The following is a 112,999-nucleotide window of genomic DNA, read 5'->3' on the forward strand; positions in this document are numbered from 1 at the left end:
CGAAAAGGGCCAAGACGCAGGGAGGCTGGACGCGGTATTTCGCCGAAATTGCCAAGGGTCGGCAGATCATTGGCATTATAGACGAGAGCAGCGAAGATGGCAGGATCCCGAAACAACAGTGGAAGTGGATCGAGGCCGCGCTCGCTACGGTGGCCGTTAAGGTTAAGAAAGACAACCCTGGCCCACCGCCATCTTACATTGATGCAGGGTGGTTCCAGGGCAATGTCAAGCTAATTGCCTGTGACGACGCCAGATCGGTAAACCTCTACAGGGCCGCCGTCACACTGATAGGGGTGGTATATCCGGGCGCGCGCCTGGGTTCCAGTGACGCCAGCGGATCCAGCTGACATCCTGGAGCTGCTCCAGGAGTACAACCCGCCACAGTTTTGGAAGTCAACCGGGATAAAACCGAGCTTGTTTTCTTCACGAAGAGGTACAAAGTACCAAATCTTACACCGCCAAGAATTGGGGGAACGTTCTTAGCGTTTAGCGATCAAGTCAAGTATTTGGGAGTCATTCTGGATAGGAAGCTATTATGGAGTGACCATATAGTGGAGCGATCCAAGAAGGCAGCAACAGAGCTGTTCACCTGCAAAATGGCAATTGGCACGTCCTGGGTATTCTCCCATAAGGTGACCTACTGGATTTACACAGCCATTGTGTGCCCGATTCTTCCTTATGGTGCCTTGGTCTAGTGGCCTGCACTAGCTAAAAGTACCTATCTTAAAATGCTTCAAAAGTTGCAACGGAGTTTGGAGCTCTGCATTACCGGGGCTCTCGGCTCCACTACAGAGTCCGTTACATACATACATGGATACATAGATACATAGATAGATACAGGCCAAGCTAATAAAAGCGTGTTAAAAAGGGCTCCAGTATGCTCTTTCGTAGATGTGCCATGCATCCACTTCTATCATTAATAAAGGAATGCGTTTTTCGCATTATGTACAAGGTTTCAAATCTATGGCCATTTGGGGTGGTCATAAGTTCAATTGACCTTATGTCCGTTAACCTTATGTGACCCCCCCCCCCCCCCCCCCCATCACATTATCGCTTTGTCGTCGAGCCTTGATACGTGTGCAAAGTTTCAATCAAACTTATGGCCATTCAAAGTGGTAATAAGGCCAATTGATCTTATCGCCGTTGACTTTATGTCACCACACCATCACATTAATGCATTGTCATCGAGCCGTGATACGTGTGCAAAGTTTCAATCAAACTTATGGCCGTTCAAAGTGGTAATAAGGCCAATTGAACTTCTGGCCGTTAACCTTATGTGACCCCACCATCACATTATTGCATGGTCATCGAGCCTTGATACGTGTGCAAAGTTTCAATCAAACTTATGGCCATTCAAAGTGGTAATAAGGCGATGTGATCTTATGGCCGTTGACTTTATGTCACCACACCATCACACTAATGCATTGTCATCGAGCCTTGATACGTGTGCAAAGTTTCAATCAAACTTATGGCCATTCAAAGTGGTAATAAGGCCAATTGACCTTCTGGCCGTTGACCTTATGTCACCACACCATCACATTAATGCATTGTCATCGAGCCGTGATACGTGTGCAAAGTTTCAATCAAACTTATGGCCATTCAAAGTGGTAATAAGGCCAATTGACCTTCTGGCCGTTGACCTTATGTCACCACACCATCACACTAATGCATTGTCATCGAGCCGTAATACGTGTGCAAAGTTTCAATCAAACTTATGGCCATTCAAAGTGGTAATAAGGCCAATTGACCTTATGGCCGTTGACCCTATGTCACCACACCATCATATTAATGCATTGTCATCGGTCCTTGATACGTACGCAAAGCTTCAAATTAATCAGACTTCTAGAAACCGGTGAAAATTAAGCTCAAAGATTCCGTTACATAGATACAGGCCAAGCTAATAAAAGCGTGTTAAAAACGCAAATTTTGCGACTCGAAAATTATTTGTTTGCATATATTTAATACTCCTATATTGCCACAAAAGGCTAGGTACATTCCCAAACATCAGAGTGCCGATATATGTATTGCTGTTTAAAGGTTTTTGTTTTTGTATTGAATAATCGAATGTACCTAAATTAAGATTATTTCTTGTCACACTTATGCTGCTAAAATCACAAAAATTTTATAGGCTGTCTTGTTTTGATTTCGAATTCAAAACACATTGCGAGCATTTTCTATTAGCAACATAGGAGTATTACATATATGTTTTCTTGGGTATGCGTAGTAGAACTTTTTTCTCCTGAGCTCAAAACCTATCGAAAAATCGATGGCGTGATATAGGTTAATAAATCGACCCAGCTTACTATATAACATTTCGGAAAACACAAAAACCTGATTATTTAGTAAATAATACACCTAGAATGTTGAAATTTGATGTGTGGACTGATATTGAGACTCTTGATAAAAATTTTAAAAAAATTTTTAAAATATGATAGAATCAATTTTACAAATATTATTAATCATAAATTAAAAATCGGTAAACCTATCGTAACAAAATTCGGCAAAGAGGCTGGCTTTACTATAAGGAATGCTTTAAAGAAAAATTTACGAAATCTTTTAAGGACCACGCCCACTTTTATGTAAGAGATCGTGGACGAATAATATAAGCTATATCTTTGCAAAAAAGAGCTTCATATCAATGATATTTCATTTCCGAAGTGGTTTTATAACAATAAATAGGAAAAATTTAAAATTAAAAAAATGGGCGTGGCACCGCGCCTTTTATGACTAAGCAATTTGATATGTTTCGGGAGCCATAACTCGAAGAAAAATTAGTTAAGAATAGAACCATATGTATATGTATTATTGCGCAGCCTTGTAACACTATTAAGCACACAAAACAAACAACAACAGCATTTCAAGTGTACAGCTGGGTATGTAAAGTTCGGTTTCACCCGAACTTAGACTTCCTTACTTGTTTAAACTGTATTTATTGAAGAACTTTATTTTGATTTTAAACACAAATTTTTAAAGTTTTAATCAAGGCGATTCCATAAAAGGTGATGACAAAACGAATTCAAACAATTAGCCGTGCAGAAGAACGTCAAGTCAAAACAAAATTTTCATTGATTTCGATTAACTGACATATTGTTGTACAAGGCGTTGCATGGAAAATAATCATGAAGAAGCAATCATCTGTTGGGATAACAACACCTGGTACTGAATTCGCCTTGGTTTTATTTGATAGGTATTTCCAATGATTCACAAAAATTTTTCAAATTTTAAATAAATAAAACAACTTTTTAGAATGAGATGAAATGAAATGTCAGACTGTTGCTTAAAAAGAGTCGCCGTGCGTAAATATGAGAAGCATCTCTAAAAGAGAATTTGCCGATAATCAGCAAGCAATGTAATTATCGCTTTTGACGTTGTATGAGAAGTCGTTTTTATTGATTTGACCAAAATTGTAAAACGAAAACCAAGCTATAGGTTGTTATAACGTGGATTTAGTCATTTTCAAAGGATTTGATGTTGGGAGTAGATGAGAATTTCTGCAGGTTAAATGCCACTTTATTTATTTTTCACGAAATACTTCTTTGTTTACTTTTGAACAGGTGAAAAATATCTTAAAAACAATTTTTTTTTTGTTCAAATAAATAGGTGATTAATTGTCAAACATCATAATTGAAACCTTAATTAATGTTGCTTTGTATAAACAAATGGCAAAAACTAGAAAAATAATACCTTAAAAATAACAAAATATTTCCCAATGAACCCATGGCAAAAGAATGTTTTAAGGTCAGTGACTAAAGTTGAAAGGGTTTTGGAACACTCTTTAATTTTTTTGTATGCTTGCACTGATCCCTTTCATGTTTATAACTAAATCCTTTACTGTACGAATGCATTAGGTATATTAAGTAAACAAATGTAAGCCCTAGATACTAAGGCATTGAGAACCGGGAATTCCCATGCCTTCACAGCCTTCTTTAGATGTTACACAACTCAATAATAGATATCAAAATAGATCTTTAAACTTCACTTCACTTATAAGGAACTGCATTATCGTTTTTTTTATTGCACCTTCGCTGACAATGCACATTCGTATGTGTAACCCGCAAACTTTCATTATTTCGTCGCTGATCCACAAATGGGATTTGCGTCTTGTCATTGCAATAGTGCCTATGCATTAGACTGGGTGATTTATTAACCGATATCGCGCCATCGATTTTTCGATAGGACTTGGGCTAAGGAAAACAAGTTCCACTACGCCTGAGAAATTATATTTTTGGGCCGGAAAGGTTATACATATGAAATTTTTTTTAGTAGGTCATGAAAAAAACCTTAAAAATCAAAGTCGAAAAAAGTCAAAAAATGAAATTTCGCAGGGTCGAAAATTATTTTTTTGGGTATGTGTAGAGGAACTTTTTCCTGAGCACAAATCCTATCGAAAGATCGATGGCGCGATATCGTTTAACTTTCGTCCATACAAATCGACCCAACCTAATTAAATAAAATAAGAGAAGTATTATTTTTTATCAAATAAAAATGTTTTCCGTGTTAAATTCGCTGAAAATTTCCTGAAAATTGAAATGAAAACAAAACAAAACCAATTAAAAGCATTGAAAAACAAATCGAAACAATCATATCTAATGCTTGTTTTTATTAGGTCAAAATGACTGACATCAAAACTGCAGCTTGACTGACCCTGACTGACCCTGTGGTCAGTTGGGGTCAAAGCCGTTTAATTCTGAACATTACTAACTCAAAGTCGATAAAGAACTTCATGGTCAAAATCCATGCTAAAATTTTGTGTTCATTTATTTCACAATCTATTTCGTTATTTTCCGTTGTTTTACACGCTGTGTCATTAAATGATGATGGGACGCCAGTCGGCAAACGAAAATAAAATGCCAACAAGTTAGCAAATGAAATTTTAATGGTAAATGGGCAATTGTTGTTTTCATTTATTGGTCAACTTAGTTGTCACTTTGTAGTGAAAATCGACGGCACACCATTTGACATTGTATATAAACCGTTTTTGTTGACATGGTCAAGCATTACAGTATTTGCCAAATTCAGTTGCATAGTGTAAAAGCGAACTGACTTAAACTTGACACTGCCTTCACTTCATTGATTTCGTCATGGCTTGACTTTCAGAAAATTCACTTTACATATGGGATAGCCCAAATACGTAGTTTCTTTTTCATTTTATTAGTTAGCGTGCACTTACTTTAACAGAACGTAGGGTTGTTGATTTACGAATCACACAATCATACTTCTAGTCACTAAGTGCTGTAGTGCGTTCGTTTGCAGCAATGTTGTACGTAGTGTAAAAAATTGTAAGGCTCATTTTTCTTTTATGTAGCTATTTCATAGAGCTACATTTAAGATTTTTTTTAAAGCAAGTTACAATCCAATACGTTTAGTATTGTATCAGATTACATCTCTCCGACTTTAATTTATGATATATCTATATCCATATATAAATCTTTTAAAATAAAATCGCTAATGTCATTGTAGGCCCATCACTTCACACAGAGTGCTCCGATTTTAAAACGGTTTTCTGCATTTCAAAGTTAAGCTACATGAGATTGACATTTTCGATATAATTTGAAGGTATATATTATAGTGGCGGGGAAATTTGCAAAATGTTCGGTTCCCGCAACATAAATGGTTAGAGGTTCATCATTATTTGAAAAACACTCTTTCGCTAAAAATTTTTAACACTTAACATTCTTAAACAAAAGTTCGTTTTTTTTGTAATGTTTGTGCACTAAAGAGATTTAATCTACTTTTAAATATACTTATAAAGAAGGGTGTATGTTTGCATACAACTTATGTACTCCGAAATCATTCCCCGATTTTGATCAAATTTCCAGGTTCGCTTCATGGCAAACCGAAGAGAATTCCTGTCAAATCCCTTTCTGGAAAGGGGACCCGGGAACGATCCATTCCAACTAATTCTATTCACGGTTCGATTTGCCTGAAATTAGGTATTTAGGCAGCCCTTTGTCTGGATTAGTATATACGAGATTTTTCCGGGGAGCGGACCAGGGACTGACTGGGACTAAGACAGGGACTCCAACGGGGACTTGGGCTTTGAATGGGGCTGGGACTGTAACTGGAACTGGGGCTGGAAATAAGGGATGAGGAAGAATAAGAACTGTAGAGAGAAAAGAATGACGGAGAAAGAAACTGAGAAAGATATGGAGTTAGACGAAGATAGAGAAGAAAATACGGAGAAGGAGAAAGGGACTGTCAGGAATGTCCAAATGGATTAAAATAAATAGTCTCACCACGTTTATAAAAGTAATACATGTATTTGTTTATTTAATTAACAAAAGGTTTAGGTTAAATTATAATTCAAATGTTAAGGAAATTGATTGTACCAGGAACTGACTACCGTTCTGCTTCACAGTCAACCAGCGAATGCCCCTCAATGCTCTCACATGCAAACTGTCGGTGACAGCTCGGCCTTTCCTGACATTTCGTCCTGCATGGACGAATCATCGTCGTCGTCGATACCATCAAGTTCAGGAATCAATGCACACCACGGTTTTATGTTATCCACACTACATAAGTTGCAATAACGTCTTTGTGTATGTGTTGAGTCTGGTAGATCTTCGATAATATATCTGTCGTAGTTAAGTACTTTCGTAATAATATATGGTCCTTTAAATGCGGGATCCAGCTTATGGGAGAGACCTGTTGCATTTGGAACATGATCAATGACCACTAAGTCGCCAACATCATATTTCTTTGGAGTTTGGTGTCTTTTGTCATAACGCTCTTTCCACTTATGTCTCTCTGCCATTATATTGTTTGCTGCTTCATCACGTTTCACCTCGATATCTGGATTACCCTTATCATCATCGTTTATAGCTTGTATCATTCGGTTGTATGTTACATCTCTGGGATTGAAATAAAACACAAGTTCATTAGGCGTGTATTTTGTTACCTCATTACGTTGGGAATTAATCGTCCATTGAATGTTTGGAAGCATTTTATCCCATGTTTTGGCCGTTTCGCTCATACATTTCAAAGCGTTGATAACTGTTTTATTTACGCGTTCGGCCTGTCCGTTAGCTCTCGGTGTTCGTACTGCAGTTTTGTTGTGTTGAATACCATGATTGGAAATGAATTCTTCAAATTGCCTCGAAGTGAACGCCGTACCTCGATCTGATGTTATTTTAAGTGGTTGACCAAAAATGGCCATGATTTCTTCTAGTGCTTTTACGACTGGTTCAGTTTTCGTAGTTCTGACTGCCTTTAGGATTACGTACTTACTGAATCCGCATACAACTACTAATATGTACGAAAACCCTGATTTGCTGCGTTGGAATGGACCCACATGATCAATAAAAATGTGCCTAAATGGGATCGGCAACACATCGCTTACGTGCAATTGGCTTTGCGGTTTACCTCCCGTCATTTTATTTAAGCAACACTCTTCACAAGCTGCTATGTATGCTTTGACATACCTCCTCATGCGTGGAAACCAAAAATGTTTGCATAGTCGCTGTAATGTTTTTTCTAAAGAAAAATGTCCAGAGTCATCATGACATGACTTAACAACTCGCCATCTTACTGCCTTTGGTACTGCTAATTTCATTTCGCCCTTAGCTTTTCTAAATAATCGACTGTTATGCATCGTATAATCGGTTTTCATTTGCTTAATTGTAGCTTCATCTGCCGTTTCTTTCCCTGTAATTATATCGCTTATTCGTTTTAAATTTTCATCTTGGAGTTGCATTGAGTAAATCCAATCATCCATCGTATTGCCTCGGTTAAGTTTCAATACCTTTTCTGCAACAGTGTTTGTACCTTTCGATATTTCAACAGGCGCTCGACTAAGTGAGTCTGCGTGCTGCATTTTAGACCCAGGTCGATATGTACATGTAAAATCAAATTCTTGTAGTTTTAGCCACCATCTGGCAATGCGCGGCTTCAACGCTGTAGTGGACTTAGTTGTTGCAATTGCATTGCAGTCCGTTCGTACAACAAATGGAGTACCGACTAAATAAACTCGTAATCGTTCAAGCGTCTCTACGATCGCCAATACTTCTAATTCATGTGATGGATACGTCGACTCAGCTGCATTACATCGTCTGCTGTAATAGTGTACCGGCTTCCAATCCTCGCCTTCTAGCTGCAACAACACTCCAGATAGCCCTATGGAACTAGCGTCGGTGTGTACTTCGTGGCTCTTTGTTACGTCAAACAAAACTAACACCGGCTGAGTGCAAAGTGCATGTTTTAATTTTTCAAAAGCTATGGCATGTTCGTCTGTCCACACGAATGTTTGTGCTTTCTTTAGTAACGTTGTTAGCGGCATAGCGGTACTACCATAATCTGGTATAAACTTCCTGAAAAACCCTGTTAAGCCAAGGGATCGACGGACTTCACTTACATTAGTGGGTTGAGGAAAAGCTTTAATTGATTTTGTTTTCTCTTCACCAGGCTTAATACCATCTTGGCTTACGACATGGCCTAAGAATTTAACATTTCTTGACATAAAAGTACATTTACTTGGTTTTAGCGTGAGACCAGCATTTCGTACTGCATCCAAAAACTCGGCTAGGACATCAATACCTTCACTAACATTCTTTGTTGCAATTATAACCTCATCAACGTAGCTTATAATTTTATCTCGGTTTCTCAAACCACGTACAAGTTGAATAATCATCTCCTGAAAGACCATTGGTGCATTTCGCAGTCCAAATGGCATTACATTATACTCATATAATCCCTCAGGCGTCAAAAACGCTGTGAACTTCTTGCTCTCCTCATGTAATGGAATTTGATAATATGCTGCAGTCATATCAAGGGTGGTAAAAACCGTATTCCCCCCAAGCTTTGACAACTGCTCTTCTACTATTGGCATTGGGAATTGTTTTTTTTTTGGTGACCGCATTAAGTGCCCTAAAGTCAACGCACATTCTATCTTCCCCGTTTGACTTCTTCACTATTATAACTGGAGCTGCGTAAGGTGATGAACTCTGACGAATTATATTGTGCTTAAGCAATTCGTCAATTATCGTGGAAAGTACAGGTCTTTGGATAAAAGGTACCTGGTACTGCCTACCTGTAATTGGTTTCTCGGTACTGACAACGATTTCCATAGTTGATGTTTTACAACGTCCAAGCTTTCCTAAATCTTCTGCAAAACAATCATCGTATTTTTCTAGTAAGTGAAGTACTTCATGCATTTCATCTTTGCTTAATGATACATTAACATTAAAACCCTTTGCCGTATTTTTCTGTATTTGCATATTTCCCGACTGTATAACCAGTGAACAATCTTTTCGACATAAAACATCTCGTCCAATGAACAGATCGTATGGCATAAACTCGTCGGGTACTACATGCAATTTCGTATTCAGTGTGCTGCCTTCTATAACTAATTCTACTTCAATCTCTTCTTTACTTTCAACGCTTGCACCCCCAAATCCCTCTAACTTTCTAGCACATACTTTCTTTTCCACATTGGTTGGTACTTTGGATTCGGATATGATTGATGTGTCGCTGCCAGTATCGATAAACGCCGAATACTGGTCACCATTCAGCAAGACACTTGACATTAAAGGTGGATATAAATTTTCACTAACTACCTTTGCAACCGTTGATTTTTCATAGCGGCAAGACTTAGAATCGTGTCCCACTTTGTTACATTTTGCGCATCTTTCCTTTCTTGCAGGCTTTGGACATTTTGCTGCAATGTGTCCATACTCGTTGCAATTAAAACATTTTGTATATTTTTTTTCTGTAGTAACATTTCGTGTTACCTCGTTTACATTTCTATTACCACTATCTGTACCTTTGAACGCACAATATACATTTGCTAAACTATCAAGAGATCGCAATAAATCGTTACATGTTGATAATTTCATTGCCATAAGGGTTCGTGTTAAATTACTGTCATTTAACCCCCCAATAATATATGTATTGATTGATTCTTCATCAACCTTACCTCGCCTACCAATATTTAACATAGCGTAATAGTATTGACTATAAGTTTCATTTGTTCGCCTCTTTCTTCGTGATAATTCCGTGTGCACTTCTGCCGTACACATTGTGAAAGGAAAATCTGTTTGAAATGCTGATACAAAAGCTGACCATCGTTGAAATACGGTTTGTGCATCGAGCCATTCTTTGGCCACCCCTTTCAACTTTGATTGAGCGGCTAACAAAATTTCTTGCTCAGACCATCCGTATGCTTCTCGTAGCTGTATAACTTTATCAACAAACTGTTTCGATGTTAAACTCCCTTTTAATGGATCAAAATCCGGTAATATTGCGATGATGTCGTGTACTGAACTTCTTTTCCATTCACGTTGCGTCATTGGGACTAACAATGGACGAACTGCTATTGGTGTACCATTAAAATCATGTTCCGATGAACTCCTTGGTATTTCAGCGTGAACCTCTGTTGTGGCAGTTGAATGGTTGTCGTGGCAACTTGCTTCTGCTGGAATCGTTGTGGCGTTCGACGGTGTTAACGTTTGCCTTGTCTGTACTGTCACCAAATCGTTTACAGACTTAGCTAGCCCCGCAATAATGCCACGCATTTCTTCCATTTGCTTCTGCATAGCTGTAACTTCGCTGCTTACCTCCAACTCTTCAGCATCAACTTCATCAACGCCGTACATTTCTGTCAATTTAATAATTTTTGTTGCTTTATTGCCCATTACCGTCGCACCTTGGTTTTGTAGCAATTTGTTGATTTGATCAACCTTTAAAGTGTTTAATTTGATCATTTTTCCCATATTATAGTGCAATTAACTTTTCTGCATGCAATTGTCATCCACAAATATGCAAAAAAAATTGTCTTGCCTCTTTTTTTTCCCGTTCTGCAGAAATTCACTTGTAATCACGTTGGTTTTTCTTGAACGTCTCGCCGTTGTTCAGCCCGTATGGCACACAATAATTCTTCTCAATAGAATTCCAGAACGTTCTTTAATATTGCCGCTATAAACACCACTGCCCCTTTTACGTTGCTCTTAAGCCGTTGCCAAAAACACAAAACAAAACAAATCTACTCTTGCTGTTGTCCTATGTTTTTTTTTTTTTTTTTGTTGTTGCGTTCTCGTCGTTTTATTTGTATCGAAGTCGTTGCAAACACACAAACTGCCCTTCTGCTTGTGTTCTTACATTCGCTACTTCGATTGTTGATTCGTTTGCGTTTACCTTTTGTTTTGTACGTATGCAAAGTCACTTGCCGTTGTAACTTTTCGTATGTAACTGTTGCAAATGATCTCTTAAATATGTTAAGAGACGTTTGAAGCAATTTTGTTTGCTCTTTTTCTTTTTAAACTTATTCGTTGATTCGCTTACTTGTGGTATTTCCCCTCGGTTTATATCGTTGATTGAAAATTCAATTCGTATGTAGGAATGGATGTAAAATATGTTCATATCACTTCTGAGATGTCAGGAATGTCAAATGGATTAAAATAAATAGTCTCACCACGTTTATAAAAGTAATACATGTATTTGTTTATTTAATTAACAAAAGGTTTAGGTTAAATTATAATTCAAATGTTAAGGAAATTGATTGTACCACGAACTGACTACCGTTCTGCTTCACAGTCAACCAGCGAATGCCCCTCAATGCTCTCACACGCAAACTGTCGGTGACAGGACGTATAGAAAGAGAAAGGCAGAGGGACGAGTGAATAAAAGGACAAGAAAAAGGGGGAGGAAGAGCTAGAGATAAAAGCTTATTTGATAGATCAAAGTTAGGGCAGAACAATGTCTGCCAGGTCTGCTTATATTTATAGATAAAAGAGATGAAAATTGAGCTTTTTACATTTTGGAACTTTTTATGTACTGCTTACTGGGCTCATTATCAATATATGCAAAAAAGTGAACGAATGAGATAAATTAAACAACACGTGTCTCTTAAAGGTAAATAATTTTATTTTGTAGCTTATAATTGCGTTTTCAAAGCACTTTACGGAAACTAAAGTAGTATTGTGTGTTACTGAATTATAAAAATCAATAAGTTTTAGAACAAAAATGAATACCCAGCAGAAAACACGAACGGTGCTGAACGGGGACAAATCGGATGAAGAGCGTGACATTTAGTACTCACACTTGTACCAGTAGCGCTTAGGGTCGAGCTAGGTTTATATATTTAAATAAATTAATTAAAGGCTGCGACTGTTTCAAAACCACCTGCGACTGAATTAGTTAACGACGCGTTCAAAAGGCAAGTTCATTGTATACCTTTCTAAAGCGTTCCTAATTGGTTCAGTCTCCCGATATTCATCCGATAGCACCAGTTCGGAGGTAGGCATTAAGGGCCTTTTTACCATCTCCAGCTAAGGTAGATCTTATCTGGAGGATAGCTACCTATCAGATAGATTCATTTGACACTTATGTTTTCATCAACACACGGTGACCTACCAAGGGTTAAATCGATAAGTAGAACAAAACATCTTTTGTGAATACACGAAAATTGGCCAAACAGTTTACTTTTTTTACACTGTGTTAGGAAATGCACATAACAGAGACGCGAGTATGTAGAAAATAGAAATTTGTATATGTAAATAAAATAAATGTAAGGCGCGATAACCTCCGAAGTGATCTAAGGCCGAGCTTCTCTGCTAATATGCGTCGTGCTCCTCTTGATTTTCTCTACAAATTGGCCGGACGGGACCTACTTGTTTTACGCCGACTTCGAACGGCATCTGCAGGCAGATGAGTTTTCACTGAGAGCTTTTCATGGCAGAAATACACTCGGAGCGCTTGCCAAACACTGCCGGGGCGAGCCCGCTTAGAAAAAATTTTTTTCTAATTGAAAAACCTTATTTCTAAAATTTTGATGTTGCTTTGCCCGGGATGGGAGCCCAGGGCATAAGGTGTGGTAGGCGGAGCACGCTACCATCACGCCACGATGGCCGCCAATTTGTATATGTATCTAAAGGGCGGACCTAAATCTATTGCGAAACTGTCGCTTTGCGTGATTGTCTCTCATTTTTTCTGTAGGGTATATACAATGTTACCCGAACTTAGGCTACTTTCTGTTTTTGTTTTGTTATTTGGAATGGTATAATGTGTTTTGTGTGTGTGTAGAAATTTCGCTGAAAAAATCGGCATAGATTGCAAGTATAAAAGGTGTGAAAAATTTTAATATCACATTGTCAGTTTTAGTGTTGAAGACGTAAGTGATATTTTTGTGATTTCTTCAAGCTAATACTTTACAAAATGGTGAAACATCAGATTGCTAGGTAAGTAACTAAATTATATTATCCTTTCAGAAAAAAATAGTATCGTAAATTAAAAGATATTTTAAGAGTCAAATGGATATATTAGTAAAGCACATACTGCTATATGTCCTTTGGTTTAAATTTAGAGAAATATATATGTACATCCTGTTTTTGAATTTTTCCTTTATTTAAATCTGATATAGTACAGTTAGTGGCATAGGTCCTAGAAAGCTTTATCAAAAGGACGGACTTATTTTATAAGATAGGTCCTGCTTTTAAATATTATTTCTCAGTTTGGTCGTTAAACAAACACAATGGACGAATATAGTATATTTGGGGTCCTCACAGACCAGCTAGTTCAACCTAACATAACCTCATTGAGCCCGCTGAATCTGATTTCTGATAGGCTATTGGCTACATTCAATGCGTTCACACGCAAACTGAATTTTAAAATACCGAGGGGATCGATTCGGCCACGTTATCAAATCGGTGATTTATTTCTGCAGTCGGTTAAAAACTATTCTATGCATTCCTTTTCAAAGTTTTCCTTCCAGATATTATTAGATAGTTTTAAAACCCAAAATTTTTCTCTAGTCTGTGCATTCGCAGGAACACACTTTCGCACTTTCATTTATGGCAAACAAATTTATTTGCATTTTTCGTTTACTTGACTTCCCAGATGCGCTTCCTGTTAACCCAGCTTTGACGAGATATTCGCGAAGGTGTCTCTGTTTGCCACTCAAATGGCTTCAGTTCTGCGTATAACTTCCGTGATACAGATATACTTTCTCCTCGATACTTTTCGTCTTATCGTTTTAACAGCTTCCTATTCCTATCGAAATATTTTCCAAATGTCGTTTCGCTTTTGGGGAACAGTTCTTGCCGAAAGCTGATAAGAACTCGGAACAACGTCGATATCTTCGGCGAATATTTCTTCAGAAATGTTATATGGAATTAGTAGCATGCTTGTCTTCAACAGACAACAGAAATAACAGTACTATTGTGAGCATAGTGGACAAGTGCAATGACTTCTTTCTGACAGGCACTCGCTTTAGTTAACATAACGGGAAAATCTGAGTTGCCATTGTTGTTTCGGTTGAAAACGGTCAATTAGGGTTCTGTGCAGAGACGTAAAAGATTGAAACTGGGTTTATGTAGTCACAATAGTGTTGCTCCTGTTAAACAGTATTTTAAATTTATATCATGGCGAAAATTGTTCAGTTCAGTGTTATTGATTTTCATTAAAAATTTAATTTATTACATGAAGTTACTCTTCTAAGTGTAAAAAGCATAGAAAACATATAGTTTTTCTAATTATTGTAAACAACTTTTCAAACACAACAGCAAAGCAAGTCGGTAAAATATTTTTTAGGATTTCTGAATTTCTGTACCCAAGTTCATTATATTTGTGTAATACAAGAATTTGGTAACAACATTTCTAAATGAAACAAGTAAGGAAGGCTAAGTTCGGGTGTAAGCGAACATTACATACTCAGCTGAGAGCTATGGAGACAAAATAAGTGAAAATCACCATGTAGGAAAATGAACCTAGAGTAATCCTGGAACGTGTTTGTATGAAATGTGTATCAAATGAAATGTGTTAATGTGTATTTTAAAAAAAGAGTGGGCCTTTGTTCTATAGGTGGACGCGGTTTCGAGATATCGCCATAAAGGTGGACCAGGGGTGACTCTAGAATTTGTTTGTACGATATGGGTATCAAATGAAATGTGTTAATGTGTGTTTTAAAAGGGCGTGGGCCTTAGTTCTATAGGTGGACGCCTTTTCAAGATATCGCCATAAAGGTGGACCAGGGGTGACTCTAGCCTTTGTTTGTACGATATGGGTATCAAATGAAAGGTGTTAATGAGTATTTTAAAAGGGCGTGGGGCTTAGTTCTATAGGTGGACGGCTTTTCGATATATCGCCAAGAAGGTGGACCAGGGCTGACTCTAGAATGGGTTTGTACGATATGGGTATCAAATTAAAGGTATTAATAAGGGTTTTAAAAGGGAGTGGTGGTTGTTGTATAGGTGGTCGCCTTTTCGAGATATCGCCATAAAGGTGGACCAGGGGTGACTATAGAACGCGTTTGCACGATATGGGTATCAAATGAAAGGTGCTAATGAGTATTTTAAAAGGGAGTAATCCTTAGTTCCATAGGTGGACGCGGTTTCGATATATCGCCATAAAGGTGGACCAGTGGTAACCCTAGAATTTGTTTGTACAATATGGGTATCAAAAGAAAGGTGTTTATGAGTATTTTAAAAGGGAGTAATCCTTAGTTCCATATGTGGACGCCGTTTCGAGATATCGCCATAAAGGTGGAGCAGGGGTGACCCTAGAATTTGTTTGTACAATATGGGTATCAAAAGAAAGGTGTTAATGAGTATTTTAAAAGGGAGTGGGCCTTTGTTCTATAGGTGTTCGCCTTTTCGAGATATCGCCATAAAGGTGGACCAGGGCTGACTTTAGAATATGTTTTTACGATATGGGTATCAAATGAAAGGTGTTAATAAGTATTTTAAAAGGGCGTGGGGCTTAGTTCTATAGGTGGACGCCTTTTCGAGATATCGCCATAAAGGTGGACCAGGGGTGACTCTAGCCTTTGTTTGTACGATATGGGTATCAAATGAAAGGTGTTAATGAGTATTTTAAAAGGGCGTGGGGCTTAGTTCTATAGGTGGACGGCTTTTCGATATATCGCCAAGAAGGTGGACCAGGGCTGACTCTAGAATGGGTTTGTACGATATGGGTATCAAATTAAAGGTATTAATAAGGATTTTAAAAGGGAGTGGTGGTTGTTGTATAGGTGGTCGCCTTTTCGAGATATCGCCATAAAGGTGGACCAGGGGTGACTATAGAACGCGTTTGCACGATATGGGTATCAAATGAAAGGTGCTAATGAGTATTTTAAAAGGGAGTAATCCTTAGTTCCATAGGTGGACGCGGTTTCGATATATCGCCATAAAGGTGGACCAGTGGTAACCCTAGAATTTGTTTGTACAATATGGGTATCAAAAGAAAGGTGTTTATGAGTATTTTAAAAGGGAGTAATCCTTAGTTCCATATGTGGACGCCGTTTCGAGATATCGCCATAAAGGTGGAGCAGGGGTGACCCTAGAATTTGTTTGTACAATATGGGTATCAAAAGAAAGGTGTTAATGAGTATTTTAAAAGGGAGTGGGCCTTTGTTCTATAGGTGTTCTCCTTTTCGAGATATCGCCATAAAGGTGGACCAGGGGTGACTTTAGAATATGTTTTTACGATATGGGTATCAAATGAAAGGTGTAAATAAGTATTTTAAAAGGGCGTGGGGCTTAGTTCTATAGGTGGACGCCTTTTCGAGATATCGCCATAAAGGTGGACCAGGGGTGACTCTAGAATGAGTCTGTACGATATGGGTATCAAATTAAAGGTATTAACGAGAGTTTTAAAAGGGAGTGGTGTGAAGGCGTTTTCCAGATATAGACCAAAATGTGGACCAGGGTGACCCAGAACATCATCTGTTGGATACAGCTAATTTATTTATATATGTAATACCTGCCAAGATTTTAAGGGTTTTTTATTTCGCCCTGTAGAACTCTTTCATTTTCTTCTACTTAATATGGTAGGTGTCACAACCATTTTATAAAGTTTTTTCTAAAGTTATATTTCGCGTCAATAAAACAATCCAATTACCTTACCATGTTTCATGCTTTTTTTCGTATTTGGTATAGAATTATGGGATTTTTCGATATCGAAAAAGTGGGCGTGGTCATAGTCGGATTTCGTTCATTTTTCATACCAAGATAAAGTGAGTTCAATTAAGCACGTGAACTAAGTTCATTGAAGATATGTCGATTTTTGCCCAAGTTATCGTGTTAACGGCCATGCGGAAGGACAGACGGACGCCTGTGTATAAAAACTGGGCGTGGCATCAACCGATTTCGCCCATTTTCACAGAAAACAGTTAATGTCATAAAATCTATGCCCCTACCAAATTTCAAAAGGATTGGTTAATTTTTGTTCGACTCATGGCGTTAAAAGTATCCTAGACAAATTAAATGAAAAAGGGCGGAGCCACGCCCATTTTGAAATTTTCTTTTATTTTTGTATTTTGTTGCACCATATCATTACTAGAGTTGAATGTTGACATAATTTACTTATATACTGTAAAGATATTACATTTTTTGTTAAAATTTTACTTTAAAAAAATTTTTTTTTTAAAAGTGGGCGTGGTCCTTCTCCGATTTTGCTAATTTTTATTAGGCGAACATATAGTAATAGAAGTAACGTTCCTGCCAAATTTCATCAAGATATCTTCAACGACTGCCAAATTACAGCTTGCAAAACTTTTAAATTACCTTCTTTTAAAAGTGGGCGGTGCCACGCCCATTGTCCAAAATTTTACTAATTTTCTATTCTGCGTCATAAGTTCAACTCATCTACCAAGTTTCGTCGCTTTAGCTGTCTTTTGTAATGAATTATCGCACTTTTTCGGTTTTTCGAAATTTTCGATATCGAAAAAGTGGGCGTGGTTATAGTCCGATATCGTTCATTTTAAATAGCGATCTCAGATGTGTACTCAGGAACCTGCATACCAAATTTCATCAAGATACCTCAAAATTTACTCAAGTTATCATGTTAACGGACGGACGGACGGACGGACGGACATGGCTCAATCAAATTTTTTTTCGATCCTGATTATTTTGATATATGGAAGTCTATATCTATCTCGATTCCTTTATATATGTACAACCAACCGTTATCCAATCAAACTTAATATACTCTGTGAGCTCTGCTCAACTGAGTATAATAAAACAACTTTTTAGAATGAGATGAAATGAAATGTCAGACTGTTGCTTAAAAAGAGTCGCCGTGCGTAAATATGAGAAGCATCTCTAAAAGAGAATTTGCCGATAATCAGCAAGCAATGTAATTATCGCTTTTGACGTTGTATGACAAGTCGTTTTTATTGATTTGACCAAAATTGTAAAACGAAAACCAAGCTATAGGTTGTTATAACGTGGATTTAGTCATTTTCAAAGGATTTGATGTTGGGAGTAGATGAGAATTTCTGCAGGTTAAATGCCACTTTATTTATTTTTCAAGAAATACTTCTTTGTTCACTTTTGAACAGGTGAAAAATATTTTAAAAAGAATTTTTTTTGTTCAAATAAATAGGTGATTAATTGTCAAACATCATAATTGAAACCTTAATTAATGTGCTTTGTTTGCTTTGTATAAACAAATGGCAAAAACTAGAAAAATAATAACTTAAAAATAACAAAATGTTTCCCAATGAACCCATAGCAAAAAATCGTTCTGCGGTCAGTGACTAAAGTTGAAAGGGTTTTGGAACATTCTTTAATTTGTTTGTATCCTTGCACTGATCCCTTTCATTTTTATAACTAAATCCTTTACTGTACGAATGCATTAGGTATATTAAGTAAACAAATGTAAGCCCTAGATACTAAGGCATTGAGAACCGGGAATTCCCATGCCTTCACAGCCTTCTTTAGATGTTACACAACTCAATAATAGATATCCAAATAGATCTTTAAACTTCACTTCACTTATAAGGAACTGCATTATCGTTTTTTTGTATTGCACCTTCGCTGACAATGCACATTCGTATGTGTAACCCGAAAACTGTCATTATTTCGTCGCTGATCCACAAATGGGATTTGCGTCTTGTCATTGCAATAGTGCCTATGCATTAGACTGGGTCGATTTATTAACCGATATCGCGCCATCGATTTTTCGATAGGACTTGCGCTAAGGAAAAAAGTTCCACCACGCCTGCGAAATTACATTTTTGGGTCGGAAAGGTTATACATATGAAATTTTTTTTAGTAGGTCATGAAAAAAACCTTAAAAATCAAGTCGAAAAAATTTAAAAAATGAAATTTCGCAGGGTCGAAAATTATTTTTTTGGGTATGGTAGTGGAACTTTTTTTCCCGAGCACAAATCCTATCGAAAGATCGATGGCGCGATATCGGTTAACTTTCGTACATACAAATCGACCCAACCTAATTAAATAAAATAAGAGAAATATTATTTTTTATCAAATAAAAATGTTTTCCGTGTTAAATTCGCTGAAAATTTCCTGAAAATTGAAATGAAAACAAAACAAAACCAATTAAAAGCATTGAAAAACAAATCAAAACAATCATATCTAATGCTTGTTTTTATTAGGTCAAAATGACTGACATCAAAACTGCAGCTTGACTGACCCTGTGATCAGTTGGGGTCAAAGCCGTTTCATTCTGACACATTACTAACTCAAAGTCGATAAAGGAGTTCATGGTCAAAATCCACGCTAAAATTTTGTGTTCATTTATTTCACAATCTATTTCATTATTTTCCGTTGTTTTACACGCTGTGTCATTATATGATGATGGGACGACAGTCGGCAAACGAAAATAAAATGGCAACATGTTAGCACATGAAATTTTAATGGTAAATGGGCAATTGTTGTTTTCATTTATTGGTCAACTTAGTTGTCACTTTGTATTCAAAATCGACGGCACACCATTTGTCATTGTATAAAAACCGTTTTTGTTGACATGGTCAAACATTACAGTATTTACCAAATTCAGTTGCATGTCGGAAAAGCGAACTCTCTTAAATTTGACACTGCCTTCACTTCATTGATTTCGTCATGGCTTGACTTTTAAAAAATTCACTTTGCATATGGGATAGCCCAAATCCGTATTCTCTTTTTCATTTTATTAGTTAGTGTGCACTTTCTTCAACAGAACGTAGGGTTGTTGATTTACGAATCACACAATCATACTTCTAGTCACTAAGTGCTGTAGTGCGTAGATATTTCATAGAGCTACATTTAAGACTTTTTTTAAAGCAAGTTGCAATCCAATACGTTTAGTATTGTATCAGATTACATCTTTCCGACTTAAATTTATGATATATCTATATCCATATATAAATCTTTTAAAATAAAGTCGCTAATGTCATTATAGGCCCATCACTTCACACAGAGTGCTCCGATTTTAAAACGTTTTTCTGCATTTCAAAGCTAAGCTACATGAGATTGGCATTTTCGATATAATTTGAAGGTATATATTATAGTGGTGGGGAAATTTGCAAAATGTTCGGTTCCCGCAACATAAATGGTTAGAGGTTAAATTTACTTATAAAAAGGATGTATGTTTGCATACAACTTATGTACTCCGAAATCATTCCCCGATTTTGTCAAATTTCCAGGTTCGCTTCATGGCAAACCGAAGAGAATTCCTGTCAAATCCCTTCCTGGAAAGGGGACCGGGAACGATCCATTCCAACTAATTCTATTCACGGTTCGATTTGCCTGAAATTAGGTATTTAGGCAGCCCTTTGTCTGGATTAGTATATACGAGATTTTTCCGGGGAGCGGACCAGGGACTGACTGGGACTAAGACAGGGACTCCAACGGGGACTTGGGCTTTGAATGGGGCTGGGACTGTAACTGGAACTGGGGCTGGAAATAAGGGATGAGGAAGAATAAGAACTGTAGAGAGAAAAAAATGACGGAGAAAGAAACTGAGAAAGATATGCAGTTAGACGAAGATAGAGAAGAAAATACGGAGAAGGAGAAAGGGACGTATAGAAAGAGAAAGGCAGAGGGACGAGTGAATAAAAGGACAAGAAAAAGGGGGAGGAAGAGCTAGAGATAAAAGCTTATTTGATAGATCAAAGTTAGGGCAGAACAATGTCTGCCAGGTCTGCTTATATTTATAGATAAAAGAGATGAAAATTGAGCTTTTTACATTTTGGAACTTTTTATGTACTGCTTACTGGGCTCATTATCAATATATGCAAAAAAGTGAACGAATGAGATAAATTAAACAACACGTGTCTCTTAAAGGTAAATAATTTTATTTTGTAGCTTATAATTGCGTTTTCAAAGCACTTTACGGAAACTAAAGTAGTATTGTGTGTTACTGAATTATAAAAATCAATAAGTTTTAGAACAAAAATGAATACCCAGCAGAAAACACGAACGGTGCTGAACAGGGACAAATCGGATGAAGAGCGTGACATTTAGTACTCACACTTGTACCAGTAGCGCTTAGGGTCGAGCTAGGTTTATATATTTAAATAAATTAATTAAAGGCTGCGACTGTTTCAAAACCACCTGCGACTGAATTAGTTAACGACGCGTTCAAAAGGCAAGTTCATTGTATACCTTTTTAAAGCGTTCCTAATTGGTTCAGTCTCCCGATATTCATCGGGAGGATAGCTACCTATCAGATAGATTCATTTGACACTTATGTTTTCATCAACACACGGTGACCTACCAAGGGTTAAATCGATAAGTAGAACAAAACATCTTTTGTGAATACACGAAAATTGGCCAAACAGTTTACTTTTTTTACACTGTGTTAGGAAATGCACATAACAGAGACGCGAGTATGTAGAAAATAGAAATTTGTATATGTAAATAAAATAAATGTAAGGCGCGATAACCTCCGAAGTGATCTAAGGCCGAGCTTCTCTTCTAATATGCGTCGTGCTCCTCTTGATTTTCTCTACAAATTGGCCGGACGGGACCTACTTGTTTTACGCCGACTTCGAACGGCATCTGCAGGCAGATGAGTTTTCACTGAGAGCTTTTCATGGCAGAAATACACTCGGAGCGCTTGCCAAACACTGCCGGGGCGAGCCCGCTTAGAAAAATTTTTTTCTAATTGAAAAACCTTATTTCTAAAATTTTGATGTTGCTTTGCCCGGGATGGGAGCCCAGGGCATAAGGTGTGGTAGGTGGAGCACGCTACCATCACGCCACGATGGCCGCCAATTTGTATATGCATCTAAAGGGCGGACCTAAATCTATTGCGAAACTGTCGCTTTGCGTGATTGTCTCTCATTTTTTCTGTAGGGTATATACAATGTTACCCGAACTTAGGCTACTTTCTGTTTTTGTTTTGTTATTTGGAATGGTATAATGTATTTTGTGTGTGTGTGGAAATTTCGCTGAAAAAATCGGCATAGATTGCAAGTATAAAAGGTGTGAAAAATTTAGTGTTGAAGACGTAAGTGATATTTTTGTGATTTCTTCAAGCTAATACTTTACAAAATGGTGAAACATCAGATTGTTAGGTAAGTAACTAAATTATATTATCCTTTCAGAAAAAAATAGTATCGTAAATTAAAAGATATTTTAAGAGTCAAATGGATATATTAGTAAAGCACATACTGCTATATGTCCTTTGGTTTAAATTAGAGAAATATATATGTACATCCTGTTTTTGAATTTTTGCTTTATTTAAATCAGATATAGTACCATTAGTGGCATAGGTCCTAGAAAGATTTATCAAAAGGACGGACTTATTTTATAAGATAGGTCCTGCTTTTAAATATTATTTCTCAGTTTGGTCGTTAAACAAACACAATGGACGAATATAGTATATTTGGGGTCCTCACAGACCAGCTAGTTCAACCTAACATAACCTCATTGAGCCCGCTGAATCTGATTTCTGATAGGCTATTGGCTACATTCAATGCGTTCACACGCAAACTAAATTTTAAAATACCGAGGGGATCGATTCGGCCACGTTATCAAATCGGTGATTTATTTCTGCAGTCGGTTAAAAACTATTCTATGCATTCCTTTTCAAAGTTTTCCTTCCAGATATTATTAGATAGTTTTAAAACCCAAAATTTTTCTCTAGTCTGTGCATTCGCAGGAACACACTTTCGCACTTTCATTTATGGCAAACAAATTTATTTGCATTTTTCGTTTACTTGACTTCCCAGATGCGCTTCCTGTTAACCCAGCTTTGACGAGATATTCGCGAAGGTGTCTCTGTTTGCCACTCAAATGGCTTCAGTTCTGCGTATAACTTCCGTGATACAGATATACTTTCTCCTCGATACTTTTCGTCTTATCGTTTTAACAGCTTCCTATTCCTATCGAAATATTTTCCAAATGTCGTTTCGCTTTTGGGGAACAGTTCTTGCCGAAAGCTGATAAGAACTCGGGACAACGTCGATATCTTCGGCGAATATTTCTTCAGAAATGTTGTATGGAATTAGTAGCATGCTTGTCTTCAACAGACAACAGAAATAACAGTACTATTGTGAACATAGTGGATAAGTACAATGACTTCTTTCTGACAGGCACTCGCTTTAGTTAACATAACGGGAAAATCTGAGTTGCCATTGTTGTTTCGGTTGAAAACGGTCAATTAGGGTTCTGTGCAGACGTAAAAGATTGAAACTGGGTTTATGTAGTCACAATAGTGTTGCTCCTGTTAAACAGTATTTTAAATTTATATCATGGCGAAAATTGTTCAGTTCAGTGTTATTGATTTTCATTAAAAATTTAATTTATTACATGAAGTTACTCTTCTAAGTGTAAAAAGCATAGAAAACATATAGTTTTTCTAATTATTGTAAACAACTTTTAAACACAACAGCAAAGCAAGTCGGTAAAATATTTTTTAGGATTTCTGAATTTCTGTACCCAAGTTCATTATATTTGTGTAATACAAGAATTTGGTAACAACATTTCTAAATGAAACAAGTAAGGAAGGCTAAGTTCGGGTGTAAGCGAACATTACATACTCAGCTGAGAGCTATGGAGGGAAAATCACCATGTAGGAAAATGAACCTAGGGTAACCCTGGAATGTGTTTGTATGAAATGTGTATCAAATGGAAGGTATTAATGAGTATTTTAAAAGGGAGTGGGCCTTAGTTCTATAGGTGGACGCCTTTTCGAGATATCTCCAAAAAGGTGGACCAGCGTGACTCTAGAATTTGTTTCTACGATATGGGTATCAAATGAAAGGTGTTAATGTGTATTTTAAAATGGCTTGGGCCTTAGTTCTATAGGTGGACGCCTTTTCAAGATACCGCTATAACCGTGGACCAGGGGTGACTCTAGAATTTGTTTGTAAGATATGGGTATCAAATGAAAGGTGGTACCGAGTATTTTAAAAGGGCGTGGGCCTTAGTTCTATAGGTGGGCGCCTTTTGGAGATATCGCCATAAAGGTGGACCAGGGGTGACTCTAGAATTTGTTTGTACGATATGGGTAGCAAATGAAAGGTGTTAATGAGTATTTTAAAAGGGAGTGGTGGTAGTTGTATATGTGAAGGCGTTTTCGAGATATTGACCAAAATGTGGACCAGGGTGACCCAGAACATTATCTTTCGGGTACCGCTAATTTATCTATATGACGCAGGATGCGAAGTCATTATCAAAAGTCTAAGAGGAATTGACGCGCACGCATTTCCAATCAATAATAATTTTACTCTGCCTCATATTTTTTTACTACTCAAATATTTTCATTAATGTTTTTCTCGCCTACTAATTTTTAGTATGTAAACTTACAACAAGTGTTTTATGAAACAGTGCGCGTCACTTCATCAAAGTATGTCCCAATACTCTAAACTTATTGACAGATCCGACATATATATGTTATATCACGAACAGTATTCCTGCCAAGATTCTAAGGGCTTTTGATTTCGCCCTGCAGAACTTTTTAATTTTCTTCTACTTAATATGGTAGGTGTCACACCCATTTTACAAAGTTTTTTTCTAAAGTTATATTTTGCGTCAATAAACCAATTACCATGTTTCATCCCTTTTTTCCTATTTGGTATATAATTATGGCATTTTTTTCATTTTTCGTAACTTTCGATATCGAAAAAGTGGGCGTGGTCATAACCGGATTTAGGCCATATTTTACACCAATACAAAGTGAGTTCAGATAATTTTTTTAAGTGGGCGGGGCCGTTCTCCGATTTTGCTAATTTTTATTAAGCATACCTATAGTAATAGGAGTAACGTTCCTGCCAAATTTCATCATGATATCTTCAACGACTGCCAAATTACAGCTTGCAAAACTTTTAAATTACCTTCTTTTAAAAGTGGGCGGTGCCACGCCTATTGTCCAAAATTTTACAAATTTTCTAATCTGCGTCATAAGTTCAACTCACCTACCAAGTTTCATAGCTTTATCCGTCTTTGGTAATGAATTATCGCACTTTTTCGGTTTTTCGAAATTTTCGATATCGAAAAAGTTGGCGTGGTTATAGTTCGATATCGTTCATTTTAAATATCGATCTGAGATGAGTGGCCAGGAACCTACATATCAAATGAGATACCTCAAAACGGACAGACGGACGGACGGACATGGCTCAATCAAATTTTTTTTCGATACTGATGATTTTGATATATGGAAGTCTATATCTATCTCGATTCCTTTATACCTGTACAACCAACCGTTATCCAATCAAAGTTAATATACTCTGTGAGCTCTGCTCAACTGAGTATAAAAACAACAATTTTACACGTGTGGCACTTTATATTTTGTTAAGTTTCTCTTGACTTTTTTGACTCGAATTTAAATACATTTTGCTTTCCGTATGTTTCCGCATTCTTGGAGGCTACAAGTCTTCTATTATTTATATTTCCGTGGGAAATATGCAACTGTTTCATCTACTACAAAGTTTTATTAAACTATCAAATGCAACTCAGCTTAAAGTACTCTTACGTACCAAAAAAATGCAACTCTAGACCTGAGATTTTCGAGCGAGGCTGTTTGAATTTTGACATTTATCCCTTAGTTGACACACTTTATATTGTACACAATGATTGTGAAAGTACTATATTTTCTCTGTTTTAAATATGAGTCCACACAAATCAAAAGTGTCTAACTCCACAAATGGCATTCTTACAAGTATTTCGTGTATTACACATTAGTCGATCAAATCAAAAGTTTTTAATAAAACAAGCAAGGTTAAGACAAAATAAGGGAAAATCAACGTGTAGGAAAATGAACCTAGGGTAACCCTGGAATGGGTTTGTATGGCATGGGTATCAAATGAAAGGTGGTAATGATTATTTTAAAAGGGAGTGGGCCTTATTTCGCAATAAGGTGAACCAGGGGTGACTCTAGAATGTGTTTATACGATATGGGTATCAAATTAAAGGTATAAAGGAGGGTTTTCAAAGGAAGTGTCCTTTAGTTTTATATGTGAAGGCGTTTTCAAGATATCGACCAAAATGTGCAGGTTTATTTGCAGTACCTGCGCGCTCGCTAATGATCGGTTTCAGCATCGACGTCCATCCTCCGCTGATCCGCATAGTCGTATCCTCCTCCACGATAGTATCGTCGAATTCAGCATCCGACGGATCGGATTTCAACAGAAGTTGCTCGTCCATGCTAGTAAAGAACTATCCCTCAATCTCAGATACCGAGAATGTATCGCTCTCGGCATCCGGAGCCCCATGTCCACTCAAGGTGTTGCACGGGTCCTCGAGATTTGTTGTGGCGGTTGCGGGTTCGCTCGAGGCGGTGTCCACAATCACCAGATTTTCAGTCGGCTAAGAAGTTCTTAAAAAACAATAAAGAACTATTAGTCCTGAACCCTGACAAGGGCAACGTAACAGTTCTGATGGAAAAATCTGATTATGATAAGAAATTACAGGAAATGATAAACGATATTTCCTCATATCGGGTCAAACAAGTTACAGGACAAGAATAATGAAATTGTAGAAAAACTTTTTAAAAAAATGTGATAAATATAAAAGAAAAATATAGTCTCCTCAGTAAAACTGCAAATACGCCCTGGTTGTATGGTTTGTTGAAAATTTATAAAGAGGGAGTTCCACTTAGACCCATATGCTCGTCCGTTAATTCTCCGTCGTATAATTTATGTAAATATTGTAACGAATTTAGTGAAACTCCGTTTATTTTACACCTTCTGCTAACGTTCGAACCTCTAAATTGTCGAATAAATAACTCCAATATTTAGTAAAGCATAATGGTCTTTATTAGATTACTTTGGGAGTAGTACAATTATACTTCACAATTATACTTCACTTCGCAACTGATAGCGTGTTTAAATCAAACTGGTTACTAACTACTCAGCTTTCGCTGCTTTTATACTCTCTGTTGCACGTTCACCCATTTCTACTAAGGCCTAGTAACTTCGAGAATTTCACGCCTGGTTATCAACCATATATGTACATGTATATTTGTAGTTTATAGTCTCTCGCATAGCCACATGCATGTGGTTATGTGAGTACTACTTCAGCTGATGGTGAGTATCCCTCCGCTGCCTTGTGTGTACATGATGATTGATTTGTTCACGTACATACTGCTTATTATCGGCTTAGTGGTGGTAGTATCGCTTAGTGATACTAATAATCGTCACACTGCCCTCCACCTAAGTCTGATCGTCCCTATCAGACAAATCTCTCGATCTAACCGCTGCTAGCCTCTCCAAGTGAACACCCTTCTATTTCGTGGTTTCCCAATTGTTTGTATGCGGTAGATGACATCACTGATCCTCTTCACAACTCTGTACGGGCCTCCCAAATTGCACCAAAATTTGGATGGAGCACCTTTCCGCTGGTGAGGGTTGTATAGCAGTACCAAATCTCCCTCCAGGAAACCTTCCGAATTATTGTTCTTGTACCTGTGTTTCATCCTACTACTCATTATCCTGAACCGTTCCGTCACACTCTGTTGTTTGGCGAAAGAACTACTTCGCAGAGCTTTATCTTGACGGATTGACTTTGCATCCTCAGTATAGTCTTGACAGTTCAAATTCTTTCCTTCGTTTTAGTGCGTCCATTTGGTTTTGTCAATGCCAGCGTTTCTCTCGCAGATATTTTGATTTTTCTTTATTTGGCCCATTCGTTCCATCAACCTTTACCTTTGACTTCCGTGGTCTTTGTCGAGTCTCCTCCACCAGCACTCGCTTACTGCTGCACCCTTTCTCCAAACTGAAGTTAAGTGGCACATCCTGGTTCTCATAGCGCATAATCCTTCTCTGCATCCTGATGTCATGGTCAACTAAGAAGTCCACTCCCACTCGTATTGAAACACGTATTTTCCTTATAGCAGAAAATATTCCTAGTAAAAAATGGACGGGATCGGTTAAATACCACGGCAAGTTAGATATAAAACAAGTTTAAAGGGGTCGTAGACTAGAATAATAAGCTATAACTTAGCAAAAAATAGTTTTGAATCAATGATATTTCACTTATCAAGTTTTATTGTAAGAGGAAATCGGGAGAAATTTTTTTTAAACGGGCGGTGCCACGTCTTATGTAGACAAGTAATTTATCTGAAATGAAATGTACACTTAAAGTACACGCTGAGTATATAATGTTCGGTTACACCCGAACTTAGACACCTTTACTTGTTATATTTTATATTTACCTTAAAAATCGCTTAGGTATGTACATCTGTTCACTATATATTTCTTATCTTATAAAGCCGATTATTTGGAGATTACGAATGGGATAAGATTATTGTTCAACCCCATTCATGAAAGGTATGAAGTCTTCGGCACAGCCGAAGACAGTCCCGTCCTTACTTGTTTTTTGCGATTTTGCGAAGTGGAATTCCGGTTACAGTTAAGATAATTATTGTGTTTTTGTAGGGTCCTCTCCTTCATTGCCAGGAGGGAGGCGTATCAGTTTGACGAGGGCTCTCGTCACTTGGCCTCGAGCGGTCATGATTGCGACCACTTGAATTCGGTCGTCGTAGCCAAGGTGGACTTTGACCACCTTGTCCAGTCTCCATTCATTCGGGGGGAGGTTCTCTTCCTTTATGCTCATCAAATCCCCTATTGTCATATTTGTTTTTGGGTACCTCCATTTGTTAAGTTTTTGGATTTCGATTAGGTTGATGACCGATGGTGGTTTTCGCTGGCATCGGGTTGTAGAGGGGCAAGTAGTGCCCTGGCGTTAGTGGTTCCATATCGACTTTATCATTTGAGGATGGGGTTAAGGGTCGAAAATTGAGACAATACTTCATTCTGCGCAATAGCGAGGCAAAGTCCTCGTATGTTTATTTGGAGTTTTGAGACATTTTCGTGAAATGTTTTGTGAAACTTTTGACTCCTGCTTCCCACAGCCCCCCCCCCCCTCCCCCCATGTGAGCAGCCGCAGAAGGGATAAAAAGCCACGCAGAAGGGATAAAAACCAACGCTATTTCTTGGTGGGAGTAAAGAGCTAGGATCTTGAGGCGGGCATCGGTTAATAATGCCTTAAATTCTGCTCTAAGCGCCCGAGCTGCCCCGACGAAGTTAGTTCCGTTCCACATGGATGGCCTTCGTAGAGAAGCAGATCCAGCCAAATACGGTCTCTTGAGCGATGAGAGTCCCTAGATTATCTTTTTTGATACCCCCTAACATGATTTGGACGTAAATGTCACCGTCTAAAATAAGGTCGACTGATTCGTTAATAAAGAACCGTTTGTCCGCTAATATGATATTAGGGAAAGCTTGTAATGCGGTTGGATTTGCCTGACAGGTTGGGAGGTTTCACTTTCGCGGAAACCTGATTAGTGATACCAGTGACAGCCTAGTAGGCGGCAAGTTGATACGGCCTTTGAGCCTTTCTGTAATAAAGGTGCATTCGGGCCCAGAATCATTTAAGGCACGCGCCGAAAAATTTGTATTATTGTAAAATACGTTGACGTGTGCTGTACCTAGTAAGGCTTCCGTATTTTATATTGGAAGCTGAGAAACATGATGTGACATTATTGACATTGTTGTTGTGCTTATTTACCGCATCATGCCTCTGCATTGCTTCGGCCGAAGTGCTTGGGATGTTGTCATTGGGGTATGATCCTTTTGGCCTACCCGTAGGTGTTGATGCAATTGCCTGAATATGTAGGAGCATGTGATGTCGTAGGTGGCAAGTGCTGTAGTTATATGAGCTAGTACACTTAGACACAGTATGTCCCGACGAGAGGCACTTGATACAAGTGTTGTTACTTTTAATAAAGTGTAATCTGATATCGGACAGCTTATGAGTTTGGGCTCGTTGGACTTGCACATACTGCACGCGCGCTTGGCCACGCTTCTTTGAAAGGCGCCAAGATTTCGGCGCGAAGAATCGGTAGATTGTCTACCGTTCTGCTGTTTAGGGGCTTTACTAGTATCGCTACCGGTAATGCCTGAAACAGTTTCCAGTGCCTGGAATCTATGGGAAGAATTTGTCCATTTCTTTCCACTTGGAGACTTTTGTCTTATTGGCGACTCTCTGTTCCCAGAGAGCTAAGGTACTTTCTGGCAGCTTGGTCGAGCATAGGTAAGTAATGATGGCATCCCAGTTTGAGATGTCGATCTGAGCGTTTTAAGGTACGCGATACAATTATTGATCTCGCGTTGCGTCGAGTTACCACACTCACCCAAAATTTTTTTAAATTAAATAAAATCTTTAGTTGGGTGTTGATCAGGATACTTTAGTTTGCGTACCTGTCAGTTAAATTCTTCCATGCTGTGGTGAAAACGTCGTTTGTGAATTGGTACTTTAGAACAATTTCCTTTGCTTCCCCCTCAGTCTTTTGAATGAGGTAATACAACCTCTCGGCATTAAGCGGACTCTTGTTGTTGATGTATATGGCCGTGAACATGTCCTGGAAAGTTGGACAAGATAGGTAATCGCCCTTAAATACTTCGGTGTCGCAAGTAAGTAAGTAAGTAAGTCGCAAAGAGGCAAGCGGATATTGCGTTCACGCTCGCGCTCTCCTTCGGGTCGAACCTCACTGTCTTTTTATACCTTTCATGAAAATGAAATAGTATATTAATTTCGGCACGAATACTAAAATTGTAAGTTCTTAAAAGAAAATAGATAGACCCACCAATAGGCATACCGAAACAATTAAGATGAAGAGCTGAGTTGTTTTAGCCATGTCCGTCTGTCCGTCTGTTCGCCTGTCCGTCTGTCTGTTTGCGTGCAAACTAGTCCCTCAATTTTTGAGATATCTTAATAAAATTTGGTGAGCCGGTGTATTTAGTTGTCCGATTAGACATTTGTTGGAACCGACCTGATCGGACCACTATAGCATATATCCTCCATACAACCAATTTTTCAGAAAAAGAGGATTTTTGTCATATCTTCCTCAATTTATCAGATTGAAGCTTCAAACTTCACCATATGCTTTTGTATATTGCACATATTGTTGTCTGAAAAAATGGATGAGATCGGTCGTATATATAGCACATATCTCCCACAACCGATTGTTCAGATAGGAAACTTTTCGTAATTACTGCCCCATTTTAAGAGCTAGAGGCTTCAAATTTCAACAAATGCTGCTGTGTGAATAAATGATAGAGATCGGTTGTATATAGAGTATATATCTCATACAAGATTTTTCAGATAAGAAACTTTTCGCAATTTCAGCCCCATTTTACCAGTTAGAAGCTTCAAATTTCACCAAATGCTCACATATATAGCATATATTGTTGTCTGAAAAAATCATGGAGATCGGTGATATATATCTAATATCTAATCTAATCTGGTCTAATCTAATGTATATTATAAATATGAAAGTTTGGATGTTTGTATGTTTGGATGTTTGTCCAGACGTTTGTCTTTGTGACTCAATAACGCACGAACAGACAGATTTGGATGAAATTTCCACACATGTAGCCAATAGTCTAGAAGGATCTACTAGCTATATTTTTTTGAAAACTTTTTGTGACTGAATCACGCCAGAATGGCTACACGGATTTAGGACAGAGACAATAGTCTACTGGCGAAATCTTTTTCGACCCCTTCGAATAATTACTTTTTAACAATTTTTACACATTATAACTGTATGTCTACTGACCTTCACCAATATTACAAACTCAATGGGTCAAATAAGTCGAGAGCTTACAAAGTGCGCAGTGACACCCCCCCCCCCCCCCCCCCCCCCCTCGTCATCCCCTCTGGTGCACAATCTGTAAATTGGTATAACTCCATCTAAATTTTCTCCTAAATCAATAATTTTTGGTATCTGGCCCATACAGTTCGTGATCTAAACAATTTTGGAAAAACGATCAGAGGTGCTCTCCTTCTCCTCCCGGCATCCCCCCTCCTTCAATTGTTTTTGTTAGCTTTACCTGTATGTTTGTTTGTAACTCTACAACGCGCCTGCTGCCTTATTAACGTGCTTTTATTATTAATTACCTTCACCATATTTGTAGTCCCGTCAGGGTCATATCGAGACCCTTCCGGGATAATTTCTGGATGGTTTTCGGTATCCGACCGGGATCCCGTCGTGGTCTTTTCGGGACTATTTCGGAATTGTTCCGGGATCATTTCTGTACAGTTTTCGGGGTACGCCCGAAATCCCGTCGGTGTTATTTTGGGAGTTTTTCGGGATTATTCCGTGATCATTTGGGGATCATTTCCGGACTATTTCGGTATCATTTGGGGACTCTTCCGACATCATTTCTGGATGGGATTTGGGATCCCTCCGGAATCTCGTCGGGGTAATTTGGAGAATATTTATGGACTATTTCGGGATCAGTTGCGTACCCTTCAGAGATCAATACTGGATGGTTTTCGGGAGCCCTCCGGGATCCCGTCGGGGTCATATCGGAACTTTTTCGGTATCTTTATGGGACCCTTCCGAGATCATTTCTGGGTAGTTTAGGGGATCCGCCCGGCATCCCGTCACAGATTGATCCGAAAGCCATGCAGTACTGAAGCCGGCAAACTCTCCGTCCGTCCGTAAATCCGTTAGCACGATAACTTGAGTAAATATTGAGATAACTTCACCAAATTTGACACACTAGTTTATCTGGACCCAGAATATGTATTGAAAATGAGCGAAATCGAATGATAACCACGCCCACTTTTTATATACATATATAAAATTTTGGAAAACACAAAAAACCTGACAATTTAGTAAATAATACACCTAGAATGTTGAAATTTGAAATGGGACTGATATTGAGACTCTTGATAAAAATTTGGAAAAATTTTCCACTTGTGATAAAATCATTTTTATACTCAGTTGAGCAGAGCTCACAGAGTATATTAAGTTTGATTGGATAACGGTTGGTTGTACATATATAAAGGAATCGAGATAGATATAGACTTCCATATATCAAAATAATCAGGATCGAAAAAAAATTTGATTGAGCCATGTCCGTCCGTCCGTCCGTCCGTCCGTTAACACGATAACTTGAGTAAATTTTGAGGTATCTTGATGAAATTTGGTATGTAGGTTCCTGAGCACTTATCTCAGATCGCTGTTTAAAATGAACGATATCGGACTATAACCACGCCCACTTTTTCGATATCGAAAATTTCGAAAAACGGAAAAAGTGCGATAATTCATTACAAAAGACAGATAAAGCGACGAAACTTGGTAGATGGGTTGACGTTATGACTCAGAATAGAAAACTAGTAAGATTTTGAACAATGGGCGTGGCACCGCCCACTTTTACAAGAAGGTAATTTAAAAGTTTTGCAAGCTGTAATTTGGCAGTCGTTGAAGATATCATGATGAAATTTGGCAGGAACGTTACTACTATTACTATATATGTGCTAAATAAAAATTAACAAAACTGGATGAAGAACACGCCCACTCTTTAAAAAAGAATTTTTTTAAATTCAAATTTTAACAAAAAATGTAATATCTTTACTGTATATAAGTAAATTAAGTCAAAATTCAACTCCAGTAATGATATGATGCAACAAAATACAAAAATAAAAGAAAATTTCAAAATGGGCGTGGCTCCGCCCATTTTCATTTAGTTTGTATAGAATACTTTTATTGCCATAAGTCGAACAAAAATTTACCAATCCTTCTCAAATTTGGTAGGAGCATAGACTCTATGACGGTAACTATTCTCTGTGAAAATGGGCGAAATCGGTGGAAGCCACGCCCAGTATTTATACACAGTCCACCGTCTGTCCTTCCGCTCGGCCGTTAACACAACAACTTGAGCAAAATCCGATATATCTTTACTAAACTAAGCCCACTTACTTATCTGAACTCACTTTATCTTGGTATAAAAAATGGCCGAAATCCGACCATAACCACGCCCACTTTATCGATATCGAAAATTACGAAAAATGAAAAAAATTCCATAATTCTACACCAAATACGAAAAAAGGGATGAAACATGGTAACTGGATTGGTTTATTGACGCAAAATATAACTTTGGAAAAAACTTTGTAAAATGGGTGTGACACCTACCATATTAAGTAGAAGAAAATGAAAAAGTTCTACAAGGCGAAATCAACAGCCCTTGGATTCTTGGCAGGAATACTGTTAGTGGTATTGCATATATAAATAAATTAGCAGTACCCGACAGATGATTTTCTGGATCACCTGGTCCACATTTTGGTCGATATCGCGAGAACGCCTTCACATATACATCTAAGGGCCACTCGCTTTTAAAACCCTCATTAATACCTTTAATTTGATATCCATACCGTACAAACACATACTAGAGTCACCCCTGTCCCACCCTAATGGCGATATCTCGAAAAGGCGTCCACCTATAGACCTAATGCCCACTCCCTCTTAAAATGCTCAGTAACACCTTTCGTTTGATACCCATATCGTACAAACATTTTATAGTCACCCCTGGCCCACCCTAATGGCGATTTCTCGAAAAGGCGTCCACCTATAGACCTAATGCCTACTCCCTCTTAAAATGCTCAGTAACACCTTTCGTTTGATACCCATATCGTTCAAACATTCTAGAGTCACACCTGGCCCACCCTAATGGCGATATCGCGAAAAGGCGTCCACCTATAGACCTAATTCCCACTCCCTCTTAAAATGTTCAGTAACACCTTTCGTTTGATACCAATATCGTACAAACATTCTAGAGTCACCCTTGGTCCACCTTTATGGCGATATCTCGAAAAGGCGTCCATCTATAGAACTAAGGATTACTCCCTTTTAAAATACTCATTACCACCTTTCATTTGATACCCATATCGTACAAACACATTTTAGAGTCACCCTGGCCCACCCTAATGGCGATATCTCGAAAAGGCGTCCACCTATAGACCTAATGCCCACTCCCTCTTAAAATGCTCAGTAACACCTTTCGTTTGATACCCATATCGTACAAACATTCTAGAGTCACCCCTGGCCCACCCTAATGGCGATATCTCGAAAGGGCGTCCACCTATAGACCTAATGCCCACTCCCTCTTAAAATGCTCAGTAACACCTTTCATTTGATACCCATATCGTACAAACACATTCTAGAGTCACCCTTGGCCCACCCTAATGGCGATATCTCGAAAAGGCGTCCACCTATAGACCTAATGCCCACTCCCTCTTAAAATGCTCAGTAACACCTTTCGTTTGATACCCATATCGTACAAACATTCTAGAGTCACCCCTGGCCCACCCTAATGGCGATATCTCGAAAGGGCGTCCACCTATAGACCTAGTGCCCACTCCCTCTTAAAATGCTCAGTAACACCTTTCGTTTGATGCCCATATCGTACAAACACATTCTAGAGTCACCCCTGGCCCACCCTAATAACGATATCTCGAAAAGGCGTCCACCTATAGACCTCATGCCCACTCCCTCTTAAAATGCTCAGTAACACTTTTCGTTTGATACCCATATCGTACAAACATTCTAGAGTCACCCCTGGCCCACCCTAATGGCGATATCTCGAAAAGATGTCCACCTATAGACCTAAAGCCCACTCCCTCTTAAAATGCTCAGTAACACCTTTCATTTGATTCCCATATCGTACAAACACATTCTAGAGACACCCCTGGTCCACCTTTATGGCGATATCTCGAAACGGCGTCCACCTATGGAACTAAGGATCACTCCTTTTCAAAATACTCATTAACAGCTTTCATTTGATACCCATATCGTAGAAACATATTCTAGAGTCACCCCTGGTCCACCTTTATGGCGATTTCTCGAAAAGCCGTTCACCTATAGAACTAAAGCCCATTTCCTTTTAAAATACTCATTACCACCTTTCATTTGATACCCATATCGTACAAACACATTCTAGAGTCAGCCCTGGTCCACCTTTATGGCGATATCCCTAAATGGCGTCCATCCATAGAGCTATGGCCTACTCTCTCTTAAAATACTCTTTAATACCTTTCATTTGATACACATGTCATACAACCACATTCCAGGGTTACCCCAGGTTCATTTTCCTTATTTTGTCTCCATAGCTCTAAACTGAGTATGTAATGTTCGGTTACACCCGAACTTAGCCTTCCTTACTTTTTACAAATATTATTAATCATAAATCAAAAATCATTAAACCTATCGTAACAAAATTCGGCAGAGAGGTTGCCTTTACTATAAGGAATGATTTGAAGAAAAATTAACGAAATCTTTTAAAGACCACGCCCACTTTCATATAAAATATGTTTAAAAGGATCGTGGACGAATAAAATAAGTTATATCTTTTTGGAAAAGAACTTTATATAATGGTATTTCATTTCCCAAGTAGATTTATAACAATCAATAGGAAAAACTTCAAATTTAAAAAATAGGCGTGGTAGCGCCCCTTTTATATCTAAGCCATTTTCTGTTTCGGGAGCCATAACTCGAAGAAAAATTAACATATCGTAACAAAATTGTGTACACGTATTTTCCTTATAGCAGAAAATATGTCTAGTAAAAATGGACGGGATCAGTTAAAGACTACGGCAGCTTAGATATAAAATAAGCTTAAAAGGGTCGTAGACTAGAATAATAAGCTATAACTTAGCAAAAAATAGTTTTGAATCAATGATATTTCACTTATCAAGTTTTATTATACGAGGAAATGGGGAGACATTTTTTTTAAACGGGCGGAGCCACGTGTTATGTAGAAAAGTTATTTATCTGAAATGAAATGTACAATTGAAGCTCACGCTGAGTATATAATGTTCGGTTACACCCGAACTTAGACACTTTTACTTGTTATACTCAACTGAGCAGAGCTCACAGAGTATATTAATTTTGTTCGCATAAATGTACCCCGTACCGGCATAAACTAATCTAGATAGATATAGACTTCTATATATCAAAATGATCCGGGCGAAAAAAGAAATCCATTTAGCCATGTCCGTCCGCCCGTCCGTCCGTCCGTCTGTCTCTCCATGAATACGATAACTTGAGTAAATTTTGAGGTATCTTGATGAAATTTGGTATGTGGGTTCCTGGGCACTCATCTCAGATCGCTATTTAAAATGAATGAAATCGGACTATAACCACGCCCACTTTTTCGATATCGAAAATTTCGAAAAACCGAAAAAGTGCGATAATTCGTTATCAAAGATGGATAGAGCGATGAAACTTGGTGGGTTGATTGACCTTATGACAGCAGATTAGAAAATTAGTAAAATTTTGGACATTGGGCGTGGCACCGGCCACTTTTTAAAGAAGGTTATTTAAATATTTTGCAAGCTGTAACTTGGCAGTCGTTAAAGATATAATGATGAAATTTAGCAGGAACGCTACTCCTATTACTATATGTTTGCCAAATAAAAATTAACAAAATCGGATGACGAACACGCCCACTATAAAAAAAAATGTTTAAAAGTCAAATTGTAATAAAAAATTTAATATCTTTAGAGTATATAAGTAAATTATGTCAACATTCAACTCCATAAATGATATGGTGCAACAAAATACAAAACTAAAAGAAAATTTCAAAACGGGCGTGGCTCCGCCCTTTTTCATTTAATTTGTCTAGAATACTTTTAATGCCATAAGTCGAACAAAAATTTACCAGTCATTTTGAAATTTGGTATTGGCATGGATTCCATGACGATAACTGTTTTCTATGAAACTGGGCGAAATCGGTTGAAGACACGCCCAGTTTTTATACATAGTCGACCGTCCTTCCCTTCCGCTCGGCCGTTAACACGATAACTTGACCAAAAATCGATATATCTTTACTAAACTTAGTCCACGCACTTATCTGAACTCACTTTATCTTGGTATAGAAATGGCCGAAATACTACTATGACCACGCCCACTTTTTCGATATCGAAAATTACGAAAAATTCCACAATTCCATACCAAATATGAATAAAGAGATGAAACATGGTAATTGGATTGGTTTATTGACGGAAAATATAATATATTTAACTTTAGAAAAAAACTTTGTAAAATGGGTGTGACACCTGCAATATTAAGTAGAAGAAAATAAAAAAGTTCTGCAGGGCGAAATCAAAAGCCTTTGGAATCAGGGCAGGAATACTGTTCGTGGTATTACATATATAAATAAATTAGCGGTACCCGACAAATGATGTTCTGGGTTACCCTGGTCCACCTTTATGGCGATATCTCGAAAAGGCGTCCACCTATAGAACTAAGGCCCACTCCCTTTTAAACAATCATTAACACCTTTCATTTGATACCCATGTCATACAAACACATTCCAGGGTTACCCTAGGTTCATTTTCCTACATGGTGATTTTACTTTATTTTGTCTCCAAAGCTCTCAGCTGAGTATGTAATATTCGGTTACACCCGAACTTAGCCTTCCTTACTTGTTTTTTAATTAATTTCATTTTTTTTTTGCAGTTCCCCTTTGTTAGTTTTAATTTTTTTGACATCATCATATTTGGTGGCCGGACAAGGTCGAAAGCCAGGTTCGTGTCGAACAGATATACAATATGTGCAAAACGTGGAGAGAGAAGCGGTGAGTGTGAAGTTTTATATACTTAAATAAATTAAGTGTCAGCTCTATGTATATAGCTAGGCCAATTTTATAGTACTATGCATAGACTTTAAAACCATTTTAAAAGCTTATCGTCGCTGCGCTAACGAAAACAGTTATGTGTTTTTCTTAAAATTTTTTTTATTGCATATTTTATTATCACTATATAGAGCCCACATTTCTGCATATGCAGTTTTCTTATATATCTTTTGGTTTAGAAGTGAATGAAAACAACTATGTGCTCACAGTACTGAAAAACGGTTATGTACTTACTCACTAGCTTATAATTTTTTTGAATCGCTCGCGAAAGTGCTTTGATTTCAATGTAAGAAATAATTACAAACCATCTCGCTTCCCAAGGCAGCAGGTTCTATGAACCGGAGCGACTCGGGATTTTTCCCGACCAATTCAGTGTAACCCCATTTAATTTGTTGCGTCCCTCCCACAAATTGTCATCCTCCCAGCAGATCCTTGCAGCGTGACTGCGCAATATTCTCCTGCTCCGGGAGGGTATCGAACACAATCCAGGACCTGTACTGACCCCGGTGCAGAGAAATGGTTTTGCCGCGTTTGCCGGAAAATAATCTTTTTAGGACGGGCACACTCTTGTCAATGTGTCACGTGCAAGAGATGGTTGCATCGGACAGGATGTTCTGGGCTAGAGCCCAAAACCCGAAGCCCTCATAACTTTTATAAATTTGGCTCCTTGCTGATTACGCCCAAGGGAGTCCCGTAGTCTGCGTGTACTTCCTTCTAGCTGCCCCGCTTCTCAGCAAGCCATAACAAGTAACCACTGCTGCTCCGGCCCCATGGCGCCACCAGCTCATACGATCGCTCCTCCCCCGATGGGTAAGGGGGTAATATACCCGCGGTAGGTATGCCTGTCGTAAGATGCGACTAAAATACCAGGTTCAAGGGGTGTGTAGCGTAACCCTTCAGGTTCCCATCGCAATATATAGCTTCTCCAAACCCAATTGTTAACCTCACCTATCCGCGGCGAATCCTGTTTCACTAACAGGCGAGGCTCTGGCGACCCCAAGCTCCTCATGGAACTTGGGGGTGGGGAGGGAGGTGATGGCCTGAAGGTTTAATGTGGCCACATAAATCGTTCCCGAGATGGTCGGGATAGCACCTTAATGGTGTTGTGTTACCGGAGCGTACCGGATCTATATCCGGTAAAGGACCATCACATCGACAACCCTCCCCAAAGCCTTCGGGGAGCAACCTTATCGCTACAACAACAACATAACCGTATTTTTAACCATTTCAGGCATATGCGACACAGGTGTCCCAAAAATATTTCCTTGTACAGCAAGTAGGCCGTCAATATTTTACTAGTTTTTTCGTTATGAGTTACGGACCATCACATCGATAACACTCCCCAAAGCCTTCGGGGAGCAACCCTATCGCTACAACAACAACAACATCGCTCCTCCTCATAACTACAATCTCCGTAGTAGAGTCGGTAGCAATGCCGAGCATCAGCCCCCGCCCCCGTCTTCTTCTCCCCCTCTTTCCGGCACTAGCACTCGAGTAGGTCAGAGAAACAAATTCTTAGGTCTCTACCACCTTTTGCAACGTTTGCCAGCACAGAATATATATGGTTGCAACATGTGTCCAATGCAGCTCCTGCCTTGGACGATGCCACTTTCTTAGATGTTCTGGTCTCAGCGACGGCAATGCCCCGACGGGTTTTATCGCGCCATACTGCTAGGCCGCAAACCCAACTACATCGGTTACCCAAATGCTTACCCAGGGAAGTCTAGTCCCAAGGCCCCAACAGCAATTGCGCCCTGGCCTCCCTCAACTCAGACGTACCCCCAGAGTAACCGCGTTAACCCCGTTGCGCTTCAAAAATCTGCAGTTAAACTGTTGTGGCTTAACTGGGAAGATCACGGAGATATGTAGTTGATTTCATGAAGCGGCATAACATGCGCATTGCAGCGATCCAAGAGACCAAATATACAGCAATATCTGCTGAGGACCTGCTCTGGACATAACGTCCACAGAAGAGATCGCGAGAGCGGAAATGCAGGCGGTCTCGCGTTTATCACCCACCACATCTATTTAATCCCGACATCGGCATTACGTTACCGACTGTCTTACACCCTAAAATCTTGGATGTGACGTTCGATCAGGATCTACATTTTGGATTGTACCGAAAATCCAGAGCCGTAAAAAATCGCCAAACCTCTTTCCGGCAGCACTTGGGGTAAAGACAAAGAAACGCTCATTACTACTTACAAAGAAATTGGACGGCCGGTTGCATGCTTCGCGTCCCGATATGGTCGCCAAGCCTAAAGGTTACTCACTGGAAGAAAATACAGGCCTGCCAAAATACTGCTCTCAGAACCGCTACGGCCTGTTTTCTTACGTCCCCAGAACACCACGTACACAATGAGGCGATAGTACTCCCAAACAGTTCTGTTTCTGTTGAAAAACATACCCAGAAACCTGGGCAGCCCAACAGACATCTGATTGATGAAGCTGCACCTCCCATGGGCTTAAGGGGTAATCTCCGTAATCATAATGAGGAATAACGGCAAAAATTGCATGCATTTCCCTACCGCCGAAAGCAAATTTGAATCATGTTTGAAAGCAGCTATGTGCTATAAAACGGCGAAAATATTTATCACGTCATAATGGGTTAAAAATAATGATTTTTTCCTTCACACATCAATAACGTACTTTCCATAAAATATTTCAAAATACGACATTTGCAAAATATTGCAAATGGACACCAGAAATAAGTTTTTTTGATCTCCTGAAAAGTTACTGAAAAACACATAACTGTTTTTGTGAGCGCAGCGACGTTATGCTTTAATTATTTACAGTTCGAAGGAATCTGGTATATGCACCGTGGAATGACCCTTGACGATGCTAGGGCTTTCCGCTGCCGAAGAATGAATTTCACGTATTTTTATACAAGGCCACATGAAACGGCGTATAGAGCAGAAGAATTCAAAATACGTACTGAAGGGTAAGTTTTTTTAATTGCAGGCAAAGCTTTTGGTTTTAGTTGAAATTGAATTGTTGTCTTTTATGTTGTTGATTTTTCGATAGGGTGCAAAAGTGAAGACTTGTGTCAAAAGAAACTTTTCTCAAATACCAAGTGCATAGGTAAAATATTAGTTTCCCTTTTCGTTCTCAAAAAATAGCACTGAAGATGGCACAACACCGAACCCGGTTCGTTTTCAAATCAAATTTGACAAGGAATGATGGAAAATTGTTCCAATATACAGCAATTACTTGAATTGGAACCATTTCCCGCCATTCCTCGTCAAGTTTGGTACGGAGACAAACCGGTTTCGGCGTTGCGCCATCTTTAGTGCAATTTATCGAGAACGAAACAAGAAAAACAATTTGACTATAAAATTTGATTTTGAAAAAAATTTCTTTCAACCCAAATAACTACACTTTTCTTTATATTGCAAAGAATTTCGGGGAAATTCCGCTTATTTCAAACTTTCTGCTATCGTTCGAATCGCTAAACTGTCGAAAAATTCACTGCAATTTTCAGTATTTCAAACTGGTCTTTCTTTAGATTTTGGGAGTAGTACAATTATACTTCAATATCAAGTACTTAACAAAAGCGTGTTTAACTCAAACTGATTACTCGTTCGTCAGCTCGCGCTGCTTTTATTCTATCTATTGTCTCTTCCGCATATTTCTCCAAAGGTCTAGACGTTTCACCTTCTGCAACTGTTGTATCTCCTGCTTGGTTACCAGCTATATATGTACATGTATATTTGTAGTTAATGCTTTTCTACTGGTCATATGCGTGTGTATGTATGAGTAACTACTTCGGCGATGACTACATCTGTGTGTGTGGAATATCTCTTCGTCGCCTTTATGTACGCGTGTAAATGGATTAAATTGATGTGTTCGTGTACACAAGAGAGGCAGCTTGCTTTATTGTTGTTGTGCCTTTATTTACTAACAGTCTAGTTATGCTAACATTCGCCACACTGCCCTCCACCTAAGTCGGCTCGTCCCGATCTAAACACTGCCAGCCTGTCCAAATGAACCACTTTCATTTTCTTTCGTTGTTAGCCAATGGTTTGTATGATGCAAACTACATCGTTGATTCGTTTTACAACTTTTTATGGGCCTTCCCACTTACACTGTAATTTCGGAGACAAACCATTTTTTCGTTGTGGGTTGTATAACAGCACCAAATCTCCTTCCCGAAAGCCTTCTGAATGAATTGCTTTATCATATCTGGCTTTCATCTTGTCACTCATAATCTTGGTTCGTTCTCTTATAAGATCGTGTATTTCCTTCATCTCTTCCTCCAAGACGCCAGTGGATTTCTTGGTATTTCTCTCCGAATCGGCATTTATCCCAAACATCAAATCAGCTGACAGTGGAAGGTCATTGCCAAAAATTACCTTTGCGGGAGTTTGGCCCGTTGTTTTATGCACTGCCGATAGGTAAGACATCAAGAATAATGATATGTATGTATCCCACTCTTAATGGAACTTGTCCTCTACTTTCCTCAAGCGCTCCTCCAAGGTTCTTTTATATCGTTCCACCATACCAACGGACTGAGGATGCAATACAACTGTATCCGTGTTTTTCGAATGCCCAATGTCTTACACATTTCTTGGAACACAGCTGCTTCAAAATTCCTGCCTCGGTCACAATATAACTCCATTGGTACACCTCCATCCCAATTGTTTGCAAACACTTCTGATACTGTTTCAGCTTCTTGATTTGGGATTGAGTATACCTCTGGCCATTTGCTAAAGTAATCCATAACCACCAGTACATATTTGTTTCCGCGATTGTTAGTAGGAAATGGAACTGTGATATCCATAGCGATCCTTTCAAATGGTGCACCTGAGTTATATTGCTTCATCTGGCCACGACTTGGGGATTCGGGCCCCTTCGCTCTGCTGCAAACCTCGCAGTTGGCAATCCACTCCATGACCGACTGACGGCAAAGAACCCAATAGAATCTCTGCCTAATTTTCTCAAGCGTCTTCGTGATCCCCAGATGGCCTCCACTTGGACCATTATGTAGCTCGTTGAGAACGTCAGGAATCCTTTTCCTGGGAACAACTACTAGTTTCTTCTTACATTGACCATCCTGTATCCAAACTGTTCCAATATGACTTCGCAATAGGACTCTCTGCTGACATATCTTTATTTGGTTTTCATTTCTTTCGAGCCCTCGCATAACCTGTGACAGATCTGTATCTTCTTGCTGACACTTCCTTAGTTGTTCCATGGCCCATTCATCCGAACACATTATAGTCATAAGCCGGACATCTATGATGTTTTCCTTAGCCTCAGCTTTCGAACAGTGTTTGCATTCCAAATTACATGGTCTTCGTGACATTGCATCGGCATTCCCATGGGTACTACCTTTCCGATGCTCAATGTAAAAGTCATAGCTTTGTAGTCGCCCGATCCACCTTGCCAATTGACCTTGTGAATTACGGAACTGCAGGAGCCATTTCAACGACATCTGTCCTGATGCGGAATCGCTGCCCGTAGAGGTACTTGTGAAAATGTTTAATGCACTCTACCAATGCCAGCAACTCTCTACGCGTAACACAATTGTTCTTCTCTGGTTTTCCAGTTCGTCGGTTGAAATCTCCTGTCCGTCGACTAGTTGTGATAAAACGCCTGCTATTGCATATTCACTGGCATCTGTATCTAGAATAAATGTTGCTCCTGCAATCGGATATGCCAACATTGGGGCAGTGCACAAACGCTCTTTCAATGTTTGGAGAGCCACATCTTGCTCCTTCTTCCATTCAGAAACTTTATTTTTTCTTGTAAGCTCATGGAGGCTATGGGCTACGCTGGCAAATTTTGGTACAAATTGGCGGTAATATGTGCACAGCGAAAGGAAACTTCTCAATTCATGCAGGTTCTGTTGTCTTGGCCAATCCTTTACAGCCTCTATCTTTTCATTCGCAGTGTAGATGCCCTCTGTCGTTACCACGTGACCCAAATAACTTACTTCCTTTTTAAACAGCGAACACTTTTTGGCACTTAGTTTCGGACCAGCGCCAGGTATTGTCTGGAAAGCTTCCTCTAAGTTCTTAATATGTTCTTTAAAGTTCTTTCCCAATTCGATATTATCGTCTAAGTACACTAAACATGTTTTCCAATGGAGTCCTTTCAGTACCTGTGTAAAATATATTAAATTATTTATTTGAGTGGAGGCACCACACATACCCCAAAATATTTAAACAAGATTATTTAAGGAGGTGGCACCCTTGAGTGCCGAATACCGAATCTTCTTTATTAATAAAAACTTCAGCGTATTTATACATAATTCTTATGCGCTACTTAGTTACTAGATAAACATAAACATACCCAGTAGCAAAAGGTAATATATAGGAAATGAGTTAGTAATAGCCAAGGTGGGGGTCCACTGCTGAATTCATCGCTGAATTTTAACACAGCGATGTCCTACGAAATTCATACCTGAACAACTCGCTTACGCGTGGATATTAACCAGTCAATTATATGAATTACCAATTCACATACTTGGGGAAATGAATTGATCAGCTCTTCACATTACCGACATACATACTTTGATTTAAATACTTCTGTTCAAAATAACAACAACGATTTTAAAACGAAATTTGTTTCTTCTCTCACCCCGTAACCTATTACCAACTCGCTTACCTTTTTCAGTTCTGAATTATTTTGCTACTGGGTATTTACTCTTAATTCTTACATTCTTACTAAGTCTAACAAAATAACAAAAGTCATGTAGCCAAGCGTATGCATACACATTCGTACACACATTCATAAGTTGCTTCAATGTACTTGCTGAAAACGTGTGAAAATGTTGGAGTAGAGGAATACGCGGTGTCAGCAAATTCTTAGTTACAGACTAAACAACTTAGACACCGCGTGTGTTATGTGTGTAGATATGTATGCAGAAACTTTGGATACATTACACCTGATCCATAAATCTTTAAAAAGTAGCTGGTGCATTACATAGTCCAAAGGACTGTAAATTTCCAAAGACCAGCACCGACACTCAAGGCTGTTTTCTCCTTGTCTTCCTCCTTCACTTCCACTTGCCAGTAGCCGCTTTTAAAGTCCAGTGTGGAAAACCGTTTCGTACCAGAGAGCAAGTCCAGAGTGTCGTCAATTCTTGGCAAGGGGTAGCTATACTTTTTCGTGACGTCATTCAACTTCCGGTAGTCCACGCAAAACCCCACCACCGGTGAGCTCAATGGACTAGCTGTCGCTTATTTCTTGTATGATTTGACTCACAACTTTCCCCTTCGCCAGTGAAATACTACGAGGAGCTTGATGGATCGGCCTCGCATCTCCAGTGCCAATTTGATGTTTCACAACCTTGGTGCGGCCTGGATTGGAGCCATCTTGGCCAAATATATTTGCGTACTTTAGGAGCAGTTGATTTGCCTTATTCTGATAGTCTTCCTCTATACCCTCCGTCCATGCCGTGATGTCATTTGAAAGATCAATGTTGCTTGTTGAAACGTTTTGCTGGATCTACTCACAGTTAATAATTACATCAGCCTCTTGGCATCTTCCCAATATAGTATCAGTTTGAATGGTGACTTGAACTCATTGAGTACTCGTACCGGAATACGTCCATCTTGTTTAGTTGTACCCAGGGTTTTTCCTACAAGTATTTTCGTTGTTGATTTGTTTGCTGCCTCGACAGCCCACAATTTGTTTGTTCCACAATCTCCATCAATCTTTGCCCAGCTGACCGCCTCCGATTTTGGTGGTATTTGCTGATTCTCCTCCACCAGTACTTGTTTACTGCTGTAGCCTTTTTCGTAGCCAAAATTAAGTAGCACGTCCATGTTCTTATATCGCATCTTCTTGCTTTGCATGTCGATCTTGATGCCTTGGTCGATTAAGAAGTCCACTCCAATTATGATGAGGTATTTTTGATTGTTTTAAATAATTGTATTAATTCATCCTCTTTCCAACAATCACAATATATATTAATATACACTTCTTAAAAATGTGTAGAAGCCAATTTTCTAATACCCGCCAATCAGGTACATCTACTATATATTTGTGAAAGTATGTCTGTATGTATGTTTGGACTTGCAGCCTAAACCGCAGAATGGAATCGAACGAAATTTTGCCATGACATACCCTGAGTGCGTCAATCTATGGTAGGCTATATAAAAATAGTTTTCGACAAGGGGGCGTGACACCTCCCATACAACTGGAATTTTTCGTAGTCAATATATTAAGGCTAGACGACTGAAATTAAGTGAGTAGTTATATGAGACCAATCCCTACCCCTCCAGAAAAGCTGGGTATAACGAAAAATAAAAATGTGTAGAAGCCAATTTTCTAATACCCGCCAATCAGGTACATTACAAATAAAAATTGAAATGACGTCTCTTATTCTATCTATCCTCTCTGACGATATCTTTGTCATTGTTGAAACTTGGCTGACTCCAGATTTTTTTGATGGCTAATTCTTCGATCCCAATTTGTTAGTCGTTTTCCGTAAAGACAGGGATGCAGGAAAAACTGGGCGTTTGCGAGGTGGAGGTGTACTTATTGCAGTTCAACGCAAGTATAATACTTCCCTAATTCAGCTGGATAATAACGATTCGCTACTTGACCAGCTCTATGTTAATGTTAGTGGCTCTACGTACTCCGGCTCTCTATTCGTGATGGCATCTTATATTCCGCCGAATAGTTCTGAAGATCTTTATAAAGCTCATGCTGACAATATTTCGTCTGTAGTTCTTAATAAGCCTTTGAGATTTATTTTTTAGATAACATGCTAAGCTTAAATTTACTACAAATCAATAACTTCACTAAAAAAGACAGAATATTAGATCTTATACTGATAATATTAATTTTAACATATCCGAATGCCATGCACCATTTGCTCCGTCGGATATGCATCATACTACTATTGTTCTTAAACTTGAGTTTTATGAGTTTTGTTTACCCTCTATAAATGATGATATCGCTTTTAATTTTGCACGGTGCGATATGTCTATCCTTAACCATGTTTTCTCGGAAATTAACTCGGCCGATCTTTTTTCCACCTCAGATATTAGCATTTCCTATGAAATATTTATATCATAGCTCTTTGACCTATGTTTAGGGCATGTTTCAGTCTTTAACAAAGGGTTTAAAAAAATTGAGGAATTTGCGAAACAAATACTACAAAAAGTTTAGTCAGACCAAGAGTCTCTCCTTTTACGAGAAGTATCAGCAGTATCTAAAGGAGTTTAACTGTCTGGATAAGTTTCTTTACAAAAACTATATTCTTAGCTTTCAGATAAACATTAAGTCCAATCCTAAAACATTTTGGAATTTTATTAAATCTAAAAGGACCTGCTCCTCGGTTCCTGCTTTTGTCTTTTACCAAGATAATGTAGCTAAAAATCCTAGTGCGGTATTGAACCTGTTTGCGGACTTTTTCAGTGCTAATTTTGCATCCTATGATGATGCCCCTTCTTTCTGATTTAAATTCTTCTCTGGATTTCGGTTCAATGTCAATTTCATGTGACGATATCTCAAGTGTTATTACTAAATTAAAGCAATCGGTCAAGACATATTCTGATGGTATCTCAAGTGCCTTGATTAAAGGTTGTCCGGCCTTAGTTTTGCCTCTTGAGATCCTGTTGACATATTAACTTTAGTGCGGGGAGTTTGTTGATGCTTGGAAACTTGCATCAAAAACTCCTATCTACAAATCTGGAAATAAGAGTGATGTCTGTAACTACAGAGCTATATCAAAGCTCACTACTGTTTCGTGTTGTAAAAGACAAGTTATACTTTTCAGTGAAGAGCCTAATTTGTGCCAAGTGGCATGGTTTTGTTGCGGGACGTTCGACGGTCACCAATCTAGTGGAGTTTAGTGAGTATTGTATATCTGCTTTTGCATCTGGATGCCAGGTAGATTGTGCTTATTCTGACTTCCCCAAAGCTTTAGATAAGGTATCACTTATTCATAAACTTTCCTGTCTTGGTTTTCACTCAATTTTTCTGTAGTGGCTAAAATCATATTTAATTAACAGATGGTGTATTGACTGTACTGATGGTGTATCATTCGATCCTTACGTTTCGACTTCCGGCGTTCCGCAAGTCAGTATTCTTGGACCCTTGGTCTTTGTCCTGTTCGTCAAGGACATCAGCGCTTGCTTTTCGTATGCTAAGTTTCTCTTGTATGGTGATGATCTTAAAATTTTCTCCTATATAAAGTCTTCGCGTGATATTTTCGAACTTCAGTATGAAATTAATAGTCTCCATTCCTGGTGCGTTAGATCGCACCTCTCTTTAAATATTAGTAAATGCTTTCACGTAACCTACTCTAAATTGAGCTTTAAGTTTAATAGTTCATATACCATTGATAACAATCCAGTGCAGACTGTTGATAAAATCAAGGACCATGGTGTGGTTTATAATACCAAACTTTCTTTCAACAGCCATGTAAACTTTATCATAGCCAAATCGTATGCAATGCTTGGTTTTATTCGGCGTAATAGTTCCGAGTTCTTTGACCCGTATACACTTAAATTGCTCTACAATTCATTTGTACGATCTCATCTCGAGTATGCCACTATCCTTTGGCGACCGTTCCAACAGTTTGCAATTAACAGGATTGAGCGAGTTCAAAAAGTTTTCTTAAATACTGTCTGCGGTCGCTTAGATATACTAGCCCGCTTCCCGCATATAATGCACGTTTACTTCTTTTAAATCTTAAACCTTTAGAAGCGAGAAGGTCTATTCTTTCTTTGACCTTTTATATTGCATCATCCATGGGGATACAGATTGTGCTGCTCTTCTTAAGAAAATTTATTTTAATGTTCCCAGAAGAGAACTTAGAAGCTTTTACCCTTTTTATGGCATTAATAGTAAATGAATTATGCGTGAAATTCCCCAATTAATTACCCGCGCTGTGAGTGAAATTAATAAGATCGCATATTTTATCGAGCTTGATTTCTCTTTGTCGAAGAATGTTTTTATTAATTTATTGAAGTGTGTTTTTTTAGTTATCAATACTTTTATATTAGTCTGTAAGTGCTAGTTTTTCATTGACTTGTTAAATTTTGTATTTCTTATTTGTAGTCTGTTTTTTAATTGTATGAAAATTGTTAGTAGCCTGTAAGAATTTTGTTAATAGTATGCTGTATAATTTTTGAATTGGTAGTCTGTAAGAACTTGTGTTGGTTTACTTAATAAACAAATAAATCAATTCCACTTCTGACACCAATTGTATCGAATTTCGGTGAAATTCTGCTTATTCCAAACCTTCTGCTAACGTTCGAATGGGTAAACTGTTGAATAGTTCACTCCAATTTTGAGTATTGCAAACTGGTCTTTATTAAGATTACTTTGGGTGTAGTATAATGGTACTTCAATATGACTTACTTAACAAAAGCGTGTTTAAATCAAACTGAGTAAACATTCCTCAGCTTGCGCTGCCTCTATACTCTCTGTTGTCTCGTCCGCATATTTCTCCAAAGGTCTTGACGTTTCACCTTCTAGAAATGTTGGATCTCCTGGTTAGTTACCACCTATATAGACGTATATTTGTAGTTAATGCCTTTCTACTGGCCATATGCGTGTGTATGTGTGAGCAACTACTTCGGCGATGACTACATCTGTGTGTGTGAGATATCTCTTCGTCGCCTTTTATGTACGTGTGTAAATGGGTTAAATTGATGTGTTCGGGTGCACAAGAGAGGTAGCTTGCTTTACTGTTGTTGAGCCTTTATTTACTAACAGCTTAGTGATGCTAAAAATCGCCACAATATTATGATGTTATTATGATATAGATATGGCCCGAATTCGATCGAATTATTTTCATTGCGTAGCAGAGAGGGATGAGAGCTGGGTTCAGTATGCTCTACACTGCAACTTTAAAACCAATTGCTGCCAAGTGTTTGCCTGCATAGATGACCTAGACATGCTGGTTAGGGGTAAATTTCGTGTAAAACAAAAAATTGAGCCAAACAAACATTGGACTGAAGAACTGGTCTACCTAAATAATTGCTCTCAACAAGGCTCAAGCAGCCCTGGTGATTAGGTTTCCGATAATATTCATTAGAGATCTGACGAATACTCAAAACCTCTTCGTGTTGAGGCTGTATTGAGGACGATGATATTAAATCATGTTGTCGATACATTCTTTAAGGGTTCGCCGCTAGGTTATGGTATTTTGTTCTAAGTTAGTCAGGTCTCCGGAGGATATATCGATGATCTAATTTAGGGGTATTTGAAAACACATCCTCGCCACGAATGAGTTCTACAAGTGGAAAGTGGGGGGCAGGCAAGGGGAGCATTTGCACCGGGCGCTACACACAGGGGCGCCAAATGGTTCGCAAAGCAGAACTTCCTGGATAATTTGTATTTTTATTATAAATGATTTCTGGAAAGTATTGATTTCTGGAAAAAATTTTCTATACTAAAAAATGCATGCATATATCCGGAACACTTACGACAGGTTCTGGAATAATTGAAAGCATATATGTTTTTTCTCACGTTCAACGTTACGATGTCAAACGTGAATCTGATACACGATGCAGCGCCAGAATACAAGCGCTTAGCGTTATCCTCGATGGGCTAGAGAATGTAGTACAACCCATAGAACAATTTGCAGATTAGCACATAACAAGTGACACCAGAAGCGAAGCTACAATCCTTTCCAAAATATACTAAATTTCAGTTTAATAATCCCCCTAACAATCCCGAAATGACCCTGACGGGATCCCGGACGGATCCCGAAAACCATCCAGAAATGATGCCGAAAGGGTCCCCAAATGATCCGAAATAGTCCCGAAATGACTCCGACGGTATCCCGAAAACTATCCAGAAATGATGCCGGAAAGTACATTAAATAATCCCCTAATAGTCCCGAAATGACCCTGAAGGGATCCCGGACGGATCCCGAAAACCATCCAGAAATGATACCGAAAGGGTCCCCTAATGATCCCGTATTAGTCGCGAAAAAGTTCCGAAATGACCCCGACGAAATCCCGGTCGAATTTCGAAAACTATCCAGACATGATGGCGGAAGGGACCAAAACTGATCCCGAAAAGGTCCTAAAAAGACTCCGACGGCATCCCGGACGGATCCCGAAAACTATCCAGAAATGATGCCGGAAAGGTCCTGAAATGTTCCTCTAATAATCCCGAAATGACCCTAACGGGATCCCCGACGGATCCCGGAAACTATTCAGAAATGATGCCGGAAAGGTTTCCAAATGATCCCCAAATAGTCCCTAAATGACCCTGACGGGATCCCGGAAACCATCTAGAAATGATGGAGAAAGGGTCCCCCAAATGATCCCGTATTAGTCGCGAAAAAGTCCCAAAATGACCCCGACGGGATCCCGAAAACCATCTAGAAATGGTGCCGGAAGGTACCCCAAATGATCCCGAAAAAGTCCTGAAATTACCCCGACGGTATCCCGGACGGATCCCGAAAACCATCCAGAAATGGTACCGAAAGGGTCCCCTAATGATCCCGTATTAGTCGAGAAAAATTCCCGAAATGACCCCGACGGGATCCCGCTCGAATCCCGAAAACCACCCAGAAATTATGCCGGAAGGGACCCCAAATGATCCCGAAATGATCCCGACGGGATCCCGGACGGATACCGTAAACCATCCAGAAATGATCCCGGTAGGTATCCCAAATGATCCTGAAAAGTCCCGAAATGGCTCCGTCCAGATCTCAACTATCAGAAATGATGCCAGAAAGGTCCGCAAATGATCCCCTAATAGTCCCGAAATGACCCTGATGGGACTCCGGACGGATCCCGAAAACCATCCAGAAATAATGCCGGTAGGTATGTTCCCGAAATAGTCCCGAAATGACCCCGTCGCGATCCCAGTCGGATCCCGAAAACTATCCAGAAATGATGCCGGAAGGGACCCTAAATGATTCCGAAAAAGTCCCGAAATGACCCCGACGGGATCCCGGACGGATCCCGAAAACCATCCAGAAATGATGCCGCAAGGGACCAAAAATGAACCCGAAAAAGTCCCGTAATTATCCCGGAAACCATCAAGAATTTATCTCTCAAAGATACGCAAACGATCCCGAAAATACCCCGACGGGATGCCGGACGGATCCCGAAACCCATATAGAAATGATGCCGGAAGAGTCCCAGGGCAGGACGGATCCCGAGAACTATACAAAATGATCCCGAAATAGTCCAGAAAACCATCCAGAAATGATCCCCTAACGGGATTACAAATAAGGTGAAGCTAATTATAAAACCATGTTAAAAGGCAGCAGGCGCGTTGGAGCGATTGAAAAGTTACAAAGAAACATACAGGTAAAGCGGAGGGGGGGGGGGGGCGAAGGGTGTCACTGATCATTTTGTAAGCCCTCGACGTATTTGACCCATTGAGTGTGTAATATTGGTAAAAGCCAGTATACGTAAAGTTATAATGTGTAAAAATTATTAAAAAGTAATAGTTGAAGTGGTCGTGGGACCCCCACCCCCCTTTCCATGTTCGAAAAAAATTTCACTAGTAGACTATTGTCTGTGTCCCAAATTTCATCAAAATATAATAATTTAATTATAACTGTTCCTAGGGGGCGAAGACCTCCCCCATTTGAAAAAATATATAGCTTATAGATCCTTCTAGACTATTGGCTATATGTGTGCAAAATTTCATCCAAATCCGGCCAGCCGTTCTTGCGTGATTGAGGCACAAAGACAAACGTCTGGACATCAAAACATCCAAACTTTGCCATTTATAATATATATTAGACTAGCCTTTACCCGCGGCCCCGTCCGCAAGCAGAAAATGAAATATATGGGCTATTCACGTTAGCCTGCTTATCAAGTGATCTGTTTAAAATTTTTTTCTGTCTAATGCATTTTATTTTTATGATTGAGTAAAAAAAAGATCTAAATGAGCTGATAACCTGATCACCAAATGATCCCGAAGTTATCCAAAAAAAGTCGCGAAATTACCCCGACGATATAGCGAATGGATCCCGAAAACCATCCAGAAATGCCCCGGAAGGGTCTCCAAAAGTTCCGGAAATAGTTCCAAAAAAACCCGAAATAACAACGACATGATTCTAGACTTATTCAGAGAACCACACAGAAATGATCTCTGAAGGGTACCAAAATTATCACGAAATAGTCCCGGAAAAGTTCCGAAATGACCCTGACGGGCTCACGGACGGATCTCAAAAACCATCCAGAAAATATCCAGGAAGGGTTCCTAAATTATCCTGACATAGTCCAGAAAAAGTTCCGAAATGACCCCGAGGGGATCCACGACGGTTCGCGAAAACCATACAGAAATGATTCTGGAAGGGTTCCAAAATTATCCCGAAATAGTCTGGAAATTACCACGATGGGATCCCGCACGGATCCAGAAATGATCCCGGAAGGGTCTCAAAACTATCCCGGAAAAGTAACAAAATAATCTCGAAATTACTCCTATGGCATCACGGATGGATCCAGAAATGGCCCCTAAAGGGTCCCCAAATGATCCCGAATTTACCCCGATGGCTTCCCGTACAGATCCAGAAAACTATCCAGAAATGATGCCGTAAAGGTCCTCAAATGATTCCCCTAATAGTCCCAAAATGACCCTGACGGGATCCCGGACGGATCCCAAAAATCATCCAGAAATGATGCCGGAAGGGTCCCGAAATGATCCCTTATCAGTCGAGAAAAAGTCCCAAAAAGACGACGACGGGATCCCGGACGGATCCCGAAAACCATCTAGAAATGATGCCGGAAGGTACCCCAAATGATCCCGAAATAGTCCCGAAATGACCTCGACGGGATCCCAATCGGATCCCGAAAACCATCCAGAAACGATACCGAAAGGGTCCCCTAATGATACCGTATTAGTCTAGAAAAAGTGCCGAAATGACCCCGACAGAATCCCGAAAACCATTCAGAAATTATGCCGGAAGGGACCCCAATTGATCCCGAAAAGGTCCTGAAATGACACCGACGGGATCCCGAAAGGGTCCCCTAATGATACCGTATTAATCCCGAAAAAGTCCCGAAATGACCCCGACGGGATCCCGGATGGATCCCGAAAACCATCTACAAATGATGCCTGAAGGAACCTCAAATGATCCCAAAAAAGTCCCGAAATGACCCCGATGGGATCCAGGACGGATACCGAAAACCATCCAGAAATGATGCGGGTAGGTACTAGAGATATACGCCGCCGATAAACGCCGCCGCCGCCGCCGATTTAGGACGTTTTTCACACGCCGCCGCCGAATGTCAAAAATATCGGCGCGGCGGCGGCGGCAGTTTAAGACTGTTTAGGCCATTTATTATTAATGCCGAAAATTGGTCGGATATGGTCGAAACTGGTATCAACGGATGCGCATCGCTGCCAGTTATAAGAAACTAATTGCCAAATTTAAATCTTTCTAACTTTTCAAAAGTTATTTAAAAAAACAGGCACTTTCAATGCTAGCTTAACACGGACTTATTAAAACAAAACACTAAAAGAAGAGTTACATTATAAATTTGTATGCTCATTTTGGACATTTTTTTCAAAAAATTAATAATGAACAATCAATTCAAATAAAGTTACCCAAGGCGGATTTGTTTTCGAATTGTCCTCAAGTTGTTACCCAAAAAGGTGGTGATTTTTTTTTTAATTTTATATTGCGATTGGCTGAAAGAATAAGCGAAATCAGTGATGCCAAATCCTTTACTAGGTTCTAGGGGCATAAACACTCGTTTGAAATGATACTTACCTCATACTTAAGTTGGGGATTTATGTACGTATGAGAAGGGTTGAAAAATCACTTGGGTTTACATTCAAATATCTGTTGTTCATTTGCGAAACTATAAAATAGCGTCTGAAATGTTAATTTTGGTTTTCACACTTCATCCTTCAACACCCAAACCTCCCGCTGTTTTGACAAAGTTGGCGGCCCTATCCAAAACTAGTCCCTAGACCCAAGTTTAAATATCACCTACACGTTACGGCTCCTTTTACACATGTGAATACATAGGCACATATACTATTTACCTGGTGAGGCTTTGTCCTTCGCACGAACACTCAAAGTGGTGAAGCAAAAGCTTTCCCAAGACAGTCGAACTAATGACCGTGTGTGCTACTACCCTAACGTAGTGGACAGTGGAACTAGTCTGAAAACTGAAGCTACGCGGTCATCCATAAGGGGCTCTTATATCATAAGGCCGGAAAACAGCAGTTAACATCTTTCAAGTTAAAATCGGTCGACTTTCAAAAAAAAAATATCGTTTTGATTTAACGAAGACTATTGAAATCAATGTTGTGAACACAGACCTCTGCAAACTTTGGTCTAAATTTTAAAAATTTTATCCGGGGTCCTTGTAAAATTTTAATTATGTAGATGCGCCGAGGATTATACGATTTTCACACATTACGCAATAACATACACTTAGACTGCTTATGATTTCGAGGGCGGCATCCTTGGCCGAATAGTCACTCCCTAACGTTTCAAGGTGTTTCTCTGGTGTAGCTCGGCAGCATAACGCGACAAAAGCATCCGTTGGAAAGTCTTCGGAGCTACAACTAGAGCTTCTAGGAAAGTGACGTCGACGAAGGTATGAGTTCAAAGTCGCAGTCCTATAGGTTCTGTGCTGGCATATGGTGTGAGGGTTGGTAGGCGTGGTAGCGACTGGTGTGCGGGATTGCTACTGTTCGCCCATCGGGAATTGTAACTCTTAAAAATTATAAATAATATTAATAGACCATTAATAGCAACCGTAAGTCGCCTTTGTGCGTGACCGCCAAGGAGCCACCAATGGTTTAGAGAAATTGTATTCGCGACGATTATTGGGAGTTAACACTAGGTGAAACTACCCTTTGCACGAGATACATATACAGACAAAAATGTGCATATTTCATGTATATATATTTCTTTTCTGCAGACGCAGCAGTACCAATTCCAAAGACCGGGGATAGGCTCGAAGCCTCTCCGGAGTAGGTGAACGAGGGACAATCCCTCCGCAAGGAGCTGCGCCTGAACATTTTTGAACGGTCTTGAGGCAAAAACCACGGATCTTTCGAAATGGCTAACACGTTGATTTCCTTAAATACATACAAAACAAAACCTATCCTAAATATTATTTTTTTAAATGGAAAAATCAAGCTTTTTAAAGTAAGAACACCGGCGTACGCCGGCGCGCCGCCAACGCCGCCGGCGCCGGTATAAAATAGAACCTACGCCGCCGCCGCCGAGGAAGTGATTGGCGAAAACCTCTAGTAGGTACCCCAAATGATCCCGAAATAGTCCCGAAATGACTTCGTCCGGATCCAAGACGGATCCCGAAAACTATCCAGAAATGATGCCGGAAAGGTCGTCAAATGATCCCTTAATAGTCCCGAGATGACCCTGACGGGATCCCGAACGGATCCCGAAAACCATCCAGAAATGATGCCTAGAGGGTCCCCAAATGAACCCGTATTAGTCGAGAAAAAGTCCCGAAATGACCCCGACGGGATCTTGGACGAATCTCGAAAACCACCCAGAAATGATGCCGGAAGATACCCCAAATGATCCCCAAATAGCCCCGAAATGGCCCCGAGGGTATTCTGGACGGATCCCGAAAACCATCCCGAAATGATGCTGGAAAGTACCCAAAATGACTCCGAAAAAGTCCCGTAATGAACCCGGAAACCATCAAGAATTTATCTCTCAAAGGTGCGCAAATGATCCCGAAAATACCCCGACTGAATGCCGGACGGATCCCGAAACCCTTCCAGAAATGATGCCGGAAGGGTCTCGAAATGATCCCGGAATAGTCCCGAAAATATCCCAAAATAACCCCAATGGGATCCCGGACGGATCCTGAAAACTATACAGAAATGATCCCGGAAGAGTCTCAAAGTGATCCCAAAATAGTCCCGAAAAAGTTCCGAAATGACCCCGGCAGGCTCCCGGACGGATTCCAAAAACCATCCAGAAATGGTCCCGGAAGGGTCTCGATATGACCCTAACGGGATTACAAATAAGGTGAAGCTAACTATAAAACCATGTTAATAGGGCAGCAGGCGCGTTGGAGCGAATGAAAAGTTACAAAGAAACATACAGGTATAACTAATAAAAGCGTGCTATTAAAAAAAACAATTGAAGGAGGGCGGATGGCGGGAGGAGACGGAGAGCACCACCGATCGTTTTTCCAAAATTGTTTAGATCTCGATATGTATGAGCCAGATACCAAAAATTATTGATTTAGGAGAACATTTATATTGAGGTATAACAATTTATAGATTTTAGACCAGAGAGGGTGAGAAGGGGGAGAGGCGACGGAGGGTGTCACTGCTCATTTTGTAAACCCTCGACTTATTTGACCTATTGAGTTGTATTATTGATGAAGGTCAGTAAGGTAAAGTTATAATGTGTAAAAATTATTAAAAAGTAGTTTTTCGAAGGGGTCGTGGGACCGCCACCCCTCTTTCCATGTTCGAAAAAAATTTCGCTAGCAGACTATTGTCTGCGTCCCAAATTTCGTCAAAATCCGTGTAGCCGTTCTGGTGTGATTCAGTCACAAAGACGAAAAAATATAATAATTAAATTATAACTGTTCCTAGGGGGCGGGGTTCTCCCCCCTTTTGAAAAATATATAGCTAGTAGATCCTTCTAGACTATTGGCTATATGTGTGCCAAATTTCATCCAAATCTGTTCAACCGTTCTTGCGTGATTGAGGCACAAAATCAAACGTCTGGACATCCAAACATCCAAACATCCAAACTTTCCCATTTATAATATACTAGCCTTTACCCGCGGCCCCGTCCGCAAGGAAAATTTTAAATATATGGGCTATTCGCGTTAGCCTGCTTATTATCTGTTTAAAATTTTGTTTTCGGTCTAATGCATTTTATTTTTGTAATTGAGTAAAAAAAAGAACTAAATGAGCTGATAACCTGATAGGATCCCAAATGATCCCGAAATTATCCAGAAAAAGCTACGAAATGACGCCAACGCTATCGCGGACGGATCCCGAAAACCATCCAGAAATGCCCCGAAAGGGTCTCCAAAAGTTCCCCGAATAGTCCCAAAAAAACCCGAAATGAGAGCGACACGATTCTAGACGTATCCAGAGAACCATACATAAATGATCCCTGAAGGTGTTCCAAAATGATCCCGAAAAGGTTCCGAAATGACGCTGACGGGCTCCCGGGCGGATCTCAAAAACCATCCAGAAAATATCCAGGAAGGGTCCCTAAATTATCCCGACTAACTCCAGAAAAAGTTCCGAAATGGCTCCGAGGGGATCCACGATGGATCGCGAAAACCATACAGAAATGATTCCGGAAGGATTCCAAAATGATCCCGAGATAGTCCGGAATTGACCCAGATGGGATCCCGCACAGATCCAGAAATGATCCCGGAAGGGTGCAAAAACTATCCCGGAAAAGTAACAAAAAATACCGAAATGGCTCCTCCGGCATCCCGGACGGATCCAGAAATGATCTCGGAAGGGTCCCCAAATGATCCCAAAATGGTCCCGTAATGACCCTGATGGATCCGGCAAACCATCAAGAAATTATGCCAAAAGGGTCCCAAAATGATCCCGAAGTAATACAGAAAAAGTCACGAAACGACCCCTAGAGGATCCCCAAATGATCCCGTATTAGCCCCGAAAAGGTCCCGAAATAACCCCGACGGGATCCCGGACAAATCCCGAAAACCATCCAGAAATGATGCCGGAAGGAATCCCAAATGATTCCGTAAAAGTCCCGCATTGATTCCGACGGGATCCCGAACGGATACCGAAAATCATCCAGAAGTGATGCCGGAAAGGTCCTCAAATGATCACCTAATAGTCCCGAAATGACCCTTAAGGGGTCATGGCCGGATCCCATAAACCATCCAGAAATGATCCCGATATAGTCCCGAAGAAGTCCCGAAATGACCCTGACGGGATCTCGAACGCACCCCTAAATGACCCTGACTGGATCCCGGACAGATCCCGAAATCCATCCAGAAATGATCTTGGGAGGGACCCCAAATGATCCCGAAAAAGTCCCGCAATGATTCCGAGGGTATCCTGATCGGATACCGAAAATCATCCAGAAGTGATGCCGGAAAGGTCCTCAAATGATCACCTAATAGCAAAATGACCCTGACGGCATCCCGGACGGATCCCGACAACTATCTAGAAATGATGCCGAAAGGGCCCGCAAATGATCCCGTATTAGTCGAGAAAAAGTCCCGAAATGAACGCGACGGGATGCCGGACGAATCCCAAAAACCATCCAGAAATGATGCCGGAAGGGACACCAAATGATCCCGGAAAAGTCCCGCAATAATTCCGACGGGATCCTGAGCGGATACCGAAAACCATCCAGAAGTGATGCCGAAAAGGTCCTCAAATGATCACCTAATAGTCCCAAAATGACCCTGACGGCATCCCGGACAGATTCCGAAATCCATCCAGAAATGATCTTGGGAGGGTCCCAAAATTATCCCGAAATAGTCTGGGAAAAGTCCAGAAATTACCCTGACGGATCCCGGACGAATCCTGAAAATCAATCTTAAATGATGCCGAAAGTCCCGAAATGACCCTGATGGGACCCGGAAAGGATCCCGAAAACTAACCAGAAATGATGCCGGAAAGGTCCTCAAATGATCTCCCAATAGTTCCGAAAAGACCCTGACGGGATCCCGAACGGATCCCGACAACTATCCAGAAATGATACCGAAAGGGCCCGCAAATGATCCCGTATTAGTCGAGAAAAAGTCCCGAAATGACCCCGAAGGGATGCCGGACGAATCCCAAAAACCATCCAGAAATGATGTCGGAAGGGACCCCAATGATCCCGAAAAAGTCCCGCAATTATTCCGACGGGAATCTGAACGGATACCGAAAACCATCCAGAAGTGATGCCGGAACGGTCCTCAAATGCTCAACTAATAGTCCCAAAATGACCCTGAGGGCATCCCGGACAAATCCCGAAATCCATCCAGAAATGATCTTGGGAAGGTCCCAAAATGATCCCGAAATAGTCTCGGAAAAGTCCAGAAATTACCCTGACAGGTTCCCGGACGAATCCTGAAAGCCATCCTTAAATGATACCGAAAAAGCACCGAAATGACCCTGACGGGATCCCGAAAGGATTCCAAAAACAATCCAGAAATGATGCCGGAAAGGTCCTCAAATGATCCCCTAATAGTTCCGAAATGACCGTGACGGGATCCCGAACGGATCCCGACAACTATCCAGAAATTATGCCGGAAGGGTCCGCAAATGATCCCGTATTAGTCGAGAAAAAGTCCCGAAATGACCCCGACGGGATCCCGGACGAATCCCAAAAACCATCCAGAAATGATGCCGGTAGGTATCCCAAATGATCCCGAAATAATCCCGAAATGACCTCGTCGGCATCCCGGACGGATACCGAAAATTATCCAGAAATGATGCCGGAAAGGTCCACAAATGATCCCCTAATAGTCCCGAAATTACACTGATGGGATCCCGGACGGATCCCGAAAACCATCCAGAAATGATGCCGGAAGAGCCCCCAAATGATCCCGAAAAAGTCCCCAAATGACCCCGACGATATCCCGGACGGATACCGAAAACCATCCAGAAATGATGCCGGAAGAGCCCCCAAATTATCCCGAAAAAGTCCCCAAATGACCCCGACGAGATCCCGCACGGATCCCGAAAACCATCCAGAAATGATGCCGGAAGAGCCCCAAGTGATCCCGAAAAAGTCCCCAAATGACCCCGACATACTCCAGAAAAGGTTCCGAAATGGCTCCGAGGGAATCAACGACGGATCGCGAAAACCATACAGAAATGATTCCGGAAGGATCCCAAAATGATCCCGAAATAGTCCGGAAATGACCCAGATGGGATCCCGCACAGATCCAGAAATGATCCCGGAAAAGTAACAAAAAATCCCGAAATGGCTCCTACGGCATCCCGGACGGATCCAGAAATGATCTCGGAAGGGTCCCCAAATGATCCCAAAATGGTCCCGAAATGACCCTGATGGATCCGGCAAACCATCAAGAAATTATGCCGGAAGGGTCCCCAAATGATCCCGAAATAAAACAGAAAAAGTCACGAAACGACCCCTAGAGGATACCCAAATGATCCCGTATTAGCCCCGAAAAAGTCCCAAAATGACCCTGACGGGATCCCGAAAGGATTCCGAAAACAATACAGAAATGATGCCGGAAAGGTCCTCAAATGATCCCCTAATAGTCCCGAAATGGCCGTGACGGGATCCCGACAACTATCCAGAAATGATGCCGAAAGGGTCCGCAAATAATCCCGTATTAGTCGAAAAAAAAGTCCCGAAAGGACCACGACGGGATCCCGGACGAATCCCAAAAACCATCCAGAAATGATGCCGGTAGGGTTCCCAAATGATCCCGTATTAGTCGCGAAAAAGTCCCGAAATGACCCCGACGGGATCCCGGACGGATCCCGAAAACCATCCAGAAATGATGCCGAAAGGGTTCCCAAATGATCCCGTATTAGTCGCGAAAAAGTCCCGAAATGACCCCGACGGGATCCCGGACGGATCCCGAAAACTATCCAGAAATGATGCCGGATGAGCCCCAAAATGATCCCGAAAATCCCGAAAATCATGAAGAAATTATCCTGGAAGGGTCCCAAAATTACCCCGAAATAACTCCGACGGGATCCCGGACAGATCCCGAAAATCATCCAGAACTGAGCTCTGAAACGTCCGCAAATAATCCAGAAATAGTCCGGAAAAAGTCCCGAAAAAACTCCGTCGGGATCCCAGACAGATCCCGAAAATCACCCAGAAATTATGCCGGAGGGGTCCCAAAATGATTCCGAAATAGTCCCGAAATGACCTTGAGGGGATCCCAGACCGATACCGAAAACCATCCAGAATTGATCTCTAAAGGGTCCGCAATTTATCCCAGATAAAGTTGCGAAAAAACTACGAAGGGATCCCGAACAGATCCCGAAAATCATAGAGAAATTATCCCGGAAGGGTCCCAAAATGATCCCGAAATAGTCCCGAAAAGGCGCGAAATAGCCCTGACGGGATCCCGGACGGATCCCGAAAACCACCCAGAAATGATCTTTAAGGGCAACTGACCCCGAAATAGTCGTGAAAGTCCCGAAATTACCCCGACGGGATCCCGAAAACCATCCAGAAATTATCCCTGAAGGATCCCCAAATGATCCAAGAACAGTCTCGAAATTCCCTGACATTTTCCCGAAAAAGTAAAAAAATAAACCCGACGGGATCTCGGACGGATCCCGAAAACGATCCAGAAATGATGCCGGAAGGGTACCCAGATGATCCCGAAATAGTCCCGAAATGATCCCGGACGGATCCCGAAAACCAACCAGAAATGAGGCCGGTAGGTACCCCAAATGGTCCCGATATGACCCCGTCGGGATCCCGAACGGATCCCTAAAACTATCCAGAAATGATGCCGAAAAGGTCACCAAATAACCCCCTAATAGTCCCGAAATTACGCCGACGGAATCCCGGACGGATCCGGAAACTATCCAGAAATGATGCCAGAGGAGACCCCAAATGATCCCGCAAAAGTCCCAAAATGACGCCGACGGGATCCCGGACGGATCCCGTAAACCATTCAGAAATAATGCCGAAAGGTTCCCCAAATGATCCTGTATTAGTCGAGAAAAAGTTCCGAAATGACCCCGACGGGATCCCGGATGGATCCCGAAAACCATCTAGAAATGATGCCGGAAGGTACCCCAAATGATGCCGTAATAGTCCCGAAATGACATCGACGGGATCCCGGACGGATCCCGAAAACCATCCAGAAATGATGCCGGAAGAGACCCCAAATGATCCCGCAAAAGTCCCAAAATGACCCCGACAGGATCCCGGACGGATCCCGAAAACCATCCAGAAATGATGCCGGAATGGACCCCAAATGGTCCCGAAATGATACCGACGGGATCCCGGACGGATCCCGAAAACCATCCAGAAATGATGCCGGAAGAGACCCCAAATAATCCCGCAAAAGTCCCAAAATGACCCCGACAGGATCCCGGACGGATCCCGAAAACCATCCAGAAATGATGCCGGAAGGGTCCCCAAAAGATCGCGAAATAGTCCCGAGATGATTCCGGAATAGTCCCGAAAATGTCCCAAAATAACCCCGACGGGATCCCGGACGGATCCCGAAAACTATACAGAAATGATCCCGGAAGGGTCCCAAAATGATCCCGAAATAGTCCCGAAAAAGTCCCGAAATTACCCCGGCGTAATCCCGGACCGATCCCGAAAACCATCCAGAAATGATCCCGGAGGGTCTCGATATGACCCTTACGGGATTACAAATAAGGTGAAGCTAATTATAAAACCATGTTAATAAGGCAGTAGGCGCATTGGAGCGAATAAAAAGTTACATAGAAACATACAGGTAAAGCTAATAAAAGCGTGCTAATAAAAACAATTGATGGAGGGCGGATGGCGGGAGTAGAGGAGAGGACCACTGATCGTTCCTCCAAAATTGTCTAGATCTCGTTCTGTATGTACCAGATACCAAAAACTATTGATTTAGGAGAAAATTTATATTGAGTTATAACAATTTATAGATTTTACACCAGAGGGGGAGATAAAGGGGGGGCGGGCGGAGGGTGTCACTGCTTACTTTGAAAGCCCTCGACTTATTTGACCCCTTGGGTCTGTGATATTGGCCAGTATACGTAAAGTTATAATGTGTAAAAATTATTGAAAAATAATTTCTCGAAGGGGTCGTGGGACCCCCACCCCTCTTTCCATGTTCGAAAAAAATTTCGCTAGTAGACTACTGTCTGTGTCCCAAATTTCATCAAAATCCGTGTAGCCATTCTGGCGTGATTCAGTCGCAAAGACGAAAAAATATAATAATTAAATTATAACTGTTCCTAGGGGGCGAGTACCACGCCCCTTTTCAAAAATATATAGTTAGTAGATCCTTCTAGACTATTGGCTATATGTGTGCAAAATTTCATCCAAATCGGTCCAGCCGTTCTTGCGTGATTGAGTCACAAAGACAAACGTCTGAACAAACATCCAAACATTTTCACATCCAAACTTTGCCATTTATAATATACTAGCCTTTACCCGCGGCCCCGTCCGCAAGGAGAAAATGAAATATGTGGGCTATTCACGTTAGCCTGCTTATAAAGTTATCTGTTTAAAATTTTTTTTCTGTCTAATGCATTTTATTTTTGTAATTGAGTAAAAAAAAGAACTTTATGAGCTGATAACCTGATAGGATCCCAAAATGATAACGAAATTATCCAGAAAAAGCCACGAAATGACCCCGACGCTATCGCGGACGGATCCCGAAAACCATCCAGAAAAGCCGCGGAAGTGTTTCCAAAAGTTCCCGAAGTAGTCCCAAAAAAACCCGAAATGACAACGACACGATTCTAGACTTATCCAGATAACCACACAGAAATGATGCCTGAAGGGTACCAAATTGATCCCGAAATAGTCCCGAAAAAGTTCCGAAATTACCCTGACGGTCTCCCGGACGGATCTCAGAAACCATCCAGAAAATATCCAGGAAGGGTCCCTAAATTATCCCGACTAACTCCAGAAAAAGTTCCGAAATGGCTCCGAGGGGATCCACGATGGATCGCGAAAACCATACAGAAATGATTCCGGAAGGATTCCAAAATGATCCCGAAATAGTCCGGAATTGACCCAGATGGGATCCCGCACAGATCCAGAAATGATCCCGTAAGGGTGCAAAAACTATCCCGGAAAAGTAACAAAAAATCCCGAAATGGCTCCTACGGCATCCCGGACGGATCCAGAAATGATCTCGGAAGGGTCCCCAAATGATCCCAAAATGGTCCCGAAATGACCCTGATGGATCCGGCAAACCATCAAGAAATTATGCCGAAAGGGTCCCAAAATGATCCCGAAATAATACAGAAAAAGTCACGAAACGACCCCTAGAGGATCCCCAAATGATCCCGTATTAGCCCCGAAAAGGTCCCGAAATAACCCCGACGGGATCCCGGACAAATCCCGAAAACCATCCAGAAATGATGCCGGAAGGAATCCCAAATGATTCCGTAAAAGTCCCGCATTGATTCCGACGGGATCCCGAACGGATACCGAAAATCATCCAGAAGTGACGCCGGAAAGGTCCTCAAATGATCACCTAATAGTCCCGAAATGACCCTTAAGGGGTCATGGACGGATCCCATAAACCATCCAGAAATGATCCCGATATATTCCCGAAGAAGTCCCGAAATGACCCTGACGGGATCTCGAACGCACCCCTAAATGACCCTGACGGGATCCCGGACAGATCCCGAAATCCATCCAGAAATGATCTTGGGAAGGTCCCAAAATTACCCCGAAATAGTCTCGGAAAAGTTCAGAAATTACCCTGACGGGTTCCCGGACGAATCCTGAAAGCCATCTCTAAATGATCCCGAAAAAGTCCCGAAATGACCCTGACTGGACCCCGAAAGAATCCCGAAAACTATCCAGAAATGATGCCGGAAATGTCCTCAAATGATCACCTAATAGTTCCGAAAAGACCCTGACGTGATCCCGAACGGATCACGACAACTATCTAGAAATGATGCCGAAAGGGCCCGCAAATGATCCCGTATTAGTCGAGAAAAAGTCCCGAAATGAACCCGACGGGATGCCGGACGAATCCCAAAAACCAGCCAGAAATGATGCCGGAAGGGACACCAAATGATCCCGAAAAAGTCCCGCAATAATTCCGACGGGATCCTGAGCGGATACCGAAAACCATCCAGAAGTGATGCCGAAAAGGTCCTCAAATGATCACCTAATAGTCCCAAAATGACCCTGACGGCATCCCGGACAGATCCCGAAATCCATCCAGAAATGATCTTGGGAGGGTCCCAAAGTTATCCCGAAATAGTCTGGGAAAAGTCCAGAAATTACCCTGACGGATACCGGACGAATCCTGAAAACCAATCTTAAATGATGCCGAAAAAGTCCCGAAATGACCCTGAAGGGACCCGGAAAGGATCCCGAAAACTAACCAGAAATAATGCCGGAAAGGTCCTCAAATGATCTCCCAATAGTTCCGAAAAGACCCTGACGGGATCCCGAACGGATCCCGACAACTATCCAGAAATGATACCGAAAGGGCCCGCAAATGATCCCGTATTAGTCGAGAAAAAGTCCCGAAATGACCCGGACGGGATGCCGGACGAATCCCAAAAACCATCCAGAAATGATTTTGGAAGGGACCCCAATGATCCCGAAAAAGTCCCGCAATTATTCCGACGGGAATCTGAACGGATACCGAAAACCATCCAGAAGTGATGCCGGAACGGTCCTCAAATGCTCACCTAATAGTCCCAAAATGACCCTGAGGGCATCCCGGACAAATCCCGAAATCCATCCAGAAATGATCTTGGGAAGGTCCCAAAATGATCCCGAAATAGTCTCGGAAAAGTCCAGAAATTACCCTGACGGGTTCCCGGACGAATCCTGAAAGCCATCCTTAAATGATCCCGAAAAAGCCCCGAAATGACCCTGGCGGGATCCCGAAAGGATTCCAAAAACTATCCAGAAATGATGCCGGAAAGGTCCTCAAATGATCCCCAAATAGTTCCGAAATGACCGTGACGGGATCCCGAACGGATCCCGACAACTATCCAGAAATTATGCCGAAAGGGTCCGCAAATGATCCCGTATTAGTCGAGAAAAAGTCCCGAAATGACCCCGACGGGATCCAGGACGAATCCCAAAAACCATCCAGAAATGATGCCGGTAGGTATCCCAAATGATCCCGAAATAATCCCGAAATGACCTCGTCGGCATCCCGGACGGATACCGAAAATTATCCAGAAATGATGCCGGAAAGGTCCACAAATGATCCCCTAATAGTCCCGAAATTACCCTGATGGGATCCCGGACGGATCCCGAAAACCATCTAGAAATGATGCCGGAAGAGCCCCCAAATGATCCCGAAAAAGTCCCCAAATGACCCCGACGATATCCCGGACGGATCCCGAAAACCATCCAGAAATGATGCCGGAAGAGCCCCCAAATGATCCCGAAAAAGTCCCCAAATGACCCCGACGAGATCCCGCACGGATCCCGAAAACCATCCAGAAATGATGCCGGAAGAGCCCCAAATGATCCCGAAAAAGTCCCCAAATGACCCCGACATACTCAAGAAAAGGTTCCGAAATGGCTCCGAGGGAATCAACGACGGATCGCGAAAACCATACAGAAATGATTCCGGAAGGATCCCAAAATGATCCCGAAATAGTCCGGAAATGACCCAGATGGGATCCCGCACAGATCCAGAAATGATCCCGGAAGGGTCCAAAAGCTATCCCGGAAAAGTAACAAAAAATCCCGAAATGGCTCCTACGGCATCCCGGACGGATCCAGAAATGATCTCGGAAGGGTCCCCAAATGATCCCAAAATGGTCCCGAAATGACCCTGATGGATCCGGCAAACCATCAAGAAATTATGCCGGAAGGGTCCCCAAATGATCCCGAAATAAAACAGAAAAAGTCACGAAACGACCCCTAGAGGATCCCCAAATGATCCCGTATTAGCCCCAAAAAAGTCCCAAAATGACCCTGACGGGATCCCGAAAGGATTCCGAAAACAATACAGAAATGATGCCGGAAAGGTCCTCAAATGATCCCCTAATAGTCCCGAAATGACCGTGACGGGATCCCGACAACTATCCAGAAATGATGCCGAAAGGGTCCGCAAATGATCCCGTATTAGTCGAAAAAAGTCCCGAAAGGACCACGACGGGATCCCGGACGAATCCCAAAAACCATCCAGAAATGATGCCGGTAGGTATCCCAAATGATCCCGAAATAGTTCCGAAATGACCTCGTCGGCATCCCGGACGGATCCCGAAAATTATCCAGAAATGATGCCGGAAAGGTTCCCAAATGATCCCCTAATAGTCCCGAAATTACCCTAATGGGATCCCGGACGGATCCCGAAAACCATCCAGAAATGATGCCGAAAGGGTTCCCAAATGATCCCGTATTAGTCGCGAAAAAGTCCCGAAATGACCCCGACGGGATCCCGGACGGATCCCGAAAACCATCCAGAAATGATGCCGGATGAGCCCCAAAATGATCCCGAAAAAGTCCCCAAATGACCCCGACGAGATCCCGGACGGATCCCGAAAACCATCCAGAAATGATGCCGGAAGAGCCCCCAAATAATCCCGAAAAAGTCCCCAAATGACCCCGACGATATCCCGGACGGATCCCGAAAACCATCCAGAAATAATGCCGGAAGAGCCCTCAAATGATCCCGAAAAAGTCCCCATATGACCCCGACGAGATCCCGCACGGATCCCGAAAACCATCCAGAAATGATGCCTGAAGGGTCCCCAAATGATCGCGAAATAGTCCCGAAATGATTCCGGAATAGTCCCGAAAATGTTCCAAAATAACCCCGACGGGATCCCGGACGGATCCCGTAAACTATACAGAAATGATCCCGGAAGGGTCCCAAAATGATCCCGAAATAGTCCCGAAAAAGTCCCGAAATTACCCCGGCGTAATCCCGGACCGATCCCGAAAACCATCCAGAAATGATCCCGGAAGGGTCTCGATATGACCCTTACGGGATTACAAATAAGGTGAAGCTAATTATAAAACCATGTTAATAAGGCAGCAGGCGCATTGGAGCGAATAAAAAGTTAGATAGAAACATACAGGTAAAGCTAATAAAAGCGTGCTAATAAAAACAATTGATGGAGGGCGGATGGCGGGAGTAGAGGAGAGGACCACTGATCGTTCCTCCAAAATTGTCTAGATCTCGTTCTGTATGTACCAGATACCAAAAACTATTGATTTAGGAGAAAATTTAGATTGAGTTATAACAATTTATGGATTTTACACCAGAGGGAGAGATAAAGGGGGGCGGGCGGAGGGTGTCACTGCTTACTTTGTAAGCCCTCGACTTATTTGACCCCTTGAGTCTGTGATATTGGTGAAGGCCAGTATACGTAAAGTTATAATGTGTAAAAATTATGAAAAATAATTTCTCGAAGGGTCGTGGGACCCCTACCCCTCTTTCCATGTTCGAAAAAAATTTCGCTAGTAGACTACTGTCTGTGTCCCAAATTTCATCAAAATCCGTGTAGCCATTCTGGCGTGATTCAGTAGCAAAGACGAAAAAATAAAATAATTAAATTATAACTGTTCCTAGGGGGCGGGGACCACGCCCCTTTTGAAAAATATATAGCTAGTAGATCCTTCTAGACTATTGGCTATATGTGTGCAAAATTTCATCCAAATCGGTCCAGCCGTTTTTGCGTTATTGAGTCACAAAGACAAACGTCTGGACAAACATCCAAACATCCAAACATCCAAACATCTAAACATCCAAACATCCAAACATCTTAACATCCAAACTTTCCCATTTATAATATATATTAGATACTAGCCTTTACCCGCGGCCTCATCCGCAAGAAAAAATGAAATATATGTGCTATTCACGTTAGCCTGCTTATCAAATTAATAAGTAAAAAAAGAACTAAATGAGAAGATAAGCTGGAAGGCACGCTTTCATGAATAGTACAATACAGTTTTTTCGAATAAAAAAAAATACATTTTGTTTTTAAATTAAATTAACTGATATGAGAGGGGTGAAAGAATTACTACTCATAGAACAAAGGAGTGAAACTACAATTAGCTAAAACCAAAGAGAATTTTTTAGATGAAAATAGTTTGCATTTTCGGGTATTTAGTTGGTTAAAATATTACAAAAAGTGTTTTTATTTATTGTTATAAGAGGTCGTTACAGGATTCATTTAAAATACTCAAAATTAGAACGAAAAAGCTGTGTTAGTTTGAAGATAAAACATACCGAATTTTAACTGCGAATAATTAGCAGCAAATCCACGGCCATAAAAGCTCATAATTTAAAAAGGCATGTGTGCTGAGCTACCGGATGCGAAGAGACCTAAAATGATCCCGGAAGGGTCCAAAGATGATACTAAAATTCCCGGACAGATCCCGAAAATCATCCAGAAATTAACCAGGAGGGGTCCCAAAATGATTCCGAAATAGTCCCGAAAAGTCGCGAAATAACCCTGATGGGATCCCGAACGGATACCGAAACCCATCCAGAAATGCTGCCGAAAGGGTTCCCATATGATCCCGTAATAATACAGAAAAAGTCACGAAATGACCCCTAAAGGGTCCCCAAACGATCCCGAAATAGTCCCGAAATTACCCTGATGGTGTACAGATCCCGAAATCCATCCAGAAATGATGCCGGAAGGGTCGCTAAACGATCCCGTATTAGTCCCGAAAAAGTCCCGAAATGACCCCAACGGGTTCCCAAAGGGATCCCGAAAACCATTCAAAAATGATACCGAAAGGCTCCCAGAATGATCCCATATTAGTCCCAAAAAAATACAGGAATGGCCCCGAAGGGATTCCTAACGGATCCCGAAAACCATCCAGAAATTATACCGGAAGGGACACCAAATGATCCCGTAAAAGTCACGAAATGGGACCTACAGGATCCCGGATAAATGGGACCTACAGGATCCCGGATGGGATCCCGAAAACCATACAGAAATGATGCCGGAAAGGTCCTCAAATCATCCCCTTATAGTCCCGGAAAGACCCTGACGGGATCCCGGGACGAGTCCCGAAAACTATCCAGAAATGATGCCGAAAGGGTCCCCAAATGAGCCGTATCAGTCGAGAAAAAGTCCCGAAGCGACCCCGACGGGATCCCAAAAACTATCTAGAGATGATGCCGAAAGGTACCCCAAAATGATTTCGAAATAGTCCCGAAATTACCCCGACGGGATCCCGAACGGATCGCGAAAACTATCCAGAAATGATGCCGGAAAGGTCCCCAAATTATCCCCTAATAGTCCCGAAATGACCCTGACGGGATCCCAGTCGGATCCCGAAAAACCATCCAGAAATTATGCCGAAATGGTCCCCTAAATGATCCCGTATTATTCGAGAAAAAGTCCCGAAATTACCCGACGGGATAACGGACGGATCCCGAAAATAATGTATAAATGATGCCGGAAGGTGCACCAAATGTCCCGAAATGACCGCGACGGTATCCCGAAAACCATCCAGAAATGATGCCGGAAGAGCCCCCAAATGATCCCGAAAAAGACCCCAAATGACCCCGACGAGATCCCGGACGGATCCCGAAAAACCATCCAGAAATGATGCCGGAAGAGCCCCAAATGATCCCGAAAAAGACCCCAAATGACCCCGAACGAGATCGCGGACGGATTCCGAAAACCATCCAGAAATGATGCCGGAAGAGCCCCCAAATGATCCCGAAAAAGTCCCCAAATGACCTCGACGAGATCCGGAAGGATTCCGAAAACCATCCAGAAATGATGCCGGAAGAGCCCCCAAATGATCCCGAAAAAGTCCCCAAACGACCCCGACGAGGGTCCCGGACGGATCCCGAAAACCATCCAGAAATGATGCCGGAAGAGCCCCCAAATGATCCCGAAAAAGTCCCCAAATGACCCCGACGAGATCCCGGACGGATTCCGAAACCCATCCAGAAATGATGCCGGAAGAGCCCCCAAATGATCCCGAAAAAGTCCCCAAACGACCCCGACGAGATCCCGGACGGATCCCGAAAACCATCCAGAAATGATGCCGAATGATCCCGTATTAGTCCGCGAAAAAGTCCTGAAATGACCCCGACGGGATGCCGGACGAATCCCGAGGACCATCCAGAAATGATGCCGGAAGGTATCCCAAATGATCCCCTAATAGTCCCGAAATTACCCTGATGGGATCCCTGACGGATCCCGAAAACCATCCAGAAATGATGCCGAAAGGGTTCCCAAATGATCCCGTATTAGTCGCGAAAAAGTCCCGAAATGACCCCGACGGGATGCCGGACGAATCCCGAGGACCATCCAGAAATGATGCCTAAAGGGACCCAAAATAACCCCGAAAAAGTCCCGTAATGATCCCGGAAACCATCAAGGAATTTATCTCTCGAAGGTACGCAAATGATCCCGAAAGTACCCCGACGAGATCCCGGACGGATCCCGAAAACCATCCAGAAATGATGCCGGAAGGGTCGCCCCAAATGATCGCGAAATAGTCCCGAAATGATTCCGGAATAGTCCCCGAAAATGTCCCAAAATAACCCCGACGGGATCCCGAACGAATCCCGAAAACTATACAGAAATGATCCCGGAAGGGTCCCAAAATGATCCCGAAATAGTACCGAAAAAGTCCCGGAATTACCCCGGCGTAATCCCGGACCGATCCCGAAAACCATCCAGAAATGATCCCGGAAGGGTCTCGATATGACCCTTACGGGATTACAAATAAGGGTGAAGCTAATTATAAAACCATGTTAATAAGGCAGCAGGCGCATTGGAGCGAATAAATAGTTACATAGAAACATACAGGGTAAAGCTAATAAAAGCGTGCTAATAAAAACAATTGATGGAGGGCGGGTGGCGGGATTAGAGGAGAGGACCACTGATCGTTCCTCCAAAATTGTCTAGATCTCGTTCTGTATGTACCAGATACCAAAAAACTATTGATTTAGGAGAAAATTTATATTGAGTTATAACAATTTATAGATTTTACACCAGAGGGGGAGATAAAGGGGGGCGGGGCGGAGGGTGTCACTGCTTACTTTGTAAGCCCTCGACTTATTTGACCCCTTGAGTCCTGTGATATTGATGAAGGCCAGTATACGTAAAGTTATAATGTGTAAAAATTATTGAAAAATAATTTCTCGAAGGGGTCGTGGGGACCCCACCCCTCTTTCCATGTTCGAAAAAAATTTCGCTAGTAGACTGCTGTCTGTGTCCCAAATTTCATCAAAATCCGTGTAGCCATTCCGGCGTGATTCAGTCGCAAAAACGAAAAAATATAATAATTAAATTATAACTGTTCCTAGGGGGCGGCGACCATGCCCCTTTTGAAAAATATATAGCTAGTAGATCCTTCTAGACTATTGGCTATATGTGTGCAAAATTTCATCCAAATCGGTCCAGCCGTTCTTGCGTGATTGAGTCACAAAGACAAACGTCTGGACAAACATCCAAACATCCAAACATCCAAACATCCAAACATCTTCACATCCAAACTTTGCCATTTATAATATACTAGCCTTTACCCGCGGCCCCGTCCGCAAGGAGAAAATGAAATATGTGGGCTATTCACGTTAGCCTGCTTATAAAGTTATCTGTTTAAAATTTTTTTCTGTCTAATGCATTTTATTTTTGTAATTGAGTAAAAAAAAGAACTTTATGAGCTGATAACCTGATAGGATCCCAAAATGATAACGAAATTATCCAGAAAAAGCCACGAAATGACCCCGACGCTATCGCGGACGGATCCCGAAAACCATCCAGAAACGCCCCGGAGTGGTTCCCGAAGTAGTCCCAAAAAAACCCGAAATGACAACGACACGATTCTAGACTTATCCAGATAACCACACAGACATGATGCCTGAAGGGTACCAAATTGATCCCGAAATAGTCCCGAAAAAGTTCCGAAATTACCCTGACGGGCTTCCGGACGGAACTCAGAAACCATCCAGAAAATATCCAGGAAAGGTCCCTAAATTATCCCGACTAACTCCAGAAAAAGTTCCGAAATGGCTCCGAGGGGATCCACGATAGATCGCGAAAACCATACAGAAATGATTCCGGAAGGATTCCAAAATGATCCCGAAATAGTCCGGAATTGACCCAGATGGGATCCCGCACAGATCCAGAAATGATCCCGGAAGGGTGCAAAAACTATCCCGGAAAAGTAACAAAAAATCCCGAAATGGCTCCTACGGCATCCCGGACGGATCCAGAAATGACCTCGGAAGGGTCTCCAAATGATCCCAAAATGGTCCCGAAATGACCCTGATGGATCCGGCAAACCATCAAGAAATTATGCCGAAAGGGTCCCAAAATGATCCCAAAATAATACAGAAAAAGTCACGAAACGACCCCTAGAGGATCCCCAAATGATCCCGTATTAGCCCCGAAAAGGTCCCGAAATAACCCCGACGGGATCCTGGACAAATCCCGAAAACCATCCAGAAATGATGCCGGAAGGAATCCCAAATGATTCCGTAAAAGTCCCGCATTGATTCCGACGGGATCCCGAACGGATACCGAAAATCATCCAGAAGTGATGCCGGAAAGGTCCTCAAATGATCACCTAATAGTCCCGAAATGACCCTTAAGGGGTAATGGACGGATCCCATAAACCCTCCAGAAATGATCCCGATATATTCCCGAAGAAGTCCCGAAATGACCCTGACGGGATCTCGAACGCACCCCTAAATGACCCTGACGGGATCCCGGACAGATCCCGAAATCCATCCAGAAATGATCTTGGGAGGGACCCCAAATGATCCCGAAAAAGTCCCGCAATGATTCCGAGGGGATCCTGATCGGATACCGATAACCATCCAGAAGTGATGCCGGAAAGGTCCTCAAATGATCACCTAATACCAAAATGACCCTGACGGCATCCCGGACTGATCCCAAAATCCATCCAGAAATGATCTTGGGAAGGTCCCAAAATTATCCCGAAATAGTCTCGGAAAAGTTCAGAAATTACCCTGACGGGTTCCCGGACGAATCCTGAAAGCCAACTCTAAAAGTCCCGAAATGACCCTGACTGGACCCCGAAAGGATCCCGAAAACTATCCAGAAATGATGCCGGAAATGTCCTCAAATGATCACCTAATAGTTCCGAAAAGACCCTGACGGGATCCCGAACGGATCCCGACAACTATCTAGAAATGATGCCGAAAGGGCCCGCAAATGATACCGTATTAGTCGAGAAAAAGTCCCGAAATGAACCCGACGGGATGCCGGACGAATCCCAAAAACCAGCCAGAAATGATGCCGGAAGGGACACCAAATGATCCCGAAAAAGTCCCGCAATAATTCCGACGGGATCCTGAGCGGATACCGAAAACCATCCAGAAGTGATTCCGAAAAGGTCCTCAAATGATCACCTAATAGTCCCAAAATGACCCTGACGGCATCCCGGACAGATCCCGAAATCCATCCAGAAATGATCTTGGGAGGGTCCCAAAATTATCCCGAAATAGTCTGGGAAAAGTCCAGAAATTACCCTGACGGATACCGGACGAATCCTGAAAACCAATCTTAAATGATGCCGAAAAAGTCCCGAAATGACCCTGATGGGACCCGGAAAAGATCCCGAAAACTAACCAGAAATGATGCCGAAAAGGTCCTCAAATGATCTCCCAATAGTTCCGAAAAGACCCTGACGGGATCCCGAACGGATCCCGACAACTATCCAGAAATGATACCGAAAGGGCCCGCAAATGATCCCGTATTAGTCGAGAAAAAGTCCCGAGATGACCCCGACGGGATGCCGGACGAATCCCAAAAACCATCCAGAAATGATTTTGGAAGGGACCCCAATGATCCCGAAAAAGTCCCGCAATTATTCCGACGGGAATCTGAACGGATACCGAAAACCATCCAGAAGTGATGCCGGAACGGTCCTCAAATGCTCACCTAATAGTCCCAAAATGACCCTGAGGGCATCCCGGACAAATCCCGAAATCCATCCAGAAATGATCTTGGGAAGGTCCCAAAATGATCCCGAAATAGTCTCGGAAAAGTCCAGAAATTACCCTGACGGGTTCCCGGACGAATCCTGAAAGCCATCCTTAAATGATCCCGAAAAAGCCCCGAAATGACCCTGACGGGATCCCGAAAGGATTCCAAAAACTATCCAGAAATGATGCCGGAAAGGTCCTCAAATGATCCCCTAATAGTTCCGAAATGACCCGGACGAATCCCAAAAACCATCCAGAAATGATGCCGGTAGGTATCCCAAATGATCCCGAAATAATCCCGAAATGACCTCGTCGGCATCCCGGATGGATACCGAAAATTATCCAGAAATGATGCCGGAAAGGTCCACAAATTATCCCCTAATAGTCCCGAAATGACCCTGATGGGATCCCGGACGGATCCCGAAAACCATCCAGAAATGATGCCGGAAGAGCCCCCAAATGATCCCGAAAAAGTCCCCAAATGACCCCGACGAGATCCCGCACGGATCCCGAAAACCATCCAGAAATGATGCCGGAAGAGCCCCAAATGATCCCGAAAAAGTCCCCAAATGACCCCGACATACTCCAGAAAAGGTTCCGAAATGGCTCCGAGGGAATCAACGACGGATCGCGAAAACCATACAGAAATGATTCCGGAAGGATCCCAAAATGATCCCGAAATAGTCCGGAAATGACCCAGATGGGATCCCGCACAGATCCAGAAATGATCCCGGAAGGGTCCAAAAACTATCCCGGAAAAGTAACAAAAAATCCCGAAATGGCTCCTACGGCATCCCGGACGGATCCAGAAATGATCTCGGAAGGGTCCCCAAATGATCCCAAAATGGTCCCGAAATGACCCTGATGGATCCGGCAAACCATCAAGAAATTATGCCGGAAGGGTCCCCAAATGATCCCGAAATAAAACAGAAAAAGTCACGAAACGACCTCTAGAGGATCCCCAAATGATCCCGTATTAGCCCCAAAAAAGTCCCAAAATGACCCTGACGGGATCCTGAAAGGATTCCGAAAACAATACAGAAATGATGCCGGAAAGGTCCTCAAATGATCCCCTAATAGTCCCGAAATGACCGTGACGGGATCCCGACAACTATCCAGAAATGATGCCGAAAGGGTCCGCAAATGATCCCGTATTAGTCGAAAAAAAGTCCCGAAAGGACTACGACGGGATCCCGGACGAATCCCAAAAACCATCCAGAAATGATGCCGGTAGGTATCCCAAATGATCCCGAAATAGTCCCGAAATGACCTCGTCGGCATCCCGGACGGATCCCGAAAATTATCCAGAAATGATGCCGGAAAGGTTCCCAAATGATCCCCTAATAGTCCCGAAATTACCCTAATGGGATCCCGGACGGATCCCGAAAACCATTCAGAAATGATGCCGAAAGGGTTCCCAAATGATCCCGTATTAGTCGCGAAAAAGTCCCGAAATGACCCCGACGGGATCCCGGACGGATCCCGAAAACCATCCAGAAATGATGCCGAAAGGGTTCCCAAATGATCCCGTATTAGTCGCGAAAAAGTCCCGAAATGACCCCGACGGGATCCCGGACGGATCCCGAAAACCATCTAGAAATGATGCCGGATGAGCCCCAAAATGATCCCGAAAAAGTCCCCAAATGACCCCGACGAGATCCCGGACGGATCCCGAAAACCATTCAGAAATGATGCCGGAGGAGCCCCCAAATGATCCCGAAAAAGTCCCCAAATGACGCCGACGATATCCCGGACGGATCCCGAAAACCATCCAGAAATGATGCCGGAAGAGCCCTCAAATGATCCCGAAAAAGTCCCCATATGACCCCGACGAGATTCCGCACGGATCCCGAAAACCATCCAGAAATGATGCCGGAAGGGTCCCCAAATGATCGCGAAATAGTCCCGAAATGATTCCGGAATAGTCCCGAAAATGTTCCAAAATAACCCCGACGGGATCCCGGACGGATCCCGTAAACTATACAGAAATGATCCCGGAAGGGTCCCAAAATGATCCCGAAATAGTCCCGAAAAAGTCCCGAAATTACCCCGGCGTAATCCCGGACCGATCCCGAAAACCATCCAGAAATGATCCCGGAAGGGTCTCGATATGACCCTTACGGGATTTCAAATAAGGTGAAGCTAATTATAAAACCATGTTAATAAGGCAGCAGTCGCATTGGAGCGAATAAAAAGTTAGATAGAAACATACAGGTAAAGCTAATAAAAGCGTGCTAATAAAAACAATTGATGGAGGGCGGATGGCGGGAGTAGAGGAGAGGACCACTGATCGTTCCTCCAAAATTGTCTAGATCTCGTTCTGTATGTACCAGATACCAAAAACTATTGATTTAGGAGAAAATTTAGATTCAGTTATAACAATTTATGGATTTTACACCAGAGGGGGAGATAAAGGGGGGGCGGGCGGAGGGTGTCACTGCTTACTTTGTAAGCCCTCGACTTATTTGACCCCTTGAGTCTGTGATATTGGTGAAGGCCAGTATACGTAAAGTTATAATGTGTAAAAATTATGAAAAATAATTTCTCGAAGGGTCGTGGGACCCCCACCCCTCTTTCCATGTTCGAAAAAAATTTCGCTAGTAGACTACTGTCTGTGTCCCAAATTTCATCAAAATCCGTGTAGCCATTCTGGCGTGATTCAGTCGCAAAGACGAAAAAATATAATAATTAAATTATAACTGTTCCTAGGGGGCGGGGACCACGCCCCTTTTGAAAAATATATAGCTAGTAGATCCTTCTAGACTATTGGCTATATGTGTGCAAAATTTCATCCAAATCGGTCCAGCCGTTCTTGCGTTATTGAGTCACAAAGACAAACGTCTGGACAAACATCCAAACATCCAAACATCCAAACATCCAAACATCCAAACATCCAAACATCCAAACATCTAAACATCCAAACATCCAAACATCCAAACATCTTAACATCCAAACTTTGCCATTTATAATATATATTAGATACTAGCCTTTACCCGCGGCCCCGTCCGCAAGGAAAATTTTAAATATATGGGCTATTCGCGTTAGCCTGCTTATTATCTGTTTAAAATTTTGTTTTCTGTCTAATGCATTTTATTTTTGTAATTGAGTAAAAAAAAGAACTAAATGAGCTGATAACCTGATAGGATCCCAAATGATCCCGAAATTATCCAGAAAAAGCTACGAAATTACCCCAACGCTATCGCGGACGGATCCCGAAAACCATCCAGAAATGCCCCGAAAGGGTCTCCAAAAGTTCCCCGAATAGTCCCAAAAAAACCCGAAATGAGAGCGACACGATTCTAGACGTATCCAGAGAACCACACAGAAATGATCCCTGAAGGTGTTCCAAAATGATCCCGAAAAGGTTCCGAAATGACCCTGACGGGCTCCCGGGCGGATCTCAAAAACCATCCAGAAAATATCCAGGAAGGGTCCCTAAATTATCCCGACTAACTCCAGAAAAAGTTTCGAAATGGCTCCGAGGGGATCCACGATGGATCGCGAAAACCATACAGAAATGATTCCGGAAGGATTCCAAAACGATCCCGAAATAGTCCGGAATTGACCCAGATGGGATCCCGCACAGATCCAGAAATGATCCCGGAAGGGTGCAAAAACTATCCCGGAAAAGTAACAAAAAATCCCGAAATGGCTCCTACGGCATCCCGGACGGATCCAGATATGATCTCGGAAGGGTCCCCAAATGATCCCAAAATGGTCCCGAAATTACCCTGATGGATCCGGCAAACCATCAAGAAATTATGCCGAAAGGGTCCCAAAATGATCCCGAAATAATGCAGAAAAAGTCACGAAACGACCCCTAGAGGATCCCCAAATGATCCCGTATTAGCCCCGAAAAGGTCCCGAAATAACCCCGACAGGATCCCGGACAAATCCCGAAAACCATCCAGAAATGATGCCGGAAGGAATCCCAAATGATTCCGTAAAAGTCCCGCATTGATTCCGACGGGATCCCGAACGGATACCGAAAATCATCCAGAAGTGATGCCGGAAAGGTCCTCAAATGATCACCTAATAGTCCCGAAATGACCCTTAAGGGGTCATGGACGGATCCCATAAACCATCCAGAAATGATCCCAATATAGTCCCGAAATGACCCTGACGGGATCTCGAACGCACCCCTAAATGACCCTGACGGGATCCCGGACAGATCCCGAAATCCATCCAGAAATGATCTTGGGAGGGACCCCAAATGATCCCGAAAAAGTCCCGCAATGATTCTGAGGGGATCCTGATCGGATACCGAAAACCATCCAGAAGCGATGCCGGAAAGGAGTCTCAAATGATCACCTAATACCAAAATGACCCTGACGGCATCCCGGACTGATCCCAAAATCCATCCAGAAATGATCTTGGGAAGGTCCCAAAATTATCCCGAAATAGTCTCGGAAAAGTTCAGAAATTACCCTGACGGGTTCCCGGACGAATCCTGAAAGCCATCTCTAAATGATCCCGAAAAAGTCCCGAAATGGCCCTGACTGGACCCCGAAAGGATCCCGAAAACTATCCAGAAATGATGGCGGAAATGTCCTCAAATGATCACCTAATAGTTCCGAAAAGACCCTGACGGGATCCCGAACGGATCCCGACAACTATCTAGAAATGATGCCGAAAGGGCCCGCAAATGATCCCGTATTAGTCGAGAAAAAGTCCCGAAATGAACCCGACGGGATGCCGGACGAATCCCAAAAACCATCCAGAAATGATGCCGGAAGGGACACCAAATGATCCCGAAAAAGTCCCGCAATAATTCCGACGGGATCCTGAGCGGATACCGAAAACCATCCAGAAGTGATGCCGAAAAGGTCCTCAAATGATCACCTAATATTCCCAAAATGACCCTGACGGCATCCCGGACAGATCCCGAAATCCATCCAGAAATGATCTTGGGAGGGTCCCAAAATTATCCCGAAATAGTCTGGGAAAAGTCCAGAAATTACCCTGACGGATCCCGGACGAATCCTGAAAACCAATCTTAAATGATGCCGAAAAAGTCCCGAAATGACCCTGATGGGACCCGGAAAGGATCCCGGAAACTAACCAGAAATGATGCCGGAAAGGTCCTCAAATGATCTCGCAATAGTTCCGAAAAGACCCTGACGGGATCCCGAACGGATCCCGACAACTATCCAGAAATGATACCGAAAGGGCCCGCAAATGATCCCGTATTAGTCGAGAAAAAGTCCCGAAATGACCCCGACGGGATGCCGGACGAATCCCGAAAACCATCCAGAAATGATGTCGGAAGGGACCCCAATGATCCCGAAAAAGTCCCGCAATTATTCCGACGGGAATCTGAATGGATACCGAAAACCATCCAGAAGTGATGCCGGAACGGTCCTCAAATGCTCACCTAATAGTCCCAAAATGACCCTGAGGGCATCCCGGACAAATCCCGAAATCCATCCAGAAATGATCTTGGGAAGGTCCCAAAATGATCCCGAAATAGTCTCGGAAAAGTCCAGAAATTACCCTGACGGGTTCCCGGACGAATCCTGAAAGCCATCCTTAAATGATCCCGAAAAAGCCCCGAAATGACCCTGACGGGATCCCGAAATGATTCCAAAAACTATCCAGAAATGATGCCGGAAAGGTCCTCAAATGATCCCCTAATAGTTCCGAAATGACCGTGACGGGATCCCGAACGGATCCCGACAACTATCCAGAAATTATGCCGAAAGGGTCCGCAAATGATCCCGTATTAGTCGAGAAAAAGTCCCGAAATGACCCCGACGGGATCCCGGACGAATCCCAAAAACCATCCAGAAATGATGCCGGTAGGTATCCCAAATGATCCCGAAATAATCCCGAAATGACCTCGTCGGCATCCCGGACTGATACCGAAAATTATCCAGAAATGATGCCGGAAAGGTCCACAAATGACCCCCTAATAGTCCCGAAATTACCCTGATGGGATCCTGGACGGATCCCGAAAACCATCCAGAAATGATGCCGGAAGAGCCCCCAAATGATCCCGAAAAAGTCCCCAAATGACCCCGACGAGATCCCGCACGGATCCCGAAAATCATCCAGAAATGATGCCGGAAGAGCCCCAAATGATCCCGAAAAAGTCCCCAAATGACCCCGACATACTCCAGAAAAGGTTCCGAAATGGCTCCGAGGGAATCAACGACGGATCGCGAAAACCATACAGAAATGATTCCGGAAGGATCCCAAAATGATCCCGAAATAGTCCGGAAATGACCCAGATGGGATCCCGCACAGATCCAGAAATGATCCCGGAAGGGTCCAAAAACTATCCCGGAAAAGTAACAAAAAATCCCGAAATGGATCCTACGGCATCCCGGACGGATCCAGAAATGATCTCGGAAGGGTCCCCAAATGATCCCAAAATGGTCCCGAAATGACCCTGATGGATCCGGCAAACCATCAAGAGATTATGCCGGAAGGGTCCCCAAATGATCCCGAAATAAAACAGAAAAGTCACGAAACGACCCCTAGAGGATCACCAAATGATCCCGTATTAGCCCCGAAAAAGTCCCAAAATGACCCTGACGGGATCCCGAAAGGATTCCGAAAACAATACAGAAATGATGCCGGAAAGGTCCTCAAATGATCCCTTAATAGTCCCGAAATGACCGTGACGGGATCCCGACAACTATCCATAAATGATGCCGAAAGGGTCCGCAAATGATCCCGTATTAGTCGAAAAAAAGTCCCGAAAGGACCGCGACGGGATCCCGGACGAATCCCAAAAACCATCCAGAAATGATGCCGGTAGGTACCCCAAATTATCCCGAAATAGTCCCGAATTGACCTCGTCGGCATCCCGGACGGATCCCGAAAATTATCCAGAAATGATGCCGGAAAGGTTCCCAAATGATCCCCTAATAGTCCCGAAATTACCCTAATGGGATCCCGGACGGATCCCGAAAACCATCCAGAAATGATGCCGAAAGGGTTCCCAAATGATCCCGTATTAGCCGCGAAAAAGTCCCGAAATGACCCCGACGGGATCCCGGACGTATCCCGAAAACCATCCAGAAATGATGCCGAAAGGGTTCCCAAATGATCCCGTATTAGTCGCGAAAAAGTCCCGAAATGACCCCGACGGGATCCCGGACGGATCCCGAAAACCATCCAGAAATGATGCCGGATGAGCCCCAAAATGATCCCGAAAAAGTCCCCAAATGACCCCGACGAGATCCCGGACGGATCCCGAAAACCATCCAGAAATGATGCCGGAAGAGCCCCCAAATGATCCCGAAAAAGTCCCCAAATGACCCCGACGATATCCCGGACGGATCCCGAAAACCATCCAGAAATGATGCCGGAAGAGCCCCCAAATGATCCCGAAAAAGTCCCCATATGACCCCGACGACATCCCGCACGGATCCCGAAAACCATCCAGAAATGATGCCGGAAGGGTCCCCAAATGATCGCGAAATAGTCCCGAAATGATTCCGGAATAGTCCCGAAAATGTTCCAAAATAACCCCGACGGGATCCCGGACGGATCCCGTAAACTATACAGAAATGATCCCGGAAGGGTCCCAAAATGATCCCGAAAAAGTCCCGAAATTACCCCGGCGTAATCCCGGACCGATCCCGAAAACCATCCAGAAATGATCCCGGAAGGGTCTCGATAGGACCCTTACGGGATTACAAATAAGGTGAAGCTAATTATAAAACCATGTTAATAAGGCAGCAGGCGTATTGGAGCGAATAAAAAGTTAGATAGAAACATACAGGTAAAGCTAATAAAAGCGTGCTAATAAAAACAATTGATGGAGGGCGGATGGCGGGAGTAGAGGAGAGGACCACTGATCGTTCCTCCAAAATTGTCTAGATATCGTTCTGTATGTACCAGATACCAAAAACTATTGATTTAGGAGAAAATTTAGATTGAGTTATAACAATTTATGGATTTTACACCAGAGGGGGTGATAAAGGGGGGCGGGCGGAGGGTGTCACTGCTTACTTTGTAAGCCCTCGACTTATTTGGCCCCTTGAGTCTGTGATATTGGTGAAGGCCAGTATACGTAAAGTTATAATGTGTAAAAATTATGAAAAATAATTTCTCGAAGGGGTCGTGGGACCCCCACCCCTCTTTCCATGTTCGAAAAAAATTTCGCTAGTAGACTACTGTCTGTGTCCCAAATTTCATCAAAATCCGTGTAGCCATTCTGGCGTGATTCAGTCGCAAAGACGAAAAAATATAATAATTAAATTATAACTGTTCCTAGGGGGCGGGGACCACGGCCCTTTTGAAAAATATATAGCTAGTAGATCCTTCTAGACTATTGGCTATATGTGTGCAAAATTTCATCCAAATCGGTCCAGCCGTTCTTGCGTTATTGAGTCACAAAGACAAACGTCTGGACAAACATCCAAACATCCAAACATCCAAACATCCAAACATCCAAACATCCAAACATCCAAACATCTTAACATCCAAACTTTGCCATTTATAATATATATTAGATTAGATTAGATTAGATATTAGAGTAGATATTAGATTAGATAGATTAGAATTAGATTTTTCCAGAGCAATTAAATTCTGCAGCTAGTAGAATTTTCTCCAGCAACCAATTAAAGAAATCGCACGATAGAGGGTCACCCTCTCTGAAACCTCGTTTAGTTTCGAACGACTCGAAGAGGGTTTTACCAATTCTAACTGAGCTGATGGTGTTGCTCAACGTTAGTTTTGCGGGCAAACCAAAAAAATATTTTCCCGGGCGCAAGAAAACCTCACTACGTCACTGATCGTCCGAGGTCTTTTTGTTTTTTAATCTGGTTATTGATATTCTGATTTCGTCATAGTCGGGTGGAGGAACATAAGTTTATCGATTGCGGGCTCAAAGTTGGGCGATAGGTACATCGCTGTCTCCATTTGGAAGGTCAGAGAAGTGTTCCCTGCACAATCTAAGTACTCTCTGAACATCGGTTAAAAGGTAACCGTTTTCATTCTGACAGTATTTTACCCCGGACTAAGAACTTTTCGTCTGTCGTCGAATTTGTTTGCTAAAACATGCAGGCGTCATTCGTGGTGACTAACAGCTCATGCTCCTCACACTCATGCCTTTCTGCCTATGCTTTTTTCCTCCTGCAAAGGCGTCTCACTTTCTCTTTAAAATCGCAGTAGCATTCACATACTCTTCTTGTTGTTTACTTTGAAAATATACACAGCAGCTTAACACATTTTTTTCATAATTACTAGGCAGACCCGAATTGCTAGCATCGGATCACTTAAATTCCCTTCGAATTGTGCAGGACAATTTCGAATTACATATTGGCCAAGAGGTATGTTATTATAATCATATCTTTCTAAGAAATTTAAACTATAAATTTTATTTATATTTTGCAGCTAATCCCGGAACTGGAGCGATTGATTGGAATAATCTTAGGTACAAAGTTCTAACTCTTGATTCACAGAAACTTATCATCTATGCCTGCCAGAATTTTCCATCGGGTTCAGAGCACGCTGGTTAGTAAGTTTTGATTTAACTAATCATTTCGATGTTTGTGTGTGTCCGAACGCCGCCAGACCAGGTCCCTATTAAGCATGTTCGTCACCGAAAGCTAATGGTCTGTCTGCAAGATCATTTGAGCGATATAAATATAAATAGAAGCGGTTTTCTTATTGGTGGAAAATCAGTTGTACAATTCTTATTTTACTAAAAATTATTTTCGCCAACTTATTCTCATTCTCTATGCCACAAAGGCAGTAAAGAAGATATAGGAGCTCACGCTAATACGACTCTCTCACATACATGACATGTATTTTAAAATGTATTGCAATGTATAGTTGATCTGGCCGATCCGTGAGGACGTCAAATAGGATGAATGAGCCCGCCGTTTTTTACTAATTATTTTTATTTTTATAAGTTTTTTTCTAAATTTACATATTTCTTTCTTCTTTTAAATAAATTTTTTTTACCAATATTCTTTACTAATTTTAATGAAATCAAGGCTTCGTTCTACTTTGTTAAATTTTCACAAATTTTATGAATTTTTTTGTTCTTGTTACTAATTACTTGTTTTTATTTTTTATACTTATTTCAAAAAATTACTTAGTTTTCATACTCAGCTGTACTTGTACGCAGAGTATTATAACTTTGATTGGATAACGGCTGGTTGTACAGGTATAAAGGAACCAAGATAGATATAGATTTCCGTATACTCGTATCAAAATCATCAGTGTCGAAAAAAATGCGATTGAGCCATGTCCGTCCGTCCGTCCGTCCGTCCGTCGATGCGTTAACACGATAACTTGAGTAAATATTGAGATATCTTCACCAAATTTGGTACACGAGCATATCTGGACCCAGAATAGATTGGTATTGAAAATGTGCGACATCGGATGGTAACCACGCCCACTTTTTATGTATATAACATTTTTATACTCAGTTGAGCAGAGCTCACAGAGTATATTAAGTTTGATTGGATAACGGTTGGTTGTACATATATAAAGGAATCGAGATAGATATAGACTTACATATATCAAAATAATCAGGATCGAAAAAAAATTTGATTGAGCCATGTCCGTCCGTCCGTCCGTCCGTCCGTTAAAACGATAACTTGAGTAAATTTTGAGGTATCTTGATGAAATTTGGTATGTAGGTTCCTGAGCACTCATCTCAGATCGCTGTTGAAAATGAACGATATCGGACTATAACCACGCCCACTTTTTCGATATCGAAAATTTCGAAAAACCGAAAAAGTGCGATAATTCATTACAAAAGACCGATAAAGCGACGAAACTTGGTAGATGAGTTGAACTTATGACGCAAAATAGAAAATTAGTAAAATCTTGGACAATGGGCGTGGCACCGCCCACTTTTAAAAGAAGGCAATTTAAAAATTTTGCAAGCTGTAATTTGGCAGTCGTTGAAGATATCATGATGAATTTTGGCAGGAACGTTACTCTTATTACTATATGTACGCTTAATAAAAATTAGCAAAATCGGAGAAGGACCACGCCCACTTTTAAAAAAATTTTTTTAAAGTAAAATTTTAACAAAAAATTTAATATCTTTACAGTATATAAGTAAATTATGTCAAGATTCAACTCCAGTAATGATATGGTGCAACAAAATGCAAAAATAAAAGAAAATTTAAAAATGGGCGTGGCTCCGCCCTTTTTGATTTAATTTGTCTAGGATACTTTTAACGCCAGAAGTCGAACAAAAATTAACCAATCCTTTTGAAATTTGGTAGGGGCATAGATTTTATGGCGTTAACTGTTTTCTGTGAAAATGGGCGAAATCGGTTGATGTCACGCCCAGTTTTTATACACAGTCGTCCGTCTGTCCTTCCGCATGGCCGTTAACACGATAACTTGAGCAAAAATCGATATATCTTTACTAAACTCAGTTCACGTACTTATCTGAAATCACATTATCTTGGCATGAAAAATGAACGAAATCCGACTATGACCACGCCCACTTTTTCGATATCGAAAATTACGAAAAATGAAAAAAATGCCATAATTCTATATCAAATACGAAAAAACGGATGAAATATGGTAAGGTAATTGGATTGCTTTATTGACGCGAAATATAACTTTAGAAAAAACTTTATAAAATGGTTGTGTCCATAGTAAGTAGAAGAAAATGAAAACGTTCTGCAGGGCGAAATAAAAAACCCTTAAAATCTTGGCAGGTATTACATATATAAATAAATTAGCGGTATCCAACAGATGATGTTCTGGGTCACCCTGGTCTATATTTTGGTCGATATCTGGATAACGCCTTCACATATACAACTACCACCACTCCCTTTTAAAACTCTCATTAATACCTTTAATTTGATACACATATCGTACAAACTCATTCTAGAGTCACCCATGGTCCACCTTTATGGCGATATTTCGAAAAGGCGAATACCTATAGAACGAAGGCCCACTCCCTTTTAAAAATACTCATTAACACCTTTCACTTGATACCCATATCGTACAAACAAAGTCTAGAGTCACCCCTGGTCCAGAAAGGCCCACTCCCTCTTAAAATACTCATTAACTCCTTTCGTTTGATACCCATATTGCACAAACGAATTCTAGAGTCACCCCTGGCCCACCTTTTTGGCGATATCTCGAAACGGCGTCCACCTATGGAACTAAGGATTACTCCCTTTTAAAATACTCATTAACACCTTTCATTTGATACCCATATCGTACAAACGCATTCTAGTGTCACACCTGGTCCATCTTTATGGCGATATCTCGAAAAGGCGTCCACCTATAGAACTAAGGCCCACTCCCTCTTAAAATACTCATTAACTCCTTTCGTTTGATACCCATATTGCACAAACGAATTCTAGAGTCACCCCTGGTCCACCTTTATGGCGATATCTCGAAAAGGGGTCCACCTATAGAACTAAGCCCCACGCCCTTTTAAAATAATCATTAACACCTTTCATTTGATACCCATATCATACAAACAAATTCTAAAGTCACCCCTGGCCCACCTTTATGGCGATATCTCGAAAAGGCGATCACCTATAAAACGAAGGCCCACTCCCTTTTAAAAATACTCATTAACACCTTTCATTTGATACCCATATTGTACAAACAAAGTCTAGAGTCACCCCTGGTCCACCTTTATTGCGATACCTCGAAAATGCGTCCACCTATAGAACTAAGGCCCACTCTCTCTTAAAATACTCATTAACTCCTTTCGTTTGATACCCATATTGCACAAACGCATTCTAGTGTCACACCTGATCCATCTTTATGGCGATATCTCGAAAAGGCGTCCACCTATAGAACTAAGGCCCACTCCCTCTTAAAATACTCATTAACTCCTTTCGTTTGATACCCATATTGCACAAACGAATTCTAGAGTCACCCCTGGTCCACCTTTATGGCGATATCTCGAAAAGGGGTCCACCTATAGAACTAAGCCCCACGCCCTTTTAAAATAATCATTAACACCTTTCATTTGATACCCATATCATACAAACAAATTCTAAAGTCACCCCTGGCCCACCTTTGTGGCGATATCTCGAAAAGGCGAACACCTATAAAACGAAGGCCCACTCCCTTTTAAAAATACTCATTAACACCTTTCATTTGATACCCATATTGTACAAACAAAGTCTAGAGTCACCCCTGGTCCACCTTTATTGCGATACCTCGAAAATGCGTCCACCTATAGAACTAAGGCCCACTCCCTCTTAAAATACTCATTAACTCCTTTCGTTTGATACCCATATTGCACAAACGAATTCTAGAGTCACCCCTGGTCCACCTTTATGGCGATATCTCGAAAAGGGGTCCACCTATAGAACTAAGCCCCACGCCCTTTTAAAATAATCATTAACACCTTTCATTTGATACCCATATCGTACAAACGCATTCTAGAGTCAACCCTGATCCACCTTTATGGCTATATCCCTAAATTGCGTCCGCCTATAGAACTATAGCCCACTCCCTCTTAAAATACTCTTTAATACCTTTCATTTGATACACATGTCATACAAACACATTCCAGGGTTTCCCTCGGTTCATTTTCCTACATGGTTATTTTCCCTTATGTTGTCACCATAGCTCTCAACTGAGTATGTAATGTTCGGTTACACCCGAACTTAACCTTCCTTACTTGTTTTTTGATTATTTCGTAAATAATACACCTAGAATGTTAGAACTTGACGTGTGAAAATTTTCAAAACTTTTTTAAAATGGGCGTGGTACCGCCCACTTGTGATAAAATCAATTTTACAAATATTATTAATCATAAATCAAAAATCGTGAAACCTATCGTAAAAAAATTCGGCAGAGAGGTTGCCTTTACTATAAGGAATGCTTTGAAGAAGAATTAACGAAATCGGTAAAGGGCCACGCCCACTTTTATATAAAAGATTTTTAAAAGGGTCGTGAACAAATAAAATAAGCCATATCGTTTCAAAAAATAGCTTTATATGAATAGCATTTCATTTCCCAAGTTTCGGGAGCCATAACTCGAAGAAGAATTAGTTCAGAATAGAACCATATGTACACACCACATGCAGCCTTGTAACAATATTAAGAACACAAAACAAACAACAACAGCATTTCAAGTGTACAGCTGGGTATGTAATGTTTGGTTTCACCCGAACTTAGACTTCCTTGCTTGTGTTTACTAATTATCTCCAAAAAAATTCTTTGTTTATTTATTTTACTACTTCTAAATAAAAAAGTTATTTTTCGAATTTTTTTTATCAAATATCTGTACTCGTTTTAATTAAATCAAGTTTTTATCTATTTCTATTTTTCTTTTTATTAACAAGTTTTATAAGTTCTTAAATTTTTTTACTCCTTTATGGCTACTTATTTTTATCAAATACATTTTTAATAATTTATCAAACTACTTGTGCTTTTCATCATATTGTGGTGAACTAAATAAAGTAAACAGAAATCAGCTGTCTAGTGCAAGAATCGTGAAATGGAAAAAACGTAAGACGAAAAAAATCATAGTTTTTTCAAGGAAATCAAAAGTGGAACGTGCTACGCATGAGCAATTGGAGCAATATGTCTCATTTTATGCTGCTAACCCCGAAATGGAAATAGGAAAAAATAATCCGCTGGATTTTTGGGGGTCATTTCGGCATGACTTTGGGGACTCCCTCGGGTCATTTGGGGGTTATTCCTGGATCATTTTGGGGACTCCCTCAGGGTCATTTAGGGGTCGTTCCGAGATGTTTATGGGGACTCCCTCGGTATATTTCCGGGGAGGTTTTGGCGACTCCGTCGGGTTCATTTGCGGGTCGTTCCGGGATCTTTTTGGGGACTCTCTCGGGGTCATTTGGGGCACATTCTGGGATGGTTTTGGGGACTTCTTCGGTGTAATTTGGGGTACCTTCCGGGATGGTTATGAATACTCCCTTGGGGTGATTTGGGAGACATTCCGGGATGGTTTTGGGGACTCCCTCGGGGTCTTTTAGGGGTCGTTCTGGGATTTTTTTGGGGACTTCCTCGGCGACATTAGGGGGACATTCTGAAATGATTTTGGGGATTCCATTGGGGTCCCTTGGGGTAATTTGGAGGACCTTCCGGAATGGTTATGGGGACTCCCTCGAGTTAATTTGGTGGACATTGGGGACTCCCCAAAACCATCCCGGAAGAACCCGAATTACCCCGAGAGGGTCTCCGAAAAGATCCCGGAACGACCCCCAAATGACCCAGGGAAGACCCCGAGGGAGTTTCAAAAACCACCCAGAAATTACCCCAAAAATCCAATTCTCAAAAGTTGTAGAAAAATTTGGATCCCAATTTGATTCTCTGCATTGTTCATTCATCATGTTTGTGATGGGTTTGGGAATTCTAATTAAAAATCCCAAATTAACGTTAGCCTTGTTCTCAAATCTGACACGTTAGCTCTAAAAAGAAACTCAAACAACAATTGGTAGGCAAGTTTTTAATATGAGATTTTCACCAACTCTCAAATTAACATTAAGCAAAAAACAGCTGTATTGTTGGGCTTCGAGTATTATGTATTTGCAATATGTTTTAGCTATTTTTTCTACAAAATATTGGAATGCAGAAAGAACAATGACAATGAACATCGTAATAATTTCGTTAACAAACCAAATTCCAAAAGGGATGTGGGTAAATAATTCCCGCACTTATCTTCAACATAGTCTTTGAACCAAAAGTCTACATAATGGATTAGAGTTCAACAATCCATTCTTTAATAAAATTTGAAGAATGCTGCACAAATGGACGAACGTAGTCACAATTTTACATGCCATTCAAAAATCATATATAAACATATTTATAACATTATTTTCTCTTCCAAAATTTAGAACTCGTTTGGGTTTATACACGACAGCCTGATGTATTGTTTCCTATTGAAATCGCGTGCATGGCTGCTTTAAGGACCCAAGGGATTAACGTAAGGGAACTCTACCGTATCTATCACGTGGAATGCGAAGGTTATGAAATCCCACGAGCTGCAGCACCTTTGCTTGTTATACACATCTAGTTTTCATTTGTAATTGTCAGAAACTTTATTATAAAACTGAAAAATTTTGAAACTGATTACAAAATAGAGAATTATGAAATATTTTACATTTGTAATTTGTTTGTTCGGTAATTTTATTGACACTGTACGATATGGCTAGACACCGCATTGCGTAGGGTGGTAATAAGCATAGAGAAATCCCTGGAATATAAGGAGTGTGCTCTAGGAGTCTTCTTGTACATTGCCGGGGCTTTCAATAATGTTGCAAAATTGGCGATTATGGATGGTCTTAATTACATTAAAGTACATCCTGCCTTAATCAGATGGATCGACTGCATGTTAAATTGCAGAAAGATTACATCACAATGGGGATTGTACGAGGCCACGAAATCAGTGGACAGGGGCACGCCGCAGGTAGGGGTGCTATCACCTCTGCTGTGGATGCTGGCCATCAACCAACTGCTCAGGCGATTCGATGAGGGGCCGTAGTACTTACGGCTTACGCAGATGACGTTGCAATTGTCATAAGTGGAAAGTGCCTTCCAACGATTAGTTCTTTGATGGATCGGGCGCTTCGGGATATTCATACCTGGGCATCTAATGTCGGGTTGAAAGTCAATGCGTAGAAGACGGATATGGTCTTGTTTACAAAGAGGTACAAAGTCCGAAATTTGACCAGGCCTAAGTTGGGAGGGGTGACCTTAGAGGATAAACCTTGCACAAAATATCTAGGAATCATCCCAGACAATAAGATGTCATGTAAGCTCAACGTGGAGGAGAGGGTCAGGAAGACTTCAACGCCACTCTATGCATGTTAAAGAATGCTGGGGTGTACGTGGGGCCTATCGCCCTCTCTTTCTCATTGTGTTTTTACAGCGATTGTAAGCCCTATTCTATACTATGGAGTTCTTGTTTGGTGGAAAGCCACACAAAAAACAACATACCTCAAAAAATTAGAGGGGGTATGCAGACTATCAATGCTTAGCATTACGGGAGCCCTGAAAACAACCCACACAGCTGCACTGTATGCCATTCTGTACATTCCACCTGTAGACCTGGTAGCAAAGAACAATGCATTAACGACCGCAACCAGGCTCGGTGCCTCGGGACAGCTAGAGCGCCGACCATATGGCCATAGTAGTACAGCGTCATCAATCACAAGACGAACAGACTACCTGATTCCCTATCTGCGCTTCGAGGGAGATCTTAAGTCCACAATAGAGGTGGACGGTTGGCACAAGGGTGCGCAAATGGCGGACGAGGCGATACATGTGTACACCGGTGGTTCCAAAGTAGTGGAAGGAGTAGGGTCTGCTGTATACTGTGCTGATCCGGCAATTAGCAGATCCTACAGGCTGCCGGATTACTGTAGCGTTTTCTAAGCGGAAATATTAGCCGTAACCAAAGCAGTAGAAACCCTGGAAGAGAATAGCTTAAGCTGCAAACGTGTTACCTTTTATATTGACAGTCAAGCAGCAATTAAGGCAATAATCTCGCATAGCACAGCATATAAGTGCATGTTAGAGTGTAAGTAGTCTCTAGAGAGAAGGGGGACAGAGAGAAGCATACATCTAAATTGGATCCCAGGGCATATGGGAATAGATGGGAATGAAAAAAGAGAAGAGCTAGCTAAAAGTGTCCCATCCCTTGAAGCTTGCTCCGTAGACGTCCCAATGGACTGGGCGAGATTAAGCAAAAGCCAGAGGTGCACATGATCGACCAAGCGGGAAAGGCGTGGGTTCATGCGCGGTGCTGTAGGTCTTACAACCTTAGATTAAGAAAGTTGCTTCTATCATTAAAAAGAGAGGACTGTAGACTCATGACAGGTATTCTGACTGGACACTACCTTCTGGCGTCACATGCCTTTAAATTAGGCTTGGTCAGTGATAGCAGATTTAGGAAGTGCGGGTTGGAGGTGGAAACCATCGAGCTTGTTCTGTGCTCGTGCCCTGTACTTGCCAGGCTAAGACTCCAGCTGTTAGGAGTGACGCAGCTGTCAGGTCTAGAAGCAGCAAGTGGCTGAAATCCTAGGAAGCTTCTAGTATTTGTCAAGAGGACGGAGTTATTTTATAACATAGGTCCTCGTTTTTGATAGGGTTTTTCAGTTTGGTCGTTAAAACAAACTTCTGGTAACACTACGGACCCAATCAGTCTACGTGAGGTCCTCATGGAACGGCCAGTTAAATCTAACCCAAACTTACGATATGGCTGATCTAAGGTTGGCGATTACGACATTTCATCGCGATAAACACGAGCTGTGAAAATATAGAATGCAGCTTATTATGAAGATGGAAAAGGTTTGGGATTTCATTGAAAGTCCTGTTCGTGAAACTCGAGATGCCTCATGGAAGCAAAGAGACACGAATGCTTCAATTATTATTGGATTGACGGTTGAAGATACGGAAACCTTTCGGATAAGGTTAGGTTAGGTTGAACTGGCCGGTCCATGAGGAAATAAAAAAAGATTCAATGAGTCCGTAGATTTACCAAAAGTTTGTTTTAACGAACAACTGACAAACCCTATCAAAAACCAGGACGTATGTTATAAAAAACCTCCCTCCTCTTGGCGTATACTAGAAGCTTCCTAGGACTTAAGCCAATTTCTGCTTCTAGATCTGACTGCTGTATAACTCCTGGAGTCTCAGCCTGCCAAGCGCAGGGCAAGAGCACAGAATGTGCTCGATCGTTTCCTCCTCCAGTCCGTACTTCCTACATCTGCTATCACTGACCAAGCCTAATTTAAAAGCATGTGACGCCAGAGGGCAGTGTCCAGTGAGAATACCCGTCATGAGTATACAGTCCTCTCTTTTTAATGATAGAAGCAACTTTATTAGTCTAAGGTGGTAAGACCTACAAATAATTTTCGACACTTTACAGCCCCGCGCGTGAAACTACGCCTTTCCTCTCGCCCAGTCTAATTGAGAGCTTCAAGGGATGCGCCTTCTTTAGCTTGTTCATCCGCTTTTTCATTCCCATCTATTCCCTTATGCCCTGGGACCCAATATAAATGTATGCTTGTCCCTGTCCCAATTCTCTCCAGAGACTGCTTACACTCTAACATGCATTTAGATACTGTGCTATGCGAGATTATTGTCTTAATTGCTGCTCCACTGTCAATATAAAAGTTAACACATACAGTTGTCTGTTTAAATATTTGTTCCTAACTAATGCATTTTATTTTTGTGATTGAGTAAAAACAAGAAACTAAATCAGCTGATAATCTGATAGGAAGGGTCTCCAAAATCTCCCGGAATAGTCCCAAAAAAACCGGAAATGACAACGACACGATTATCCAGATAACCACACAGAAATGATCCCTGAAGGGTACCAAAATGATCCCGAAATAGTCCCGAAAAAGTTCCGAAATGACCCTCACGGGCTCCCGGTCGGATCTCAAATAACATCCAGAAAATATACAGGAAGGGTCCCTAAATTATTCCGACATATGTAGTTCAGAATAAGTTCCGAAATGACCCCGAGGCGATCCACGAAAGATCGCGAAAACTATGTAGAAATGATCCTGGAAGGTTCCGAAAATGATCCCGAAATAGTCCAGAAAGGACCTCGATGGGATCCCGCATGGATCCAGAAATGATCCCGGAAGGGTCCCAAAACTATCCCAAAAAAGTAACAAAAAAATCCTGAAAGGACTCCCAAAAAAGGACTCCCCAGAAAGGGTCCCCAAATAATCCCATAATGGTCCCAAAATTACCCTGACGGATCCGGCAAACCATCAAGAAATGATGCCGGAAGGGTCTCCAAATGATCCCGAAATAATACAGAAAAAGTGACGAAATGATCCCTAAAGGGCCCCAACATATCCCGAAAGTGTCCCGAAAACCATCGAGAAATGATCCCGAAATAGTCCCGAATAAGTCCCGAAATGACACAGACGGGATCTCGAACGGATCCCTAAATGACCCTGACTTGATCCCGGACAGATGCGGAAATCCGAATGATCTTGGAAGGGTCCCAAAATAGTCTCGGAAAAGTCCAGAAATTACACTGACGTGATCCCGGACGAATCGTGAAAACCATCCTTAAATGATCCCGAAATGATCCTGACGGGATTCCGTACGAATACCGAAAACCATCCAGAAATGCTGCCGAAAGACTCCTCACATTATCCCGTATTAGTCCAGAAAAAGTCCCGAAATGACCCCGACGGGATTCCTGACGGATCCAGAAACCCATACAGAAATTATGCCGGAAGGGACCCCAAATGACCCCGAAAAAGTCACGAAATAACCCCGACAGGATCCCGGATGGATCCCGAAATCCATACAGAAATGATGCCAAAAATACTCCAAATCATCACGAAATAGTCCCGAAGAAGTCCCGAAATGACCCCGACGGTATCCCGAAAACAATCCAGAAATGATGGCGGAAAGGTCCTCAAATGATCCCACAATAGTCCCGAAATGACCCTGACGGGATCCCGGACGGATCCCGAAAACTATCCAAAAATGATGCCGGAAAGGACCCCAAATGATCCCGTATTAGTCGAGAAAAAGTCCCGAAATGACCCCGACGGGATCCCGGACGGATTCCGAAAACCAATATAAATGATGCCGGAAGGGACTCCAAATGATCCCGAAAAAGTCCTGAAATGACCCCGACTGGATCCCGGACGAATCCCGAGAACCATCCAGCAACGATGCCGGAAGGGTCCCCGAATGATCCCGAAAAGACACCGACGGGATCCCGGACGAATACCGAAAACTATCCAGAAATTATGCCGGAAAGGTCCTCAAATGATCCCCTAATAGTCGCGAAATGACCCTGAGAGGATCCCGGACGGATACCGAAAACCATGATGCCGGAAGATCGCCAAATGATCCCGAAATAGCCCCGAAATGACCCCGACGGGATCCCGGACTGATCCCGAAAACCATCCAGAAATGATGCCGAAAGGGTCCCCAAATGATCCCGTATTACTCGCGAAAAAGTCCTGAAATTACCCCAACGGCATCCCGAAAACCATACAGAAATGATGCCGGAAAATACCCCATACTGCCAAAAATGCAGATAACGTAAAAAGTCTAAATGCCGCCCCGTGGTTGGTATGAACGATAATTTGGAGCTTGATGTGGTTGCTAAGAAAAGATAGATTCACCTCTCTTATTTTAAAAATACCGTCAAAGGAGAGTATATTATCTCTTACGTAACAAAGCACACTGGGATTACTCGCGACCATCTATCGTGTTTTGCGCTTGTGAAGAAAGATGCAAATATCAATGAATTAAGGCGCATAAGCTTCAAACTCGGTGTATCTCCATGTCACTATGATGCCATATTTGATGCAAAGCTATGGACTGCTAATGTTAAAATCCGTCCATTTCAGTCTTTTCAAGAGGGAGCGGAGAATGTCGAAACGAGCTAACTGGCTCAATATCACTTGAATCATTTTCAATATACTATCAAAATTCAAGTGTTATACGAACAAAATCAAATGAATTTAGGATTGCTTCATCATTACGTGAATATGATATTGTTGCTATCACCGAAGCCTGGCTTTGTGCACAACCATTACACTGTTTATCGCCATGATAGATGCCCTATTGCTAGTGGCTGCGCTCGAGGTGGAGGAGTGTTATTAGCAGCTAAAACAAGCCTAAATAGCAGTTTGTTAGTTTTGCCCTTTGCTGATATGTTAGTCGAACAAGTCTGCATAGATGTATCAATTTCAAATGACAAACATATTTACATCTTGATATCATATATACCGCCTAACTCTAGTTTTAATGTTTATGAACAACATATTAATACATAAAATTTGTCAGTGAATCTGTTGCACTAAATGGGCAGATAATAGTTATGGGTGATTTTAACTTACCTGACATTATTTGGTCATTTGACAATGGCTGGCTACTACCTTTTAATATTAAATCCGATATTGAATCTTCTGTCACTAGTTTTTTCTTATCTAACAATTTTCAACAATTAAATTAGTTTGCAAATTCTAATGATAAAATATTGGATTTAGTATTAGCAACAGAAGATCTCAAATTAGCATGTGAATTGAATTTGTCACCTATATCACGTAAGACAATTCATCATAAAGCTTTAACTATTAAATTCGAATTTCTAAGTTTTCAGCGACTTAATGTGAACCACGAACCTTTATTATCTTTTAGAAAAGCCAACTTCGATGCATTGAATAACTCTCTTTATTGCACGAACTGGGATTTCATAGAAGATCCAGACTTAATATATACAAATATTTGTGACATTCTTTCTGATGCCGTCACCAAGTTTGTTCCTTTGAAATCCTCTAAGCCCAAAAATAAACCGCCTTGGTTCAACGCGGAATTAAGCCATCTAAAGAATATTAAAAATAAGGCTCTAAAAAAATACAGAATTTCAAAGTCTCCCGTGGACTTTCATAATTTCAACAATTATAAAAGCGAATTTGACAGACTTCATAAATATCTCTTTAATCAATATATAACCAAAATTGAAGACAGACTGAAACTCAATCCGTATTCGTTCTCGATTTACGTGAACTCTAGGCGTAAATCATGCGGCATACCTGATAGAATGGAATACAAAGGCTGTGTATCCAATACTACGCTAGAGACTTGCAATCTGTTTGCCTCATTTTTTCAAGAAGTTCATGAAAGCTACCAGTCCGAAGACACTCCTTCTACAATTTCAAGACCAACTGATTTTAATTTTATTAACGCATTTACTATCACTGAGGGTGATGTTGCAGATGCAATCTTAGACCTTAAACCAAGCTTCAACTGCACTAATGGTCTGCCCCCAATATTTTTCATTTGGTGCGTGGATTCTCTAGTAAAACCAATCACCAAACTCTTTAAGACATGTTTACGACAAGGAATATTCTTAGATTGTTGGAAGTCATGCTCAATTGAACACATCTTCAAATCTGGAAACAAAAGCCTCATCTCCAACTATCGAGCTATAGTAAAGCAGAGGGTCTTTCCAAAAATTTTCGATCACATACTTAACAAAAAACTTCTGGAACATGTTCAGCATGCCCTAACTAGCTGCCAACATGGGTTTTTGCCAGATAAATTAATAGTCACTAATCTATCTCTTATTTCACACAACATTATCACTGCAATGGAACAATATTCGTAACTCGATGTCATATATACCGACTTCACAAAAGCTTTTGATAAAGTAGACCATAAAATTCTTTTACTGAAGATCAATAAATTTGGTGTTTCCGGCCCTTTATTGAGTTTTTCAGAAGTTTTCTTTTTGGTAGGAAATTGTCGGTGATAATAAACTCAATACGCTCGAACACTGAAGTCTATGCCACATCGGGTATTCCTCAAGGAACTCACATTGGCCCTCTGTTATTCTTACTCTTCATAAACGACTTACCGTCCTATATCATATCGTCAAAGCGCTTAATGTTCGCAGATGATGTTAAAATATTCCTCAATATTAACAGCTTTCTCGATTGCCAAAAACTTCAGCAAGACTTAAACATCTTCTTAAATTGGTGTACCATCAATAACCTAAGCCTAAACATTAGCAAGTGCTGCGTTGTCTCTTATTGCGGCCGCGCATATGTCTATACTTTCAACTATTCTCTGGATGGCGTTGATTTGTTGCGTAAATCCGAAATTAAGGATTTAGGAATTATCTTTGACACAAAATTAACTTTTTCTAAACATATTGATCTAGTCTCTTCTAAAGCGTACTCGATGGTGGGTATCATAATCAGGAACACCAAAGATTTTAAGGAATCTATGACTCTGAAAACACTCTATATTGCTTTGGTACGGAGTATTTTATACGATCATTTGGAACCCATACTATACAAAGTACTCTGATAAAATAGAGATGATCCAGAGGAAATTTACCAGATTTGCTATCTCTTGCGGACAGAAGGTCATATCTGTCGCTGTTATTTGCCTACAATATTTTATCTGGCAATATTGACTGCCCAGGTATATTTATTCTGTTTCGAGTTCAGGAATCTAATATAAATCTCAGAAATCCCAGAAAGTTTACTGAGGGTTCACATAGGTCGCTTTATTCTTATAATGAACTGATAGCCAGAATCATTCGCCTGTGTAACACATTCGCTCCGCAAATAAACTTTAACGACAGCCTTTATTGTTTTAAGTTAAGCATATTTGCACTATTTAATTAAATATGTAAACATGATCATAGTCTGTAAGAAATCTTGTTTCGATGACTGAAATAAATAAATAAATAAATAAATGATCCCGAAATAGGCCCGAAAAGTCCCGAAATGACCCAGAAATGATACTGGAAGGGTCCCCAAATGATCCCGAAATAGGTCCGTAATGATCCCGGAAACCAACAATAATTTTTCCTGAAAATACCCCGACGGAATGCCAGACGGATCCCGAAACCCATCCAGAAATGATGCCGGAAGGGTCCCCAATTGATCCCGGAATAGTCCCGAAAATGTCCCAAAATTACCCCGACGGGATGCTGGACGGATCCCGAAAACCATCCAGAAATGATACCGGAAGGGTCTCGATATGACCCTGACGTTGTAATTCCGTGAATAAAGTGAAGCTAATTACATTGGTTTACAGCCAAAATGCATCAGAGACGGCATTTCGAAATTCCTATGTAAAATCACCCTGATTCCTAAAATAAAGGTTATTTTTAAACGTTTTTATTTAGGTTGATTTGACTGGCATGAATTTAGTAATTGAAATTTAAGTAACTTCCCGATAAGCTACAGGCTTGAAACTTGGAGTATAGTTCAGAACCCGATGACAATGCAATAATATGAAAAAAATCGCCGCTAGGTGCCGCAAGAATCGAGATATTCACAAAAATCGCATTTGTGGCCCGATTTGGCTCATATTTAGAACCAGACCTGTTAAATAATGATTACTAATGGTAATGATTAGCCGTTCCATTGATTATTTTCTTGAAACGCCATTTAATGATTTCTTGCCATTATTTTCTATTTTTAATGATTACTTTTCAATTGATTAAAAACAAAAATAAAAAAAAAATCATGATTTTTTCCGATTATTGAAAATAATAAAAAAAAAATCAAAAATTAGAAAAAAATTTTAAATAATCAAAAGTACATACAAGTACATTTTAGGATGCAATGGTAAATCGTAAGCGCTTATCGAGGCGAATATATACATGCAACATATAGGGCGAATAGTATATAAGCGTTGATTCAAACATATTCTCATTGTATAAAATAATAATGGATTCATCCTTCAGTCAAGCTGTTTTGTATCAAAAATTAATATATCTGCTATTTTGGATTAAGTTATGGCTATGCACTGATTGTTTTGTAATCAAAGTTTATCATATTTTTCGCTTTATTTTAATAATATTGGTTTCATATCATCGCCACTATGTGAGTGTTCTTCGTCCAATTTAGAGAGCTTTATCATATATAGGCATTTTTCTTCGTTAATACTCAATTAAAAACACAAAATTTTTGTTTTCCGCCTTCGAATTATTAACACTGAGGTCAATCTAAGTCTTTTAGGGTGCGTGTTAGCAACCGACCTCTTTTATAGACTTTTAAAATGTATATATTGTAACGATTTACTGCAAATGCTCTTATTTGCAACCTTCTTCTAAGTTCGAATCACTAAACTCTTGAATAAATAACTCCAATATTTAATAATGCAAAATGGCTTTTATTAAAGCACTTCACAATAAATAACTCTACTATTGCTCGACAGATAGCGTGCTTAATCAAAACTGACTCTCGCGCCTCTACTGTTGGTGCTTTTGTACTCTGTGATTTCCTCGTTGCATCTTCTAGGCGCTTCCAGAATTTACTTAATTACTGCCATATAATTATAACTACAGATGCACGTGTATAGCTTATCATATGCGCGTGTATTTGTGAGCGACACTTCCACAATTACAATTGCATACTTTTGGGAGCATCTCAGATAAGATATCTGTTTGTGCATGTCTTCTCCGCTGCGTGTACGTACATACATATGTGTAGACATAATGATTGATTCGTTTATGTATATACATAATGATTGATTTATGGATGTATTATTAATATATATATAATAAAATTAATATATATTGTAACGAATATTAGCAGCACTAAGGGATACTATCATCTCTAAGCCGATGCTAAGCAGTGACTTGATGCACATCAATAATTCAATCATTATATCTACACATATGTACGTACACGCAGCGGAGAAGCAACGCACAAACACATGCAGATATCTTATCTGAGATGCTCCCAAAAGAATGCAATTATAATTGTGGAAGTGTCGCTGACAAATACACTTGCATATGAGAAGCTATACACGTGCATTTGTAGTTATAATTTTATAGCAGTAACTAAGTAAATTCTGGAAGCGCCTGGAAGATGCAACGAGGAAATCAAAGAGTATAAAAGGCAGCAACAGTAGAGGCGCTACAATCAGTTTTGAATTAAGTACGCTATCTGTCGAGCAATAGTAGTGTTATTGTACTTTAATAAAGGCCATTTTGCATTATTGAAAAGTGGAGTTATTTATTCAACAGTTTAGTGATTTGAACCTTAGTAGAAGATTTGAGATAAGGGGAATTGCAGTAAATTCGTTAAAATTGGTGTCAGAAGAAGAATTGTGGAATAAATTCCAGAGGACAACAAGGACATGGCAAAGTTAAGTAAATTGAAGATCCAACAACTGAAGAAGGAGTTGGAAAGCCGTGGATTGAATACAAAAATCGACAGTGTCATATCAACTGGCAGAACAGAAAACACATGTTGCAGAAATGTCGTCAGAAATAACATCGAAGATTAAAGCACGGGAAACACAAATTTCATCACAACTGGAAGAACAGAAGACATATTTGGCATCTCAACTGGAAGCCCAAGAGGCACGTATATCTGAAATGTCGGCACAAATTTCGGAACAGGTATCATCGCAGCTCTTCGTGAAACTGGAAGAGCAGGATGCAAAAATTTTACAACTCGAGGACAAAATTGATGCCGAGATAGAAGCGTTGAAAGGTCATATGGCGCAGTTACAACTAAAGCGCCCAGCTGTTTCAGCAAGCAATCCAAATGTAAAAACACCATCATTTGATGGTTCTGTTCCTTTCCAGCTCTTTAAGCTGCAGTTTGAGAAGACCGCAACAGTGAACAACTGGAATGCTGAAGATAAAGTTGCAGCTCTATTCGTAGCATTGAAGACGCCAGCAGCTGAAATCCTACAGACGATTCCTGAAGGAGAGCGGAACAACTATGAAGCATTGATGGCCGCTGTAGAGAGACGTTATGGAAGCGAGCATAGAAAACAGATATACCAAATTGAGTTGCAAAACCGTTACAAAAAAGCAAATGAGGCATTGCAGGATTTTTCTTCGGATGTTGAAAAATTGGCTCATCTTGCAAATGCGGGCCGTGGAATACACTGAAAGGGTAAAGATTCAGAGCTTTATAGACGGCATACGGGACGTCGAAACGAAGCGAGCCACATACGCGAACACAAAGCAAACATTTGCTGAAAAGGTATCCCATGCATTGACTCAGGAAACTGCCTCACTTTTGAGTAAGCCAGCGTACAAAGCCCATCGTGTGGAAGTAGAAAGGCCAGATTGGGTGGACACAATTTTGGAAGCACTGAAGGGATCACAACAGAAAAACTCTGGAGTTATGAAATGTTTCAAGTGCGGTAACCCAGGCCACATTGCACGTCATTGCAGCACCGGTCCTAATAGTTTCAACAATCTGGGTGGCCGTAAACGCAGAGCTGACGGAGATGAGCAAATCTCCAAGTCCACTCAATCGTTAAACTGAAGAGAGTCAGCCGCAAGGGGCGACAGCTGGCTCCCTCAATTGAATGCTCCATAATCTCTATCTCGCAAATTGGAAGAAGGTCAAGCAATCTTACTGTCGGAGGACATGTGGATGGAAAGGAACGTTTACTCACTGTAGATACGGGTGCATCCCATTCCATCATTCGATCAGATTTAGTTAACAAGAAGATAAGACCATTGCTTGGAGCAAGATTACGTACAGCCACGGGAGAGGACAGCCAGGTAATTGGAGAAGTAGATTATGGGACAACAAATTGTGGGTTGTCGAAGCAGCAAACAAATCAGCACTCAACATACTTGTAGGAAAAACCCTGGCTATGACAAAGCAAGATGGACGTATTCCGGTAAGAGTACTCCATGAGTTCAAGTCACCACTCAAACTTACCAAAGGAGCTATTTTGGGAAGATGCCAAGAGGCTGAATTAGTTATTAACTGCGAACAGCTCCAGGAACACGTTTCATCTAGTAATACTGATCTTTCAAATGACATCGCGGCATGGATGCAGGGGATAGGGGAAGCCTATCAGAGTAAGGCAAAACAACTGCTCCTAAAGTACGCGAGCATATTTGACCAGGATGGTTCCAAACCAGGCCGCACCAACGTTGTGAAACATCATATTGACACTGTAGATGCGAGGCTGATCCGTCAAACTCCACGTAGTGTTCCACTGGCGAAGCGGGAATTTGTGAGTCAACTCATATAAGAAATGAGCGACAGCGGCGTCACCGACCATCAGCTAGTCCATGGAGCTCACAGGTAGTACTTGTAAAGAAGAAGGATGGAAAAATGAGGTTTTGAGTGGACTACCGGAAGTTGAATGACGTTACGAAAAAGGATAGCTACCCATTGGCAAGAATTGACGACACTCTGGACTCGCTATCTGGTACGAAATGGTTTTCCACGCTGGACTTGAAAAGCGGCTACTGGCAAGTTGAGGTGAAGGAGGAAGATAAAGAGAAAACAGCCTTCAGTGTCGGTGATGGTCTTTGGCAATTTACAGTGATGCCTTTTGGACTTTGTAATGCACCGGCTACTTTTGAGAGACTCATGGACTAGGTACTGAAAGGACTACATTTGAAAACATGCTTGGTGTACCTGGGCGAAATCACCGTATTGGGCAAGAACTTTGATGAACATCTTAAGAACTTGGAGGAAGTTTTCCAGAGAATAGCTGGCGCTGGTCTGAAGTTGAGTCCCAAAAAGTGTGCGCTGTTTAAAAAGGAAGTAAATTATTTGGGTCACAGGGTAACGACAGAGGGCATCTGCACTGCGAACGAAAAGATAGAGGCTGTAAAGGATTTGCCAAGACCACATAACCTATATGAATTGAGAAGTTTCCTTGGGCTGTGCACATATTACCGCCGATTTGTACCAAATTTTTCCAGCGTAGCCCATAGCCTTTATGAGCTTACAAGAAAAAATAAAGCTTTTGAATGGAAGAAGGTGCAAGAAGTGGCTTTCCAAACACTGAAGGAGCGTTTGTGCACTGCCCCAATGTTAGCATATCCGATTCCAGGAGCAACATTTATTCTAGATACAAATGCGAGTGGATATGCTATAGGAGGCGTTTTGTCACAACTGGTCGATGGACAGCATATTACAGCTCTGAAAAACCAGAGAGGAACTACTGCGTTATGCGGAGAGAGCTGTTGGCATTGATAGAGTGCATTAAACATTTACACAAATACCTCTACGGCCAGCGATTCCGTGTCAGGACAGATCACGCAGCGTTGAAATGGCTTCTGCAGTTCCGTAGCCCGGAAGGACAATTGGCACGGTGGATAGAGCGACTACAAATCTATGACTTTTCCATTGAGCATCGAAAAGTAGTACCCATGGAAATACTGATGCAATGTCACGAAGACCATGTAGTTTGGAATCCAAGCACTGTTCAAAAGCCGAGGCTAAAGAAGACATTATATATGTCCGGCTAATGACTATAACGTTTACGGATGATTGGGACAAGGAACAACTAATAAAGTGTCAGCTAGAAGATACAGATCTCTCACATGTTATGCAAGGGCCCGAACGAAACGAAAGACCAAACAGAGAAGAAATGTCAGCAGAGAGTCCCAATGCGAAGTCATATTGGGCACAGTGGAACAGTTTAGAATTGATATCCGGTTGCCTTCATCGAGTATGGGAAAGTGAGGATGGTCAATGCAAAAAGAAACTGATAGTTGTTCCCAGAAAGAGGAATCCTGACGTGCTCAGCGAGCTGCATAATGGTCCAAGTGGAGGCCACCTTGAAATCACGAAGACGCTCAAGAAAATTGAGCAGAGATTCTATTTGGTTGGTTGTCGTCAGTCGGTCACCGAGTGGATTGCCAACTGCGAAGTTTGCAACAGAAAGAAAGGGCCCAAACACGAAGTCATGGCCAGATGAAGCAGTATATTTCAGGTGCACCATTAGAAAGGATCGCCATGAATGTCGCAGGCCCATTTCCTACTAGCAACCGCGGAAATAAATACGTACTGGTGGTTATGGATTATTTCAGCTAATGGCCAGAGGTATACCCAATCCCAAATCAAGAAGCGGAAACAGTAGCAGAAGTGGTTACAAAATGATTGGGTTGCAAGGTATGGTGTACCAATGGAGTTACATTCTGACCAAGGCAGGAATATTGAATCAGCTGTTTTCCAAGAAATATGCAAGAAGTTGGGCATTCGAAAAACACAGACAACTGCATTGCATCCTCAGTCCGATGGTATGGTGGAACTTTTCAATAGAACATTGGAGGAGCATTTAAGGAAAGTAGTAGACAAGTACCATAAGGGCATGAGACATTGGGCCAAACTCCCGCAAAGATAATTTTTGGCAATGACCTTCAACTGCCAGCAGATTTGAAGTATGGGATAGATGCCGATGCGGAGAGAAATGTCAAGAAATTCCCTGGTGTCTTGGAAGAAGAGCTGAGAGAGATACACGATCTGTTAAGGCAACGAGCAAAGATTATTAGTGACAAGATGAAAGCGAGGTACGATAAAGCAATTAATTCGGAAGGGTTTCAGGAAGGAGATTTGGTGCTGTTATACAACCCACAACGAAAAAAAGGTTTTTCCCGAAATTGCAGTGTAATTGGGAAGGCCCATACAAAGTTATAAAACGGATCAACGATGTAGTGTACCGCATACAAACCATTGGCAAACCACGAACCAAAATGAAAGTGGTTCATTTGGAGAGGCTAGCAGCGTTTAGATCGAGAGATTTGTCTTATTGGAACGATCAGACCTAGGTGGAGGGCAGTGTAACGAATATTAGCAGCACTAAGGGACACTATCATCTCTAAGCTGATGCTAAGCAGTGACTTGATACACATCAATAATTCAATCATTATATTTACACATATGTACGTACACGCAGCGGAGAAGAAACGCACAAACACATGCAGATACCTTATCTGAGATGATCCCAAAAGAATGCAATTATAATTGTGGAAGTGTCGCTCACAAATACACGCGCATATGAGAAGCTATACACGTGCATTTGTAGTTATAATTTTATAGCAGTTACTAAGTAAATTCTGGAAGCGCCTAGAAGATGCAACGAGGAAATCAAAGAGTATAAAAGGCAGCAACAGTAGAGGCGCTACAATCAGTTTTGAATTAAGTACGCTATCTGTCGAGCAATAGTAGTGTTATTGTACTTTAATAAAGGCCATTTTGCATTATTGAGAAGTGAAGTTATTTATTCAACAGTTTAGTGATTCGAACCTTAGTAGAAGATTTGAAATAAGCGGAATTGCAGTAAATTCGTTACAATATATTACTCACTTACTTAATTGGCGCTTAACCGCCTAAACGGTTATGGCCGTCCAACAAGGCGCGCCAGTCGCTCCACCAACCCGCGCCAATTGGTGACACCAAAGGAGTTTATCTCGTTTTCCACCTGGTCCTTCCAACGGAGTGGGTGCCGCCCTCTACCTCTGCTTCCATAGGCGGGTTCCGATAGAAACACTTTCTTGGCCGGAGCATCATCATTCATTCGCATAACATGGCCTAGCCAGCGCAGCCGCTGCGTTTTAATTCGCTGGACTATGTTGATGTCTGCGTATAGCTCGTACAGCTCATCATTAAATCTTCTTCGGTGCTCGCCATCGCCAACGCGTAGAGGTCCATAAATCTTTCGAAGAACTTTTCTTTCGAACACTCCCAAAGCCGCTTCATCTGCTGTTGTCATGGTCCATGCTTCTGCCGCGTACAGCAGGACGGGTACGATAAGTGACTTGTAGAGTATGATTTTCGTTCGCCGAGAGAGGACTTTACTTTTCAATTGCCTACCTAGTCCAAAGTAGCATTTATTGGCAAGATTGATTCTTCGCTGGATTTCAGTGCTGATGTTGTTGCAGTGCTGATGGTGTTGCTCAACGTCATTTTGCACAGCCGTATAAGTTTTACGGGGAAATCAAATTCAGACATAGCGGCATATAGGCAGCTCCTTTTCGTGCTGTCGAAGGCAGCTTTAAAGTCGACGAAGAGGTGTTGTGTGTCGATTCTCTTTTCACGGGTTTTTTCCAAGATTTGGCGCATTGTGAAAATCTGGTCGATGGTAGATTTACCAGGTCTGAAGCCGCACTGATAAGGCCCAATCAGCCGGTTCACGGTGGGCTTCAATCTTTCGCACAATACACTTAAAAGGACCTTATATGCGATATTAAGAAGGCTGACTCAACGATAGTTTTTGCATTTTGCAGTATCCTCCTTCTTGTGGACTGGGCAAAGAACACTTAGATTCCAACCGTCGGGCATGCACTCGTCCGCCCATATTTTGCTAAGAAGCTGCTGCATGCACCTTACCAACTCCACGCCTCCGTACTTGAATAGCTCCGCAGGATACCATCAGCGCCCACGGCCTTGTTGTTTTTCAATCTGGTTATTGCTATTCTAACTTCGTCATAATCGTGCTGGGGGACATATGTTCCATCATCATCGATTGCGGGATCGGGTTCTTCATCTCTGCGCGGTGAATTGCTGCCTCCATTTAGGAGAGCAGAGAAGTATTCCCTCCATAATCTAAGCACTCTCTGGACAACAGTTACAAGGTCGCCGTTTTTATACCCCGTTAGTTTGCCCCGTTCTTAAAACCTTCCGTCTGTCGTCGTATTTTATGGTAGAATTTTCGGGCGTTATTCCTGGTGGCTAGCAGCTCAAGCTCCTCGCACTCACGCCTTTCTGCTTCTGCTTTTTCCTCCTGAAAAGGCGTCTCGCTTCCCTTTTCAACTCACGATAGCGTTCACACACTCCTCTTGTCGCGCTCGCTTTTAACGTAGCCCTGTAGGCAGCGTCTTTTCTTTCGGTTGCAACGCGGCATTCTTCATCGTACCAGTTGTTTTTTCGTGGCCGCCGGTAACCAATTTTTTCCTCGGCGGCAGTACGAAGTGCTTTGGAGATATGCTCCTACTGCTCCTGTATTCCTTCAGGATGAGTTGCGCTCTCAGAGAGCAGGTGTGAGAGTCGAGTTGCGAAATCATTGGCAGTCTGTTGTGATTTAAGCTTTTCGACGTCTAGCTTTCCTTGTGTTTTTTGTTCCTTGGTTTAGCCGCGTTGAGGCGGGTGCGTACATCTAAAACACTGGAGGCATGCCGTCCGTCTATCACATCGTGATCGATCTGATTTCGAGTATTTCGATCAGGAGACAGCCATGTAGCCTGATGTATCTTTTTATGCATGAACCTCGTGCTGGATATGACCATGTTTCGAGTACCGGCAAAGTCAATCAGCCTCAGTCCGTTAGGAGAAGTTTCATTGTGTAGGCTGAACTTTCCGACTGTAGGGCCAAAAACACCTTCTTAGCCCACCCTGGCGTTAGAGTCGCCAAGCACGACTTTTATATCATGACGGGGGCAGCGATCGCATGTGCGTTCTAATTGTTCATAAAAAGTGTCTTTCACCTCATCGTCTTTTTTCGCTGTCGGCGCATGGGCGCAGATGAATGATATATTAAAAAATTTTGCTTTTATTCGGATAGCGGCGAGACGCTCGTCCACAGGCGTGATCGCCAGCACTTGGTGACAAAGTCTCTCTCCCAACACGAATCCGACGCCGAAACTGCGCTTATTCGTATGGCCACTCCAATAGATGTCACAATTTTTGATCATCTTTCTTCCTTGCTTCGTCCAGCGCATTTCTTGGATGGCGGTGTTGTCAGATTTTGCTTTGACGAGGACATCAACCAGCCGGGTATCTGCACCAATCCCATTCAGGGAGCGGATGTTCCAGGTACATGCCCTCAATTCATTGTCCTTCAAGCGTGTGCCATGGTCGTCATCAATAGAGAGTGTATTTATCCGAGGCTTGTTGTTATATTTCATTGGAGTATGGTTTTACGTGGCGGTTCCCAAGCCCAGCGCACAACCCGCTCAGCGGGGGTGAAAATATTACTTGCACGTTTATATAGCGAGCCGCTTGCTCCAAGACAGACGCCCGCTTGCAGCCGCACCTAGAGGTGTACAGACGCTGCCGATGAGATCTCCCCCGGCTAGCCCTTAAACCGATTATGTCAGAGTGACCTAGCCAGGTTGTCGCCTTGTCACATTAGCTCACCGCTAAACGGATCTTTAGCGGCTACCCAGGGGATACTTGGCCGCAAGCGACCGGCAGTAGTGAGCTGCTTTAACCACATGCAAAAGAATCGCTCTGGCCATTCCCAGGTGAATGGCAGTCAGAAGCTTTCCCCACTTTCGTGGACTTCTACACACGGCTCCACCCTCCCAATGGAAAATATCCAACCATGTCGAAAAAATAATGTATGATTGGCAAACAAATGTGTTTGGAATTTCCATTGTTAGTAATACAAATATCGCTCATTATGCAAAACATAAAATTTTATAGGAAATATCCACGTAATCATAAGGAAATAAAAACAAGTTTCAATCTAATCGTTAATAAATTTATTTGGGATATAACAACCTTTGGTTAGACAACTGATCATGATGATGAATGACAACTTAGAGGATCGTTCCAGTTGGAAGTGAAGCTATCAACCTAAGTAGTATTACTCACATATTGTTTGAGCGTTTTGTTTAGTCGTAAAACAATACGCACTCCCCCGCAAGGTATTCGTCGCAAACATCTATAGACACGATTATTTGTAGGTGGGTATGTATGTACCCATATGCCTACATAAGCGCTCACGATATACCGTAACATCCAGCAATGTACTTGTATGTACAAAACAATCAGTGCATAGCCATAACGTTATCCAAAATAGTGGATATATTTATTTTGGATATAACAAAATTGGCTAGACTTAAGGATGAAACCATAAAGAATCATTGCTAAATTAAAGCTTTTGGATGCCAACCTGCGAATCCAACATTTTTTTACATATTGTCTGGGCAATTAGAAAAACCGCCGTTTTCGATCATACATCTTCTCTATATATATAAAAAGAAGTGTACATTTTGATTGTCACTCCATAACTCGAGAACGGATAGAAAGATTGCCGTGAAATTTTTAGGAAAGATACAGGAAGGAGAGATGATGGTTAGTTGATTTTGAAATCCCAAATCGGTTTAGCCATTCTTGAGTTATGATTTTTTTTTTTATATAATATATAAAATTCTTCTGTCACGGTGTTAGAGGCTTAACTCCTCCGAAACGGCTGAACCGATTCTCATGAAATTTTGTGATCATGTTGGGTAGGTCTGAAAATCGGCCAACGTCTACCTTTTTTTTCGCTACGTGCCTAGGGTCTTGAGATCAAAACGTGGACCCGGGTACCCCTAGAATGTGTTTATACAATATGGACATCAAATGAAAGCTGTTGATGAGTGCTCTAGTACAGGATAATTTTCATACAACTGGGAGGCTAGGGTCTCGAGATATAGCCCAAAACGTGGACCCGGGTACCCCTAGAATGTGTTTATACAATATGGATATCAAATGAAAGCTGTTGATGAGTGCTATAGTAGAGGATAGTTTTCATACAACTGGGAGGCTAGGGTCTCGATATAGAGCCCAAAACGTGGACCCGGGTACCCCTAGAATGTGTTTATACAATATGGATATCAAATGAAAGCTGTTGATGAGTGATATAGTACAGGATAATTTTCATACAACTGGGACGCTAGGGTCTCGAGATATAGCCCAAAACATGGACCCGGATACACCTAGAATGTGTTTTTATATTATGGGTATCAAACTGAAGTTGTTGATGTGTGCTATAGTACAGGATAATTTTCATACAACTGGGACGCTAGGGTCTCGAGATATAGCCCAAGACATGGACCCGGATACACCTAGAATGTGTTTTTATATTATGGGTATCAAATTGAAGTTGTTGATGTGTGCTATAATACAGAGTAAGTTTTACACCGCTGAGTGACTAGGGTCTCGAGATATAGGCCAAAACATGGACCTGGATGCCCCTAGAATGTGTGTGTATTATGGATATCAAATGAAAGCTGTTGCTAAGAGCTCTAAAGTTCATTGTGATATTCGATTTAGTCGCATCAACCTGGCAAAACTGAAAAATATGCATGCGAAGCGGAAATAAAGACAAGAATTAATAATACCCACATACCTATTTACATACGTCCTATTCGATTTGCCTGAAATTTTGTATATAAATTTGCCTATATTAGTATTTACGATGCTTTTTATAGTATACCAGAGACGGACTGGGACTGGTATTAGGACTAGGACTGGGACTGAAACTGAGACTCCGAGTGGGACTGGGACTGAGACTCCGAATGGGACTGGAACAAAATGCATACCACCCTCCGGGGCTGGCAATAAGAGATGAAGAAGAAGGAGAAAAACTTGAGGGAAGAGAAAAGAGGGAAGGAGACTGAGAAAGAGATGGAATGAGACGAAGATGGAGATAAAGCAAAAAAGACGGAAGGAGGAGTGAATAAAAAGATTAGGAAAAAGTGTAGAGGGGTAGGGCAGAGTTAGACGGAAAAAGCTTATTAAAATGTATGCAGGAAGGAGGAGTGAATAAAAAGATTAGGAAAAAGTGTAGAGGGGTAGGGCAGAGTTAGACGGAAAAAGCTTATTAAAATGTATGCAGGTAGGCAAGAACAACGTCTGCCGGATCTGCTAGTTATTTTATATAATGAGTGTAGTAAAATATGCACATGAGTGTATACTTACCGGAGAATATGTTTAGATCAACGCTCATATACCATTCGCCCTATATGATGTATGTATATATTCGCCTCGATAAGCCCTTACGATTTACTATTGCATCTTAAATTATCCCGTGCATGCAACAAAGGAGAATTTTTCTTTCAACAAAGCGGAAAAACAAAAATAATTTAAAAAAAAAATTAAAAACAATCAAAAATAATTAAAAAAAAACCAAA

The 112,999-nt window shown here is 41.4% G+C and overlaps 1 protein-coding gene and 1 long non-coding RNA gene across 2 annotated transcripts; one reads left to right on the forward strand and one right to left on the reverse strand.

Moving 5' to 3' along the window:
- Positions 1-13,075: 13,075 nt before the first annotated feature.
- LOC137236269 (uncharacterized) lies at positions 13,076-92,034 on the forward strand. The gene is made up of 6 exons (XM_067758823.1): positions 13,076-13,169; positions 38,404-38,521; positions 41,374-41,519; positions 85,198-85,280; positions 85,345-85,464; positions 91,761-92,034. Exons 1-6 carry the CDS (start codon positions 13,147-13,149, stop codon positions 91,937-91,939), a joined length of 669 nt encoding a protein of 222 aa, XP_067614924.1. The 5' UTR covers positions 13,076-13,146; the 3' UTR covers positions 91,940-92,034.
- Positions 44,313-44,777, reverse strand: LOC137236268 (uncharacterized). Its single transcript, XR_010948344.1, has 2 exons — positions 44,732-44,777; positions 44,313-44,681 (listed from the first exon to the last, which is right to left on the reverse strand). It is a non-coding gene; the product is annotated as an uncharacterized lncRNA (long non-coding RNA).
- Positions 92,035-112,999: the final 20,965 nt, after the last annotated feature.

The sequence above is a fragment of the Eurosta solidaginis genome, unplaced genomic scaffold, assembly GCF_040869045.1.
Source record: "Eurosta solidaginis isolate ZX-2024a unplaced genomic scaffold, ASM4086904v1 ctg00001599.1, whole genome shotgun sequence".
NCBI lineage: Eukaryota > Metazoa > Arthropoda > Insecta > Diptera > Tephritidae > Eurosta > Eurosta solidaginis.

What these genes read in the sequence shown, in the direction of transcription:
- LOC137236269 (XM_067758823.1), top strand. Translation starts at nt 13,147, where the DNA reads ATGGTGAAACATCAGATTGCTAG. An exon ending in TTCAAAATACGTACTGAAGG is followed by an intron (nt 41,520 to 85,197) that starts GTAAGTTTTTTT and finishes CATAATTACTAG; the next exon opens with GCAGACCCGAATTGCTAGCA. An exon ending in AATTACATATTGGCCAAGAG is followed by an intron (nt 85,281 to 85,344) that starts GTATGTTATTAT and finishes TATATTTTGCAG; the next exon opens with CTAATCCCGGAACTGGAGCG.